This window comes from Myxocyprinus asiaticus, chromosome 48 (assembly GCF_019703515.2).
Source record: "Myxocyprinus asiaticus isolate MX2 ecotype Aquarium Trade chromosome 48, UBuf_Myxa_2, whole genome shotgun sequence".
Taxonomy (NCBI): domain Eukaryota; kingdom Metazoa; phylum Chordata; class Actinopteri; order Cypriniformes; family Catostomidae; genus Myxocyprinus; species Myxocyprinus asiaticus.
Window position 1 is genome coordinate 22,294,023 of NC_059391.1, and position 144,179 is coordinate 22,438,201.

Here is a 144,179-nt window from a genome sequence, read left to right on the forward strand (position 1 = left end):
TAACGCACTGTCCGGAATGGCTTCACTCAGCCAGGTTTCTGTGAAGCACAAGGCAGCAGAGTTTGAAAAGTCCTTGTTTGTGCAGGTGAGGAGATGTAGTTCGTCCATTTTGTTAGGGAGAGAGCGGAGATTTGCTAGATGAATGCTCGGCAGCGTTGTTCGAAAGCCCCGCCGACGGAGTTTGACCAGCGCGCCTGCTCGTCTCCCTCGCCTGTGTCTCATAGCGCATTTAAACAACACAGCAGCGCCTCCAACTAAAATGTCAAACAAAAGTCTGAATATTCAAAATCCGGGAAAAGATTGACTGGTGTATGCTGTCGAATGTTCAGCAGTTCGTCTCTGGTAAAACTGACTGAAAAAATATTACTAAACACAGGACAAACAAACAAAAATAACAAAACAATAGAAGCGCTCCACACCGAGGCGGCCATCCGCGACGCCATCATGATGTATATCATATCACTTCTGAAGACATAGATTTAACCACTGAAGTCTTATGAATTACTTTAATGCTGACTTATGTGATTTTTGAGGCTTCAAAATTTTGGCACCCATTTACTTGCATTGTATAGAGCAAAAAAGCTGAGAAATTCTTCTAAAAATCTTAATTTGAGTTCAGCAGATAAAAGAAAGTCATACACATCTGGGATGGCATATGGGTGAGTAAATGAAGAGAGAATTTTCATTTTTGGATGAACTATCCCTTTAAATTCCACTTTCTCATTTTTCATCTTAAAGAGCCGCCTTCACTATTTGATAGAAGTGAACACATGTTGTGAGGCTCCCTGACTGGGCTGAAGGGGGAGGGGAAATATGGACACCCCTCCATGTACCCATCTGTCTCTCTTTGTTTATAATCCATGTAGTAAAGGAGCTAAAAAAAACACACATCTTGGATGAAAGGCATGTGAGAACATGCTTATACATGTCAAAGCTGAGAGGTAATTCACCCCAGCATTTGTATATGGAACTGTGACATCCTGGAACATCCTTAATTGGACAAATGAGTCATAAAGGCCTAATGTAAATATACCTCTTTAGTAGGGTTTCAATCATGAAAATTAGGGAAAAAGTCCTAGGCACTTCTTCTAGAACAAATTATATCTTATATTTACATAATATGTATTTTATTGGTTTAACATGTTTTATTAAAAGCATTTATTTATTAAAATTTGTTTCATACTCATGATTTTTATTTTTATTTATTTTTTGGCAGCAATCAGGCATAGTTATCACTTCCTTTTGGTGTGGTACATAAGCATGTGTACTACTTCTAGTATTTTTTGGTGACCAAGGGATGATAACGTAAATTGTGGTTAATGACTCTTGTATAAATATGCAATTCTTTGTGCAAAGCTCTTAAAATTCTTAGAGCTCTCACAGCTGAGAGCTGCTTTCACAAAGGAGTTCCAGATACTTGCAGAAGCTATATAGAGGGAACCAAAAAGTTGGATCATATTGTTTAATCATGATAACTGCCTCAGTCTGATGAGAGATGACATAAGTAAAATCTTTTGCGTGGCTCTGGAGGCCCGCAATGCATCTTAACAGTTAGTTCACGCAAGTTCCATAATATAATCTCTGATTAGAAAAGGCAGAATTTTTTTAGCCAATCCAATGCACACATGTTTGATTTTTTTTTTTTAAGGAGCAAACTGCTGTCCACATGCTTCATTACATTCATGTTTTTTTTGTCAAAGAAAACCCACATGCTGACAGTTCATGGTACTGCTTAATCAAAAACACGGTGAAATCATAGGCCTAATTTGACACATATGAAACACATTAATTCAGGCTGCATTTACTCTACAGTGGATCCACTACAGATTTTGTTATCCTTCACTTACTGTAGAACATACAAAATGTATTGGCACACAAAATAGATCTTAAATATCTTGCAGCCATCATCAGCTGTAACATATCAGTTTCACAGTCTAACGCTGTAGATTTATGCATCACATTTACCATAAGGGTCAGACGTCAGATCCTATTTGCCATGCTTCACTAAACGTGTAATTGCCTGTCTGCACTACCAGCACGGTATAGAGCATAGTGCTTTGCAATAGACTTTCTGACCCATATTTTATGGAAGCAAGTGAAACTGCACACTTAAAGGGATGGTTCACCCAAAACTAAAAATTTCTGTCATCATTCACTCTCATGTTGTTCCAAACCTGTATGACTTACTTTCTTCCACTGAACATAAAAGGGGATGCTAGACAAATATGTTTGAGCAACATCAGTCTCCATTGACTTTCATTGCATATTGTTTCCTTATAATGAAAGTCAATGGTGACTGAGACTAAACATTTTGTCTAACATTTCCCTTTGTGTTTCACAAAGTCATAATGACAGAATTTTCATTTTTGGGGTGTGAACTAACCTTTTAAATACATAAAGACAATAAAAATGTAGATCAGTATCTTTAAAGAAACCTTTTACTTTTTGTATTTGATGGCATTTTAGGTGAAACGACAAGTTTAAACTCCTGTTTTATGCCATTAATATTGGTTTGTCAACTGCAAAAATACCCTGTCGTGCAGCTCATTTCTAATGGCAAACTAGATGCTCCATTCAGTACTAATGTTTTTCATGCACTCACAGCTGATTGGACCACGGTGATGTCAATCACAGTGACGTCTTTTTGTTGCTAGGGCGTTGCAAGTAACGAGCCGGTTTAAGGCAACGCTATAAGCGACACTTGTGAACGAGCTGGTTAGTGTAAGATTTCGAAAAAACTATAAAAGCACCGTCTTTGTCTTTTGGATATGTTGAAATGTAAGAAATCTGCACAAAGGACGCTATGACAAGCTCGCGCAAAGAAGGTAAGATAGACCAAATGTGCGTTTTCATGCTGCAGTACTTTTAGTTTTGAAATGTGCCAGTGCACTTGATTGACACTCTCGTGATCTAATAAGACGGTAGATTTTAAATCGATCTAAAGTACTATTGGGTGTAGGTGGTGTGGGTGTGTCCAGTAATTTAGTTTCTCTTCAATGTTGCGTCAGAAATGTATTGTTTCAAACAGTTCTGTAGCATCAGAAAACAACATAACGTTTTAAAGAGCATTCCAGTTTTATTATGTTTCTTTAAAAAGCTTTACTTTAAAATCCAGGGAATATAGAAAAAAAACGACATGCTTTGATTGACATGCTCTCCAACCAATCAGCGCGCAGCAGTGGATTTTGATTGACAGCTCTTGCGTCTCAGATGGGGGTTGGGGCAGTTGAAGTTGATAACGCCGCCATCTTGAATATTGAACTCTGATGGTCTCTCTTTTCGCGCCTGTCACAATCTGTTATAAACACTTCATTTTTTTCACCGACACCTCGTACCTCGCCCCATTTCTTCTTTTTTATTCCGGTGACCGCTTTAGCCAAAGGTTCATCAGTCTTCATGCCGGGCTCTGGCAGTATTCCGCTTCCTTAATCGGTACGTATTTGTGTTGTATGTGTGTCTCTGTTAGCTTAGCGTGAGCCAGCTGCCACTTCTCTGTTTTGCCGAATCAGAACGGCTTGTTTTTCCTGCCTGTTGTCTCATTTAACTCAATTATTTTCACATGTAAGACCTCAGCGGTGCATTTCAACCAGTCTGGTGCTCTTTAAAAGTATTCATTCGGCCCTATTTTGCTGGCGGAAGCTGTGTGTCGGCGAATGCCGGGGCCCGACGTGCCGAAAAACTTAAGAAAGTGAGACATAAAAGCTGTGACTCAAAACCTAGTGAGCTGCCTACCTAGACAGTAGTTTTGAGCATTATACGCGTTTGCAAACTTTCTCTTCAAACGTTAAAACGCGCCTGCGGTGCTCCAAAGATGCTGTCTAATGAGGCAGCTCACAAGGTGTTCAGACGCAACCAAAACACCAGCAGAAAGACGTGTGTCTGAAAATATCTCGATTATTTTGAATTTAAAAGCCTCTGGTGCGTTTAAAAATTATATTTAAGTGTCAGGACTGCTGTGCAGTCTAATTAGTCTTGTTTTAATTTGTTTTGTCAACTTTATTAGTCTTATAAGGATCCTTCAAAATATTTTGTATTGTAGTTATTTAAAATGTTTAAAAAAAAAAACAAGTGGTTTACATGTACATCTTTGCGATTTCTAATCTAACCTTATTTCTGTGTACAGTTTAACAACACTCAAGCCCTGTGGATTTGATCACAGATCTGTATATTAGCATTTTGTCTTGAAATGTACATATAAACACAAATAAGATCCTTCTGATCTCTTAACCAGCATGTAAAACGGCTATTTATTATGTGTCCGGTGTAATGTGATTTGTATCTGAAAAGGTACAAGACTGTTAACATGAGCAGATCACTCACACTTGTAAACAGTCTAGTTGGTTTGACATGGCAGCAATTTTTTATGCTCCACTTGGGCAGATCATCTATGCAGGCTCGATTCTGAGTGCAACCGGAGGAGTTGTGTTGTTGTTGTGGCCTCTGGGATGCTGGGGAGGTTTGGCAACACTTTTTATAGCCATTGAGAGGCAGTCACGAGAGTTTCCTAGGATTTCTTCTGGCTCACAATTTCTCAGGCGGAATAGTGAAGGTTATCTACGGGTTTTAAGTTGTTGTTCCACCTTTTGCACCAGTTTTACACTAGATAATGTCAGCTTAAGTTGATGACAGATCTGTTACTTTTATCAGAAGTATTAAATGTCTGTTGGGTGATTCTATGTCCTGGTCATATTTAACCCCAAATCAATAAAAAATAAATATGAAACTATAATTTGCATAAAGAAAATGAAGCCTACATTTAGCACCATTACGATTTTTTCATTGTGACATTAGGATACTTTTTATCACAAGCACATTTTACCTTCCAATTCTCATAACTTTTCCCACTGAATGATGGTTCTCATTACCGTAACAGTCATTACTGTATTGCAGTTAAAAAATATGCTATTGTACAAAGACTACAATTAAAATAAGAATTTTTTTCATTGCGGTAATGAGAATAATATGACGACAATGTTTTTTTCATGTTGTGGTAATGAGAATTAGGGGTGTAGCAAGTTGCAACTGTCATTCCCATTGTTTTATGTTCCATTGTTTTGAATGATTATTTTCTTTACCGTAACAGTCATTACTGTATTACAGTAAAAATAAATAAATGCTGTTGTACAATGTTTCTTATTTATTATTAAAATCGGTGAAAATGAAATGAACTGTCAGGGGAGTACTATTTTGATGTACACCGATCAGCCACAACATTAAAACCACCTGCCTAATATTGTGTGGGTCCCCCTCGTGCCGCCAAAACAGAGCCAACCCGCTATTCTGAGATGATATTCTTCTCACCATAATTGTACAGAGCAGTTATCTGAGTTACTGTAGACTTTGTCACTTCGAACCAGTCTGGCCATTCTCTGTTGACCTTTCTCATCAACAAGGCATTTCCATCTGCAGTACTGCTGCTCACTGGATGTTTTTTTTTTGTTTTTGGCACCATTCTGAGTAAATATTAGAGACTGTTGTGCGTGAAAATCCCAGGAGATCAGCAGTAACAGAAATACTCAAACCAGCCCATCTGGCACCAACAATCATCGATGGGATTTATTTAATCAGCCAATCGTGTGACAGCAGTGCAGTGCATAAAATCATTCAGATACGGGTCAGGAGCTTCAGTTAATGTTCACATCAACCATCAGAATGGGGAAAAAGTGATCTCAGTGATTTGGACCGTGGCATGATTGTTGGTGCCAGATGGGCTGGTTTGAGTATTTCTGTAACTGCTGATCTCCTGGGATTTTCACATACAACAGTCTCTAGAATTTACTCAGAATGGTGCCAAAAACATCCAGTGAGTGGCAGTACTTCGGATGGAAACGCCTTGCTGATGAGAGAGGACAACAGAGAATGGCCAGACTGGTTTGAACTGACAAAGTCTACAGTAACTCAGATAACCGCTCTATACAATTATAGTGAGCAGAATAGAATCTCAGAATGCTATTCGGAGATGTGGTTTGGCACTGTTTTGGTGGCATGTGGGGGACCTACACAATATTAGGCAGGTGGTTTTAATGTTGTGGCTGATCGGTGTATAAACACTTTTCAGTATAACCTAAATAAGTGATCAGATAATTGTCATAATGAGAATATTGCAATAATAATCTTTTTTCGTGTGTTGCAGTAATGAAAGTTTTGGGTAAAATATCCGTATTACGAACGTGCACGAGTATTTATCAAGTACTCGTTATGCATCACGTAGTCGAGTATTCAAAACACTACTCGAGTATCACAAATTGATTTTCCTTAAGACATTTGCCTTTCGTGTGCAACACTGAATTATACTGTACTTTCCCTCTGAATTAGAGGTCTTAATTCCTGTGAAACTCCTACAGGACCCAAGTTGGTTTCTTGCGGTGCGGTTTCCAGGTTTAAGGCGGTTTGCGGGAGCGGGTGGTAAGAAAAAAGCCTGGAAAATCTGATGTGGATACCTTATGTTATTAATTTATTAATGCAGTAATTCTTTTTTTTTTTTCCACAATTTATTGTTGATAACAATAAACCGAAAATGGAATGTAAAAAATGTACACAAAGCATGTGTGTAAAATGACCCAATATTTAGAGCTGGCTATGCTGGTAGTCAACGCCGCTTTAGAAGAATGACAGAGCAAAACGTGGACACATTGTGTCATCTAAGAATGTGCAGCTGGGACTGGAAAATAGTCAATTTAGTGTAAAGAAATCAACCTCAGGCAAGTCAGATGGGCATCATGACACATTGCAAATGACACTGATAATTACAATAACAATTGTGTACACTTGTCTATTTGCGTGGCTTTTGCGCTATGTTGGGCCCAGTGAAATCCATTGTATTTTTTCCCAAATTCTGTGTTTCTGTGTTTTCCATTTTGTCATTAAAAAATCTGTCTAATCAAATTAGTTCATAGAATTTTAATCAAATGAAAACGGAGCAATCACTTTTCGACATACCAAGCATTATTTTTATCAGATGAAAAGCTTCTATACTGATCCTCACAGCACATTCCAAAACCCACAAATGGAGTTTTTGTAATTTTTTTTTTATTTATTTAATTTTCGTCAAATACAGTGCTGCACAGTTGAGCATCACTGTATTAAAGAAAGCAGCGATGAAACTCCTGCTTGTGAGATATTGCTTAAATCTAATGTAACTATTATTTATTTATATATATATATATATATATATATATATATATATATATATATTATATTATTAATATTGTTATCATTATTATTACAACCATTACTTCATTAGATATTACATTTTAGAAGCAATATATTTGTCGCGTTTTTTCAAATTCACAGTGGAGCTTTTGTTTTGGCAGAAAAACGGATGTTTTTGACGACTTCACTTTTCACCTCCAGAAAAGCAGTTCGTTGGGCTAAACAAAAAGTTAAAATGTGACGAGACTACAGTACACCCAACGGATTTGTGCAGCGCGTGAATGCCATTCGCACATCACAAGTCGGCAGCGCTTCACTTTCGGTTAATCGCGCGAGTAAACACGCCCGCTTTGCTTCTGTCAGTCTGCGTGGACAGGAGCCTGCGTGTTTCATTTGTTTCTTTTTGCTTTCAGAACAACACGTGATGTAATGAAAACACCACTATTAATCCTTGAGGTTTCCAACCCAACATACAGGTACACTGTCCTTAAACCATGGTCACACTCAAAATTACATTAAACAATTAAAAGAGAAAATGTAAACCCACATCGTGAGGTCATTTCAAAATATAAATTAAACCTGGAAATAAAATTTTAGGACTTTGCAGGTGCAATTCACCGAATAGGGGTAAATAGTTGATCGGCTTGTGATGTGCGAATGACTTGTATGCGCAGGGCGAGTCTCGTCAAACTTTAATAGTGTTTAGTCTCCCATTCAACTGATGAAAATACGCTGCGTGATCATGAGGAAGGATTAGGCTACATCAAGATGTAGATTGGAATGCAGGTGTGAAAAATTTCTTATAGATAAAAGCCTGCAACTCTCTCGCTGTTGCTTGCGTGCTAGTGATTGCATGATTAAAATGACTTATAAGAAATATTTAAGATTCCCCACAATTTCGTTCATACTATCATACTAGTAATCAAATAAGCAAATTTGTGACATTAACTGTGTTAACTCATTTTGTACAAAAGGACAAAGTTTCTTTCATTAAAGCACATTCACAAGATGCTCTGTGAAAATTCACATGCAGGATCATGATTATATCATAATCATCAGGTTTTGCACAATTTTTTCACTCAAACTGTGTCGGCACCGCCATTGACCAGGAAAATAAAAAATGGCACTCCATGTCAAAAAGGTTGCCGACCCCTGGTTTGGCCTATCACATGCCTGATTAAGCACCAGATTCATATACATGAATCAGAACATCTCTACAGAAGAGAACCTGAAGCGATGTTAGTGTTGTTTTATGCATGCATATAATTATAAATGTTCTATGTGGCTCACAACTACGTATTAATTTAAAACTGCATGCACAGCACTCATGCGTCAATGATAACTATTGTGTTAAAGGGTTAGTGCACACAAAAATAAATATTCTCCCATTTACTCACCCTCATGCCATCCCAGATGTTTATGAATTTCTTCTGCAGAACACAAACGAAGATTTAAAAAAAATATAAAAAAAATACCTCAGCACTGTAGGTCCATCCAATGCAAGTGATTGGTGGCTAGAACTCTGAAGGTCCAAATGCAGCATACAAGTAATCCATACGACTCCAGTGGTTAAATCCATGTATTTACTTACACTTACACATTCTTCCTTTTTGGGGGGGGGGAGATAATCACATTATTCGTGCATATCGTCACTCACTGGTTGGGGCTGGTCAAAGGTGGAGATTTATAGTAAAAAAGGACTTAAATATTAATCTGTTTTTCACCCACACCTATCAGAGCTGAGATATTCATCAAAAAATCTTCATTTGTGTTCTGTAGAAGAAAGTCGTACACGTATGAGATTGCATGAGATGATGAGAGAATTTTCATTTTTGGGCAAAATATTCCTTTAATGTCAGAAGAATCACCAAACAGGCCTGTGTCAAAGTTCTTTCAGGCAAGCCCAGCCCAACCCCCCCTTAGTCTATTAATAAGCTTTCCTTCCTCTTAGCGGTTCATGAAAGATGGCTGCTTGCCGGCTTTGTAAACTTTCACCTCAGTGGCGTGTGTTCGTCCACCTTTTACACAAGAAAAATCTACCCTAATTAATGCATTGCTGTGTTTTGGTGGTCTCTAATCATAGTAATTTGATATGAGAGCTGTCAGATGGCTTGATGTCAAGTGGAAATATCTGCAATTAGCTTGACATAATTGCAGCTGTTCTTTCCAATATTTCCACCAGTGTACCTTCCTCATGGAAATGGAAATTGGGAAAAGAAGTTTAATAATATTAATAAAGAACCACCCTGAAAGGAAAAATGAAACTAATGTTGGCAAACACCGTATAAAACAAAATAGGAAAGGCCAGGTCATGTATGGATTGTGGTAGTAATACTTCAAGATGCATAAGAGGAGTTAGTCTGGTCAGAGTGCAACCATGTCTGTTGTGTTGCTAGGCTGCCAACATCACAACAAGGAACTTGTTTAGTTTTCTTAAATGACAGATGAAACACGTGATATCCCAAACAAATTGTTTGACTTTTGTAATTTTTCTTTTCCTTGTACAAAACTAAATGTGTTTTGTTAATAAAGAGTGTTGCATTGTAACTATTAAATCACACTATACTCACAAACTGATTCAGCCTTTGGAAGCTGTGTGTGTGTGTGTGTGTGTGTGTGTGTGTGTGTGTGGTGTGTATATGTGTATTTTGTGACCTGACAAACTGGAAAATGGTCTATTGTTATAGTTAAAAGTAGGCCTATGTGTTATGTAGTTGTTTTTAATGATATGACTAATAAAGATGAGTGAATGACTGAAAGTTTTGATCATTTATATAAATGACATGATTCATCATTATTTAATCACCCTGATGTGATTCCAAACCTGTATGACTTTCTTCTGTTGGATGCTAAAGGAGGTTTGAGGCAGAGTGTTAGGGAATTACAGCCTCCGGGACCTTTCACTTACATCTTTTGTTTTTGTTTTTTTCATGTTTTTTTTTTTTTTCATACAATGAATGAATGGTAAGTGGTGACTGAGGCTGCATTCTTCAGTCCCCTAATTTCCTTTTGTGTTCCAGAGAAGAAAGTCAAATAGGTTTGGAATCACATCAGGGTGAGTAAATGACAACAGAATTTTTATTTGTGGGTGTATTAAACATAAATCTTCAGAAAATAGATTTGATTGTTAACCTTCATTAATGGGTGCTGTATGAGTAGTTTATGTAAAGTGTATATCTTATTTGTCTGTTCTGTGTTGCAGGTGTGTGTTAAGTGTTTTGCTGTGGCAGAAGACATTTCTGCTGCATGTGTCCTGCACATAAGGGTTTGTCCAGTTTCTAACGCCTGTGGTGCCTGTAATGGGCCTGAAGTCCCAAAAAGTACAAGCATTATTTTATTTTTAATCAGAGTTTTTACCCTCTGGTCTGCTACACTTAGGTAAGTGATGTTTTTTGTGTTTTTGTAATTAGTCACATTTTAATTGTGGTCTTTTCATGTCAAAACTCTTAGTATTTTCACAAAAAAAATAAAATAAAAAATAGCCTGAAACTTTAGAAAAAAGGTGAAATATTTGGCATGGAAACTTATTGAAATACAGATACACCTGATTTACTTTTCAGTTCCCAAAGTGAAAATGCATTTGAGCCTTCTGTCTGTATTGTAACCATAGTAACAGAATACCTGGGAACCGCTCCCTGTTCATTTATTCCGCAGCAGCACCATGTTTTGGAAGTTTGATCTGCACACGACATCTCACATCGACACGCTCCTGGAGAAGGATGACGTGACGCTGACAGAGGTGATGGATGAGGAGGACGTCCTGCAGGAGTGCAAGGCTCAGAACCACAAACTCGTGGACTTCCTGGTCAGGCCGCAGTGCATGGAGGATCTTGTGGGCTACATCACCCAGGAGCCCAACGACGATGTGGAGGAGAAGATCAAATACAAGTACGAATTCTTTAATGGGTGCTATAACTGACTAACTGGCAATTATGTGAATTATTAATGGTTTAGCATTCTACTGCATAAAGCTGTTTAGTAAACATCAAATATGTTCTGATTGGCTGTGATTTTGTCACTTCACTGCAGTAGTCCACTTTCAGTGTGGACTAGGATTTATTTAGCTGTCTTAATTTTTTAGTTGATTGTAAATGACTTGTCCCTTTTTGTATTTAAAGGTATCCCAACATATCCTGTGAACTCCTGACTTCAGATGTTGGCCAGATCAATGATAGGCTGGGTGAAGATGAAAGTTTACTGCTGAAACTCTACAGCTTCCTACAGAATGAGCCTCCCATCAACCCACTGCTGGCCAGTTTCTTCAGCAAGGTCTTGAGCATCCTCATTGGGAGGAAACCAGAGCAGGTATGGGAACAGACATACTGGATAGGTTCATTAGACATTAAAGCCAAATTAATTTGAATGATCATGAGTTTCGCTGAATCTTCTGTCTGCTTCTAGATCGTGGAGTTCCTCAGGAAGAGGGAAGACTTTGTAGATCTTATGATCAAACACATAGGGACCTCGGCCATTATGGACCTCCTGCTCAGGATGCTCACCTGCATTGAGCCACAGCAGCTTAGACAAGATGTATTAAATGTGAGTGATCACAGTATGTAATCTACGAAGTTTGGATGATGTGGTGGTTCCAAAGAAGTGAGAGCTCATGTTGAAGTGGAGTTATTTTTTTTAATTTTTTGTGTGTGCGTGCACTCTAGCACAAAATAAGTATGAGATTTTTGTTTTATGCATATTAATAATTTGTATACAGCAGGACATCACAGATCAGTCATTTAATCCACTCACTGTCACCATAATTCCTTCTCACAGTTTTCTATTTTATTCTCCGGCAGTGGCTAAATGAAGAGAAAATTATACAGAGGCTGATAGACATGGTACACCCATCTCAGGATGAGGAAGTAAGTGACTTTTTGTCAGATGCGTCATAAAACCTAAAGCACATCACCTTTATAGCTGCATAATGTTAACCGCTTGTTAACCGCTTGTTCCCTCTGCACAGAGACACTCAAATGCATCCCAGTCACTATGTGAGATCATTCGGCTGAGCAGAGATCAGATGTTCCAGGTCCAGGGCTGCTCAGAGCCAGATCCCTTGCTGGCCACACTGGAGAAGTGAGTCTGTTGTCAATGAACTTCATGCTAATTCCTTGATCACTGACTTTAGAAAGTGGCATTTTCAGAGGGATTAAGGTCGAGCTCTAGTTTCAAGCACACTAATACTGTAGTGATACCTTTTATTTGTTGGCATGAAAATCACAATTTGACCACATGGCTTCCTTTTCAGACAAGAGACAGTAGAGCAATTGCTGTCTAACACCTTTGACAAAGAGAAGAACGAGTCGGCTATAGTCAGTGTAATCCAGATACTTCTAACTCTCTTTGAGACACGGAGACCAGCGTGAGTGCATTATTTTTGTGTTTGAGGATCCGCTGAATCTGTTTCCATGCCTGAATATTATCTTTTCTGTTTCAGTTTTGAAGGCCATCTGGAGATTTGTCCTCCTGGTATGAACTATCCATCATTCTCTGTCAACCAGAGTATTCTAGATGCTGTCAGACCCAGACTGAAAGATTTTCACCAGCTTTTGCTCGAGCCCCCAAAGGTGAGCTGTACGACATCGACAGTGTGTGCTAGTTAAACTTTGCCACATTAAATCAGCTGATCTCACTTGGACTGTAATCTCCAAATTCCTAATTACATTAAGCTTTAGACAACAGGAAGACTTTGGCCTCGTTTACACCTGGTATTAAGATGCATCTCGGGTGATCCGATCACATGTGGTCAGCGTTAAATACAAGTTTAAATGGGGTCTAAAACATTTTGTGATCGGATCACAAAAACCACATACGAATGTGGTCAAAAACACCTGTAACCAGATCGCATTTGAGTTGTAAATGCTAATCCGTCCTGTATGCATCCCGGCAGCAGCGAAGCGCCATGCATCTGGGAGAAATGGCATGCTGTTTTTTTTTTGTTTGTTTTTTTCATGCTTTCTTTGTCTTCTGGGTTTGTTGCACTTTAATGTCATGCAGTAACACACTGACAGTGATTGAGGTATGTCTTCATGAAACAGTGTCCCTCCCCTCCAAATCCGATCACGAGTGGTCACTGGAGACGCATTTAAGCAACCAGGTGTAAACTGTAATGTGTCTCACCTGACCACGTGATCGGATCACCAGAGACGCATCTTAATGCCAGGTGTAAACGGGGTCTTTGAGTACAAATAGAACTACGTAGAGTCTTGCACGCACTGTACATAAAACCACCATAGGAAAAGTAGCTTTTTACACCGCTATATACGATGAATTGATACTGTGCATATCGCATTTAGAATGAGGCTACACATACTGTATAATCCAATGAAACACTTCAGTCTCTCATTATACTAAATGGCTGAAGATTAATCACTTTCGGGATAGTATCCAAATCAAATATAGCTTAATAAAGATTCAGCCTAATTGTTACTGGTTGTTGTTTTTTTTTTTTTAGAAAACTGTCTTGAACACCACGTGGGGGGTCTTGGATCCACCGGTGGGGAACACTCGCCTCAATGTGGTGCGATTAGTGACCAGCCTTCTGCAGACCAACACGCATATCATCAACCAGGAACTAATAGCCCTCAACACTCTAGGAGTCATACTAGTGAGCATTGGAAACACGATTAATGCTTGAGAATTTCTAGCGACGCAAGCTCAATTTTATTCATGGTTGCATTACAGAATGTATCAACGCAACGTCTGTTGCATTCTCAAATTGAGCATTATTGTAAACTGACGTTTTCCACAGTCCGTTTTTATTTTCAAGTCCAACATTTATGGTAGAGCAACAGTTTGAAGAGAATCTTGCACAGCAAGTTCATTAAATTGTTGACGTTTAGCTCGCTACCTAAATAAAGGGTTTGGTTTATCTGGTTTAATGGGACAAGCATTTAATGGGAACACTATCGGTTTGTTACCACCTCAGCAACGCAAGTAAGCACATTAAATATGTACAATGGGGTCTTGTGCTAGCAATACATTGGCCAAGCATACAAATCTGCATTTGAGTGCTTGCATGCAGTATGTTTCTGGCCCAAACGTTCAGTGCTCGAGTTGCTGTGTGGAAGATTCACAAATGTTTTAAAATAACTAATTCAATGATTGCCTTTTTTTTTATTTTTTGTGACTGTAGGATATGTACTTCAAATACTTATGGAATAATTTTCTACACACACAAGTAGAAATCTGTACGGCGATGATACTAGCAATGCCTTCAACCCAAAGTGAATCTCTGGAAATTAACAGAGAAAATGACCAAGAACCCATAAGAGAAAACATCCTTATCAAACATGTGAGTTTATCCCCCTCCCAGCATACTCTTCACGATGCAAGATAATTGTTTCACATAAGTTCTAAGCTTGATCTGTTCTCTTCTGTTTTGATTCGCAGCTCTTTCAGAAGTGCCAGTTAATACAAAGAATTCTTGATGCCTGGGGATCAAACGAGAAAGAACAGTGAGTAAATCTTAAATTGCATCTGTTACCTGTTAGTCAATTTTGAGTTCTGTTTCAGATTAAATTTTTTATTTGAAGAGGCCCTCTAATAAACCTGTATCTCTCTTTCTTCAGGGCTGAGGGTGGCCGACGGAGAGGTTATATGGGTCACCTGACCAGAATAGCAAACTCTATAGTCCACAACAGTGACAAGGGCCCAAATGGAGCACAAATTCAGCAGCTCATCTCAGGTTTGTTCGACTGTATAAAAGTTTCTCAAATTTTCAGATTCTTTCCAAGCTGTTTCCACTTATTGCTTTCACTCACTCGCAGAGCTTCCAGAAGAGGACAGGGAACGATGGGAAGCCTTCACTTCAGGACAGCTAGCAGATACAAACAAGAAAAACACTGTAGACTTAGTAAGTGTGTTCAGTTTAATTCAATGACACCTGTGGTTGTGCTTTTTAGAATTTGTTACATCAGTGCATTATAAGCAGCTTTGCATGAAACAATTCAGTTCTTTAACATCTGTATAGGTTAAGCAGTGAAAGGTAGGGGTGCATCAATCGATCGGCCACCGATCTAAATCGGCCGATCTTCGTCTTAAATCTGTGAGCGGCCCGATCGTGCCTAGATTTATGGCCCATCTTTTTTGCAGCACGCAGTGAATAACACATACTGCTACTCTAATGAATGAGCGCTTTCATTTGGTGCATGACAGCGTGGCCTTTGGAGGGTGAGTTGTTGCTGTAATTCAGATAAAAATGCCAGCTTGTTTGAATGAATTTTCCTTTTGCTCGCAATGGATTTTGTTCATTGAAGGAGAAGCTACCAAAGGTTTACCTCAGAATGACATTTACTGTGTGTGATTTTGTTGAGCAGATGAATTAACTCAGTAAAATTCAGGATTTTATTGCCCTGCTCTCAATATCTCATCAACAGTCACTCATCTCAGCGCTATTCTGTAGGGATGGGCAACACCACTTATTTTCTTTTCGATCCGAAACCAAGTACTTTTAGGCCAATATAGCCGATACCGATACCTCTATTAAATTGAATTTTTACGATTTTTTGGGGATAAAATTAGTAACAATATTAGTGTTTTTAATATTTATAGGCCTAAACAGAAAATTATTAGGCAGTTTAATGGGGAAACAAAAAATTAGTTGGTATAAGCCACAAATAAAACCTAAAAATGAACCATAGATATTATATGGTTACTATTTCTAAAACCAAGTTACCATATGGATACTACAGTAATGCTGTAGTAAAACCATGGTTAATTGGATCAAAACCTTGGTTAATGCCAAAAAGAAAAAATGGTTACTACAGTCATGGTTACTATGGTAAATACAGTATTACTACAGTAAATCCATGGAAAGTTTTCATAAGGGTTTCATTTATTAACGAGGATTAAATCATTATAAATGTTTTAGTAACTCTGAATGCTTTAACGCTATCAATGCTTTAATAACGTATGTCAAGATGGGCGGAAGAAAATAGTTCCGGTGCCATGCAACAATTTGCTCATATAATTCAGTTTTTCCACTTCAAAGCATATGAGATGCATTAATATTCATGTAATCTAAATAATATCACTTGTTAAAAAAAACTTCAGAATAGATATTTTTATGTGAGGATCGATATTCTTGATACCACATCAGTATCGTAAGTATCGATACTTCAATATCAATCCGCCCATCCCTACTATTCTGTGAGGATCCCATTTTAAATCAGATTAATGTTGGTCACAATACAACTAATCACAGCAATTACAATAGGCATCATGAACAATATATTTTTACAGCATTTATTTATCGTAATGTTAGTTAATAAAAATACAGTTGTTCATTGTTAGTTCATGTTCGTTCATAGTGCATTAATGTTAATTAATACAGCTTTTGATTTTAAAAATGTATTAGTATATGTTGTAACTAACATTAAGTTTATGTTAGCTAATGTTATCTTTTGTTAACAAATTGAAACTTTTTGTAAAGTTTTACCATAATTTTACGGTGTGGGGCATAAGCATATAACTTGCAAAAGTGTGGCAAAGGGCACTTTTTTTAAGTATTGGTATCGGCCTATCTTGGTGTTAAAAAAAATCGGAAATCGGTATCTGCCTCAAATTTCTTGATCGGTGCACCACTAGTGAAAGGCAGATATTTAACCATTTTGTGAAGCGTTTCATGTGTTATTTCCAGGGTCTACCAACAGCCTTGTGAATGGATAATGCACATTTTGTTTTCAAATATATGGTGAATTTAGTCTCCATATAGAACTCTATTTTAAGAGTAAGTATTGTGTAAAAATGTTTAATTTCAGCATATAGGTGTACATCTCAATTTGTCTTGTATATTATTTTAACCTTGCATAAATATCATATACAGTATATTATGTTGGCCATTGGCCACCCCACATTCGAGTTTTAGGTATCTGCATCAGTCATTGTGAAAAATCTTTTATTTTGGGGTATAAGCTACAATCTTTCTTTCGTTCTCAGGTTAGTACACACCACATACACTCATCTAGTGATGATGAGGTAGATTTCAAAGACAGTGGGTTCCACCAGGACTCCTCCTTACAGCAAGTAAGTCTGTGCCTGGATGAGCTTACAAAAACTGCTAGAAATTCAAATATCTAATCAATATCTCTATTTAAACTGTTGATGCTATTAGTGCATGATGTAAGACACTTAACGTCTATTAGCTGTTTTGAAATAAAGCTCTTATGTAGTGTCAAGACTATATCATTATCATTGGTCCTGGGTTTGCCAGGCCTTTTCTGATTATCAGATGCAACAAATGACGTCCAATTTTATTGAGCAGTTTGGCTTCAATGACGAAGAGTTTGCAGATCAGGATGATGTCGGGGAGTAAGTACCAGCAGTGCATGCCGCTTTTCAGATTTACTGCCATTTTTCTTGTAACCAATCGTTTTGGGGGTTGAGCATTGTTAATGGGGCTTTGGTTCATTTGTTATTTGTTGGGGATATTTTTATTATTGTTTGAGGGTTATACAGACTACATGCAACGGTGATTTTTTTTGCATGCGCAATAAAGGGATTTAAACATTATCAAACTTTTCAGTGTGGACGAGCAACTTTTGGAAAATGCTTGAAAACGGCAGTGTGGACGGAGAGCATTTCAAAAAATGAAAATGGTTTAATGTAGACGCAGCCACAAAATCATTAAATGAAATCATGAATCATTATTGATTTATATTAAATGTCCTCAGTCAGATTCCTTCGATTAATCCATTCTTTGTATTATCACTGTGTGCTCTGAATAGACTGGTGTGGTGGTGACCCTCACACACTTGAATGGGTGGTCCTTTTTGTATTAGTCATGCTATGGGTGACGGGGTGCAGCTCTGTGTTAAGCTCTTATTGTATGGTGTCATTGTATAAATGATGCAACCAAACTAAAATTTGTTCTCTCTATCTTTGTAGTATTCCCTTTGATAGAATATCAGACATCAATTTTTCCTTGAATACAAATGAAAGTGTAAGTATGTAATTCACTATGCCGTTTAGCAAGCCACTGTAGTAAACTCAAAACAATAGACCCTTTTTACAGACCATGATGATACATTTCCGCTTTATTTAGCAGTGTAAATCTAGCAAGCTTTTTTAATAAATATATTGGCAATTTTTTAATTATTTAATGTAAATTTATAACATCATACTTGGTATACCACATATGCGATGAGGTTTCTAATACAGCTGCTGAGAGTGACAGCAAATTTAGTGTGTGAGTCAATGTCGAGATTTACCCTGGAATCGTTTGCTTCAGTGCTCCAAAACCCAGAAGTGTGAAAAGGGTCCATTGTCTTTTTTTCTACTATGCCTGTTGCTGACTCTGTATAACAGTGTTGGATCAGAAATGGATTTATTTGTATTGTGGTTTTCTGAGTTTATTCGAAAGCTCATGATGTGTTTTTATAGTTTGTTCCTGCTGTGCTTATAGGCAAATGTGGCACTCTTTGAGGCCTGCTGTAAAGAGAAGATCCAACAATTTGAAGATGCTGGGTCTGATGAGGAAGATATTTGGGATGAGAAAGATGTCACGTTCGCCCCGGAAGCTCAGAGGCGCCCCAGGTATCAAACCTCCTCCTTGGAACATACTTCTATGAAGTGTTTTTGTCATGCCATTGTGTTGTTTTGATTCTCCATGGCTTATATTCCTTTCCTCCCCCTGCAGGAGCTCAGGTAGTACAGACAGCGAGGAGAGCACAGACTCTGAGGAGGAGGATGGGAAACGAGACCCTTTTGAGTCCACAAACGTCACATCGGATGACAGAATGGAAGTGGACACTGGGGATGGTACTAAAACAAATATAGAACCACACTGGATATATGTGTCACTGTTTATTCTTTAACTGACTATCAAGAATTACAGCTCATTGTTCGTAATACGGTTTTGGTTCAGGTCCAGTGTGGACGGCAAATTTTGATGACGTACCCATGGACACAGGAAGCTCCACGGCCCCCAGCGTGCCTGTGTCTGCCTCCATGGCTGCAGTGCCTAACCTGACGGGCTGGAGCTCTCCAAGCTCGCGTGCAGATGCAGAGACGAGTTGGGCTGACTTCTCCAGCTTCACTCCTGTCAGGTACGTTCAGGTGTTTGCATATTTTAAATGCAAACTTGACACTTGATTCAACTTAAGGTGACAGCATCTAAATGTCTTAAATCGTTTATGACCATGATAAAATTACAGTTTATGCAAAACTCTAACTGAGTGCGTTTACATGCACAGTCTCACGCTGACCTCGTTTGCACCTGGTATTAAGATGCGGCTCTATACCGTACTGTGCAAAAGTCTTAGGCACATAAGATGTTTCACAAAAGCATTTGTCTTAAGGTGGTTATTTATATCTTCAGCTTTAATGTGTCAATAGGAAATATAAATGTTAGACTCCCAAACCTTACTTTTACAAATAGAAAAGATTAGAATAGAAGAACAGGGAGCCCTGTAACAGATGTCATGGCCCCCACAAAGCCCCCCACTGAACATCGTGTCAGTCTGGGACTACATAAAGAGACAGAAGCAATTGAGACAGCCTAAATAGACAGAAAAACTGTGGCGAATTCTCCAAGAAACATCCTATCTGCCAACAACCAAGAAAAACTGTGTCCAGGTGTACCTAGGAGAATTAGGGCTGTTTTAAAGGCAGAGGTGGTCACATTGAATGTTGATTTAGCTTTTTTTTTTGTTTACTGGACTTTGTATGACAATAAGTGATAAATGAAAACTATTTATGCCATTATTTTTGAAGACCTTTTGAAGATTTTGAAATCCTCACTATGCAACATTTTTCACAAGTGCCTAAAACTTTTGCACAGTACTGTATATGGACTCGAAGCGCAGCCATACAGTAGGAAAACTGATTAAATACACATTATCACTTATCTGCATTCCGGGTGCAGAATGATTTGCTTCAGTGTAACTAGAGTGTTTGGAGTCTCTTCAGAACTGCTTAACCAAGATTATTGTGGGTGCACAGCACATAGTTCATGGTATCCAAGAGTTTTTTTTCTTCTGCAGCAGTTTAACAAAGCGTTCTGTTGTCTGTCAGACCCCACTATAAAGAATCAGCAACCGATTCTATAAAAATACTGTTCTTTTATCTGTCCACAACACCTCACAAATAAACCTGTGGACTGTGCATATTAAAGGGAACATAAATTTACTCTTCAATATGTTGAATCTTTACAGGCACAAGTGCATGAGATCCTCACATTTAGGCTTCAATTGAAAAACTCTTGTATTATATATCAATACATTATACAGTACATATAATATTTTTGCCACATGTAAATAACAAATTTCATGGTTTTTAACCCTAGATTACAGTTAAATTAACTTATTCATGGTTAATAGTGAAACCGTATAATTATGGCATCCCTACCTGTGACCATTGTGTTTGGATTTCAAGGGGAGTGTCTCTGGTTTCATGATGACATACAGGTGCATCTCAATAAATTAGAATGTCGTGGAAAAGTTCATTTATTTCAGTAATTCAACTCAAATTGTGAAACTCGTGTATTAAATAAATTCAATGCACACAGACTGAAGTAGTTTAAGTCTTTGGTTCTTTTAACTGTGATGATTTTGGCTCACATTTAACAAAAACCCACCAATTCACTATCTCAAAAAATTAGAATACATCATAAGACCAATAAAAAAAAAATTTTTAGTGAATTGTTGGCCTTCTGGAAAGTATGTTCATTTACTGTATATGTACTCAATACTTGGTAGGGGCTCCTTTTGCTTTAATTACTGCCTCAATTCGGCGTGGCATGGAGGTGATCAGTTTGTGGCACTGCCGAGGTGGTATGGAAGCCCAGGTTTCTTTGACAGTGGCCTTCAGCTCATCTGCATTTTTTGGTCTCTTGTTTCTCATTTTCCTCTTGACAATACCCCATAGATTCTCTATGGGGTTCAGGTCTGGTGAGTTTGCTGGCCAGTCAAGCACACCAACACCATGGTCATTTAACCAACTTTTGGTGCTTTTGGCAGTGTGGGCAGGTGCCAAATCCTGCTGGAAAATGAAATCAGCATCTTTAAAAAGCTGGTCAGCAGAAGGAAGCATGAAGTGCTCCAACATTTCTTGGTAAACGGGTGCAGTGACTTTGGTTTTCAAAAAACACAATGGACCAACACAAGCAGATGACATTGCACCCCAAATCATCACAGACTGTGGAAACTTAACACTGGACTTCAAGCAACTTGGGCTATGAGCTTCTCCACCCTTCCTCCAGACTCTAGGACCTTGGTTTCCAAATGAAATACAAAACTTGCTCTCATCTGAAAAGAGGACTTTGGAACACTGGGCAACAGTCCAGTTCTTCTTCTCCTTAGCCCAGGTAAGACGCCTCTGACATTGTCTGTGGTTCAGGAGTGGCTTAACAAGAGGAATACGACAACTGTAGCCAAATTCCTTGACATGTCTGTGTGTGGTGGCTCTTGATGCCTTGACCCCAGCCTCAGTCCATTCCTTGTGAAGTTCACCCAAATTCTTGAATCGATTTTGCTTGACAATCATAAGGCTGCGGTTCTCTCGGTTGGTTGTGCATCTTTTTCTTCCACACTTTTTCCTTCCACTCAACTTTCTGTTAACATGTTTGGATACAGCACTCTGTGAACAGCCAGCTTCTTTGGCAATGAATGTTTGTGGCTTACCCTCCTTGTGAAGTGTGTCAATGATTGTCTTCTGGACAACTGTCAGATCAGCAGTCTTCCCCATGATTGTGTAGCCTAGTGAACCAAACTGAGAGACCATTTTGAAGGCTCAGGAAACCTTTGCAGGTGTTTTGAGTTGATTATCTGATTGGCATGTCACCATATTCTAATTTTTTGAGATAGTGAATTGGTGGGTTTTTGTTAAATGTAAGCCAAAATCATCACAATTAAAAGAACCAAAGACTTAAACTACTTCAGTCTGTGTGCACTGAATTTATTTAATACACGAGTTTCACAATTTGAGTTGAATTACTGAAATAAATGAACTTTTCCACGACATTCTAATTTATTGAGATGCACCTGTATATCTTTGTTTACTGGACTTTGTATGACATTAAGTGATAAATGAAAACTATGTCATTATTTTTGAAGACATCCTCACTATGCAACATTTTTCACAAGTGCCTAAAACTTTACTGTATATCACTTTTTTTTTTTTTTTTTCTCTGATCGGACGTTTTCTTTTAAAGCAGCACGTATCCTGCAAAGTTTAAACTCTCTTGTTTTAGTGCAGAGATAGATTGACAGGTGATGGGTGGTGATTAAACTATACATTCATGGGTCTGATTTTCTTTTTTTTCTGATAGCAGAGCAATTTTTTGTTGCTGTAGATTACAGGGAATTATACATAATGCAGAGAACTGAATTAAAACAAGATAAATGATGTACAAGTGGGGTTATTTGGATGGGCACCACCCTAGTTAATGCCACAGTGAAGACGAACATCATGCAGTTCACTGGTCAGTGTGGAAATATGCACAAATAATGATTCTTTTTCATTTTGTTTCTTTATTTAGCCCCAAGGATCCTTTGAGGAGCAATTCCCCAGTAGCCATGGAGACCAGCATAGAAACGGTGGACCCTTTGGGAGTCAACGCGCCCATGCAGCATGAAAGTACGAATAGTCCCACTTACTATTCATCCTGTCCATAAACATGTTCAAACAATGGTTACAGTGGAATAAACCCGCCTTGTTTTCTAGACACAGATCAGTGGCTTCCCAACGAGACGGCCTCAACTTCCCTTAGAGGGACGGTAGGGGCTGACTCAGACCCTGAGGAGGAGCCTATAAGTGACCGCATCACCGAAACGGTCACAAACGGCTCCATGAAGGAGACAGTCAGTCTTACTGTAGACGCCAAAACTGAAACTGCTGTTTTCAAAAGGTGAGTCCTCCAATTTCATACACAGGGCCTCGTATCACTTCCTCTCTCTCCGTTCTTTCCCCTTTGAAACACAAGCTTCACTTCACTTTGCATGTAGTATACCTTGTCATGTATCCTCCTCCTGCACCCAAAGCCAGCCAGGCCTCACCCGCTGTCTTTTAAAAAGGATAGTTCACACAAATATGACAATTCTGTCATTTACTCAACTTCTTGTTGTTCCGGACCTGTGTGATTTTTTTTACTTTCTTCTGTGGAACACACAAAAAAAAGATATTAGGCAGAATGTTAGCCTCAGTAACCATTCACTTATTGTCTGAAAAAAAAAAAAAAAAGAGGGTGATTGTGGCTTCCATTCTGCCTAACATCTCCTTTTGTGTTCTATGAAGAAAGTCAACTAAAGTGTGAACCATCCTTTTAACGGAGGCCATTACGATGCAGAGCTTTGTAACATCTGTTTTGTCTGTTTGAGAACACAAACAAAGAAACAAATCTGTCCTTCTTGAACTGCAACTCTTACAACATGAGCTTCCTCTCTCTCTTTGGCGTGCGTGTGGCTTCAGAGTGTTGAAATCGTATCGGTATGTACAGCCAATCGGGGGCACTCATCTGGCGTGTCTTTTTTGTTTTGTTTTATTTTTGCATGTCAGCCACTGCGTTTTTATTTTGTATCCATGTTTTGTCCGTTCGTATGTTTCGTTTGTTGTTTCTTTATAAGAGGTAATGTCTCCATCACCATTTGCATGTTAATGTCAGATGTGCTGGTTGTTAACGGCATGAAATGCCCATACATCCTTGGGTGTAAATCATTCTGAGCCCAAAAGATTTCAGCCCATGTGTTTCCCAGTCTTTGCAACACCGCAAACAGAGGTTTATGGACTCATCCTTTCTCCTCTGTTGCATTTCAGTCCCACAGCTCTTTCACAGGGCTAAATTAATGAGTACAAGTAGGCCCTGTAAAACCTGGGCTGTGCAGTAACTCTAATTTGTGTAATCCATTTGATAATGGAGGAAGCTACTTTCTAGGGCTGCACGATTATTACAAAAATCGTAGTTGTCGATAAAATTTCTTTTGTTATTAAATTTGACTTGCTGTTGCTATTTCGATTAATAGAATTTTGCACGCATCAAAAACAAGCTGAGAAATGTGATTAGTATAAATAGTAGCGTTAATTTTTTTTAAAAAAATTAACATTTTCAATCAAATATACACAAAGCAAGCAACGGACATGTCTGGAAAAAAAAAAAATTACGCATTTTTCACCTTAATCCATTACCTTCATACTAACCAAGTTCATTGTCCAATCCAGCTGTTGCGTGGTCTTTTAATAGTCACACCTGTCTCTGTACGTCATTATGCTCACGTCTTATCTGTCCACCAAACCCCATTTCAGAACATTTTTTGCCCTGTTGCTTTCAATGTGGTCCGTTTCATTCTGCATGTTTGTCCAGGGATTTAAACTGGGGTTTTATTCTATTTAAAGAGGGAGGGAATGTAAGCTCTTTTAAAACGCTCCCCTCTTTGCTCATCCTGTAGCGAGGAAGAGAAACGATCTACCTCTGAAGACGCATCTGCGAAGTTGTTTGTTGCAGAAAGTGGAGAACTGGAGAAGAGCAATTGTCCTAGCAACTGTCAGAAACCAGGGTGAGTGTCTTTTGCATATGGGAAGTTTACCTGTTCTTAAATTGAAAAAAATAGTCATAAGTATGGTCTAGTGTTTGACCATTTGGTGATGCCAATATCTTGAGTAGAGCGGCAGATGGTCATAATGATGTGGATTTCAAATATACACGTGTAATTTAATAGCACATGAGATTGAACATGTTAACACATTTTACTCCACATTAACTCAAGATTCACTGAAAACATCTGATAAGGCTGTTGATGGTTTTACTGTAGGATCTGCCTCTTCTGTCAATATACCAAGTGGGCATGGTTTCAGTACGAGTGCTTTCAGTTCTTACAAAATCATGATGATATGTGAAATGAGTAGGTTAAGGAGACTAGTGCTAGCCTGATGTATTGGCAGATATTAAGCAAGAAGCCATGAGGCTCTACATTATAAAACTGTGGCAACAGCATTATGTTAAGACCAGTATGCAATAAATATTTAAATTCAGTTATAATTTTTGGAATAAACAGTTCTTCTGCCAAGTAATATAGTTCATCAGCCAAATTGTAGTTGCTGTCGCCAGGCAATGTTGCAATTAGACTCGTTAAAGGAATATTCTGCTTTCAATAAGTTGAGCTTAATTTACATAATTGTAGCAATGTTGATTACCACAAAAATTTAACTTGTTGCTCCTTTAAAAAAAAAAAAAAAAAAAAGTAAACATCGAGGTGACATTGAGGCACTTACAATGGAAGTGAATTGCGGCCAAATTTTGAATGTTAAAAAGAATGTTAAATATGCATGTTAACATGATTTTAGTGTGAGAAAATCACTTACTAACCTTTTCTGTGTAAAGTTACAGCCAAATTTACACCTTCATTGCCATGACAATGTAATGTCAACAAACCCAAAAATGACTGTAAAACGACGATTTATAAAACTCTACAGCTCAAATAATACATTCGAGCAATACATTTGAACTGAAGACTTAATGTAAGTGCTTTAATACAATTATAAGCTTCCAAAAATTGGCCCCATTCACTTTGTGCCCCAAGTGCCTCAATGTAACCTAAATGGTTTTCTTTTTTCTTCGAAAAGGAGGGACGAGTCAAAATTTTTTGGGTGGTAATCAACATTGTCTCAAATGCTGTCAATTCAGCCTCGCATGTATCAACTGTGTCAATTTTAGGAAGTTCTGTCACATGAGAGCTTGCCATCCATTACGCTTTGCATTTTTCATTTCAGTTTAAAGCACTTAGAAGAGAAAGCAAAAGCCACTTGCGAAGCTCTAAACGGTCCCCTTGAGGACTCGGCTGCCATGGACGAAGCCAAGTAAGTTCTGTCTTTCTCCCTTCCACCTTTTTTTACCCATTGTCTCTAGCTTGTGCTTCCTTGACCAATGACTTTAAACCCCTCCCCTCCTGTCTCCCTCCAGATCAGAGAAGCGCACGGCAACACCAGAGGCAGCAGTGAACGGTCCAGCATGATGAGAGTAGTGCTGTCAGTCAGCTCCTGTCATGCACACAACCCCCCCTCCAGGACCACTCGGAGAGGCCAGTGCCAGCCTGGAGCCCCCTTGAACCACCAACACCACCGCTGCTGCTGCTGTCTCTAACTCCAGCACTGCACTGACGCCACCAGATCAGGACCAGCAATATTCATATTAGACCGTTGTACAGAAAGTTTGAACCGTATGAAGAGAAACGTACTCTAATGATTTTTTTTTTTTTTTTTTTTTCATTTGTTTATATACTATTGTTCTTAAAAGGTGATCTTTCTGACATCTTGCCACTTAAAAGTGAATGGTAATGTTGCTATAGTTAAAAATGATTGTATGAATAAAATATTTTATAAAAAGACAAATGTATACAGAAACACAGAGGATTGATTAACCGAAATATACCGATTGGAACATTAGTATGACCAAAACATAAGCTGTCTTTTTGATAGGATTTTCCTCTTGCACATCATAAATCTGGTATTTAATTTCCAAGTAAAAGTAACGGCTACCACAGAAATCTTAAATTAGCAACCTAAGTTGGTCTGTTTTATTCTTAAGCTTATTATTAGGGGAAACTGATTTGAAATATTCAGAAGTGTATGGTTTGTTTTGCCACAGGTATTATTTGTAAATGTTTCTTGTATCAACATGAGCAAGATTTGGATAAAAAAAAAATTGCTCTTTGGTATAGTTTTTAACTTAATTTATTCTTAAAGAATGATATATTACTAAGAGCCCTACACGCCTCCCCCTTGGCAAAATTTAAATCTGCAGTAAACAAACAGATGGGTCTCCATTTGCATGTAGCTAGTAAGAGTGATTCGTACCTGTGGGCTTGTATGAAATGAGGCCCAACTTTTATAACTGTTTTCCTCTCCACACAAGTCAACCTTTCTACCTGAAGAGTGATGGGAATGTAACATATTCCTGGTAATGCTACAATGATATTGCATCAACTTTTTTTCTTTTGTAATAAAACGCTATCTGTGCCAGCAATTAAGGGAAGTAATACGTTCTTTCTCTGAGCTGCATCAACCAACATTTCTTAATGAGAATTGATTGTGCCAGTGATACAGAGCTTCAGAGATGTGATCTGGGCAAGGCCTGACCTACTCTTTTCAGTCTAGGTCTATTATGTGCTGGCCTCATCCTGATCGATATATGCTTATGTTGTGTCTGGGAGGAATAATTATCTACTGTACTGTCAGGTCTGATGTTTGTGACCGTGATGGGCTTATATTATCAGTGTGTGTGTGTGTGTGTGTGTGCTACAGGCATTACATCAGTTGTGTTTCCATTTGGACCTGGTTTATCTGATCAGGTCATTCCAAAATCCTTTAATTGAATGATATGGCAGGATTTGAGTATTTGCATCTCTGCAATGTATTACAGATAGGAATTGATAAATGCATTTGAACTTTAAAGCCAACAGATGGCAGCAAAGTCGTGAATGTCTGAAATACAAAGTCAAAAGTAATGTAAATAGATGGCTGGGAAAAGTTTTACATTATTGTGACGTTATATGAACAATATTCTGGTGGTTTCAGACGCACATGTTGTGTAAAATCAAGAATACTATCTAAATGCTTGATATGCTGAGTACTGAACATCTTTTCCCAAATTTCACTTCCCTAACCAGAACATGTACTACGCCCAAAACTAATACACAGACTTTATTTCTTTATTTCATGATATGAACTTATAGCTTTTAGAAGGCTAACTAAGTGTCAGGTATAGATGCTATGACGAAAGTTTTGAGGTCCAGAATGGTAGACTAGTTTACTGAATAAGAACAGTTGCTTTGAATTACCTCCGGATGGGCGCTGTCAGTGTTCAGCTTCTTTTATTATAATGAGAGTGGACTAGTTTTGTTGCATGACGACAAATGCATAGACAGGGCCATAGCAAGGTAATCTGGGCCCCTTCCCTGTTAAAAAATACAGTTTAGAATTTGTTGTGGGGCCCCTTGTACCTTTGGGCCCCTAGAATCTTTACCACCTTTCACCCCACTAGCTACGGCCCTGTGCATGGATTTCTGTTCAAATAAAGTGTGATACAGAGTTGAGGGGCGTTCAAGCAGGATGTTTTCCTGCATTCAAAATAACACTCATAATAACAAAAGAGAACACATGGGTCGCGAGTCCCCTTTTAAAATGTTAAACGCTGCATTTTTGTGTCCATCTGCCCTGTTTCTTCATTGTTTTTCTATGTAAACATGGGCTAGATGGAAGTTTTAGACCGTTGTTTTTTAGACACCATGTCAAGTTAAATGTGTACTCCGTATTTTTTCATTTAAAAAGTTTTACTCCTAAAGAAATTCTTAGTAATTTAGAAACATATAAAATCATGAGCACTCAAATGATATGAAGACAACCAATCATATTAGTAACCTTATAAAAAATTGTTTTATTCTACATGGAGAGGGTCTACTCATGGGGGCCACCATTTTAGGATCACATGGCCAGCCGAATACTACTCGCTTATAGTGCGTTTACATCATGGTGGAATTAATGTAATTACGAGATTTTGACTTGTAAAAAGCATTCATGTCTTCATAGAACTCGTAATTACAAGTTGTAAACTCTGAATTCTATGAAAGCTCTGACATGACTGTTATGACGTCATGTTAAAATAACCAATATGGCAACGGCCTCCACAGTTGAAGGCATGGGCGTACTGGGAAAAGAAATCGGTTTGTCGTTGTCAATTTCTGCATATCGCGGCGCTGTTTTGCAGCCCTCTTCAGCCAGTCGTGGCCCATTCAACGTAACAAGGTGGCCCGTTTCAGCTTATCACTGCCTGTTCTGCCCTGTTTCGAGGCCGGCCCTCCGGGAAAAGTCCCGGTTCTCCCTATGGAGAGTCTGCCCCTGGTTGAAGGTAATGAACATATATTTCTGTCTGATATACCATTTTATGTTGCCACTAATGCCTGAAGCATTCATTTTGTTGTTATTTTTTTATTTTCAGTTTTTTCTTCTCCCCAATTTGGAATGCCCAATTCCCAATGCGCTCTAAATCCTCATGTTGGCATAGTGACTTGCCTTAATCCAGGTGGCGGAGGACGAATCTCAGTTGCCTCCACGTCTGAGACGTCAATCTGCGTATCTTATCACGTGACTAGTTGAGCTCGTTACCAGAGACCTAGCGCGTGTGGAGGCTTCACGCTATTCTCCGTGGCATCCACACACAACTCACCACGCGCCCCACTGAGAACAAGAACCACATTATAGTGACCACGAGGAGGTTAACCCAACGTGACTCTACCCACCCTAGCAACCGGGCCAATTGGTTGCTTAGGAAGCCTGAGGAGTCACTCAGCACGCCCTGGATTCAAACTTGCAATTCCAGGTGTGGTAGTCAGCATCTTTACTTGCTGAGCTACCCAGGCCCCACTGTTTTGTTGTTGCTTGCAAGAACAAATAGAGATAAATTAATGATAAACACTTTTTGCTGTTATCAACAACAAAACCTTTTTTGTGTTACAGTAGTCGAAAAACTTGACAACTTGTAATTAAATAATTCCAACAAGACCTGAATTCGTGGCACTACCTCTTGCTTTTTTTAATGCTGAGACATATTTGGTGTAAACGACTCCTTATCGCTTGGAGCGTAGCTTCGGAAGACGATATACTCGCTTTTGTCTCCTTTAAGAAACACAAGTGAACTTATTCACTCATTAACAGAGATTATGTGTGCTGAACTGAGTGTCAGATCATTAAATTAATAAATACAATAAAAAAATGACAGAAATCATTGAATGAACTGAAACACAACCCCTCAAAAGAGAGAAGTGATAGCCTGATTGTTCACCATGAAGGGACTGGTGTTCATTTTTAGACAGACCAATTCCCAGATCTTGTCATGCAGGGAGGGATGTTCAAGGAAAAAGATCACAGGCTTCAGACAGCAAAAAATGACAATACATCATGGCTGAAGGAGTTAATAGAGTCATACAACATAATAATGATTCTCCAGTTAAGTACATATCCATGGTTACAGCAACAATACAAACAGAATTTCTCAGAGAAAATTGTGTTGAATACACTACCGTAAATAATTTAGGAGTCACGTAACAATGACACTACACCTCACTTAATTTTATTGTTTTATCACTATGTGGTTATCTAACTAGATATAAGTATTTATGTTATGTAGCTGTCATGTAGCTTCTATCCAAACTCTGACCTCCAAACGGTCCACCTGATCCTTCTGGGAAATTACAGAGGACACTATGACTTATGTAATTCAAATCATTACAAGCACTAATTAAATTACTGACATATAAAATAGGATGTTCAAAGGAGTGTCTTTAAATTATAAATTCAGTGAGCCTTGCAATATATTGTCATCTAAGTTCTAAGCTGACATATACTTATCAAAAAACCTTATTATAAAGACATGACTTTTCACTGTCAGTACATTGCAACTGAAATTTTACATCAGATATCATCAGAAAAAAAGCTGTGTGTGTGTGTGGTTTGTGGATACAAGATTTCCTGGTCCGGTTCATGTACAGCACAGTATATCAAAGGGACAAGACATGTTTTATACAGTAAGATGCAGCACTGATATCATTAAGGACATATTTATATTCTTTTAAGAGTCTCCGTCTGTCATCAGACAGGCAGCCCAGAGGGAGGGTGACCAAATCTCTTTGATGTGTGCGTGTGTGTGTGTGTGTGTGTGTGTGTGTGTGTGTGTATGAGAGGAGACTGGCAGAACACACCCCACATACACAACATTTTCAGGTTCTTGAAATACAGTATAATACTGCATATTCTGGGGACATCATCTTCAACTAATCCAGAATGGATATAACTATGATTTAATCTGAATACACTAATGGCTGCATCTGTATTAACACTCTTTAAGGAAAAAACATGATGTTATCTGTCTCGTAAAAAAAAAAAAAAAAGTGAAATAAATAGGACATGTTGATAGCATTGCAGGAACAATAGTATCACATAAATTACACATTTATGCCACACAACCTTTCTTACTGTATATCGAATGTGCACATCACAAGGGTGGTAAATGTGTTAGCAGAGTGTGTAAGCTATTATCCTCTATCTTTCCAAATAACCCATAATTGCAGTATGACACTATAATGTCTTGAAATGGCTAATGTTATGCTATTATAAGGTAATAATAACTGACGAATCAAGTGTAATTTGAACATGTCAGTGGTTGTATTCGTAAACTTCATGTCTTCTGTGAGGGTTCTGTGTGCGAGGTGGAGATAATGAAATTGGAGACAATACATGTACACTAAAGGTTAGTGCTTTGGTCAAAATTAGTTACTGTGGTATGAAAAAAAGTGGTATGAGGTGGTTCCATAAAATCAACAGTTTGAAGATTTCTAGTTTTTAAGCATTCATTTCTGTGCTTTACTGAGCTGTGCAGCTCATGTTTGTCCATTAAAAATGTAACTGACTTTTAACCACTGAAACTCAATTTAGTAGAAAAAAGAAGTTTTAACTACGGTCCAAATGACTGTATTGTCGTAATGTCGATACTAACAGGAGGCAGAGAACGCACTTTGGGTATTCGCTCACAGTTAATGTCTAACAAAATGCAATAAACCTTTCATTAAATCCAGAACTAATCCTTAATTAAGTCCAGAACATAAAGTTTAAGAGATAGGCCGTTTGTCATGCAGATTTCTTTTCTTGGGTCAATATCTAGGCTTTAACATTTATATTTTATTAGGCCATGTGGATTGCATTTAGCTAACATGACTGATTTACTTGAAACACACACAATCTACTATATAATAACTCATGCATTTGCAAAGAACTAAGACATAACAAAATTTAAGATGTTATTTTATTAATACAAGGTTTAGGGTTTGGGCTAATGTAAGGGTTAGGAGAATATTAATGTAATTAATGTAATTTTTTTTTTGCAACTGCACACAATGCAGAGAGCATTGCATGAAAGTTCAGCTCTCTGGAAATAATCTGAATCCATTTTTACCAGACAATAAAACCAATTTCACCAATTTTCTGTAACCATTCTCTTTTTCTTAACCTTTCCAAAGACCCTATATTTATATATATATATATATACCAATCAGCCACAACATTAAAACACTGACAGGTGAAGTGAATAACATTAATTATCTCATTACAATGGCACCTGTCAAGGGGTGGGATATACTGTATTAGGCAGCAAGTGCACAGTCAGTTCTTCAGTTTCATGTGCTGTAAGCAGGAAAATGGGCAAGCGTAATGATCTGAGCGACTTTGACAAGGGCCAAATTGTGATGGCTAGAAGACTGGGTTAAAGCATTTTCAAAACGGCAGGTCTTGTGGGGTGTTCCCAGTATGCAGTGGTTACCTACCAAAAGTGGTCCAAGGAAGGACAACCGGTGAACCGGAGACAGGGTCATGGGTGCCCAAGGCTCACTGATGCGTGTGGGAAGCGAAGGCTAGCCAGTCTGGTCTGATCCCTCAGAAGAGCTACTGTAGCACAAATTGCTAAAAAACGTAATGCTGGCCAAGATAGAAAAAATGTCAGAACACGCAGACCAGTCAGAGTGCCCATGCTGACCCTTGTCCATGGCCAAAAGCGCCTACAATGGGCAAGTGAGCATCAGAACTGGGCCATGGAGCAATAGAAGAAGGTGGCCTGGTCTGATGAATTATGTTTTCTTTTAGATCATGTGGACGGCTGGGTGTGTGTGCGTCGTTTACCTGGGGAAGAGATGGCAGCAGGATGCACCATGGGAAGAAGGCAGGCCGACAGAGACAGTGTGATGCTTGGGGAAATGTTCTGCTTGGAAGCCTTGGGTCCTGGCATTCATGTGGATGTTACTTTGACACATACCACTTACCTAAAAATTGTTGCAGACCACGTATACCTTCAGAGGTCTTGTGGAGTCCATGCCTTGACGGCTAAGAGCTTTTTTGGCAGCGTGAGGGGGACCTACACGATATTAGAATCTGCTAAATGACTAAATGTAAATGTATTAGGCAGGTGGTTTTAATGTTGTGGCTGATCGTGTATATATACAGTATATACTATATCAGTTCAGTGTGTTTACCCTTTCCTGTGGTGCATCTGCGTCAGCAGTGTTGGAGACCCGGGTTCTTGCCCCAGGTTAAAACCGCATAATCAGTCACCTGTGCAATTTGGAGGTTTCATTTCCCCCTATTTTCCCCCTAAGATAACATCAACTCAACTCACGGTTATGTTTAGGGTTGAAGTTGGGTTTAGGAGCTAGAGTAAAAAAAAAAAAGCATTCCTTTTCTCTGTATTACATCATTTACAACTAAAAGAAACTAGCTTTACAACTCCCTTTCGGGCACCCCTCTGTGGACATTACACCCGGAAACTTGAGCAGAGACTATTTAGCCCGAGACGGACCATTTTTATTCAAATAAATGATGAAAGGGAGAAATTGGAATATATGGTGTTCCAAAAGTGCAGAAAGTAAGTCCCACCTTACAGGTAAAAGAGCCAATTACCTTTCAGATGCAGTCTGTTAACACGAGAACATGTGTGCGCAGTAGCTAGACCAGCCCGAAAATTTTAATTTTTTAGTGTGATCTGAGCTAAAGAAGCACAATTTATTACACCATTGTTGTCAGACTTTGCTGCGGATTTGAAAGGTGTTATTTGATTGTAATCTTGACCAACCATTTTGGAGATTTCGGTCTTTCTCCATTCAAGTTGATAGGAGCGGTGTTTTTTTCTGCTTATATCCATTAAAAAATCGCTGAGATTGAAACCCTCATCATTCCTATATATATGATATATATATATATATATATATATATATATACATACATTACTGGTCAAAAGTTTTGAAACACTTGACTGAAATGTTTCTCATGATCTTAAAAATCTTTTGATCTGAAGGCGTATGCTTAAATGTTTGAAATTAGTTTTGTAGACAAAAATATAATTGTGCCACCAAATTAATTTATTTCATTATAAAACTAAAATTTATATATATATATTAAAAAAAAAAAGTTTTTGAAATTGATGACTTGGACCAAATAAAAAAACATTGATGGGAACTCCTTCAATACTGTTTAAAAGCATCCCAGGGTGATACCTCAGGAAGTTGGTTGAGAAAATGTCTGCAAAATCTAGGCAAAGGGTGACTACTTTGAAGATGCTAAAATATAACACAGTTTTTATTTATTTTGGATTTTTATTTTTTATTTTATTATTATAATTGATTTAATCTGAAATATTGAGTAGTGATATGACAGGTATCTGTTGTAAACTTGCAATTTGAAAGAAATACTTACTTCAGGTATCATTTAAAGTAGTATTTGCCTGTGTTACGCATTACACCACAAAGCGTGACCATCTGCTGAGGGAAACCAAGTTTTTCAATACTTATTTCCAATCTGTAATCCCCATTATTTAAATAGCTTTCATGCAAGGATTGTCACAAATCTACCATTGAAATGCTAATACGGTGTTATTGTAGCTTCTGAAAAGATGCACACTTCTTGGAAACAGAGTGAAATGGAGCTTTGAGGTACTGTGTTCATGTAATCCAGTTCTTTGAGATGTCCCTTGTGCTGTTTTTCTCCTCTGACAATGGGCTGGTACATCCACCCAACCCTCCTGATCTTAAGCCTCATCCTCCCTTATATCAGACCTAATCATTTATATTTTATGATGTGTCCCATTTCCTTTGATGGTAGCATTGGTGGAGATTGCTCTAAAAGCACTAAAAGTCAGCAGGCTTTTGCTTGTTATTGGAAGAGTGTGTGAGAAGAGATCTGATTCTGTGAGGTAGTGTGGCCTGACCCGGCTGAGATGTTCTGTGGTCGTCATTGTGTCTTAACAGAAGTTTACTTCCTTATACTTTAAGTAGAAAAAAAAATGTCCTCTGATGATGAATTATTGCATTCAATAATGCAGAAGTCAATAACAATAATTCAATTGCAATAAAAGTTAATAATAATTGAATACTCCTTTTCAATACTATTAAAATATTTTTCTCAAAGGATTTTTCATTTTTGGATAAAAACATGAAGAACCTCAATCTCCCAATAAAACGCATAAAAAGCTAATATGCATTGAAGTTTTCCACCTACATACAGAAATGTTCTTTGAATGTGTTCACAGAGACACTAAATATTCATTCTTAATTGCCTGAATATCCTATAAGAATTTAAATGAATTGAAAATTCCTGGTTCAACACTATTTAAGATGAATCCACAGCATTTGTGGCATAATATTGTTTACAACAAAAGTGTATTTCCACTTGTCCCTCCTTTTCATTAAAAATAAAGCACAAATCTAGGTTACAGTGAAGCACGTACAGTGGAAGCGAATGGGGCCAATTTTTGGAGGGTTTAAAGGAAGAAATTAAGATAATTTAGAGCTGTAAAGTTGTTTAAATCGTTGTTTAATGGGATTATAGAGTTTACAGTGTTAAATCGTCATGGAAACAAAGATGTAAAATTGGATATAACTTTACATAGAAAAAGGTAGTAGGTGATTTTATCTCACTAACATAATATTAACATGTTTTTGGCTATACTTTTAAAACAGTGAGTATTTTAAAGTTTCAGATTGGCCCCATTCATTTCCATTGTAAGTGTTTAACTGCAACCTAAATTTCTTTTTTAAGAAAAGGAGGGACAAGTATTACGAGCAATTTATTTCCTGCTTCTAGAGTGACTATTTATACAAAGACTCTTTGCTTAACCTGCCATATCTCACAGCTAACCCAAATAAGCAAGTGATTATGTTTCATTTCATTCAAGAGACTTTCTCTGACCATGTTCACAGTATAACCTCATCAGAAAAACCTAATCAAATTGGACTGAGGCCAATTTGGTACAGGAAAAATCGAAAAATTATTTGTTTGCATGCTAAAGGGCAACAGCAGCATAACTATCTCAACATGCAATTTTTCAAAGCAATAGTTAATCAATTGCAATTTCCCATAAAAATACTGCTACAATGAGCTGTGCATGGCCAAGCCATCCAGCACAGCTGTAAGTTGCCTTCTAAACAGGTACAAACAAAACCGCAAACAAAACAAGCATTTTGTTTTTACATCCTTCATGGGTGATTCTCATGAAATCTGTCAAGAAAATGCACTGGTAATATTTAACCCCAAATAAAAAAAAATCAAAACAAAAAAAAAAAATAAATAAATAAATAAATAAATAAATTTATGTATACATTTATTTATTTAATTTTTGCATTGTGACATTATTTTCAGGACACTTAAGCACATTTTAGGCACCAATTCTCCTAACCATAACGCATCCTGATGTTTTCCTTTTACTATTCCCATTATTTTCAGTGATGATTCTCATTACCGTAACACAGTCATTCTTTACTGTATTACAGTAAAAAATATTATGTTGTACAGTGATTTAAAAAAAAATTAAAACCAGCAAAAAGTAAAGCCAGTACCAACAGAGTAATACTATGCTATATAAATTCTTTGCCATTTATATATATATAATATTGTTTTACATTGTGGTAATGAGAATTTCATAATGACCATCTTCTTCTGCGTTGCGGTTATGAGACTTGGGGTGAAATGTGTAAGTGTCATGAAAATTTTCACAATGTAAGATTGCCCTAAAAATAGGTTTCATTTCCTATGCAAAATAAAATGTCTTATTTGTCTCTTTTGATTTTGGAGTAAAATAGGACCAGGATATTTTCCTGACAGATTTCATGAGAATCACCCTCATATTCGATGGATGGAAACTGTGAAAAATCATATTTATGGCTAAACAAAATATTCGTGGTTAGAATTTCCAACTCTTCATATTGTGTTAATCAAATAAATTAGTTTGCCCTTAAAACCTGTAGAATGTGTGGCCTGAAATCATTTGATGCGTTAACTGTAATCATACCGGAAAAAGCTGAATTCTCGTCATGAAATTTTCTGTCATGACAAAAAGACTCATTTGGGTCATATTACCTTGTCTTGCACTTGTACTTTCATCTGGTTCCTCTGCTCTAAAACACCATGAAAGTTACATGTGGGCAGGGAGTATTTTTGGTTCCATCTGAAATGTGCTGAAAAGCGGCTGGATCTGTAATTAGGGCACAGTAGTAGTGGGGAGAGGTGGACAGCTGTTAGGAACCATGAAAACTATCAAAAGCAACAATAATGTTTAATGACAGAAAAGGAGGACATGCTCTGCCAGTTAAAAGACTTAAAATAAAAAGGTTTATGGTACCTACAGGTTGGTCAACATCTCCCTGAATACACATTTAACACATCTAAACACATAAAAAGAACAAATTAGAAAAAGTGGCAAGAATGGTAAATTTATTTTGTTTGTTATTTTAAAGAACTGACCATACCTGAAAGACTGACTACAGGTGATCTTGAAAAGATCTGAACATGATACAAAACTGGATGTGCTGTCACTAAACACTGTCTGAGGATCAGATGTTCAGTGAAGAATGAGAAAGTCCACTACTGATTGGACAGTTCTACACATCATGCCTCATAAAGAGTCAATTTGTGGTTTTCTTTGATGTTTGTGATATCAAGTGTAATAATAGACTTGATGGACAAAGAGTCTCATTACTGTAATTAGCTGTTAAGTAATAACACACTTATTTAGGGCACTCACAAGTCAACACTCTCAGATCTTGGTCAATAAGTGGGGGAATTGTGTTGAAACTGATTATGCTGCTCACTCTACGAAGAATTAACGGCTAACCACTGGCTATTTTAAATGTAAGATGTTGGTCTTAATATATTTTTTAAATGTTTGTTTCTTGTGTACTTTAAAAAGTGTTGCAAAACCACAGTGTGTGGCATTGTAATAGCTGAAAAAAAAACGAGAACTCCCCTCTACCACATTAAGGCTTGGTCACCCCCAAAAGAGGTCAGAACATAACGTGCTTATGCTCTTTAAAAATACAAAACAGTTTAATTGTACGTATTAGTTACTTTGTTAAGTTGAAAACTTTGGTCAAATAGATGCTCGCGAACTTAAGCCGCGTTCGAGGTAACCATAGCAACAGTGGGTCGCTCCAGCGCTTAGGTACTGTTATTCTTTTTTTACCTGGCTTAGATTTTCATATCACAGGTTGCAAAGTGTATTATTTTGTTTATTATGTCTCTAAAACGTCCTTGAAGTTTGACGAACTGTTTAGGTACACAAGACGATTTGGTTGGCGCCCTGGAAATTACCTTAAGAAATTTTTCCACCATCAAGCTGACCAGCAAGAATTCAAACGTAAGCTATGAAGGGTCTTTAAAAGTACAAAACAGTTTTAATAATACGCATTACATTGATAACTTTTTAACAGCGTTTTCAAACGAAAATGAGACCGTTCTTTTAACCAGGGGCGTAGATTCAGGGGGGTGGGGGTGTACTCAACTCCCCCCCAACCAGCATCACCACCATTATTTATAACATGATCAATGGAAATATGTAAATTCTTCACTCTGTAACCCCCCAAGCCAAATCTACGCCCTTGGTTTTGACCTTAACCAATTAAACACCCAACTGAATTTGCTTTTGCCAGGTAACCATAGCAACAGTGAGCCACTCCAGCGCTTATCCTTATTCATCCATATATCATAGATGTTCACATCAACAGTACATTGTAAAAAGTTTTGGTATTTTAAAGGTATTTTAAAAAGTTGTTAATGTTTGACGAACTGTGCTAAGTACACAAAAAGACAATTTGGGTGGCGCCCCGAAATTTACCTGAAATAATTCCAGTAACCAAGTTGACAAATGTTCAAACGTAAGTCAAAACTTGAAGTTTGCAGGTTTTTAAAGGGGGATTTTTCCCCTTTTTCTCCCAATTTGGAATGCCCAATTCCCAATGCGCTCTAAGTCCTCATGGTCACATAGTGATTCACCTCAGTCCAGGTGGCAGAGGACAAATCCCAGTTGCCTCCGCGTCTGATACAGTCAACCTGCGCATCTTATCTTGTTGAGCGCGTTGCCATGGAGACATAGTGCGTGTGGAGGCTTCTCGCCATCCACCACGGCAACCACACTCAATTCACCATGTGCCCCATTGAGAACAAACCACATTATAGCGACCACGAGGAGGTTACCCCATGTGACTCTACCCTCCCTAGCAACCGGGCCAATTTGGTTGCTTACGAGACCTGGCTGGAGTCACACAGCATGCCCTGGGATTCGAACTAGCAAACTCCAGGGGTGGTAGCCAGCGTATTTTACCACTGAGCTACCCAGGCCCCACTGGTACAACACATTTTTAATTCTACACATTACATTTACAACCTCTAAACAGCGTTTTCAAATGAAAATGAGACTGTTTTGACCAGCTAAACAGACGCTGGTGACTAAAGTCGCGTTCGCGACGTAACCATAGCAACAATAAGCTGCTTCTTATTTATTACATTATCATAGATTTTTGCATCTTAAAAAAGGTATCACTTTGTTTAAAATGTATTTTAAATCAAAGTCATTCCAGCAAGTCAGTCCACTGTTGGCCATGTTTGGAATGCTCTCGGGAGGCTATTTCCAGTCATGATAGTGCAGCTCCTATCTACTTGAATGGGGGAACACTGAAATCTCCTAAATGGTTGGTCAAGATTATGATCAAAGGACATATTTCAAGTCAACAGTAAAATCTGACAGTGGCAGTATCATAAATTGTGCTTCTTTACCCCAGATTACACTAAAAAACTCAATTTTATCGCGTGTATAGCTAATGCGCATGTGCGTTTTCGAGTTCACTGACAGGCGATGTCTGAATCTAAAAGGTGATTGGCTCTTTTACCTGTAAGGCGGGACTTCCTTTCTACATCTGTTGACCATTGGCTGCCATTGGGCATTCCAATTTCTCCCATTCATTTAAATAGAAGTGGCCCGTCTCTGCTAAATAATCTCTGTTTAAATGTTGTGGAAGTTGACGAACTGCTGGAGGCGCCTCGAAAATTGCCTAAAGAAATTCCATTAACCAAGTTGACCCAACAAGTAAATTAATTTATATTTCTGTAGAATATAGCTAACTTTAGGGAAACAAGTTCATGAATTTCATTCCTTCTTCATCCTTACAATATTTACATGTTATATTCTAAGAAGAATTTGTTAATCAAGGCTACGGATATTTCCCCGTTTTGGAAAATTAATGTTGAACATCTTGAAAAATAATTGATAAATCTTGACAAATTATATTCATCAACTGTAGTACTCTGCTAATGGTTGTTTTTACTTTAAACTGTGGTCTATACAATTAGACATCTCAATGGGCATTGAAACGTCACCAGAGACTGTGTGATTTGATTTTGCCTGTTTCTTTGATTGGAAGTTTTTTTTTTGCTCCAGGATCAAGTTGGTTAATTGTTTTGGAACTCTTAACATCGAACTATGAGCACAGAAATGGAACAGACGGACCTTTCTGAAAAGCTGGAGGTTAGTTAGGCTACTCTGTTTAATTCTTTTGTTAGATTTTTCCTCTCATGTACAGTTCTCTACGCCAGAATTACTGAAGCTGAATTAGATATTAAAAGACAAACACCATAATTTGAAATATTTGTCTTATAGGTCATTAAGAGTCCTGCTGCCATAACCAAAATGTTAGTGAATTTAGAGAAAAGAGATGATACTCCTGGTCTTGGCCCTTCAATGTCCAATCCTCGATCAATTTTCAGATTACGCATTAATCTGCCTCCATGCTCAAGGCCAGATTTAAACCAGGAACATCTGGCAAGTGGCTACAGGTAGGCTTTTTGTTCTTGTTCAGGTCCATTAGATCTGTATTGTTATAATATAGAATATATTAATATTGTAATAGTATATATATATATATATATACACACACACACACACACAATTTTATTGTCATTAAAATATCTACAGTCAAGTGTTTTTCTAAGTTAAAATAAGACACTATACAAATAGAATGAAGACTAATAATAAAACAGACAGGTAGAGCAATACATTTGATTTAACTGATTTCTTCAAAAGAAACTAGATGAATTGTGTGCACTCTCTTCCATTTCATCAAGGGCCCCATTGCCATCAGCTTCTGCCGTCCATCCAATTGGTGAGGGACATCATCAGGAGAGCTGTCATGCATACAATCAAGAACACAGCTCTCAAGAAACTGAGAAGCAGATGGTCGAAACCGCCATACAGGCTAAAACTGAACTCAGGGAAATAGATAACAAGAAATCTGAGAGTCCTCTCTTTCAACAAGAACAAAGCCTTTTCAGAAGAGCCATCAGAATTCTTCTCATCTTATTCATTATTTTGAGTCTATGTTACATTTTCATGATTGCAAGCCAGTATGTTTACTTGGATGTGGAGAGTTTTGTAAGGTCATGGAATCTTGAGAGATGCATGTATGGCTTTCCAAAACTGCGATTTGCTGGAACGTGTTCTCCACCCATATGAACAACTGTTAAATTTGTCTTCAACACCCAATAAAGCATTTTAAAAAGTCCCCTTGTGGTCTGAATGATGTTTTTCTGGTCTCTGTATTACATTTGGTAAAATGTCAGTAGTGTTTAAAGGGATGAATCCATAAAGACACAGGAAAGTCTTGTAAAGGGTGACCTTATAGCAGGTGCAAGGTCCTTTAATTTATCAATACACATTAACCTCTGCACCTCTACTATATTGGGTTCCAATTAATGAAAAAACAAGGTAATGAATGCAACAAATGCAATTTACCTCAAATAATATCCTAATTAAATGTAAAAACTACTAAAATCAGCTAATTTATTTGTCAACACAAAGCAATTATTTATTTAGGACAATTAACCCATATGTTCCCCATAAAATATGTTGCGTCCAGAATTTGTCATTTTAATTAATGAATTGCCTGTTAATTTTAAATGTTTTAATAACCTTTGCTGGTCCGGGAATGTCAAACTGGGAAATGCAAAATCCATAATTTAATTTCCTTTGCATGAATCATGCAGGCGAAGTGATTTCTGTTGGTGCAGACTATAAGACCACGCATGTTCGGTGTGCAATATGCAACTGGAAGTGACTAATGACTATTCGATAACTGATAAGAACTGATGATCATGAAAGACCCGGTCATTAGTAATTTACTTTCAGTTTTGACGTCACTGATGAAGAGGCTGACGATGTCACCTTATGACGTAAAGGCGTCAGAGGTGAGACATTCTCAGTTTCAATAAAAGGCGTCCGATTCAAGAGTACCGTCAGAGGACCAGGAGCTACAAGAAGAAGGAATACTGTAATATTTTTGTTTTTTATTCCCCAAAGAAACAGCTGATACTCAGGGTCAGTTTCCACTCTCTTTCTCTCTCTTTAACAAGTTTGAGTGTGCATATTGTGCATGTTTTATAGTAGTTCAATTATGACTTTTATTTTTCTTTCTTTTTTTTTTTCAGATGCACAGGTATATTGGCGGAGTTTGCGTCTCTCTTATTTTTTGCGCGTTTGTCACGGAGAGACTCGGAATGATCGTTGCGGTAAGTCCAAATCTTGAATAAATTTTTTTTTTTTTTTTTTTTTTTTGGGTATTTTAAACTCTGTGCGTTAAAGCAAATTAATCAGAATGTGTACGTTTTTAAATATTGTGATTTTATTTTGTCGGAAAATTTTAAACGATGAGATTTCTAGAAGAAAGCAACTGCATCCTGAGGTTGTTTTCAATTGGTGAAACATAAATGTTCTTTTCTATAAAACGGAACTCTTTTTAAGATGGCTTGCATTATAGCAATCCTAAAATATGGATTGGCTATCATTAATGTTGAACTTATGTTAAAATTCAATATATGATCAAATACCTTTTTTCTTCAAAAGTACTAATGCTAAGCTCATAAAGGTTTAGTTTTAATATTAAATTATTAATAGTTAAATACACTGTAAAATGTTTTTTCAGTTAATCTGAAAATGTGCAAAACGTGTAGGCAATAACTAAGCTACAGTAATTGGTTTTATTCAAATCAAAATATGATTTCATATGACTGAATTAACAAATTCATTATTATGAGTCAGATCAGGTAGAAATCTCTCCTTAAGATAACAACTGCACATTTACATTTTCAATTATAGCCTGTTAATATTGAAATATAACTTACTAAACATATATAAATTGAGTATGTGCCTAATTGTGTTGTCTGTTTCTCTGAAACAGGCAAAAGAGAAGAGAGGATGGACCCTTCACAGTGCTGGGTATCTCCTTGGTCCTCGTGAGTTTTCCAGATGCTCTCAAACTCGTTTTCATCTTTTGTAGACTTTCGTGAACTCCTGTGTCATGACTCCATTATTATGTTTCTTTTACTATGTTTACAACAGTTATGCATTGTATTTACTGTAACTGTTTCTATGTAAGTATTGTGCATTTTTTTTCATTAATATTTACTTTTGCTTGATTTATGTTCTAGAAATAGGAGAGAGCATGCATGTCCACTTTTGAAACCTGGAAAAAATGATAATCCTGTTTTCTACTTTCTTCTTTACACTAACCTTAAACCGTTAGTTACACCATAAAAAATGTTGGAGAATACCGGCATGCTTGCTCACTCTACTTGATATAATTTCTGCACTAATGATGAATGTCTTGGGGTGCACTATTGTTGAGCTCATAAAGGTACACCTGTGTATAGGTAAGTTATATAAGCTCCCTGTGTTTCAGGTCGTATTGATCACCTTATACAGATTAAGGATACTCCCAGTGCAAGGGGGCGAGAAGATCAGCTTGGTCAATGTAAGATAGCTCCTGCAGGTTATTGAAGTCAGAGGAGGAATTGCTCTGTGAAATATCACTATTTGTGCTGATTTCAGTCTGGCTGCTTTTTGCGTTGGGTGTGACCGTGTGCTTTGCATTACAAAGAAAAAGCAATTCCATGACTCAAGTCCTGCAGGTTGCTCTACTGAATCTGTCCAAAAAACAAAACCAAAAGATATTCATCCGATAATGACTTTTCCCATTAGGAACATATGTGTGCCACATGCAGGTCTATGAATATCAGCCGGGTTGTCAGAGTCTTTTGGCGTGGGTGCTCTCAGCATGCGGTTTAAATGATAAATGTTATTATCTGTGGTTTTGGTTTATGATCAGATGCCATAGATAACCACAGAAGCCTTAGCGACAAGCATGGACTGGCAGGGAAGAGAGAAATGCCCATGGAGGAGGATTTCAAGACAGGTAAGAAACATGCACCGCCGACAGGGCACACCAGTTCTGACTAAGATGGTTTTTCAATATGCTTTATAATACTCTTTAAAGACTGGGAAATTTATGGATTGTAAACTATCAATTTGGCTGTTTTTCAATCATTAATGTACAGATGTTGTGCCATGGGCATGCTCTGTATTTAAAAGAATAAATACAGATGGTAATTACATTATAAAATCTGGCAATGACTGTTTCTGCTTGTTTTAGGAGCTCTGAGAATATCAGATGAAGATGTCATCCATACCATCATAGACTTTCTTTCTTATCTTAAATTAAAAGGCAAGTATGATGGCAAATGTTTTGGAGGTTTTGTTTGAGTTTGATTATAGACTAATAAACAGGCCCTGACAGATTAACTGATAAAATGTATATCTTGAATGTACTGTAAGTCACTCTGGATAAAACCATCTGCCAAATGCATAAATGTAAATGTGATGGAATCAGTTCTTTCCCACATTTTTTGCACTGATTTTGGGAGAAATCTGCAGAATGCATTTAAACAAGGTAAAATATGGTAAACAGAGCTAACAGTACTACCCTCTTACTAGTAGCTGAAAATAGTGTTGAAAATGAAATGAATGTCCACATTAATCTGTTGTTATTTGAAAACTCAGTTTTCGGTTTTCCAGAGTATGCAGTAACGGAGAGCATTTTCAAAATGCTCCATTTTTGGTGGAGGAATACGCTGTTCTAGTGTGGATAAGAGGCATAGATGTTGCAAAATGTACACATTTTCAAACAAAAAAGTATTAGAGTGGACATGGCTTTAGCCAAAATATTAATATGCTTAAATATGTTAATCTGAAAACTCATTAATTATGCTACGTTTATGCCTCTCATCCAAACTAGAACAGTGTTTCTCTCCACCGAAAAAGTAGTTTCGAAAACACTTTTGTTACCTCATACATTTTTCAAAACGATGACATTAGGAAACTGAAACTGAGTTTTCAAACAAAAGTGAAAGAGCGTGGAAGTGGCCAAAGAGCAGAAAATGTGGCCATTCCAATTTTGCAGAGATTTGTGCTAAATTTGCAGGTGCAGATTCCATTCCAGCCTGATGAATAACCATCCATGTAGGTTTAGTCAAATAAGAGCTGGCACTGACTAAAAAACAAAACTACCTGTGTCGTCTAACGCATCATGACAGAGAGAATTGAATTGTTCTAATTTTAACTTTTAATTTGCTTCATCCTGCAGAAATTGGGGATCTTGACAGTCTGCCTTCCTCCCTCACGTCAGAGGAAATCAGTCAACCGTAATTCTGACCAATTTCAGCATTTACACACCTTGACTTCCACTGAACCTGACTGAACTCTCTCCCTGAGGTTGTCTCATGTTGTATGTGTTCTCCATTGCACTGTTCTTGACATGTTAAACTGTCAATATTACCCTGTAACTATAATCTATAAGAATAACTTGACGTCTGATGTAGAGATGGATTAAAAAATAAATAAAATTCATAAATGGCATTCGACTCCCTATTGTTTATCTTATATTTTATTTTTATATTCATGAAAAGGCAACAACCATGACAGACCATTACTTACAGGTATCAAACAGTATATAGTTTAAGATACTCTGCATCACAGCCTTTCATTGACAAGTCAAAACAATTTGATTTTCTATATATACTTCTATAAAAATGACCTTTTCTTTTCTTCCCAAAAGCACCATTTTATTTCTGTATAGAATCTGCATGCACACACATTCTATACACATGAATACAGGGACACTTAAACACAGGAAACACACATGCAAACGGAATTTATGAATAATTAATCCTGCAGGCTGTTTTTCTGGTTTTAGCTCATCAGGGGTCTGGCTTTGGCACTTGAACAATGACAATGACAATGACACACACACACACACACAAACACAAATGTTCACCAGGGTAAATTGCTCCCAGTGTAATCCACATATCCACCATGATCCTTCTCCTTTAATCCAGAAATTACATTCAACACGGATGATATGCTCTCCTCTGGACTCAAAGGTGCCTGTAAGCAATAAGTAAATAGAAAGATAGGTAAAAATGAAGAAACTGTATTAAAATGTCCATTTAAAGAGAAAGGTCACCCAAAAATAATCTCTCATTTTCAAAAACATGTCAATTTAAAGGGAAAGTTCACCTGAAGATAACTGACTCATTCTCAGGTTATTCCAACCCCTTATGACTTTCTTTCTTCCATGGAACACAGAGAAATGTTAGGCAGAATGTTAGCCTCAGTCACCATTCAGTTTTATTGTATGGAAAAAAAAGATGCAATGAAAGTGAATGGTGACTGAGGAAGAAACGGTCATACAGGTTTGGAATGACATGATGGTGAGTGAATGATAACACAATGTTCATTTTTGGGTGAACTATCCCTTTAAAGACAGAGAGCATGTGTACCTACCATTGGCCCACCCATATCTGTGCGTACCCAACCAGGATGGAGTGCTACACACAAGATTCCCTCTGCTTTCAAATCAGTGGCCAAACTCCTTGTAACCATGTTCAGGGCACTCTATATTTAAAAAAAAAAAAAAAAAAAAAAAAAACACACATTAACCACGTAAAAGCCCAATAACTGCAGCCAAAATTATTACTTCCCAAACCGATCAGCTTAATTTAAAATAATAAAGTATTTCACCTTTGAAGCTCTATAAGCATAACTCTTGAAGCTCGCTCCCTCGCCCCAGTTGAGCTGCACAGATCCCAGGACAGAGGACACATTGACCACTGCTGATCTGTGCATTCCCATGCCACTGCCTTGAGCTGCTGCCCTTCTCAACAATGGCAAAAAGGCCTAGAAAAGTCATTAGGACTGACGAGTCGATTCATTTTTAAATGATCAAAACCCACAATTCAGCCCTTGCTGATACTGTACTGAACTTATTCCTGAGTTGTAAAGATCTATTAATACAGCTCTTTGAGGAAGGTCTACTAATTTTTTTTTCTTCAAATACACAGTATACAACATACTGTACAGTATCAAGTATAAAGCAATAGAGTAAACCTGAAAGCATTTGTGCCATTTAACAACATGCAGATGAATCATACTAATTAAGGTGTTAACGGGATAGTTCATCCAAAAATTAAAATTCTCTCATCAATTACTCACCCTAATGCCATCCCAGATGTGTGACTTACTTTCTTCTGCACAATACAAAGATTTTTTGAAGAATATTTCAGCTCTGTAGTACATACAATACAAGTGAATGGGTGCCAGAACTTTGACTCTTCAAAAAAAAATAAAAGTAATCCAAAAGACTCCAGTGACATAATCCATATCTTCTGAAGTGATATGATAGGTGTGGGTTGTTTTTCTTCCCTTCTTAATCTCTACCTTTGACCAGCCACAACCAGTAGGTGGCTGAATGTGAATTTGAAAGTAGAGATTTACAGTAAGGACTTAAAGAAGTCTTAAAGGGGACTTGTACTGTTCTCTGAGGTCCACTTATAATGTTATCAAGATTTTTACATAAAAAGACATCATAATTTAGAAATAATAGGCTATTTTCTGTCCTGTTTTGACCCCCCTCATCGTAACACACCGTTTGAGTAGGCGTGGCGGATTGTAGACTCGGAAGTAAATGCCTACTGGTATGATTGGCCAACAGTTTTGCATATTTAAACATTTTCAACGCCGCCGTCAGTACATGTGTGGAATTGTTTTGAAAACTTCCGATGTTGAGAAATGGCAGCCGGTGAAATTCAGCCATACATGTTTGAGCGTTTGATACTTGATGTATTTGTGAGGTAGTTGGCCTATTACATTATATTAGAGTTTAGCCGAAAACGCTACATTAAGCTGTTTGTGTCATTATGTTGTTAACATTTATGCATATTACACATTTTTATTTAATTGGTTGTTGCATATAAAGTTTAGATACTAGGCGTTAATACAGTTATAGCTGACAAAGGATAATTCGCGCTGCTTCATGTAAACGAAGTATAAATGAATGCACCATCGGTTGTCAGGCTGTCCTTCTTATATTCATCGTCCAGCTGTGTGCCCACCGATGTAAACTTCTGCATGTATGTTTGACAGCATATATCCTTCATAGATGGACGCTGCTGTGATTTAAGTTAAAAATGCATAAATACTCAGTACGTATCAAACAATCTGTAATAACAAACAAAGCAATAGTGACCACGTAATAAAAACAGTCGCATCACAAGTATGAGTAACATTACTGTCAGATCCAATATAGTCGGCACAGCATCGTCTTTTAGTTTCAATCTTTCTGAAAATCCTGCGTCGAATTGTGCCTTGTTTGTAAACGAATCACTGACGTGGTCTGGAACTTCATTAAAAATAAAGTTCATCCACTCTTTCCTAAAGTTGGGATCAGAAGGAAGGCAATGCAAAGACTGTGTTTTTCCACAACTTGGCAATGCACAGCCTCTTGTTGTCTTCGGAGCCATCTTTATCGTTTGGTTTCTGCGTAAACATGCGTTTGCCTCTCTCGTTATTTACCTACTACATGCGTGAATCGGTGGGCGGGGCTAAACAGGCAGTGATGTAGAAGCAGTCGTTGATCTTCTTCCGCGGAGGCGGTGTTTAGCCACACTATTACGTAATAAAGTGGAACATTCCACATCCTGTCGTTTTGGCAGATTGGCTTCAATATAAGCTGTTTTTAGACTAATGAGAAAGTTTTGAGTTCTGAAGCTTACAGGATGTTTTTATAGTACAATGACCTCTTATATGTCAAAAGGTCAAGGGAATTTTGATTTCTCAGTTCATGACCCCTTTAAATATTTATCTGTTTCTCACCCACACCTATAATATTGATTCTAAAGATATACACTGGTGGCCAAAAGTTTGGAATAACATACAGATTTTGCTCTTATGGAAAGAAATTGGTACTTTTATTCACCAAAATGGTATTCAACTGATCACAATGTATAGTCAGGACATTAATAACATGAAAAATTACTACTACAATTTGAAAAAACTTCTTAAACTACTTCAAAGAGTTCTCATCAAAAAAATCCTCCACGTACAGCAATGACAGCTTTGCAGATCCTTGGCATTCTAGCTGTCAGTTTGTCCAGATCCTCAGGTGACATTTCACCCCACACTTCCTGTAGCACTTGCCATAGATGTGGCTGTCTTGTCGGGCACTTCTCTCGCACCATACAGTCTAGCTGATCCCACAAAAGCTCGATGGGGTTAAGATCCATAACACTCTTTTCCAATTATCTGTTGTCCAATGTCTGTTTCTTTGCCCACTCTAACCTTTTCTTTTTGTTTTTCTGTTACAATAGTGGCTTTTACTTGCAATTCTTCCCATAAGGCCTGCACCCCTGAGTCTTCTCTTTACTGCTGTACATGAAACTGGTGTTGAGCGGGTAGAATTCAATGAAGCTGTCAGCTGAGGACATGTGAGACGTCTATTTCTCAAACTAGAGACTCTGATGTACTTATCCTCGTTTAGTTGTACATCTGGCCTTCCACATCTCTTTCTGTCCTTGTTAGAGCCAGTCGTCTTTTGTCTTTGAATACGGTAGTGTACACCTTTGTATGAAATCTTCATATTTTTTTGGCAATTTCAAGCATTGTATAGCCTTCATTCCTCAAAACAATGATTGACTGACAAGTTTCTAGAGAAAGCAGTTTCTTTTTTGCCATTTTTGACCTAATATTGACCTCAAGACATGCCAGTTTATTGCATACTGTGGCAACTCAAAAACAAACACAAAGGCAATGTTAAGCTTCATTTAACGAACCAAATAGCTTTCAGCTGTGTTTGATATAATGGCAAGTGATTTTCTAATACAAAATTAGCAATTTAGGATGATTACGTAAGGGTAAGGTGTTGAAGTGATGGCTACTGGAAATGGGGTCTGTCTAGATTTTATCAAAAATTACTTTTTTCAAATAGTGATGATGCGTTTTTTTTTTTTTTACATCAGTAGTGTCCTGACTATACTTTGTGATCAGCTGAATGCCACTTTGGTGAATTAAAGTACCAATTTCCTTCTGAAACAGCAAAATCTGTACATTCTTCCAAACTTTTGGCTGCCAGTGTACATTTAAGCACTGGAGCCTTATGAATTACTTGAACGCTGACTTTGAAGCTCCAAAAAATGAAGCTCCACAAAGTTCTGGTACCCATTCAGTTGTATTGTTTGGCCCTACAGAGCTGAAATATTCTAAAAATCTTCATTTGTGTTCAGAAGAAGAAAGAAAGTGATACACACATGAGATGGCATGAGGGTGAGTAAATGATGAGAGAATTTACATGTTTTGGGTGAACTATCCCTGAAGTTTTTCAGACTAAGTTTGAAGTTTTTTTAACTTACAAAGAGCATCAATGAATGCATTGTTGTAAATGTATATTACTAAAAGCATCTTCCAGCCATATTTGTACCTTGGTGACAAACAGAGGAGCCACTGTGTTACTTTCAAAGGTTTTCATTACAACATCTCGAGTTACTGTGTTCAGATCGCTGGATATGTTAATTGCGGCATTATTAATTAAGCAGTTCAACCCATTAGCACCCACAACTGAGTCTACATCTTTTGCTGCTTCATCCACGCTGGTGTCACTGGTGACATCTGGGGGAAAAAAAGAGAATAGAGAGAGAGAGAGAGAGAGAGATAGAGAAAAAAAAAAGACATTTTATGAGAGTTTAGCTAAATTTTTTGCTTTATTGCTAGTCATGGGCAGGTATTGTCATTCTAGAGAGCATTTAATTGGATAAATCAATTGGACACGCCCATGTGTGCAAAAGGAGTCATCAGCATTTTGGTCTGTTTTTTCCCCCCCCCAAAAAGAAAGATTTTTAATATTTAAGAATGTTTGCATATATCCGCTAAAAGTTACGTTTGTCAACTTTGGGATTAAACTAACATATAGATTCTCAAAGATCAAACTATGGCATATGGCATCTGATCACACTGATTTAATAGGGTTTTACTAATACAACAACAAATTAATTAAAAAGTAATAAATAATACAAATAAAAGTGTCATATGATAATAATGGAAATGCACTTACACTACTTTGATACACATACTGGTATATTTATTAAACTAGAGTTATTAAAACGGTTTATAAATGGTACAGCATTACATTGATTAAAAATGTTTGTGTTGTTTACTCTGATATTTTAAACTAAATGTGTACAGGCCAACAGCAAATGTGTCAACTAGTTGTTGAATCGACCTTATTCACGCTAGCGCCATCTTTGATTTTTAATGGGAATGACAACGAGGCTGTGAGGGATAGACATACACTCTTCAATGGGCTGTACTGTAGTTTAAAGTGCTTTGTTTTGGATCGTTCCACGGACAAAACATTGATAAAATATCTGTCCAAGAACATTCAGCATACAAAGAACTCCAGACAACATGAGCTGTGGAAAATCAGATGTGATCAATTAGCTTTTTTTTTACAGCTTTATTGCCAGTGCTTGAAGTGGGATGGTACGCAGTACCTGCACTTCTATAATTTTAGAGTACCGGCATTTTTCTTGCATACCACCACTTCAAAGAGTCTCTCGGTACGATGTAATGTCTTTATTAAATGCAAGTCAGTGATTTGATGCGGCCCGCCAAACATTTTACCTCACCTTACAAATGATATGGATAAAATCGCGGTAAACATCCGAACGCTCTCTGAACAAAACTCAGCGGTGAGTTTAACAACACTCAACACGTGCAACATCACCTACACACGGTCCATTTCCGAAGGAGCGCGCGTTTTTCAGCTTGGACGTTTTTCAAACGGCATTTATGCGCTCTTGAAGAGCACTTCGGGAAGAGGACGCCACTCGAAAGGTTGTTCCAAACAAAATTAATAAAGTTAATTATCTCACAAAGGGCCCTTTCACAAAACTTTCAGTGAAGGCTATAAATAAACTGTGATGCCATGCTCCCGTCAGAGTGCCCAGATCAAGAGCTCGGTCTTTCGCCCCTTGTCTGGACACAGTTCAGTTTCACTCAAATGTATTTTGCAAATTGGTTAGCTGCTGGGTGCAGTCAAAACTACAGACTTAAAAAAAAAAAAAAACAACATACTTCACAGCTGTTACAGAAGTGACGTCAGCTCATATGCACAACCTTTTTTCACAAGAGGCAAAACGATGATGATAACTGGACCTTCAAATAAAATACATTTTATTCTCCATTCTTTTCTGTAGTGCTCGTAAAAACATTATGTGAATTGCCATTGAACATGTCTATACCTGTATCCTGACAGGGTTTGGTTCTACATCGTTTTCAATCCTGAACATCATCAAATCAGTTTGTTCACCGTTTCTAATGAGTATTTTCTGCACAAGTGTCTGGCTCCTGTGTGCAAATTCATATGTGCAGGATAAGGAAGGCAAATTTTGCCCCCATTTAATGGGAGGATAACATTTAAAAAAGTAAAAACAGACATAATGCACTTTTTCAGTTTTAGGCAACATTTATTATGTGTAAAAATACAGTTCTGCATTAGATTGCCATTGTTCTCTTATGTGTGTTGATATTGACAAAGATACATTACAGACTTTAGCAGATCTAAATATTTTCTCTCAGTTTTCATAAATTGCTATTTCGTACGTTTTTAATTTTCAAAGTAAAGCTAATCAAAACCTATTTGTTAGTTGAGGATGTAAGGTCATATTTGTTCTTCAGCCAGAACTTAAGAAGGAATTTACAGCCAGACCTTGAAAATGTTATTTAAATACTATTTTAATGTAAATAAACACATTATTAACCGTTATGTTTTTACATGTTACAATAAAAGTGTTAGGTAAGACAAATACGGATAAAAAAGTTTGGCCCCAGTTCAGTTTATAAACCCCTAAGATTATTTACTTATTTTTAAATAAACATACGTTGCGAACAAAAACAGCCTTGGAGTATATTTTACACCCCCAACTCTTCAAGCACTGTTTATAACCTTCGTGCCATTGAAGAGATGGAAAGTTTATCCCTCACAGTCTCTTGTTATTCCCATTAAAATGTCTGACATTACATTGTCTTTCCCTTAACATTTGTCTCCATCTGCAGGACAAATGTAAGAATTGCACTTCGCAAGCAAAACAATAAAATAGTTCAATAATTTTTTTAAATACAGCATTATTTTTGGTTACTGGTATTATATATATGTGGTGTGTGTGTGTGTGTGTGTGTGTGTATATATATATATACACACACACACACACACACACACACACAGTTGGGGAGTAGTGGAATGTAACGGGATTACGTATTTTAAAATACAAAATATAAGTAACTATTCACTACAGTTACAATTTAAATCAGACAGAGAAGTAAGTTTGAAGTAAGTTTGGAGCAGAAAAAATAGAAATAAACCTTGTGTAAATTGTCAGCTTTACACTAAGCTAAAATGCTATTTCTAGCCATTTTACATGCACATGTTACCAGGGACGATCATATTTTTTTTATCAAGTAAATTCACGTAAGATCATAATTTCTTTTTTTCTAGTAAGACCTTTGATATTAGGGCAAAAATCATATTCTTGATGATAATTTTTGTATTGTTTTCCTGTAAAAATATCTAAAAATCCTTAAAACAAGATGAATTTGATTTATTTTGTTTTAGAAACAACACTGCATAAGATATTTAGGTTTTTCAGAGAATGTATTTTTAACATGTGTATTTTGTCTTACTGTACTGGCAGAGTTTTTATAGTCAAAACATGTGAAAAAAATCTACCAGTGCTGAAAAAGTAATCCAAAGTATTTAGAATACGTTACTGACCTTGAGTAGTCTAACGGAATACGTTACAAATTACATTTTACAGCATGTATTCTGTAATCTGTAGTGGAATACATTTCAAAAGTAACCCTCCCAACCCTATATATACTTATACGTTAGATACAAGATTTTACACTTTGTGTAGTAAATACAATAGTCACGTGGCGTGACAAAGAAACAAACTCACCAAGCGATATGACATGAATCCCTTGATGCGACTTCGCGAGTTCTTGCAGTTCCTGGCACGAAATTAAACGATAATCACTCATTAAGCAACTTAATGAATATTTTCGCTATCGAACACAGGTGCTGTCTTGCATTCTGTTACAAGTTTGCGCGCATAGACATTAAGGCTGGGAATCGATTCCAAAAAGATTCGATTCGAAACATTGGAATCGACTCCAAAGCTGGAGTCGATTCCTTCCGGGGAAACCGGTTGATATTTTCGGACTGTGTTTATTTCCTCGCCCACTGAACTACTACACGTTTTAGAAGCCTAACAGCACTAATACAGTTTACAAAATGATTATAAAATGCATCTTAACGATCATCAATCTGACTCTGAATCAAATCCGCTCCGTTTGTTCATCTGTATGAAGTAATCCCACAAATCCTTCAACACATCTGCTTTCCAGACCTGGATAGTCTGCCGGTATTTTACTTTGGATTAAACTAATAATCAAGTAAAATGCCAAATTTGTGACAGTAAATTGGCACACAGTAATAACTTCCCCGATGTTACAACACAAGTCTGCAACAAGGAGATGGTAGAGTTGAGTCAGCTTCCCAGTTCACATCAATAAATCGGTACATTAACATTTAAATGATCATTGTGCTACTACTCGCTCTCGACATCTTTACAGTGTTTAAAACCTTTTGCATATATATATATATATATATATATATATATATATATATATTAGCCTACATTTGACACAATTTTACATAAATGATTATATAATAATAATTCAAAAAGGTTAAATACACGTTAAAATGTAACATGGATGGACAAATGGACAATTACTATACGTTCTAATATAAACCTCTTTCTAAACAAGAACTCGTGAGTGGTAACAGACAATTTAAATGGTGTTCTTAAGATTATTTTCGGTAGTTCTTGGAAATACAGGCGCATCTACTCAAACTTCCCTCAAATGTATCTCATGGGATTGAATCATCGCGCTTTGGTATGTGCATACAGACCATCATGAAAGAAATCTTTGCATTGAGCTGTTTATTATGAGATTTAACTTTGCCTTCCGTTTTTTTTTTGTTCGAATCGAAAAAGAATCGAAAAAGAATCGATTATATGGGTCTGGAATCGACTCTTGGAATCCATTCTAACGATTCCAAAACCAGGAATCGGAATCGATTCCTAAATTTCTGGAATCGAACAGCCCTAACAGACGTACCTTAGCAGCGGCTGGATTTCGGGCAGTTGCAATGATCTTTTCTGGTCTCTCCGGCACAGCGACCAACTGCTTGACCATCTGCAGTCCGAGACCTCTGCTCGCGCCCGTGATGAGCACAGAGTGACACTTGCTGAAGCTGAAATTCATCTTCAAGACGCCGAAAGCACTACACACACTCTTAAAAGTGCTTCAATTGCAGCTGGAGGCGGGGTTAGTTTCATAAGCATGTCATGCAATGATGCAAACACCACCTCCAAATCACATTGTGTTACCCCGCTTTAATAATGCTTACTTTATGTTTTAGTAATGCTTATATTGTGATTAATAAACAACTACTGCGCGGGCGGCCACTTTAAAATGAACCCCAACATTTTTGAGTGAATACGTCAAAGGTTATCAGGATAAAATCAAATCACCTAAATGCAGTGTAGTGTTATATTAAAAATAAAAACAAATTTTTTAAAAAATTTTTTTAGATTGATGCATGCGACCTCTGACGCTGACAGTTGTACATGCGCGTGAAACATTTAAACTCTTGCGCAAGCGCAAGTGCCACTTTCGCGCTCTTTAATGTGTAACGTATAATACATATTAAAATGTAAGATAAGTCGATGTAGTCGATTAATATTGGTTATTTAAATCGTCCAAAATCGCTTAATTTCTTAGGTAACTGGTAAGTGTCCCAAAACACAAAAAAAATTTTCTCTTGAGGTGGACAAAAGGTTTCCAGTATTCCTCAAAGTAAACAAACCAATTAAGGACAAGAACAAATATTACCACTCCACTATTTAAATTAGTTGGTTATATTTGGAAGCTTTATATTAGAACAAAGCAGTTATTTATACAAAATGTGTAAATTAATGTGCTTTTTTTTTGTCTTTTTAATGTGCACCTTTGTGACAACAGCGCCCCCGACTGTCACATATTGTATTACGGGAATGAATGACTTGGACGGGCATGAGTACATCTACAGAAGAGACTTATCCGAAGGGTCCCGGATTCCCTTACATCACCCTCATGGAAGTACTAGAATGGCAAATCTCTTCAGTCAGGACATCCACTCAGGACTGGGCTACTCCAGAATAGAAGAACCCCTCAGGGAGGATGACTATGCCACATACAGTGTTCTTCGTTCACTAACATGTGACCATTTACCTCCTGTAGCCCGGTTCAGCACAACATCCTATCCCGAATATGTGCTGGCACAGTCTAGCCATTATCAACATGTGCTAGGCCAATCGTGTAACTCCATTAGCGTGCAATGGCCATGACAGGAGGCTTTTTGTTATGGGATGCCATCGGTGAGTGCATAAATGTGCAGTTTAGCTGATGTAATGGTCAAAAGTGAATACACTTAAGCATGTCGAGGCAGTTCTCACTTTTTTAAGTCTCAGGGTTAAGTCTCTAAGCCTTGCCACAACAATTTTTTTTTATTAAACCAAGTAAAATCACATTAACATTTTCTGTTTGTTATTAAAGTCAATCTTAATAGTAAAATTTTTTAACTTCATACTGTGACAGGATGTACAACAGGAAAAAAATGTAGTGTGGGACTTAATTTTATCCATTGGGTATGAATAGTTTAAACGTGTGTTAATCTATCTGTCTGCCTGTCTGTCTGTCTGTCTGTATACAGTTGTGCTCAAAAGTTTGCATACCCTGGTAGAAATTGTGAAATTTTGGCATTGATTTTGAAAATATGACTGATCATGCAAATAAACTGTCTTTTATTTAAGGATAGTGATCATATGAAGCCATTTATCATCACATAGATGTTTGGCTCCTTTTTAAATCATAATGGTAACAGAAATCACCCAAATGATCAAAAGTTTACATCCCCTTGAATGTTTGGCCTTGTTACAGACACACAAGGTGACGCACACAGGTTTAAATGGCAATTAAAGGTTAATTTCCCACACCTGTGGCTTTTTAAATTGCAATTAGTGTCTGTATATAAATAGTCAATGAGTTTGTTAGCTCTCACGTGGATGCACTGAGCAGGCTAGATACTGAGCCATGGGGAGCAGAAAAGAACTGTCAAAAGACATGCGTAACAAGGTAATGGAACTTTATAAAGATGGAAAATATATCCAAAGCCTTGAAAATGAAAGTCAGTACTGTACAATCACTTATTAAGAAATGGAAAATTCGGGGATCTCTTGATACCAAGCCAAGGTCATGTAGACCAAGAAAGATTTCAGCCACAACTGCCAGAAGAATTGTTCAGGATACAAAGAAAAACCCACAGGTAACCTCAGGAGAAATACAGGCTGCTCTGGAAAAAGACGGTGTGCCAGGGTATGCAAACTTTTGAGCACAACTGTATATACAAGTTGAAGTCAGAAGTTTACAAACACCTTCAAACATTCAAACTCAGTTTTTCACAAGTCCTGGCATTTAATCGTAGAAAACATTGCCTGTCTTAGGTCAGTTATGATCACTACTTTATTTTAAGAATGTGAAATGTCAGGATAATAGTAGAGAGAATGATTTATTTACCCAGTGGGTAAGAAGTTTACATGCACTTTGTTAGTATTTGGTAGCATTACCTTTAAATTGTTAACTTGGGTCAAATATTTTGGGTAGCCTTCCACAAGCTTCTCGCAATAAGTTGCTGGAATTTTAACAATTTAAAGGCAGTGCTACCAAATTCTAACAAAAATGTATGTAAACTTCTTACCCACTGGGAATGTGATGAAAGAAATTAAAGCTGAAATAAATCATTCTCTCTACTGTTATCCTGACATTTCACATTCTTAAAGTAGTGATCACTGCTGACCTAAGACAGGCAATGTTTTCTACGATTATATGTCAGGACTTGTGAAAAACTGAGTTTGAATGTATTTGGCTAAGGTGTATGTAAACTTCTGACTTCAACTGTAACTATGCACAGTCGAAACAGTGAAGAAAGGACGTCAGCTGAGGATATAACAGAGACGTTTTCCGGTTGACCTCTTGCTTCATAGTATCTAACAAGTCAGCTTCAGCGAGATGCACAACAGTCACAACAACATGAAAAACTTTACAGCCACGTGCATTTCTTACATTCTTTGTGTTGATTTTGGTGCAGATCAGATGTATGTTATCTGTTGTGCTAATAGTGATGTCCAAAGGCAGAAGATGACACAATTTGTTTCTGGATTGTTCTAACTATACAAGCTCTGCTTTACTTCACTTTCATCCTTATAATCATTGTGTAAAGCATAATAATAATGTTTAGACTGAGTAGAGATGTGTAACGCTTTTACACCACATTTTAAAAAGTTAATTAATGCTTCAGTCTGACAGAAATCAGACTTTTAAAGTCCATGAAAAACTGTTTGTTTGATTGGTTCAACAAATCATCTTCTGGCTCAAGCAATGGTGTGAGTTTGGGCATGACTACTATTTGGTTGAAGAGTGCAAGACAGGGAAGTCTTTGGAAACAGTCATGTTTTTTAGTTTTTTTTTTTGCAATTCCAATTGGTGCATTAGTGGAGCAGAAATTACACACCTCACCTTTAAAATACAAAACAAATTGTGACACTGACTGTTATGAGTTCTTACTGTGCCATTTAAAGAGAGTTCACCTGAAATCATCATTTACTCAACCACCTCATGTTGTTTCAAACCAATATTACTTTTTCCCCTCTGTGGAACACAAAAGGAGATGTTAGGCAGAATTTTTGCCTCGGTTGCCATTGGCTTTCATTGAATCTTTTTGTTACATGGAGGAAAGTCATATGTGTTTGAAACACATGAGAGTGAGTAAATTATGACAGAATTTTCATTGTATTTAGTAATTTTTTAACTTATAAATGGAATGTATAATCTTAATTTCTGAAAATGGCACAGGTAAGTGGTTTTGAACCCATTTTCAGTTGTAAACAATGGTCTGTGTAGGTTGCGTGTGATGCGAACGGCGGAGGGCAGGTTGTTGTATTGAACCACTGCAGTCCCCGTCAAATGATGCGAGATCACAGCACAGAGTCTCTTTCCCACCCATCAGTCCAGAGCTGTTCTACGGAGCCCTGCCCTCCCAGTTAAAGAGGTGAAAATAAAGTCACTAATACCTTTAAATAGCTTTAAAGGAATAGTTCAACAAAAATGAAAATTCTGCCATCATTTACTCAGCCTCATGTCATTCCAAACCAGTATGACTTGCCACTGAACACAAAAGAAAGAATTATAAAGGATGACCGGTACACTGATATCCATACAATGGCAGTTTTTTTATGACTCACTTTTAAAGTTAAAAAAGGACCCAAAAGTGTAATAAAAGCAGTCTATGTATCATAAGTGTTCAGTGACTGTGTTCATCTAAATGTTCTGAAGGCATACAAAATGTATGGTGAGAAACAACAAAATGAGGGTAAGTGATAACAGAATTTAAATTTTTGGGTGAACTAAATGTAAATGTGAATAAATACAAATTGGAAAGTGGTAAGTTAAATTGGGTAATTTCACATTATCTCTCTGGCTCTGGTCTGCCATCAAATGCAAGACAACGGTGCCGCCTGGACCCTCTCAGACCCACCTGTCATCTCCAGATGTCACATTCAACCTCATGCCAGGACTTTATGCATCACAGGTAATGTTTAAGCTTCGGGAAGTCAACATTGCCATCAGCCAATTTCAAATGTCGGGCAAATGCTTAACCAGGCTTTCCACAGTCATAAATAAACTTTTTAATATAAGGGAATGTTAAAATCGTGCTTTCCAGGCCTGGAAAAGTCAAATTAGTAGAATCTTAAAAAGTAAAAATTTCTATAGCGAATATACTTTTTTTTTAATTTTTTTATTTATTTTTTTTTTATTAGTTTTGCTCTGTTCTAAAATATTTCACCAGCTAGATATTGCTCTTTGGGAGTGCTGGTGTAGAGTAAAATTTCCACACAAGCCAGTATAAAAACGTCTGTTGAGGGTCTTATTGGAGACAGTTATGCACAAATAATTAAAATTGTTTAAATATATTCATTCAAAATATATGCCACACAAATGGAAATGCACCCCAATAACCGCTATAAAATGATAAAAAAAAAAAAAAAAAAAATCCTTATTCAACAATCAGTCAAGCGGTCATAAGGTCATGGAAATTAATTGGTCAAAAAAACTGGGAATTGTACAAATTTGTAAAAATGTTCAAGATTTGCTTATTCCACTATTTAAAGTTTTTTTTTTTGTTTTTTTGTATCTTTCAGCTCTATCACAATTTGCCCTACACATCCTCCGACTGTTGGGCAGAAAGAGGAGGGTCAAAACAAAGGCAGTGAGAGGTATGAGTATAATTTCTGTAAAACGTCACAGCTTTCCTGTCCGTGCCAAACAAACGACAAGTTTTACCTACAATTTTGACAATGTAACTGATCTTTGTAGTGTGAGTAGTGTGAACTGGGAAAAATCAAAGCGACCTTGCAACTGCACCAAATCTCAGTGTCTAAAACTGTAAGTATTATTTTTTGGAGTAAATAATTACAGCTTTCTGTTTGGTTCAATATGACCTCTGCTGAGTCATGGTTGTGTTATGCAGCAATATTTTTATTTAGCACTGTGATCAGATTTGTCCATTAGTCATGATGATTGATAATTCTGTACAGTGAAACCAACTGTGTCCACGTCAGCTCTTACCAAACAATTTCTCTGGCAGTTACTGTGAATATTTTGCCAATGGAGAGATCTGCAGTAACTGCAAATGCACAAACTGCTACAATAATACTGAGCATGAATCAGAGAGGTGCAATGCTATAAAGGTGAACAACAGCACAGAAGTCTCTATATAATGAATACATAGCATCTTGGCAATTTAATATGTCCCATCCATCCATCCCTCTCTATATACATATACACATGTATGCATATGTATGATATTACATTTTATATTGTTTGTTTTCATTGTTTCTAAGGTTTGTCTGGAAAGGAATCCAGGGGCTTTCCGACCTAAGATCAGCAAAAGGAAACAAGGGAATGTCAAGAGTTGTCACACAAAAGGCTGCAACTGCAAGCGCTCTAGCTGCCTGAAGAACTACTGTGAGTGTTATGAGGTAACTATGCCATGCTGGTTTATTTCGGCTGGTCTTTGTTAAGTAGTATGTTTGTAGTAGTGTGAGTTACTTGTCTACACTGCAACCCCACACAGGCCAAAATCATGTGCACATCCACCTGTAAGTGTGTTGGTTGTCGAAACTATAAGAGAAGTCCTCAGAAGAAGAGCACTGCATTAGACAGCCCTGATTCCAGCATCTGCTATCTAGCCAGATAAATGTTAGACCAGTAAGACACTGTAAAAATGTGAAACAGTACACTAATAATGAAAAAATGTGTTTTAGCTGTATTTTTTCATGGGTGAAGGAAAAAGTGGCAAGGTTCAGTTAATTAAGGTCACCACACCATACCAGGAATTGTGGGGTTGCATGGTCAAGTATGACTCAATCAAAATCATGACATGCATGTTGACTTACCACCAGAATGCTGCATAATTAAAAGGGATAGTTCACTTAAAAATGAAAATAGTTTTTGTCATTTTTAATGTCCCTATCATAGATTTTAATGAGAGTAGACGCCATAAATAATTTGACAAAGTACAGTTCATTGTACTGTTGTGTACCTGGGTGTCAACTGTTAAGACAAAACATTTAAATACCTTCCACAAATTTCCAGTGGACAAAAAAGGCATATTTTAGATTTTAGACCAATTATTTTGGTCTGTGGGCAGGGCTACCCAACACAACGCCATAAAAAATAGAAACCAAACAATTGACTCAAGTTTCCTGTCGCTTGTTAAAGTTGCATCTAAGACAAAAAAGATTTATATGGAAGAAATAGCTTTTATCACTTGTTACTTTATGGCATCGTGATTGGTTAGGACACAGTGTTACTCAAACTAAAACCATTACGTTGATCTCTGCTATTGGACATGACATTTTGGACATTTTTTTTGGAGAGGCGACACAGTTGCAGATGAGCACTCTTTCGGGTCTAAAAGAATGTTGCTCTGGCCACAATTTGTATTACTCAATGCAGCAAGTTAATTGCAGGAACAGCCAAATGTAATGGGTTCTTCCATCGCACAAGCAGCTTGTATCCTCAAGTGGCATTATTAAAGAGTGTGAACAACCTCACTTCTTCTATATCCCGTGACCATGTTTACATTTAGTATGCGTTTCCCACCAGCCTCCACTCGTATGGCATTGATAGTGTGACACCGCAAGCACATACATGTAATTAGAGTCAGTCATGGCAATGAGTGGAACCCTCAGCGATGTGGCAACTGATTGATGTGTTGATTGTATTTTAATCGTAAAAATAAGTGCTTAAGTCTTTTGAAATCACGATAGATTGTTTCTTGATAGATCATGTGAATTGAAAGGTCCTCGATGTCACTTTAAATGTGGAATGGATATGGATTTCTAGGAACGGTTACATTTATAGCAACACTGCATACTAGCCCTGGTGTTGTCCAGATTGAGGTTACAGGCTGCTGTTTCTGCCGTGCTTTGTTTGTTATTTTTCAAATGGTAGTAAATGAGAGCAGTAGGGTTTTGTTATTCCTTTGGTCACTGAGGGTGTCTCCGTTGATAGGTGTCCTCTAGCGTGCATCACGCCCGATGTAGTGGAAGCCGCATGCGGCTGTCTTCTTGCCCAGGCTGAAGAGGCTGAGAAGGAAGGGTACATTTTGCCTCATGCTGAGAGAATGATTTTGGAGGAGTTTGGCCAGTGCTTGACGCAAATTGTCCGATCGATATTCAAATCCACCAAGGTGCAGTTTAATGTGCAGTTGTAGCTTTGGAACAACATGCTTATTGTAGTGATCCAGATTTATATATCAACAAGTGATTCCGTTTTCATTTTCTTCTAAGTTAAAAGAGGAAAATAAAGATGCTCTAATTTACATTTCACATATACAACTACTCTCTCAAGAGTTTGATTGCACATTCTATTTATTAAATATTTATTCATATCTGTTCATTCCCACCATTGTTTGTGTATTATTTGATTGCTTATTTGTAGAACATATTTTTTTGAGAATATATTATATCCTCTATATCCATAAATAAATCAAAATAAAAAAACTTTGACAACTTTAAACTTTAGGCATTTGACGACAATGTTTACGTTTTCCCACATTTCTTGATACTTGTTCTGGAATGTTTTTGTTGTACAGAAATGTGGCCTGTCTCTTGAATCTCTGAGACATTGAAGTAACAGTATTTCTAAGGGAATTTCTTTCAGTTTGTCAGTGTCAGTCATTCCCTTTTATTTTACTCACAGTCCTTGTGTGACAGATTTAGCTGGATATTTTCGTTTTGTCATTTGTTGTTTTTTTTTTGAGCTGTCATATTGTTATGTATCAATGACTTTTGCTGTATTTCTATGTAAATCTAATGTTGTTCCATAAAGAGATTTAAATCCTGCCCTATTTTAAAAATCTTATTTTAATATATTATTTTAAAATGGTAAAACCTACTGAATCTGACAAGGTCACTTGAATCCATAAAAAAGGTAAATTTTCATTCAAGCAAGTAATCTCATTTTGGTTTTTAAGGTTGAATTACAATAGACTGAGAAAAAGGTGAGTGTCAGAAAAAACATGAGTGTTTTTCTCATGTGTTGAATTTTAGAGACAATGTTGTTGGGAAAACCTCATCCTATTGATCTTCATTATAGCAGTGGTGCTCTTGACGTCAAGCTTTTTGTGCAGGTTAATGTAGTGAGCGTTCCCATGATAGGACAAGGTACAAGCAAGTGATGTCTCTCTCAGGGGGTTGTATCGAACCTTGGGTCCTGTTGTTAAAGAAGGACATAAATAGAGGAGAAGAGAACTGGACCGTTCAGATAGTTTGTTTCTTCTGATCATTAACAATTCTTGATCCAACGAAAATGGTAAATATGCATATTATTTTGTGTTTAGCATACATTAGCATAAACTAGTGATAGATATATTTTTATCAATACATATCTATACTTCTCTTTTGCATATAGATATCAAGAATGTGGATTTTATGGACTTGCTCAGTTGTGTTATTTCTACTGGTGATCGAGTGTCATTGCATTCAAAAGGTACCTTTTTTTTTTTTTTTTTTTGGATAGTGACTCTACATTTTTACCTTGTGCATTTAATGTTGTCTTTTTCTTATGCATTTACTGTAAATGTCTTGATATAACAGACCACATTGTCTAAGAACTGGGGACCACAGTCAATGCTTTACCTAAAAGGAAAACGTGAGTGTTGTCTGGCTTCCTCAATACACTTTAGAGTAATCAAATCAATAGCCTGTTTGGATTATAGAGCATTGTAAATAAATATTAAACCTGCACATCCAAAGCAAATATGATATGTGTCTAGTTTTTGTTCTGTTGTTATTCAGGATGTATTGTGATTGCATGAACTGTTTAATTTTTCCTAGATGGAAGACGGTTTGTACCTGACGTTGATGACATTATATCTAATTCAGGGTTGAAAAGCTGGTACGCAGTTCTCAAAGGTGTGAATCAATAACCCATGATACCTCAATGTGTGAAACTGTAAATTCTTGAGTTGACTTAGTTTGCCTTCCATAATCTTGACTGTTGTGTTTTCAGGGTTTCAGAAACTGAAGTTGTTGAATGCAAGACAACAATCAGGAATGTTCACAACACAGAACTTTGTTTACCGTTAGCTGGAGTAGGACGTCTACAGTATGTACAGTGTGGCATATTTTGTAATGTCTATAATTCAAAGTAAATCTATTTATGTCAGATATTTGGGGGAAAACTAAATGTTTTTGTCTGCTGTGTAATGATGTCCACTGCTCAGATAGGATAGGATAATTTCTAAAAACTAATGCTTTTTTGGTTTAAGTTCACTTACAACATTTTCTGTGTGTTAATAGTTTACAACCAGAATTCTGACAATGTCGGTCATGTTTTATAAATAAAAGTAATAAATCATCCTCAGGTTAAACCAGATATGTTAACATGTTTTCTATGAATATATCCCTTGATTTGGGTGTCATATATGGTTATATTTTGCTCGTAGATTTGCTTCAGTCGCTTTATTTGTTTAATTGCACTTTATTTAATCAACAGAGGTCATTGTATGTACACATAGAGATTTATTCATACAAGGCGGCTGAGGTATTTCATATGACCTTAAATGCCTCTATCTCACTACCAAAGTCCCAACAGCTGCAAAAGGAGAGATCAGATCATGTGAGCCAGACGTGTTTTCTGCTCGGAGAGAAATGGCTTCCTTCCCTCCCTTAACTTAACGTGTGCTGGAGAGTGTTCAGTGTAAACTTTATGGCGATAAACTCTCAGAGTATGTCCTTTGTCTAGCGGGGGAAATTTATATCTCACATGACTTAGATTTTTATTACAGTAAGGATCCAGGCTTAAAACAAAACTGCAAAGTAAGCAAATATTATGACTGTCACCATGCTTTTAGCCAGTAGATAGTTTCACTTATCCAGGGTCACACAACTTTCTTGCAGCAAACCATTCTGATAGTAGATGTAAAGTACAATGTACAGTAGATGTACAAAATAGTAAACCGAGAAGCATTTATTTGAAAAGAATGATAGCATGAGTACACTTTCCAAGCAAACCATTTCACAAGTTTTGCTTGGAAAGTTTGTAAGGTTTAATTCTAAAACAATAGATATTCTGTTCAAAAGTTAGGCAAGACATATTTTGACTCTTTATGTTTGTCAAACTTAGGGGAACATGTCCTAATACAACATAGTTAAAACCTAGTTATAGTGATGAACTACACCTGTGGTTACTCTGCTAGGGCATTTGCCTGAACTTGAGGGGAACTGACTTCACCCTCTCAAGCAGTGGTGTAGTAGTGTCTGAAGAGAATTTATGATTTATTTTAAATATTGAAATATTTGTAAATTATCAAATTATTTAAATAATGTGTACGTTTAGTGAAATGAAAACCTTTTATCTAAGCCGATCATATTGTCAGACATGACTAATTTGGTCAGCATACACTATTTTGAGGAGAAAAAAAAAAAAAAAGGAAAAGGCTTAAAGTAGGCAACTCAAAATATTAGGCTTATAATATTGTTAATAAGTTAGATATTGCATGGTACTTTATTCAGGTTATTTTTGGGACCGTTGAATACATGAATATCAATAGCTCCACCTTCTGGTAATTTTTTGTGAAGCATAAGAAAGTCTACAAACCGTAGTTGTGGTTGACCACAGTAGTTTAACAGTTCCTTGCTCCAAGTTCAAAAGTTATCTTTAACTTTCAACACTGTGATTTTCATTTGGTGCAAGCTTGGCTACATTCTGACTGTGATGCAAGTGCTCCATTTAATAAAAGCAAGGACATTTTCGTCATTTTAATGCAGGGACTAGTAGCCAATTATTAAAACAATACTTGGCAGCATCAAAATAAGTGGCAAATCAATACATAATCCAGTCTCAGCCATATGTGCATCAACACTGACATTATCAATGTGACCATTTAGACTTTACAGTAAAGCTGTTTGAAGTCCAGTGCGCGACTGAACACATTCGTGCACCTAGGAAAGCCTTTGCACATTATGACACACATCTTGCATTATGCAGCCATCTGCCTGCAGTTCAGTGGACTCTCACACTCCATCTGCAGCGTCTTCACACAACTATACACAACAGGTATATAGCGCTTCAGATATCTACCCTCAGATTTCTCCTAGAGATAAACAGGTGGATAGTAAGGTGATCGGTTGTGTGAGGCGCGAAGTTTTGGGAGCTTAAAACCGAGGTAAACTAAAAATCCTCTATCGATCGAGGGCGTTCTGTCCAAAACGGTTCCCTCCCAACTAACTGGTGGGCTAGTGTCTGTTTCGGGAGGAAAAACGAGGACAGCCAAAGAGAAAGTGTCAGCAGCAGACAGCCAATTAAATATAAGAGCACTTATCGCAGGCGCCGTGGATTGGTATACGCACACACCCCTTAATTCTTTTTTATTTTTTCTTATCATGACCTTAAATAGCACTTGGCAGGTGAGCAAGAAACTGCAGCTCTCTCTTTCACAGCGGGGCATATTTCCAGACCAGACCAGACCGCCTGAGCCGTGCGCAATTGGCGCTATACTTCACCCTTTGGATAAATCCAACAACGCATCCCCAAAAAGAGGACAATGTCGGGTTTGAATCGCTCTTTCAACCTGCTGAGGGGTGCGATGAGGCATCGAATCATACCCAAAGCCAATATTTCAGCTAAGCCAGCCAAACATGTGTTGTCCACTGGGGTGAGTATGAGTTGACTTTTATGCGACTAGTTGCTGCGCACTTTAACCAGACTACATGGAGCGCGCCAGTTAGTGTGCGCAAAAACGAAACGTTAAACAGAGTTTCTCCTAATAACTGTTTAAATATCTGAATATGTTATAAAACAGTTTAAGTCTGTTATGATTAACTGTGCATAAATAATTGCTGGCCAGTGTAATTATAAGTGAGACGGGACAAATACGATTAACGCCATTGATCGTTTTTGCGCTCTCACGTACAGTGTGAGGAAATGGCGCGTCTTTAATTTTCCCGTTTTATCAATATTTTTATATAGGTCAATAGAATGAGGAAACTATTTGAGTTTTTAATTTATATGTATTAAAATATATTCTTGTGCCCTCTCGGCTGAAGTAGATCGTCCTGGAGAACAGCCAAATTTATGACCTTGTTGTGGACAAATAAAGTCACATAGTTGTGCACAATTTAAAACTGCTGTGTAGTCTCTTGGGGAAAAGGCACAAAAATGCAACCAGCTTTGGCTATTTTACTTTAAATGGAATATATTTTACACCTGTGGAATGCATGGGGAAAAAAGCAGTAATAATATGACTAGACCATGGCCTATCTACAGTCTGTTGCTTTTTTTTTATTTTAAATCTTCTCTGTATTTAAATATGCTTAACTTTGCTAACTATAATACGTGTTCATTTAATGCCAAATAATGTAGTTGCTTTGTCAGTTAACAAACTGTATTGTTTAAAACGTTCTTAAAGTTAATACTTCTCATTCATTTGAATTAAATACTTTACATTTACTCTAAATTCATATGTACACCATTTAAAGTGATAGTTCACCCAAAAATGAAAATTCTCTCATCATTTCCTCACCCTCATGCCATCTTAGATGTGTATTACTTTCTTTTATGTCATATTCATCAACACACAAAGATGTTTAAAAGAATATCTCAGCACTGTAGGTACAATGCAAATGAATGGTGGCAAGAACTTTGAAACTCCAAAAAGCAAATAAAAGCAGCATGAAAATAATACACACGACTCCAGTGGTTAAATCCATGTCTTCAGAAGTGATATGATAGGTGTAGTTTAGAAACAGTTCAATATTTAAGTTTTTTTTTTTTTTTTTTTTTTACAATTACTCTCCAACTTTGACCAGCCCAGACTAGTAGGTGGCGATATGTATGAAGAATGCAAATAGCCAAAAACAAAAGAAGAATGTGGAAGTGAAAGTGAAGATTTATAGTAAAAACATATAACCCACACTTTTCATATTACTTCTGAAGATATGGATTTAATCACCGGAGTCGTATAGATTACCATTATGTGCTTTTCGGAGCTGCAAAGTTCTGGTCACCATTCACTTGCATTGTATGGACCTACAGATTTGAGATATACTTCAAAAAATATTGGTTTGTGTTCTTCAGAAGAAAGAAAGTCATACACATCTGGGATGGCATGAGGATGAGTAAACGATGAGAGAATTTTCATTTTTGGGTGAGATATTCCTTTAAAGATTACTCAATTCATTTTGATGAAAATTTGTCATAAAATTGAAATGAGTACATTGTAAAAATAGACTGAAAAATGTATATCAGTATATGCTTAAATATGCAATCACGTGTTAATCTGATATATTTTAATTTTTCAATATTGATAAAGTCAGTGCCATCCTTGTTGCTAGTAAATTAAATCCCATTCTTGTTTACCTTTAGTTTTGTGCATTCGTATGCAACATTTAAAAGTACAATATTGACTACTGCAGTTCAACATCTCATTATTTGCATTGTGATCTTGATGCAGGAGCAAGTTATCGCAATGACGATCATGTTTGTGACCATCCTGGGGCCTTCCAGCTGGATCCTGGCACATTTGGAGGACTACAAGAAACGTCCTGGAGCTGGTGGAGAATAAATTGTCTGCCTCTGTGCATTCCTCCTTATGAAGCCTATTTAACCTTTGATAAATAAAATGAATGTACTCAACTGGTGGCACACTGGTCTGAATAAATAGAAATATTTAGCCTATCCTTTATTCTAAAAGTCATGGTCATTGTATGTTGTACAATTGCTGTTTAGAGGTCAGCAACCAACATAACTGAATGACTCTGTCATTTATTTGTATTTTTTTTTAAAGATTTAAAATAATTTAGATATAGGCAAAAAAAAAGGCTTCCAATAAAATGTACAACTATGTAGTAAGTCAGCTTCTCAAGGTGTCTTAATCTAAATTCTTTCAGTTGCTTTACTGTAGCCATGTTTCACCCAAATTATTTAAAAGAGGTCATTTATGTAATTCAGTTGAGTGATAGCGTCCGTTCCTAATTCCTCTGTGTTCATTTTCCTAAAACAATTGGCTGAGGATTGTTTTTGCAGCAGTGAGATTAAGCAGTTAAGCACTAAAGTCAGGGATGCTATTAATCTATTGATAGATGTGCTGGATGGGTAAAACATTTTAACATTTCAAGAATGAAAAAAAAAAAAAAACAACAAAAAAACAAACAAACTGCTGTGCAGCCACAATTTGGTCCCATAATACAAAGTCAGATGATCCTACAATGATTACAAAAAATGATCTCTTCTGAGACAATCGAAAGATGTTGCTTATATACAAAGGTGAATCAGATCTATCAAAGCTAACCACCAAAAATATCTGCAGAAAGCTTTGACCAAGGAAAACGTATTTGGTCTGTACAATAGTAGGCCTAAAAACATTGTTTCTTTTCAGTCTTAGCCCACTGTGATTTCATACTGCTTGTTTAAGTTGCATTGTTTCAGGACAGGATGTGGTCACTATAATTCCTGTGAGTGGGAGTAACAGCATTTCAATTCGATTTCGGAGTTTAGCAAGGTCACACATGAACCAGGGTCAGAAAATAATGGGGCCTTGGGGCAAAAATTCTACCAAAAGTGAAAAAAGCCCCCCAAATTCAAAATGTGGGGTCAAAAAGCCATCATAATGAGTTCTAACATCTGATATATTTCTTAACATTCTATTCTAGGCCTACATATTACAAATCATTGCATGACGCCTAAGAGATAAGTTATGTCAATAAATACATTAAATTGAAGAATATGACATTTTTAAAAATATGTTTAGAAAACATGTGCACTCATAAAGATAAAAAGTGCCCCAGAAAAAAATCCAGGGACAAATATTGCCCCTTAATGGGAATGTTCATCTCTAACATGGCTCTGAACCAAACTATATTCTTGCTTTTCTGTAATGCTGCTGAATTAAGCCACTAATACAGAAATGACATGTTCATTTATACGACAAATGTATTTATGCTCACGATTCTTTCATACATTTTGTTAAAGCTGAAGTGTGTAATTCCTGCCCCACCAAACCGAATAGCAAAAATAAATATGCTTTTGAATACACCCCCGCCTACCTTAGATCAAACAGATAGGTCCGCCCTCAACTCATGCCACTGTTTTGTCTAATGAGTCGGGTTCCTCAAAACAAAGAGGAATTTTCATAGTGCCACAGAGAATAAAAATAAAATAATAAAATCAAAAATAAAAGAGCAGTACTGAAAACAAGTTGCTTTAATGACATAATGAACATACTGACATATCACACAAAGAACTGGAGACTTAGGGAGAATGCAATTTAGGGGCAATTTGGATGGATCAGACAGTGTACAGGGCATTTCTATGTAAGGACATCCTGAGCTTGGTGTTCCACCAGCATGGCCATGTTCTTGACATCTCCACACCAAAGGTCCAGACGATCCTTCATGCCCTTAATCTGTGGAGATGGGAAAGAAAACTTGGTCAACACTAAATATTAAATTATTGAAAACCCAATAAGGCTAAAACAAAAACTGCTCGAGAAGTCCATTAAGGTGGACTTACCTGCTGCAAGTCCAGAACTCTGGGTTGAACCCAGGTCATGTGAACTTTCTGGTCCACCTCATCAATGCTTCCCTTGATCAGTCCGACGGACAGAGTCTTCATCACCAACAGCTCCACCTGAGGAAGAGGATAATCACTGGAATGTCTGGACAGATTTCCCAGACACAGATTAAGACTAGCCCAGGATTGAACTGCACTCTTAATGGTGACTGAAAATCCTCCATTAATAACAGGTGTAATCTGTCTGGAAAACTGTCATTTGTTTTATTGTGTGTTAAAAGAGAAAAAAACAAACAAACCTCATTCTCTTGGATTTTGGCACTCTGAGCGATTTCCTGAAAAGTCAGCTGCCTGTGATTGGCTGGCCTCGTGAAAGTCATCTATGCATAACAATCAATCATTAACAATTTTTAGTATAGTTGTTTACAGTAGTAGTAACTCCTTTTGTGCTTATTTTTATCATTTATAATTATGTACCAATTAACTTAATGGCAATGTTACCATTTAGAGCAAATTTCAAGTTTCCTTTGAGATAAATAACATTTATACCTCCATTACACAGAGTAACTGTATCTTCTGCATGAGTTTGTCCTCTTTAGCTGCAAGATCAGGCTTTGGAGAGAAACAAAATCCATTTGTAAATACAATATAAAAGTCATGCAGATTCACATTCATATTGGATTGGATTGTAACAATATAAATTAATTTGTACTTAAAATCTTCTTGGCTACATTTGTAATGAAATCGCTTTAATGTTGAGCTCAATTATGGCATTTCCAATATAATAACTTGTTTGCTCACCTGTTGGCCCCAGGCGGTCTTCAGGGCTTGAAATCGCTCCACATTGCCTGTGTTAAATGCGTAGAGCGTGTCTATCAGCCACTGTTTGTCTGTGTTCCTCAATGATTCCAGGATGGGGTGCATCAGCTTAAAGTATCAAATTCATGTTGTTACTGCAACCAAAATCATCTACTGTGCCAGACAGGCAGTTTGCTTCAGTCTAGGTAAAGTTGACTGTTTCAAACCTATGAAACAGGTATACAGTCCAAACAATGCATTGAAGAAACTTACCAATTCGCCAAAGTTGTACACACCCTCTCCGAGCAGGCCTGCCAGACCCAATGTGAAAGCTCTTTCTTGCTGCTCTGCCTCTGTTGTGATATAATCACAAAGTGATAGTGAATATTTAACCACAGTTCAAATTGTACCAGCATCTTTTCATATTTTCAACTGAAATGAAGCATATACTTCAAATTGATTTCTGTAAGAGGTTTGAGCTGCCACTAGAGGGCGATGTCAGTCATTAAATGTAAACATCAAAAAGAAGTCAGAAGGTTTACCTAACAAATCTTTTGCTTCCACGCAACCCAAGTACCGGAGGGCGTCCTTATAGTACAGGGCGTGGTTGCCGATGATGCGGTAATATTTGCTCGAAAGGTCGTAAAATCTCCCGTGCACCGATGTCACGCCTGGTAGATTGTTCAGCATCTCGTCCACTTCCTCGATTAATTTCTGCAAAATTTTAAAAACATATAAATAAGACAATTTGAACAACACAAGGTGTGTGGATAACTTTGACATTCCTAAGTGTCAAATACAAGTGGGGCTCTAGTAAGAGAAGAACTCCAGAGTGCTTCTTATTAAAACTAAGGAAGTAATTATAGATAAACATTTGCCAAAAAAGACCTTTGTCGCTGGGAGATCGTTGATGACAAGCTTGAGACTACCAATTGAGGTTTTGCAGAGGATGACGGCCTCTTCACTGGCCTTCACCTGATTGGGTAAATCAACAAACAATAGTTTTTAATACGGTGTGAATCTCGTCTTAAACTCTCCTCTAATAAGAGCTTGACAATAAATCTCAGAGAGTAAAACCACTTTCTACCTTCTCCTTTGTTTTCTCAAGAAAGCTGATGGCAGTATTTGGATCTGTTGATAAAACAAGGCAGATATTAATATTATTATATATATTTATTTACAAATGTACCATTTACTAATACATATATTTTAGTTTTTATGGGCTACGGAAAAGAACGAACTGACCCCAAATACAAAAATGAAGTTAGTTTCAAGAACAACTGTTACCTGGCATTTGTTTAACAACATGAAGGATGATTTCTACTAAGGACAGTGGGTTGATCCTGTCAAAACAAAGACATTTATTAATTGTAATACCATTCAACATATAATCTATACTGTATATTACATATTAGCTTTTCAAAAACATGAGACTATCACAATGAGCTTATGTTCTAAAGCAGGGGTCGGGAACCTTTTTTCACTAAGGAGCCAATTTTTTATTTTTGGTTGATGCATTTTTCTCGAAAGAGGCATAGCACAAAATAATACGTTTTTCAATAAAATAAATTTTTATTATGCCCATAAACAACTCAAAAACAAACAAATATGCAACAATTAATAGGTAACATGTTGCAATATTGTATTGAGTGCTCATGTTTGTGCGGGTCTCCATAAAATGAAAAAGTTAATTTCCCTTTTGGGCTGGGCGATATGTAAAAAATATTTTAACGATAATCTTCTTAAAAAATATCGCAATATCTGATTATATCATCAACCTCCCTGCCGAGGGTCAGTAAATATTTTTACTTTATTGATTTTGCTTTAAAAATTAAATTAATTTACTGAAACACCAAAAACTTAAATAAAAGACATTTCTAAATTCAAATTGCACTTTAAACGGAAAAAGCAATTAAAATAACGAAGATATCAAAAAAAAATTTATATAACCACCTCCCCAAATCCAAACATTTACCATCTCCAATGGCTCCATTTGCCATCACGCCAGCATCCGTCAACGACAACAGGTGAAAAATTACTAATAACCTACAGATTAAGAACTAAAGACAATTATAAATGTAAAGATAATACAAATAATAATCATAATAAATAAGCCTAATAAATTCCCATGTGTTCCCAAAAAAATGCTGCCAAATGTGTGTTATTATCGAATGTGTTTGTATTGCGCTTTGGTAATACAGTTTATGCTGCCTAAAGAAAATAAAACAGAACTAAATTTTAGGTTCAAGGTGTCTCATATTATTTCGTCTTTGTTTAATACAAATATATACAATACTGTGCAAAAGTTTTAGGCACTTGTGAAAAATGTTGCATAGTGAGGATGTCTTCAAAAATAATGACATAAATAGTTTTCATTTATCACTTAATGTCATACAAAGTCCAGTAAACATAAAAAAAGCTCAATCAATATTCAGTGACCACCTTTGCCTTTAAAATAGCACCAATTCTCCTAGGTACACCTGGACACAGTTTTTCTTAGTTGTTGGCAGATAGGATGTTCCAAGCTTCTTGGAGAATTCGCCACAGTTCTTCTATCTATTTAGGCTGTCTCAGTTGCTTCTGTCTATTTATGTAATCTCAGACTGACACGATGTTCAGTGGGGGGGCTCTGTGGGGACAATGCCATCTGCTGCAGGGCTCCCTGTTCTTCTATTCTAATCTTTTCTATTTGCAAAAGTAATGTTTGGGAGTCTAACATTTATATTTCCTATTGACAAAAATAACCATCTTAAGACAAATGCTTTTGTGAAACATCTTATGTGCCTAAGACTTCTGCACAGTACTGAATACTGTTATGTTACTAAACCTTCAGAGTTGCGCTCACATTGTGTAAGAGCAAACTGCTCCGTGGAAACAAAGTGAAACTCACAGCACCTCCTGAGATGATCGGAGATCATTTGCAGCATTCTCATAGACAACATTATTCTTGCAAATAGTGTTCAGACGAATGAAACAGTGAAAAAGGAGTGATAACTCTTTACATGCACGTGTTCCATGAGACAGGGTCCAGCTGCACGCCTCTGAACAAACAGTGAATCCGACACAAGCAATGACGGCTTTTCTTTTGTCTGTTCTTATATAATAAAGTTTCTTCAAGCACGTGTCTTTGTGACTAACAGCACTTCTTGTCATGCGTCACTCCGAGATGTCTTACAGGTCACCCGCCTGTTGTGGGTAGATGAGCAAAATTACTCACGCAAGAAATACCTGCATTTGGACGAGGAGCTTGCGAAATGGATTCAGCCTCATCGCATTTGGAGGGTGGCGGTTGCTATTTCACACCCTGGGCGCACATAAAAAATAACAAATGTTCATAAAATCACTCGTAGAAAATGCTCTTAACCGCTAAGATCAATAGTTATTGGGAAACGAGGCCCAGAACTCTATGCATGTGCGTGTCTTGGAGAAGCACTTTCATTGCACTCGTGAACAGCAGAGCTAACTGCACACACATATCAAATCAGATATGCATCTGTGGCTTTTCTTTCGTCTGTTCTTCAAAATATAATCACACGTTTAGTCAAACATGCGTCTTTTTGTCTAATTTCTTGTCATATACTGTATCACTCGGAGAAGTCTTACAGGTTGCCCCCCACAGTGGCTGGTACATCACCAAAATACTTTGCAATCGCACCCACACTTTCTGCAGGAAAATTATCTCTAGAAAAGTTTTAAACAATCATGTGTTGGTGAATGGTGAGACACCCGGTGAGCCACTTGATTTTTAACAAAGAGCCACTTGTGGCTTGCGAGCCATAGGTTCCTGACCCCTGTTTTAAAGTGACAAATTGCTTTATAGCTCCTGGAAAATAAATAAGGCCCATGTACATGATCACTTACGGAGTTGTTTCAAAGAGTCATAGTTACATCAGTAAGTCGCATCATCAGAAATGCTTCTCACCTGTGTTCAAAATCACTGAGGAAGTTTTCATAGAGCTGCGTAAAACAAATGAGAATATCAGGCGTTTAAAATGTTTCCGATAACATGTCTGAAGTGTATAGATCCAGCCAAATTCTTATCTGATATCATACCTGAATGAGACCGTCCCCTTTGGCAAAATATGTGTCCTGCACGAAGACACTCAACTTCAGAGTCAACTGATGCCACAATCTTTCAAAAGAGAGAGCAAACAAGTATGCATTAAAATCATATTCACATTAGCAAGACTAAAATGTGTCAGATACGGTCTCAAACTATTCTGCAATTGCCCTAATTGGTTTAAGAGTATCTATTCATCTATACTTTTAACCTCTTAATGGAATAGTTCACCCAAAGATGATAATTCTCTCATCATTTACTCACCCTTATGTTGTCTCAAACTCGTATGACTTTCTTTCCCCAAGGAACACAGATGAAGGTATTTTAATGGAGATTTGATGTCTGTATGCCACACAATGCAATTGAATAGTGACCAAATTTTCAAGCTCCAAAAATTAAAATTCTCTCATCATTTACTCATCATGCCATCCCAGATGTGTATGACTTTCTTTCTTCTGCAGAACACAAACGAAGATTTTTAGAAGAACATCAGCTCTGTAGGTCCATACAATGCAAGTGAATCGTGAACAAAACTGTGAAGCTCCAAAAAGGACATAAAGGCAGCATAAAAGTAATCCAAACAACTCCAGTGGTTTAATCCATGTCTTCTGAAGCAATCCAACTCGGTTTTAGAGTGAGAACAGACCAAGATGTAACTCCTTTTTCACTGTACATCTTGCCATTGCAAGATGCATCTCAAGCTCAATTACAGAAGTGCTTGACAAATGTGAAGAGCACTAGATGGCGCTATAGGAAGTGTAATCGAGCTTGCTCGCCAAAGAGACTGCTGATGTCAAGATTTATAGTGAAAATAGAGTTATATTTTGGTCTGTTCGCACCCAAAACTGATTGGATTGCTTCAGAAGACGTAGATTTAAGCACGAGTCGTATGGATTAATTTTATGCTGCTTTTATGTCCTGTTTTGGAGCTTGGAAATTTGGTCACCATTCACTTGCATTATATGAACAAACAGACATCAAATCTCTATGTTCGTTTGTATTCCACGGAAGAATGTCATACGAGATTGAGACGACATAAGGGGGGAGTAAATGATGAAAGAATTACTATTTTTGGGTGAACTACCCCTTTAAGAAGCTCAAGCAATTCAGTGATCTGATATATTTACACCCTTCCAAACAACACGTGATTTTAAAGCGTATACAACTTTTAAGCCTCTATCATTTTCAAAAACATATCTCAGATGCAACACATTAAATAACAGATCATGAAAAAGTGATTTCATGGTGCAGTAAAGGCTTACTACCTATTTAAAGTGCACAAAGCACATAATATTAATAAGTATATGAGAAATAAGTCTCCTTTAGCTAAGCATGCTAAATGACTCAGCTAGCCCACATTCACACACACTCTGAATAAACATGCATCTTCCACACTTTTTGTTGTACAAATTCTCCAGTGAGTGCCACTCCGATGCCATCTCAGGCGTTGGACTCTTGCTCTGCTGTTGTTTGAGGTATCCGATGACATCTTTCATCTTAAATGTAAATGTTTGAGTGTTTAAGAAGAATGAATCTCTCGCTGCTGTCACGACTTCTTCACCAATGAACTGAAGTAACGCAGAAGAGAACAGAGCGCTACCGCCACCTAGAGGAGCGGAGGAAATATCTATCTATCTGTCTATCTACAACAAAAGGGAAATATGGCCAGATAAAACATACATTTTTGTGAGTGTATCTGAGGCGGGAGACAATGACAAATTCATCTCTTTTATTACTGATATCACAATCAAGTTCTTTTAACACAACGTGATACAAATCATTTGAAATACAACATTCCTCTCAGTCGTTCATACATACTGTATTATATGAACATCTTTACCAATGGATCACTGTGGCTACCTACAACAACATACAGCAACTCGCCCCTTTTCCACACACATCACAATTCACTATTTGTGTTGAAGAGTTGATCCAATAATAATAACCATGCCAAAGAACAAAACTGAACACAGGAGGCTTTACATGCTGTAGTGCAAAACCGAAATGTTTTAAGCAAAAGGAAGAATGATTCTCTGAAAATATCACATATTCCATAAACTCTTTTTTAAAATCGTAACTTAAAATAATTCCCCTGCTCAGTTCAGTTCATCCTAAAACCAAATGAATAAATAGCAGTGCTCTCTCATTGTCATCATTCATACATACTTCTTAGGCCACAGTCTAAATGAAAAATTAATCTGTGCTCCCATGACATCATATAGTGTTATGAATACAGAAAGTTCCATTACTGTAAATGAATTCTGTTAAATTAATAAATACAAGCTCTGTGGAACTAAACCATGTTTTCACTGTCATTGTATAGAACATATTACAGGCCAACACAATAAACTTCAAATGAACTGAAAACAATATCACTAGGTGATATGAGTAAACAGCGGTTGTGTCGAAAGATTCGATTCTTTAATATGACTCACCAAGAGTTTTTATTTTTGATTAGGCCTATATTTAAATAAGCAATCCAATCTGTCCTGTTAAAGGACTCAAGTGCTTGCTTGCACTGCAACATTCCAAATATCCCATCAATGGAATTCGGGGATGCCCCATTAGTTTGTATCGCTGTCACTTTCAGAATTATTGGGTTCTCCAAACTGTTGATGGGCTAAAAATTGGAGTTCTTGTGGTTCCAATGAGGTCATTTTACCGTCAGCTCCAATTTTCATTGGCTGGATTACCTGCTGCCTAAAAAAAGAATATTTCCAATTACTTGTTTGGACAGTTGGCATCATACTATTTTTAAAAAATGTGCAAGAAATCCTGCTTGTTTTGTTTGGGTCTTCCAAAGCAGTAAAAGTTGATTACCTGGAGAGTTTGTCGAACATGTTGACTAGTTTCATGGCCTCATATTCTTTCTGTTCTTCAGTCATTCCCTCCATTGGGTTGGGCTGCTCTCCCTCCACACGTCCAGTTACAGGATTGATACTGTACAGCACAAAAAACAACCATCTCTTACACATCTGTTACATGTATTACACTTGCAGGTGGCCATTACAGCATCTTATAAGCACAAGCTGCTATCTAGTCATGTAAAAGACAGAGTTAATAATGTATATGTTTACGAGTATATAATAAAGTAAATACATATACAGTACATATATCTCAACATTGTATATCTCAACCAGTGCCAGAAATTAACTGGTTTTTAACAATATTAATTATAAATCTCCACATTTGACCAGCCCCGACCAGTAGTTGGCGATATGAACAAAGAATGTGAATCATAAAAAACAAAAGAAGAAGAATGTGAAAGTAGAGATTTAAATATTGATTTGTTTCTCACCCACACCTATCATATCACTTCGGAAGATATGGATGTAACCACTGCAGTCTTATTGATTAATTTTATGCTGCCTCTATGTGCTTTTTGGACCTTAAAAATTCTGTCCACCATTCACTTGCACTGTATGGACCTACAGAGCTGAGATAGTCTTCTAAAAATCTTTGTGTTCTGCAGAGGAAAGAAAGTCCTACACATCTGAGATGGCATGAGAGGGAGTAAATGATAAGAGAATTTTAATTTTTGGGTGAACTATCCCTTTAAGTTGCTCTCATTTGGTCTTGTTAAACTTGTAAGTTTTGTATATGCAAAATGCTTCAGGATACTGCTTTACACTTTCATCTTATTGGTTGTGACATACTGAGGCTTCGCCTCTCTGTACTCCTCAGTGTCGCTGTCCTCGTCCTCAGAATAGTGACCAGGATCTCGCCCCCCTCTCAACAGGCCCCGTGCCGCCAGCAAACCCGCCGCATTACCATAACCTGTGTACTTGATGAACCTGGAAACTGACACATGACAGAACGAAGAGCAATTATGCACCACCAACTTCTTTGTAAATTCAATATATGCAATGATATATGCTCTCACTCATTATTTTAATGAAAAAAATGGACTCGACACTTCACTTTTAAGATTAAGTTATCAATGACATGGACTGAATATTTGATTTAATTGTTGTTATATTGTTTAGCGTACCACTCTCTTTGCACAGCACAAACAGGAACTCAGCCGCACAGTGCTTCACGTCTGTGTCTATGTGGGTCATTAGACGCACCAACTTATTTCGCAGGGCGTTACCAACCTCGGGTCGGTTTTTGACATCTCGTAATGGGGGAAGCACCTGATCAGACACACACGGACAAGGGCACACAAACATATTTTATCAGAACAAATAAAACCGATGACAATCTCTTTTAATGAAGTCCAAATACAAGTCTTCAGCCAATCTCACTTTCATTCGTAAGAATTTTCTCGTCTCTCTGTGAATGCGGGCACTCTCCGTCAGTAGATTTAATGAAGGCAGCAGGGTTTCCTTTAGCTTGTTTCCCTAGAAATATAATGTGGAGAGTGAGGAATCAAATTGTTTCATATCTGAGTGCCAGCTGTGTCCCGGCATAAAACCCCCCTAAGGTACTGTACTCTCTCTCCCATTGCGGCCAGCAAAAAAACAATAACAAATGAATTAGTACACTGATAAAAACAGGTGTAGCCCTGCTGAAAAGACCAGCATTGCTGGTCACCAGCTTATGTTGTGTTTTGTGTGCTGTTACCCCAGCATGGGATGCTGTGATGCTGGTGTCCCACCAGGCTTCTTAACTAGCTTAACCAGCTTCACCAGCTAGGTTTTACTGATGAAAAGCATGGCTATGCTGGTCCACCATCTAGACCAGCACCAAACCAGCACTAACCAACATTAACCAACTTAGACCAGAATGGAAATTGCAAACTAGTTAAGCTGACCTATTTAGCAGGGAGAGCAGCTCCCAGAACAGAAATAAAAAATTAACTTTATCACAGGTGTTACCGTACACTTTGTTCTAGCTGGGCGTGAAGCATAACATTTGTCAGGTAATTTGTCTGTCCTCACTGAAAGCTAAATTCTGCACAAAGTGACAAAATCACAGCCAATCAGAACAAATTTGATCTTAAAAATTTCAACCAATGAGATATCACTGTGGGTGGAGCTACCCAGCCTGAGACGACAAAAGAAGAAACCAAATTATCAACAAAATGTCTTGTTGTGTGATGCTGTTGACAGTCGGAGCTGGTTTGGACAAATTATCATATTATCTTGAAGGGATGTGATTTAGACACTCAATTTCTGCCTGATTAAGACATGTTGTTAAAGTTTTCTCAATAACATCTTGCAAAATGTGCTATTAAATCTTTATAAATGTCTATCGAGTAGTTATGCTGTATTAAAAATCATTCTTTTGTACATTTTAACAGTGCTCACCCTGTCGAGTCTTTTCTCCATAAACTCCAGCAACACTTTGACAGCATCCATGTTGACACCCATGTATTCAATAGACCCCTGCTGGACTTTAGGCATCAGCAAGACATCAAGACATGGAAGAGGCAGGTTCCCCAGCAGGTTCACTGTGTGGCTATAGAAAAAAAATTCACACTTAATTTTAACCCAACAATACGGACAAGAATCATGGGATAATCATGTGGCACAAAAATTCAGTCTTGAAGCTTGCCATTTCTCTCTATAAAACGACTAATTAGCTAGCAACAAGCTCCCAGTGGATCTGCTCTAATTAGAATTGTTACAAATCAGAGCAAGGCACACAGTCAGACTGAACAGAATCTATGCCAGTGTGTCACGCTGTCAAGTTCAAACTTCACATAATTCAGTTTTGCATATTTGGATGAATTGCTAAATTACTGTGGCTTTATAATCCATCAATCCTTCCTGGATCTGTTTTGAGTCCATATTTTCAGATGTGTGTATGCACGCACCTGTGCATCTCCTCTGTGCGTTCCTCCCCCTCTGAGGTGCTCATAATACAATGTCTCAATATGGCACCCAGGTGTCTGTAAGTGGCTGCTTCCTCCTGCGCCAAGCAGAATGTAAGTCCCATGAAACAACATTAGATCTGCTTCACTTATTAAACACTTATTCATTTACACTGAGAGAACAGTCGAATTGGTACGGATATGAAATGTTTTGACTTAGTCTTTATGAGATTATCAAACCAAACATATTGTTGAACTCAAGCAATGTAAAAAGACAGGCAATAATAAAAAAATAATAATAACTTGTTTATTTTGAAGCTAAATCAGGCAAGGCAATTAGATTTAGAAAATCATACTTGCATTTCCTGATGAAAATACCAGTGCTTGCAAGGCAGCAAAATAACTGAAGTGTTAACAGTTCTACGAAAATTTATGTTTTTACTGAAATCACATTTCAATTAAATCTCCACTTTCACTTTCACTTTTACATCTGACAGTCACATGTGGTGCCTGTTTAGTTTCACTTTCACATCTGAAAGTGAAAGTTAAGGTGGAGATTTAGAGTAAAAAAGGACTTAAATATTGTTCGGTTTCTCACCTACACCTATTATTTCACTTCTGAAGATATGGATTTAATCACTGGAGTCATATGGTTAACTTCTCTGTTTCCTTTATGTGATTTTTGGTGCTACAAAGGTCTGATCACCATTCACTTGCATTGTATGGACCTACAGAGCTGAAATATTCTTCCAAAAATCTTTGTTTTTGTTCTACTGAAGAAAGAAAGTCATACATATCTGGGATGGCATGAGGGTGAGTAAATGATAGAGAATTTTCATTTTTGGGTGAACTATCCCTTTAACAGTGGAATTTTTGGTGAATGACCACATCACCCATGATCCTGCTTAGAAAGATCCACCAATCAGAAAATTGCAGCAAAGCACACCAAAAGAGCTCTGCAGCGACCACCCACTTACATGACGCATCGAGTCAGTCTCCCCACACTCTCAAACTACTGATACGTATATTTGTATATATCTAAATATTTTGCAATTAACTTAATATACATTGTTTCTATACTTACAATCAACAAATTGAAAATTACTATTATTTTTTTCATAATTTTTAATTAGATTACATCTTTCTTGGGATTGCAGTTCCTTCCCCCTTGAAAGACGTTAAGTACACAGTCTTGTATCTTTGTCTTTTCGTCTGCTTTTCAAATTCTTTTTTGCTTCAAATCTAAGTTTGTAATGTTGTGATTCACCAAGGTGCTTGTTGGTTAGGTTCATGGCTTAGAACTCTTCTATGAAGACTTTTATGAAAACCCTATGGAAATAATGAGTGGGAAAATTACTTCCGGAATCAAGACTGTTGAAAAAGAGTGCATGTACTGTTGAACTCAATGGTTGTGGATGCAAACACATCAGTCTCACCTCGTCCACCTTACGGCGGTTGGAATCGAAGGTGACATTGAAAAGAATCTTTAAGATCTCCATGGCTCGCTCCGTCTCCTGCCTCCCCAACTCGGGTAGCTCTGAGCACCCGTCCACGCCCGCACGGGCCACCTCATACGTGTCAGGCCAACAGAGGCAGAGTGTGGCATCCAGTACCTCTGAGAGCAGACTAACACCCCGCAGTTCGCGTGCAAGCTGGGTTCTCACATCCACCCGGAGGGCGGTAATCAAAAACGTGAGCCGCAGGTCGAAGAATCGAACATCGTGATTCCATTGTGGCTCACGGCACTGTTTCATCCTCTCTGCCAATCCCACGATCATTTGAAGCTCCGTGCCCACCTCCTGAGCTGCTTCACTGTTGAAGATGATGTTGCATAAGCACTTCAGGGCTTCCACGATTACTTCCAGGTCTGGGATCTCAGGCGTGACACCTTCGCCCTGATCCAAGCCGGCATGTCGGATCAGTATCTGCATGGCGTGGCGGGTGGCGAATGGAGCCAGGCACTTCTTATCACGCGAGAGGATGCGAATGCTTTCCAGACAGGCCAGCTGACATGAAGGCTGCAGGTCTCGCTCCAGGAAGCCGAGCACTAGCTCGCCCAGCCGCTGAGAAGAGTGAGAGATACAGTAACAGCAGTCATTGATCACCTTATAGGCCAGTGGTTCTCAACTGGCTTTGCTTCAGGACCCAGATTTTATGTTGGACATCAAGTGGTGACACAAAAACTGTCCACTTTATGCTTACTAAAGTGTTTGTCTACTAAAAAAAAAAAAAAAAAAACATTTAAATGTATTAGAATTACAATGAACTGCATAGGCCCAACAATAGGCTTTTCCAAATCATTAAAGATCCCATGAAATCAAAATGGGAGTTTTGTGGCTTTTAGTCCATGTCTGTTAGCTTTGAGGTCATCTACATGTTAGTGTACTACTAAAACTTGACAAAAATAACTTTTATCACATTTACGATTTCTCTTCCAGGAAAACGGACCAAAAAAAACAAAACAACTGATGACTCATCTAGCACTCACCCGTTTTGTCCAATTAAATTCTCTTAAGAATGAAAACGTCTGGGGCCTGGGTAGCTCAGCGAGTATTGATGCTAACTACCACCCCTGGAGTCACGAGTTCGAATCTAGGGTGTGCTGAGTGACTCCAGCCAAGTCTCCTAAGCAACCAAATTGGCCCAGTTGCTAGGGAGGGTAGAGTCACATGGGGTAACCTCCTCGTGGTCGCAATTAGTGGTTCTCGCTCTCAATGCGGCACGTGGTAAGTTGTGCGTGGTTCGCGGAGAGTAGCATGCTGGGAGTTCCTGCGGTGTCATGCACAATGAGCCACATGATAAGATGCAAGGATTGACTGTCTCAGAAGCGGAGGCAACTGAGACTTGTCCTCCGCCACCCGGATTGAGGTGAGTAACCGCACCACCACGAGGACTTACTAAGTAGTGGGAATTGGGCATTCCAAATTGGGGAGAAAAGGGGATAAAAATGTTTTATTCAATAAAATAAAAAAGAATGAAAATGTCCCTCCCCCTAATATTACCTACTTCTAACTTGCAAAAGGAAGTAGCAAATCATGTTCATGGCTGTGACACAAAGTAAAGGCTACTGGCTATTTAAAAAAAGGTGAAAGCTCTTTGACCCAACTTCCTGTTTCAATATAAAATATATCAACGAAGGAAAGAAAACTGTGCAGTCATTTGACTTTCTAACACAACATTGGGTGAATAGGACAAGAGACCATTTTGTAAGTGCTTAAACAACATCAGAAGTGCGATTTAACAGCCTAACTTTAAGTACAAAAACTGGGAAAATATTGTTTTAGTATCATTGTATTACGATACACCAAGTGACTGTTGAGTTTAACTGGATACATGGCCTTTGACATCAACAACAAAATATATGGAAAGCTTTTCTCTTCCTTTGACAATGTGAGTTTATTTGCTTAGCTGCATTTTGTTATTTGATTTACACTCCAAAAAGAATGTTTTGCCTATTTTTAAGATTAAACATTTAAATGTCATTAAAATATTCCATCAAATGTATTCGCATAATCTTTAATAGAATTAAATTAATAAAACTTAAGATATTTTTTCATTTAATTTGATTAAAGATTATGCAATTCATTTTGATGTAATTTTATTATGAAACTGAAATGGGCAAATCTTAAATATATTTTTTTGAGTATAGAATGTTTTTTCCCTGATGTCCGTGACCCTATCGAAACAGAGCTGCAACCCATTTTTTGGTTGTGACCCAACAGTTGAGAACCACTGTCATCGTAAGATGGGTGTGATTTTCATTGCAAGATCTTGTTTATTGCAAGATAGGAGCCCTGTTTTCGCTGGAGAAGTTGCTTAATCCAAATCAAAACTGAAAGACAAAATTATTTTAAACAAATCTGTATACCTCCCTTCCCTTGGTAATTTAATGAATTCAGATTGGTATCCTGTTGTTGTTATAGTAAACAGCTCAGTATATGTGAATGACAGATAATCCCTTACATTTTTCCTGATTGTGCTACATTGCTGAGGCTTCCGACGTCTACCCTGCAGACCTCCATAACTACAGTTATCAAATAAGACTCCAACTGTGACATGTCCTTACATAACTCAATCAAGCAACAATCAAAACGATTTCTGTTCATCTATTTGAAGCCCGCCTGTGATGCAACATATGTCACTTTCAAGAACCACACCACATCACACAGAGATAAATATTAGAGTTATAATCTTTATATTCTAATGATAATTTAATTGTGATGTTTGCAAACTGTTGGTTAGCTGTGGAAGGGGCTGTTCAATTCAGTATGTCAGTTCAGATTAGACATGACAGAAAAAATTTGGTCAGCAAAAATGCTGTCTTGGGACAGGATGACTCCTGAAACCAGAGGGATTACATAACTAAACAGTAACAATGGTCACAACTGTGTTTCCTGAATGTCATTTTAGTCTTTTAAAAACATCTTAGGGCTGGAAATATGGGCCTTTTACTATTAAAATTTTGGATCTGTGACAAAAATGAATCTTATGTAGCCTATCCAACAGATTAATAATGGTAACACTGTAATTGGAATAAATCATTAGGCCTATTGTTCTACCTTTAATTTACCATATTGCTGCTACATTCAATGTACTGCTGTATATATATATAAGTATATAAGTATATACTGTATCATTATATACAGTAGATATTTAAATACATATTGCAATACTATATACACTTTATGTTTATTATTGCATTCTACTTTATTTTGTACATTTATGTAAGTGTGTTGTCTGTATGTCAATATTGCACATTGCCTGTTGTGTTAGTTCTGTGAGAAGTTTGAAAAAAATTTTTTTTAACTAATCTGAGATTATCGATGGACTAGCTTGCCCAATTAACAAAAAAGCTAACACTTTACCATAAGGTTCTATTTGTTAACATTAGTAAATGCATTAGATATCATGAATTTACGATTAAGTTTTTTTTACAACAATAGTTATTAATCTTGGAATATACAATTGTTCGTTGTTGCTTATGTTTAGATCATAATGCATTGACATATGTTTACATATACAACTTTTAAAAATTGACTTACATTAGTATATGCTGAACATTAACCAAGACTAATAAGTGCTGTAAAGATATTGTTTATTCTCATGTTAACATATGCAGCTAATAATGCACCTCCCAGTACACTTTAGGTATTTGTATCGACTTTGACCATTAAAAGTACATATTGGTGGACCTACAGTATAATCCTAACATCACCAACGATGTGCTGAAATGGGAAAATATTTCTGGTGTAAACACTGCGAACAAAATGGGAAAGATAGATAGACAGTATAGCGATATGATGATTTCATTTTTTGGCTTGTCTGAACCACATTGATTCTGGTGAAATATGTTCCACAAACATCTCAAAACAGCGTCATATTACAAAATCCCAGCACTTCTTGATATTTTTATGAGTTCCCTTGTGATACTATAAAAACCTTCTTTGTTTCATAGCAAAGTCAAACCACCAAATTAATCTAGTCTGTACTGTGTTAGCCAATCAGGAATGAGAAATAGGCTTTGGGGTTCTACACTAAAGCTACACTACGTCTATAACATTGATATATCCATATACCTCTGGCAAATGTCCATTCTACCTCGAAAGGCAAACACACACACACACACAAATAAAAAATTAAGTGCACATTTAAAAATTAAACAAGAACATATCACACAAAGGTGCAATTAAAATATCAGTCATTATCTGAGATAGAGCACACAGGCTTCTTATGTTTATTGTAAATCAATTGTGAAGACACAAGAGCAGTTCAATATTAATGCAACATTAGTGCAATGTCTGAAATGGCTAGAGATAGCAATAAAAGCTTGTTCTGCAGGAATGAATTGCTGACTGCTTGCATTATGATGTCAGGTAAGGCCTACCTCTCTGTCTTCCTCCTCCCCTGGGGTAAACGAAAAACATTGTGACTTCTAGAAAGTAAAAAGCATATAATAAATTATCATATTAATATAACCATGAAATACATACATATTTGAAAACATACAGTAAATGGAACTTTATGCATTGTAATAATACAAATAAAACAAGATCTCAGCTGTAAAGTTCAACTAGATATAACTGCAACAATTACATGCGTAAAATGTCTTATTCCTAGGCAGTAAACTAAATGGTAATATTAATTTATAACATCTTACTCTGCTTATATTACTAACCAAGGACTAAAAACTCAATTATTTTCATTTCGGTTCGTTCTGAGCAAAAACGCTAATTTTTCATTTCGGTTCAGAAGTTCCGCAGGCTCCTCGCCAAATGATAACCGTTAGGACGAAATAAAAGAATGGTTAATAACATTCTTTATAATATGACAGTACTCTGCGCTACGGGGTGGGTGAAATACCAGTTGCAGTGTTGCATATGTCACACATATTTTGCCTCACCGAAAAGAAAGAGAAAATTTGCAATTAATTTTTTTCCCTGTGTGGCAGATTTATCGACATAGAAATCATAACAAGCATACAGTTAATTAACAGTTAAGTATAATTTTAATTACAGATCTGCTTCTCAGTCAAAACTCAGCAGCATCAAATCTGTATTAATGCATCATATCTAACAATAATTCAGTGAAGACTTGGAAACAACTAAGAAATGTACTTTTTACCTCTAATAATGTTTTCCTTGTATCTGGATTAGCTGTGCATGTATATGTAGTAATGATACATAGTTGTTAAAAAGGTCTTCATTCAGGGAATGCGACATCCACAATGGGCAATTAGGCAAAGAAATGTGTGATGCAACAGTTTCCTTCAGGATAAAAGGACATGTTTCATTTTTTCAGGCAACATGAAGTGGTGTAGTTCCAAAAATGTACTGTGATAAACCCTTTAGCGTTTAGTTCATAAAAAAATGATCAGAACGAAATTAACTGGTTATAACCGGTTATCAGCATTTAAAAATAATGTTTTCACTCCAGAACAATTGAAAATCACTTTGTTCTGGTTTTCGGTTACTTTCTGCTAAAAAATTTGTTCATTTTCAGTTTTCGTTCCTTGAACCGTTTTTAGTCCCTGTCACTAACAGCATTATCAATTATGTCCTAAAGTAAGATTAAAGCGCTTAACTGCTAAAGTCTCTGTGATACCAGCTCATGCAGCATCAGGATCAGCCTAAGAAATCTATTTGTGTTGCTTGAGTCCTAATCCTACCTGCGTCAAGCAAAGTTCTTCAACCCACATGACTTTTTAGTTAAGTCTGTTCCTTGCCAGATTCATGACACATGAACCTATTTCCTATTTGGATAATTCTGTAAAAATTCAAAGGCCTCCTCTAAGCCTTTTCATGTGCTTTAAAATATATAAAAAAAGATAAAATGTAACCAACGTCGTTGGTTCAAATGAACTTCAATATGATTCAAAAGAAGTAATCACAGATTACTTATAATAATGAAAATATACTGTTAGTAAGTGATGCTTTTAAGAATCAAAGATGTGGACTAAAGGTCTTCAGTACATTTCTGCCTGACTAATGTCTTAAAAACTGGATGATCTGAATCAAAATCACAGCACAAGAGCCATCAGCTTTATTTATCAAGCTTATTACTGTTAATATTCTAAAGAATTATGTAATTGATTTTTGAATACCTGTCAGGAAAACATGATGGTACATTATTCTATTCTATTCTATTCTATTCTATTCTATTCTATTCTTTTCTTTTCTTTTCTATTCATTCTGTCAAGAAAACATGATGGTGCATTATTGTATTTCATTCTATTCTATTTTATTGATTCTGATCTGTTTTACATATTTTACTCTGCTACACACACACACACACACACACACACACACACACACACACTATGGCATCCACATCTATAAAGGCTAAGGACATCACACAATATATTTAATATACAATTTTATATTTAATAAAATCAATTTTATTTTGAATTTGCATTAACGATAAACCTACAAAAATGTAGCATTTTGATTATAAAAGGTCCGCATCGATAATGTTTTTCATGCTATGTTTACAAAACATACGATTTACTGTATCAGCCTAATATCACAGAGCAGTAAACTTAAACACATGCAATATTTACAAAAACGGATGATCTATTGGTTAAAAAAAATCAAAAAAAAAAAAAAAAAAAAAAAAAAAAAAAACAATTAATCAGACACCTCCCATACCACACACATGCATCGCATTCAGAGTCACAGATTTACATCATTCTATAATGCACTTACATTTACCTCTTTATTATAGGTCTGTAAAGCTGTCAGCGCGGCGTCTTGATCGCCCGTTTCCATTTTCTCTATGATGGCATTTAAGTCCATTTGCATCGCTGTTCCGCCCTTCTGCTTTTAGGAACAGCCAAAAATCATGTAAACACAATCAGCTTCTATCCTCCAGCTTTATCCGAAGAATTCAGAAGCCCCAGGATGATGCGATTAAAGGGGATTGCGAAAATCACAATAAACAGTTATGGGATATGTAGTCCCGAAAGACAGCAGCCAGGTCCCGCCTTTTGCCTGCTCGCTGCTTGTTGTGGTTAGTGCGTCGGCGTGAACGACTTTTCAAATGACCAATCACAGACTGACATTAGGAGCGCTAGCCAATCAGACAGTAGAAGGCCGGACTTGTCAGAATACCAGCTGCAGAGGGTAGGAAATGTAGTCCAAACGTGTAGAGTTGCCACTGTAGTATCAACAATTTAAAGGTGCACTCAGTAATTTTTTTTCTGATTAAAAAATTTTACTCCTAAAGAATATTTATAAAATCATGTACACTCATATGTGACGAAGACTCCAGTCACCTCCAGTAATCTGTTTTATTCTACACTGAAAGGGTCTCCTCATGGGAGCTGCCATGTTGGGATCACATGACCAGCTGAATACAACTCGCTTAATTTCAGTTACCGCCATGTTATTGGACAGATTTACTCATAATCTTGGCTGACTGTGAACAGTGAATTTCTACAAAGACTTCAGGAACTGAAAACTCTTGTGTTTTAATGCTGCTGCATCCACACCGCTAGGTGTCAGTGTAAGTCAAAAATTACATGAAAAAAATAAAATAAAAATAATAATAATAACAATGAATAATGAAACAATGAAATGTAATTAGAGAAAATGCTTGAAAATTTCATTGAAAAAAAAATATATTTTTGTTGAAAAATTTAAAGGAAGAATTAAAATGGCAAGAAGAGGCTGTTACTTTTATTTATTTGTTTATATTATTGTGTGTGCTCTGATTTTGGGGCATGTTTATTTTCGTAATGTCTTATTGTAATTGTGGTTTTAGATTAAATAAAAAAAACTCCAGCTGAGGGCAAAAACAAACAAACAAACAAACAAACAAACAAACAAACAAACAAACAAACAAACAAACAAAACATAGACAGACAGACAGACAGATAGCTAGATAGATATGTATTAAATTTTCACACAAGAAATATCTACCGACAGTTTTTTCCCCCTACAGTTTATGAAAGACTACAAACTCTAAACTCCTGTGTGTTGAAGCACATTGCTATTTGTTCAATAGTTTTGTGTGTAGTCGATCTTCTGTTGTACACTAGAGGGCGCTCTACATAGAACGTGTCAATCCCATCAGCAAAACTCTCTGTATGTTAACATGTAGCCTTCTTTTAAAAAGCATTAAAGGCATTTAGCAGAACGTCTTTCAAAAAGTGTTTAGCTGAAAATGTGTTATCTTCAGGTTAACTATTATATGGGCTGTCTAGGACATGGCGAACAGGCCCCCGACAACTTATTTAAGAGAAACAAGAGAACGTGTGCAGCTAAATATAGCTTCCTCATATGTACCTCTGTATGACAGAAAGAGGTCAGATAACTTCCTCAGTAAATTATTAATAATATAATATAGGTGCAATGTGTGCGCCATCTCCTGTTGTACACCAGAGGGCGCTCTACACAGTATCTTCGAATTCCATCTGCCATTATATATTTACATGAACATCTAAGACATTTGGCTGAACCTCTTAACTAGAGTGGCTTACAGAAAGGAAGTGTTTTGCATGAACTGAAAAACTGAGGAAGGAAATTCCACAATCTGAGACATTTTATCACTATCCAGGCTGATTCTACGATCTCATCGATCCCTATGTGTATTCTACACTGCTCTCTAGTGGTTACCAATGGAACTTCAGTGTGGTTACTGACCTGACACAAATAAGATGTCTGACATATTTTACGCCACACTACTTAACTGTTTATGTAACACCGCTTGAAAGTTAAGGAAACGAATTTGAGGGAATCAATATCCCCTTACTAATCAGGTTTAATCCCCTAAGCACTTCCCCATTCCACGTTGCATTTTTGTTTTCAGTGAGTTTGCTAGACAGTTAACAGTAATTAATTGATTCATATCTTTTGTTATATCACACTGGAGGAAGAAGAAAAAATACATACATTTAATTTTTCTTTTAAAACAATGGTAAAAATAAAACAGACACTAGGCTGCACATTCACACTATTGACTGATGACTCAGTAAATGTGGAACAGTTTAATTGCTGGATTGCGTTTGTCTGTGCTCTTTTGTCAAGTGTCAAGTCATTTTCACAGACATTTAGGTGACTCACACTTAATATAGCTGTTTATAATGTCTGGTGGTGGCCACTAGCAGAAGAGCTGTTTGGGTTGGGTGTCTAGTTTGAGAATGACAAAAAAATAGGTTTCGAAATGGAATTTTGGTCCCCTAGTCGTTAAAATTTTTACTTTGAGTATGAACCAAAACATAGCGTAACACAATGGTGCACTGACGAGGAGACCATTGGCTGCTCTTTTTGAATGGATGCTAATGGAGGAGACGTTGTTGAATAAACTGCTTTTGTGAGGAAACAGTTCACACATAATGAACTGACCACCTGTCTGCTAATCTTAAACACATTTTACATGTAACTTTTAGAGTGAACTATGTGTGCAGATTACTACGATGAAATTGCTTTTTTACAAGAGAAGTCACAGACAGTTTTGCCACAGGTAGGTGTCGATTTACGGCTCTCTCCATTCATTTGTATGGTATCTGCAAACTGCGATTTACTGTCTTAACACGGTAATTGACCGTTACACTCTCTTCTATGGTAGAGCCACGGAGGTCGGTATCTCAATATTAAAGAATCTATGCTTTGAGTAACATTATTCCTTCTAAACTTTTATATTACACTTTAATATGCCTTAAACTTCATTAAAACTTAAACTTGGGGTAGACATACATCTGGTCAGTATAGGATTGTCATTTTTATTTCTGCATATACCCAAGGGCGCAGCCAGGAAATTACTTTTGGGTGGGCCTCAATAAAAATGGATGGGCCAAGTTTTTACCCCAATTGTTTTTTTACAAATTTTCCTTAACAACAGAGAAGCAGCACATTTAAACAGTTCTTTCACACTTTCAGAAATCAGAATGTATGCATTTTATAAACTATTTTATATATATATATATATATATATATATATATATATATATATATATATATATATATATATATATATATAATATTCTGGGTGGGCCTGGGTCTAATTTGGGTGGGTCCAGGCTCACCCAGGCCCACCCTTGGCTACGCCACTGCTTATACCTAATAATCATTTTTTATTTTCCTGAGATCAACCAAAGAATTTGAACCAGGAAATAAGGCCCAGTGTTGCTGTTGGTATTTGCATGGTGGGTTAGTCCCATTGAATGTAGTATGCAGGGGGAAACCCATTGTAGTAATATGTTGACATGAGACATGTCAGGAAACTAAGGGTTCTTTGCCAACATGCAAAGGTTTTACCTGTTTGGTGTGTAATTATTTGTCATGAGGAATTAAATTACAAAAATGTCGGGTTTCTAAGTGAATGGGATGTCTTGATCTAAAAAAGACAGAAACGTCTGCTACAAAAAGGCCTATATAAATATGTATGCATCTTAGTTGTTCAAATGTATAAGACATCAAATGTGAAATAATTTAGGCTATTAATAAAGCTTCCTAACAATTTAGGAAGGGGAAAATAATTAAACAATTGCGATACCTTACCAGGAAGTACAATTGTTTCACTGCACATTTTGCAGTTGAAAAGTATATTTGTCCACTAACTGAGTAAATATGATACGAATCTTTCAATGTGTCTTGTTAATGTAGGAGTTCACCTCACACATACTGTAGTGTGAAAGGTGAAAGCAATAAACATACCACTTTTACTTTATGGCTGCATTTCCAAAAAAATGTCTGTCAAGGTTTTCACTCATTTAGTTCATAGAATTTCTTGTAAAATTAATTTAAGAACATCTGGATATGTATTTTTCTTTTCTGTTTAAAACAAACAAAGCCAACAGAATACAGTCTGTAAGACATATTTTTATAGTGATTTAAGATGTTTTCATTAGCTCAGCTGGCAGGGTAGATGGCACTAGAAATCATGGTCATGAGTTTGATTCCCAGGAATATACATACAGATACAATGTACCTTGAATGCACTGTAAGTCACTTTGAATAAAAGTGTGTCAAATGCATAAAATATTTATATCTCTTATCTATACACGTGTTTTTTGTTGTTGTTTTTTTAGACAAAATTCTGAACTGGTTTGCAGGTGTGTATAAATGTGTGTATAAACCGTATGTGTGTAAAAATGTGCAGTTGTTACTTTTTTGGTCCCACTTTACATGAGGTGTTTTTAACTTTGTTACAAGTTGTTACATCGTACTTAAATTCAGAGTGAGTGAATAGATGGTAACCCTTGTTCTGCGAAAAGTCTTACAAGATTCAAATGCACTATATTTATACACTGTGTTTATTTGGAACATGGCAGCGACCCTGTCAAAATAGTATCAAATGCTTAATTTTTCAATGTAAGTACAGTACATAGTAGTTTAAATCACCTAATATAAATCAGGGTAATACATGTGAAATTAAAATAATGCAGTAAACATTAACTAAACTTCATTAAATATAAAATAGAACACCCCAATGCACGTAACTGATATTAAAAATGAGAAGAAACATAACTATTCCCATAAAATATAATGAAATATGATGGGTTATGCAGGGAACTGTGGGAACACCCGATTATTGTAATTTTAACAATAATTTACTGTAAAAAGTACATGTACTCTCTTGTTAAACATAATGTACATTTTTACCATTAATTATACAGGAAAATCATACTTTTAACATATAAAAATGTAATTTGTTACAAAATTTTATTATAAAAACTACTGTATTGTCTTTTAAAATATATTAACAAAAGTTACTGTATATTTTACAGTTAATACTCGTTAATCAATTAACTTTTTTCTGTAGCATTTTTACAGTCTTTTGCCGTTAAAATTACAGATACACGTTTTTTACAGTGAATGGTTAAATCCATGTCTTCAGAAGCGATATGATAGGTGTGGTTGAGAAACAGAAGCTTTCTTACTATAAATCTACACTTTCATTTTCACATTTTCACATTCACCCACACCTATAATATTGCTTCTAGGACATGGATTTAACCAATGGAGTCGTATGGATTACTGTTTTTCTGTTAAAATTAATTTCACTAAATAATATAATAATGATAGGTTAAAATGACTACCTTTTGTTTACTAATGTAATAATATTAGTTCGTGTTTTTAATTAAAGTTATGATCAATTGTTACAGAAAATCTAGTGGTTTTGGTCCCTGGGTTGGCTGAAAATCTGGGTCAGGGTAGCAGGATCTGTAAAAATTGAAAACCTTTGATTTAGCAGATTCATAATTGAAATCAGATGGCATAATAGGGGGATTGGGACAATGTCTGCACTATCTATCTCTTAAGCTGCTTTACAGCACCTAACTAACACATCTGAAAGAGTGCACTGTGCATAGTAAAAAAAGAAATTGTAGATACTACACATAAAACATTGTTTCAAAGCTCTTCTTAAAATATTCATAATTTTAGAACAACCCATGGATGCACACTCAAAGGCCATGGCACAGAGAAAGACTGAGGCTGAGAAAAAGAGTGATATGTTTGAAAGTGTCTCATATTTTGCACTGTCTGGTGTTGGATTGAGCAGGAAAAATGTAAAAATGAAAGACAGCCAGCTGTTCACTGCATGTTGCAACATGCTTCCGGCCAAAGCGTTAATAAATTCAGAGCTGGACTGATGGTCGCACTACTTACCCAACCGATATTTTTGTTCCAAAAGAAGTCATAGGAATGAATACATGCAAGATGTTGCTATTCATGAACACATAGAGACTCAGTTTAAATCTAAAACTGAGATCCTGTTTGGAGTGGGTCAGGCAGGACTGGTTACACATAGACTGCAAAAAAAATATTTTCACTATGTTTCATCAAATCTCACCCCAACACATCTTTATCCTCAGCATGAGATAGCACTTTGTTTTACATGCAAGCAACAGACCAACCACACATTACAATATCTCAAAACACTACACTGATTATGAACTTATTTGAATGTGCCATACATGTCTTTCCCAGACATTTAATTATTTAAAACGTGCTGATCACTGCAATCAGATGCCACACTCAGAACAGGAAAATTATGGCAGATAACGACAGGTATAAAGTCTGCGGCTCCAGACACATGTCTATCAGCTGATCTCAGATCAGAGGGAGCTTTGTGCTTGTTCTATATAGACTGGATTCATCTTATCTGCTCCACATTCAAAACGGTCCTTTGAGGTTTCAAATGAACTGCAATAGACTGGCTGGGCCCATCCGCTGTGGGTGCATGTTTTGTGTCTGCCATGTAAGAAACATGTTTTGTCAGGTAACCTAAAAATAACATCTAAACTGCTTCATTCAAGTAAAACATTATTTAATGCAACTGAATCAACCCAAGTACATTATGTTCCAAGTACATAGACTGATCGCAATGTGAATTCAGTTACAATGAGTTTAAAATCTTTCCTGCTGAAATCGGTCTGTGCTTACCAAAATTCGAATCATTGTATTTTAGTTGTAAATTATGTAATATTGTGAAGAGGAATGCATATTTGTTTAACCCTACACCCAAACCCCTACCCTAAACCTAACCGTCAGAGAAATAAAAATGTAATTTTAGAGTGAAAATGCAACCTCTGAATCACGCTCGCTATTGTTAATGCAAACGCAATTATTTCCTGGTTCCCATCTGATCAGAACCCTTGTTGTGGAGGTTGTTCGTGCAACTTGCTTTCAGTGGCACTAGATGGAAAAGTATTCATGCTTGAATTAATGCCAAAATGTCTAATGGGGGATGCCTCTTATCAGTAATTCAGAAAATCTGGTTAATTTCAAAGTGCATGAACTTTCGGACATAATATGTTGATTTCCTGTGTGAACGTATTGTTACGTTACCCCATCAAAAGCTATTTTTGCAGGCGGGTAAGGTAGAAATAGTGGTCCTACTGGTGTTTAGTGTTTGTGTGAGTGACACTGAGCACACACACTGAATCTCTGAATGTTTATTGGTCATTGCTCCTGGAAGAGCCACTATTGGTAAACTTCATGTCATCATGTGCTCTTCTGTAATTTTTACGGTGATTAACAATACCTTATAAAGTAAAAAGCAGATTTTTACAGTTTCAGAAGGATAATATCAAGTTTATTACTTTTTTTACTGTACATTTAACAGAGTCTTTTTTTTTTTTTTTTGTACAGTGCCATTGTGGTCATGTAAATTACAACAGTTTTAAACTGTAAAATGTACAGGTTGTTCTGTAAAGTTGTTTACATTTTTACTGTATTTTTTTACATACTTATTCTGGCAACCACAACTACCAGTTTTCTTTTTTCTTTTTTTCTTTTTTTTTTTTTTTTAAAAGCGGTGGAGTCATATGGATTATATTTATGCTACATTTATGGGATTTTAGGAGCTTCAAAGTTCTATCCACCATTCTCTTGCATTGTGGGGGCCTACAGAGCTAAAATATACTTAAAAAAAATGTTGTTTGTGTTTTGCAAAAGAAAGAAACTCATACACATCTGGAATGACATGAGAGGGTGTAAATTAAAAGATAATTTTCATTTATGGGTGAACTAAGCCTTTAACAAGACAATACATGCACTTTTACAGTAAAATATAGAACAATATTGTTAAAATAAAGTTTTTGTAAGTACAAAGAATGAGTCACCTAATAATTTACTGTAAAAAACTGTAGAAAGATGTTCCCAGGAGGCCCTTCGTGATGCACCATATTTGATTTAATTATGTTTAAATAGTTATGATCCTGATATGTTGTCACCATATTTTTGTTTCTGTGTGAATTTCTGTCAACCAAAGCTGCCACTATTATTATTATTTTTTTTTTTTACTGTAAATTTAAAGAGATTTCTTTTTATAATGCGAAATGCTTATCAGATCATTAGTTAATGTTCATTCAGATAGTTAGAAATTCAAAATGTTTTAACCTAATATTTTAGCTTCTATATTTCCTCCACGGACCCCTGGTTGAAAATCTTTGTGCTAAAGAATTAATCACAAGCTGCTTCAAACAAAGCACCCAGTCACAGGACCTGTATTGTCTTAAGTTGATTATCTATACACTGTAAACTTGTTTGACAAGAACTGCTTGCTCTCGCAGCGACGGTTCAGTTATACCCATATTTGCAGCTCCTGTCTGTTGTTTTAGAGGTTTGTTTCCGTGACAGGAGCCAGTGTTCCTTAGCTGCAGATAACGCAGCTATACAGTGGCAAATTTTGTGGCTATGGATAAAGATAAGGATTACAAAAATAAATATAAATCCCTGTAAAATCACATTTATGAAAAGAACCATAATTCTCCAGAGAGTGAAAGAAAGGGTTGGAAGGTGAGAGCAAGGAAGGGCGGAGAGAGGGATTTGCCTATGAAAAATCAGACAGGAAAACAATGAGAGAGGCCAAAAAGAGTCTCGGACTCTTATCTCATGGAGCAGCAGGGAGTCGTTTATCTATTGTCCGAAGATGGCAACACTGTGGCCATGACACACATGGTGGAACAATTAACTCGCTGGCATTTCGTCTTATCTAACATAACTCAGCACTGACAACATCAGTGGCCACAGCTGCGGCAAATCATTAGCTATCGTGCTGTCGAAGCGACAAAAAAGAAATAAAAGACTTGTTTGACATCCAGTTTTGTCCTGGTGTGTGTGGGGGAAGTGCCCTTCCTGAACACTCCTGGACATTATTGGCCACTAGTTCAATCAAACTGAAGTTCATCTTCTCTCAGATTCAAAGGGACTGAGAGTGTTTTTGGAAAGAATGGGGCCATGTCAACACTAATAAAGTTTTTCTTGAAATTGCTTTGATTTTTTTATGTTTACACCTCTTATCCACAATGAAACTACGTTTCACTCCATAGAAAATTTAGACTTTTGAAGACGCACTCCATAATTGCATACGTTAGGAAACTAACAGAGTTTTCCAACAAAAACATAGGCCTGTTAGTGTGAACATGGCCTGAAAGATTGCTTTCACTGCTACTCTGGAAATGCAGACAGAATTATGGCATCAGAATTGTTCTGAGTTTGGATTTGAGTTTGAAAAATCAGTCAAATTCATAGTATTGAAATTGAATCCTTTTCTGTTATTGAAACTTTTGTTCTTCCTTGCACACTCTGATGTTTTCTGCAAATTTGGCAACCTGAATTTCCCAACCCAAATGTTGCCAGCTGAATATTAAAAACCTGAATTTTACTCCCTGAAATTTTTAAGATATGAATTCACACAAAATAAATTAATATTTAAGAATTACAAAGAAAGTTGTCAATTCTTTCACATTAATACAGTGTAACCCCCCCCCCACCCCCGTGAAAGGTGAAACCTTTTGATGCCATGCAAAAGCATTGTAAGGAATTAAAAATCATTCAAGAGTTCAAAAACTTTTATTAGTGCTATTAAAACTTCAGTTATAAAACTTACAGCCTATGTACAGCATAAAAAACAAAAGCAAGCTTTACATTCTACCAAAATCATCAAAACCTTTAAAAAATAAGACATCAATATGCTACAGGTTCAGCAGCTTCTTTCTGCTGCTATGAAGCATCTGCATCTGGTGACTTGTAACTGTGATTAGGGTCTACTCTAAATTGCAATAGTTCATTCTACTTGAACTGGACCCTGGTTGTTTTCAAGTCAAATGAAACCATTTAAAAGCAAAACTTGTTGAAAATCCAATGGAACATATTTGTGGAGCACCATTGGGCAATCTTCTGTATAAAACAAGTTAATGACTACATGTTAATGATCAAACAGCCTTACGCAGTATAGATGCAGATTGTTACATTTCAATTTCACAGAAAAATCCATATAAACAGTGCTACTATAAAACAGTGTTAAATTAAACAAAGTATTGAAAAGAGCCAACGTTTTTTTTTTTTTCTCTTAGGCAATAAAGAAAGTTCATAAAGACCAAAGTAAGGGGCTGTTCACACCAAACACATTTTTGCTTTCTTCTGTGCTGTTTTTTTTTTTTAAATTGTTTTTCTATTTAAACATACGCTAGATGGACGATGTAGACCATTGCGCCACGTCTCGCTGTTTTTTCAGCATCTCATGCATGAGTGCTGCAGTTAAACTTCAGCTTTTAAAAACATTTCTCAAAACACCTGCATTCTGTTTTACTCATTGCACTCTGCTTTGATTATATTTAAAGCAAAAACACGTCCAGTCTAAATTGCCCTTAATGTTTAAAGACACTTTGAAAAGCTGGCAGTTTTCATGAAAAATAAAAGCAAGAAAATGAAATAATGTCAACAATCTTACAGACAAGTACACAATTATTATAAACATCACAGCACAGTCCCTCTAAAAAAAAAAAAAAAAAAAAAAAAAAAATTGGAATGGACATAATGTAATAAATAAAGGGTTTCACATGGAAGCTACATGTGAAGAAATTCACACAAAAAGTCCTTCACTTCTCCGATTCTCTCCATCCTCGAGCATTTCTGCCGAACTTATAGACGAGTCTTCGTCCATCCACTCGCTCCAGGATCTCTCGTTTGTAATAATACCTTTAGAGGCAAGAAAAGAGATTTGTGAGTTTATGTAGAGCCCTGGGGAAATATGGTATTATTTTGTATCTGAATACTTTAAAAAGCCTTTAAAGTTGGATCAATTCTAGGCAATCTAAGGGAATATAAATCTAAGCTTCTAAAGCTTAGGGTTAGGGTTAGGTTACCTCATCGCTCGACTGAGTTTCTCGTAGGTCATACTACTGTTATTTTTCTTCTTGCCCCAAAGCTGAGCCACGGCTTCCGACTTGAGAAAACGGAAAACCCCCTCGGAGCGATTCTCCCATTTGATCAAGCCGGGGTTACGCTCCGGATTCAGCAGAATATCTCGAATAAATTCCCACAGGTGCGTTCCACGTGGATCTGTTGGAACATGAGATTGTGAGAGCAGAGTCTGACAAGAGAGACAAAGAATCTAAAGCAGTTTCAGGACTTAAGAATGCACATTCATTAAGGGGGTTTGGTTTGTGATGCTGTCAGATTTTCCAGAGAAAAATGTAAGTTGAAGTTCACATTGAGTGAAAACACTTTAGGGAAATAAGACATGACAAATAAGCAACTCACTGTGTCTTTTGACTTGAGAGCGATTATGCGACCTCTTGGGATCTGAAATGAGAAAATTAATACAGTGGCTAAGTAAAAAAAAAAAAAAAAAAAAAGAGAAAATTAATACAGTTAAAAAATTCTTTGGGGAAAGTTCATCCAAAAATGAAAATTCTACGATCATCAACTCACCCATTTTTTTTTTTTTTCTTCTGTGGAATATAATTTTCAGTGAAAAACAACTTCAATTGGCTAAGAATGTCCCTTTAGGGGCTGTTCACAGAGGAAAAATGTTTGCGTTCAACAACAGCTAAAGCGGAGTGTCTCAAGACACATTTTTAAAATGAATTTAACTTGACACTGTGTCTTAAAAATGCAACTTAGTCTCATAGAATGAACATTACTATAAGTAAATTTTAGCAAACTGACTTTTACGTGCTGAAATGTACACTTTATCACAGTTTCCTTGTGAAATTAACACTAGAGGTGCTACAAAAACTGTGCGTTTTATTCACTTTCACACAAATCACGACAACAGCGGCTGATTATGACTTTATAAACACTTATTTTTCACACAACTTTGTTGTGATATCGAAACTCACTATAACGCATCATTTGAAAAACGTCACATTTTAACACTTGTATTACAGACTACTACATTTACACACTTAATCCAGTGTGATTAGCATCCACAGTCTGACACTTGAGTCAAGAGTGTCATAGAGGCAACACGAAATTACATGGGTGCTTTAGAAAATGTGCTTTTCATTTCTCACCTTGTTTTTGGACAATATCGATTAAGTTTAGGCTTTGGTTAAGTGTAATGATATCTGTTTTGTTTCTACCTCTCATTTGATTTTAGATCACTCTTGGTTTGGTTTAGGTTAAAGTTTGAGGTTTGCAAGGTACGTTTTACTCATTAGAACATCCATCTAAAATGCACTTTTAAAACCTCATCTGATTACGACACCATTTCACTCACTTTTAGTGCCCCCTGCTGGACAACGGCAGCCAAACGTGTAACAAGGCAAGCAATTTCGTTTTGCAAAAATGTTGCCTTGGCCATGTAATGTTCATGAGACCACGCTGTAAAAATACTTATGATGCTCACGCAAGGTACTTCACAATAGTCAAAGATGCCCCTCACGATTAAATAGAAAAACAACTAAAAAAACAGCGCAGACAGATGCAAGAACAAGTTCCGTGCGGATGGACCCTTAGACTTGTAATTTATGTATGTATGGACTACTTTTAGGTACTTAAGGTATTCCCTTTTGGAGCTTTAAAGCTCCAGTCACATTCATTGTATGGAATAGAGTTTGGACATTTTGCTAAAAATCATTTGTGTTCCACAGAAGAAGAAAAAAATCATAAGGGTTTAGAGCAACATGAGGGTGAGATGTTTCCAGAATATACAGTTTTTGTTGAACTGTTCCTTTAAATTAACATATACTTTTTAAATTCAACCATTCACTGAAGTGGAGGATTCATGTCAATTGTCTTATGTACACATAAATGTAAGTGTGTGTGTGTGTGTGTGTGTGTGTGTGTATTCCAGCTCCTTTGTTTTAACTGCTGTGTCTGTGGGTGGACTTGTAAAGATCTTGATTAGTGTCAGTAGTTTTACAACAGCACAGTATGACCATCTAACTGGTCTGATCTCAGCCATTTTGCCTACAGCAATCACATCCTTTCAGATATGTAAGATAGAGCAGAAGCAAGAAAACAGCTGAGAGACCTTGGGCAAATTCCATTCCATTCTAATCATTGAGCCTTTTGTAATTTGAAACATTTCTTCCAGCGAGTTAAAAGAGCTAATTGAAGAACAACTAAAAGAAGATACTTATAATCCCAGGAAAAAACTACACAATAGACAGACATCCTGTTCATGGGCCTATGACATAATTAGACCTTTTCAATAGCTTAGTAAGTAACCATGTAAATACCATGATACATGAATAACCTTTCAGTTCCAAAGCTATCGCAGAGTATTTTTTTTTAATAGGGAGAGAGCAATAAATAAACACCCCTTGCACACCTGAATGGTTGCAGGTAGGTGTGTTAGATGCAGGAAATACTATAAAAAGAGAAGAAATCTTTGCACAATACTGTTGCTTCACTGCCAGAATTTTTTTTTGCAAACGTTGTACCTTTAGGGATTTAACAACTTGACACTGGGACCCACTGTTTACATTCTGATTGGCATGTAAAGGGTACAGTGGGTATACCTTTGAGGGTACTGTGCAAGTGACAAGCTGTTGTACCCTTAAAGGTACTTTTTTGGACCTTTTTTCTGACAGTGTTGGAGGAAATCCAATATCTACAGAGACAGCAATGTTTTAGTCATGTTATTAATACCTAACGAGGTTGCATGACTGAAACTTTGCTGTTTCAATAAAAACTGAATCAAAGAGAAAAGTATAATTTTTTTAAATTTCTTTTTTATTTTGTATTTGTACTATGATTTGGATTAGATTTAGGTTACTCCTGATTAGGACTATTCACCTGGACTTGATGGAGCTGGTGAGGCCAACATTGTGTTGGGCTGGAATGAGCTTCTGATATCAAATAGTTCTGAAGAAAGAGGACAACAGGTTTACAAGTGAATTGAACATATTAAGTGAGACAGAAAATTAGGGTAAAGTTAAAAGCATTATATCTTCAATTTGAAGTCTGAGGTACCTGAAGTGCTGTAAAAACTGGACTCTTCCTTGAAGGGGAGAATTGAACATGGGAAGTCTGCTGAGGAAATGGAGGCACTCTGTTACAACAATGGCTGCACATTCAAGGGAAACAGTAGTTCACCCTAAGATTTGAATCCCATCATACGGATTTGGAAGGAATAAATGATGACATAATTTTTGGATGGAAGTCTATAAGTTTCCTTAACATCTTTAATTCCCTCCAGAGAATCTTTAAACATCTCTGTTTTCAGCAGTAGATCAGTGTACGTGTTCACGATTACTGAAAATGTGTGGTCTTTACTCTAAAGGGATTAAAGGAAACCAGTGCTCTTGTATTTTGGCTTTGTGTATGCGATTACTCACCATCTATTTCTGTTTTAATATCCCCTGGTGAAAACATATCTGTTGGGCCATACTGACCTGTGTGAGATAAAATATGAAATGACAAAAAAAAAAAAAGGAAAATTTGTGAACTAACGGAGTACATTTGTCTAGACACTATTTTTATTTTTTTTAATAACCACAAAATGAATGTTTTGAAATGACTATCAAGTTTCCAAGTCATCACCCACATCTTGGTGTTTTTAAACCAGTTTAACTCGTTCTGGTTCTGTTCTCGCATTTCAATTATAAGTTTCTCTTTACCTAGCTTTATTAACACTATGATAGGAACTACATCAAACATATAGCATTGGCCATGTATGGACCACTGGGTCTCGTTTGCAGCACCTACCCCTTAGATATTCCAACTGAAATGGACTTTTGTGGAAAGATAAAGATATTAAATGCACTAGACATTCCCATATACTACATTGTAAAGAATCCAACAATGAGAAATGCTCATTGGAAGCTCAATAAACATGGAAAGAATGCTCTTGAGAATTCACTGTAACCAACATATTTATTGTTTTTTCCAAAAATAATGCCTCTAATGGTCTTCTAAAACCACTTCCTCTGTAACATGTTAAGCCTCTGACAAAACTATAATGTTTAAGGGGCCATTCAGACTGAAAGTGCTCCTGTGTTAAAAAAAAGCTAAAGCTAAGTCCATTGAAAAGATCAGAATATAGGTCTCTCAAGAAGTTGAAGTTCTTTTAACTTAAAGGGTCAGTTCACCCAAAAATCAAAATTCTCGCATGATTTACTTACCTTCGAGCCATCCCAGATGTAAAAGACTTTCCTTCTTCAGCAGAATCGAAATGAAGATTTTTATAAGCCCATTTCAACTCTGTTTGTTCATACAATGCAAGTAAATGGGTGCCATCAGGCTGCTGACTGTTTGAGGGTCCAAAAGGCATATTTATGCAGCATAAATGTAATCCACACAACTCCAGTCTTCTGAACCGAATTGATATGTTAGTGTAAAAAATAAATTGATAATTAAAACTTTATTAACTTTTAAAAATTGCTTCCTGCCAGCAGTCGATGCATCACGTTACCATCGCGTGATATAAGTGCAATGGCATGTTCACGCGAGAAGTCAGAGGCGCATGCTTTGTTTACCACAGAGGAACAAAGAGTTAGGTCATTTCAAACAGCAATCCAGCGCTGGCCGGAAGCAATGATTTAAAGTTAAATACGTTTTAATTATCAATTTGTTTCTTACACAAACCTATGGATTTGCTTCAGAAGACTGGAGTCGTGTGGATTACTTGTATGATGCATAAATATGCCTTTTGGACCATCAAACAGCCAGCAGCCTGATGACACTCGTTTACTTGCATTGTATGGATAAACTGAGCTGAAATGGACTTGTAAAATTCTTCCTTTTGGTTCTGCTGAAGAAGGAAAGTCATACACATCTGGGATGGCTTAAAGGTACAGTAAGTAAATCGTGAGAGAATTTTCATTTTTGGGTGAACTAACCCTTTATCGTGGCATCTTAAAAATGCAGTGCTCCTGCACAAAATGCTCAAAAAACAGCGAGATGCGGCACAACGGTCAAAGGCATCCGTCTAGTGCAAAACAGTGCAGATAGATGCAAAAACATTTTTGGTGTGAACAGCACCCCTAAGGATACCTGTTGCAAGTTCTGTTTCTTCATTTGCAAGGTATAAAACATACTGTAATTAATCCAATGATTAGTGGATTAAAATTTTTGAGATGCAACAATATCTTAGCCTTGTGAAATCTTTTAGTTCTACTTAGTTGTTCAGAGTGGAAGAATAAAGGAACCATATAACATGTTATGGATTTACGGTAATATACAATAATCACTAGTTCTAGTTCTTACTGTTCCACTTGAGATCAGTGAGGCTTTGGTATAGGATGGGGCCTACGGATCCGGCCGCCCGGGTGAAGTCTTGGTAGCTCATGTAGCAAAGCTGCCTTCCATCCAAGTCAAAGTTCTGGAAGGGAATGCTGGTGGCCTCGATTTGGTGCATGTCCAGTGTCTGTTGGAGCCACTCCCAGACCTGATACTTGGACCAATTCTGTGGATGAAGATCCTGAGACCATAGCCGACCCGTGTAAGCAGATGTCACCATGGAAACTGGGGATGCAAGTATAAATTTACGGTAATTGATTCAAAAGGGTTTATGGTAAATGTCCCTGTTGAATAGACCAGAAAAGACCAGCCTGAATTTCCATGCTGTTCCAGGCTGGTTAGTTCTGTTTTGCTGCTGTTCAAGCTGGTGGACAAGCACAGTCATGTTGTTCACTAGCAAAACAGCATCCCTTACTTGGGACCAGCATCTGAACAGAAACATTTATTGGTCTTTCCAGCAGGGGTTATACTTTTATTGACTAAAGTGGATTCAGTGTCATAAAATGATGTGACCAAGTGGTTTCCAGATAAAGCTTGAATCACTTTTGCTATCTATTCCCTATCATTCTGGCATGGTCTCCTGTGCGTGACACTGGTAACCTGCTAACTAAAGCAGTGACAACTATAGTAAATGATTCACCAGCCCCAAAGTCTCTGCAAATGGTTAGATTAGTAACTACAACCTAAAATCACTACAAGACTATGTCTACTATTATTTAGGTTTAAAAAGTGCATCCTCTTTGTAGATATTTATGTTCCTACACACCCAAAAAGGTCTTTTCTGTGGCATGAGTAAATTGTGCATGACTTTATTCATGGTTTTCAGAGAAGACCGTTACCATCAGAGCAGTTGTAGTGGGTTGTCCAGGAAGCAGGTAATTGGTTGTCAACACTCACTGAAGCTGGGATACTCATGACACTGCTGGCCTGAAGGACCATGATCCAGTGCTGTGAAATATATATATATATAAATATATATAAAGAACAAAATCTCTATTTATTGCAACTTGTTTCTGCAATATTCACACAATGTCACCATTGAAGAGCACCATCAGCCTCCCAGAGGACAATTTTATTGCTCTGAGGTTGCTCTTTCATAGCGCACAAGATTAAAAGGACTTCACTAATGTGTTTCATTTAAATAATTTTGTTTCACATGTTCTACTAATATTCATTACAAAATTAGACATTTGTTGACATGCAGTAAGGATGTGGAGCTATACAATGAATGTGGATACCATAGCTCAGATAATTTGGTCTTGGCACAATTTGATGGGCAGTGTTTGATTTCATATTGAAATCTCTGACTTTTGATTGAAGAATGATTGGTGTCTTGGCAAATCTGTGCAGAGTTCAAAACATATGAGATTACTAGGCTCTTTTTCTTGGAAGAAAAATCTTGTTTTCTATTGTTCTCATAGAATCACGTTACTATACCTACATTTTTACAAAATGACTTCAACGTGGCTCATTGTACGTATCACGACACTTTCCTGGTAAAATGAACACTAGAGGTGCTGTTGTGTAATGACTTTCAATCCCTTCCACACAAATCGAGAGTAAAACAGCAGATTGTTAGTTCTTAAACATTAACTTTTCACCCTGTTTTTCACACAATGCTGTTTTGTGACATTAAAACACTTTTACTAAAGTGCATGACTTAAGGCGATACATTTTAGCATTTAAATTACATAACCAACCACATTTAAGAGCTTGTTCAAGCCTGATTAAATTTATATTGCATTGCACTTGCGATGCAAAGAATCAAGGTACGAGTCCTGAAGAGCATGCAAGTCGACACGTGTGCCGAAAGTGTCAAAGAAGCACCACAAATGATGTGCTTTCTTCAGCAATTGTGTTTATGTCATATTTGCTTTTTATGACACTATCGGTCAGGGGCGGTACAAGGATGCGATGTTTGGATTTTGATCTTTAGGGTGGGCAACCTGTTGTCTGTTCAACGGGCCCGGGTCCCCCTTTATAATTTTGCTGTCAGACTGGGGTGAGGGGGATAGACACAAGGGAAATCTGGGGAGCAATGCCTTAGCCTTAAATTAACCTTAAAAACCTGAAAAGCGAATCGAACAAAGCAGTCTATATATGCGGCATTTAAACTCATTGCTATCTAGGAGAAATAACTGAGATATTAAAAAGATCTCATTCATGGTTTTTCATTCCTTCAGGTTCTTACAGGGACAATTCCCCAAGTGCAACCCAGGGCTATGTGGCTTGCTCAAAGGCAACATCTTGATGGTTCATAGCTTGCTCCTTGTGGGCATCGAACCAACAACCTTCTGATTACTATCCTAGAAACCACCCCATCAAAACTGACTCCTTCAACAACAATTTTAATTAAACTTGTTGAACAGGAGAGTTGCAGCAAACCTAACAACATTCTTGTAATAGTAAACATGCTGTTGACGGAAAAATGAATGTATAGTTAAAGTTAAGCCATTATACCAGTTTCCAGTTGTAATAAGAGAGGAATATAGACTTTGCGATGATACACACCAGAGGAAAACAAAGGTGTTATATGTTCAAAGAGATGAAAGGGGGTTGAAGACTGCGTGGGTGTTCTTCGTGCCATGCTCAACCACATATGCAGTCACATTTATGTATGACTACTTTGCATAAATAAAGGTCCACCTGTCCTTCAGTTAAACAGTTAGATCAGTGGTTCAGTCATATCTTATATTGCCTGATCTAGTGAAAGGGCATCTGTTAATTATCATTTTGCACATTTTATAATATTCTGATGTAAGCATTCATATTTTTAGATAAGTCACATCATATCGTACGAAGATGAAAAAAACAACAACAACAACAACAACATATGATCTCCTATATGTAAAGACCATTTTCTGTTCTCAAAGTTAATTATGAGAACATGCAATATGCCAGCAGCAATGACCATAACCAAGGCAACCGAAACTGCATGGAGTTTATTGACATTGCTTGGAAGGATTGTATACCTGTTTAGTCTTTTTAGTCTTCCTATAAAAAAATTGGACCTACCTGTATATTTGTATGTTTATTGATGCTAAGATGACTATTGATGATTTTATGGAATGTGTGTAAGAAAGGGGGAGCTATACTGACAGAAGATCCTAGATTACCACCCAGGGCAAAAAACGTTTCCATAAGTGTAAAGTGGTCTACTGTCTATCTTTAAAGAAATATTCTGTGTTACATACAAGTTAACCTCTACTGACTGCATCTGTGTCATGCATTTGTAATGGAAGTCTATGTGCAACCATAGAAGGGTTGCCTCACAAACTTCCATTGTACTGTCAGTGTATTTTGACAATGCATTTTTGTTTGTTTTTACACAGGTTTGAGTCTAAATTATTTTCTGTGGTTTTCTGAGCTTAATTTGTATTTAACCTAGAAAATTCCTATAAAGATAGCCCATGTTACTATGAATGCTGTGACTACTAATGGTTTAATTTTCTCCCATACACTAACCCTAACAGTTTCATACCATAACATTTGATATGTTATCATTTATGAGATTGTAAATATTTATTGTACTTTGTAGGAACTGATGTCATAAAACAATTCAGGTCTGTCTCATTTGACATAGTTTCACAAGTTTTAAAATCAGCATCACATCCAGTATAATGATACAGTCATTCTTCTATAACATACTGTAGGTAAAGTGATGGAATGTTCCATTGAACTCTCACAAAAACATCTTTTTACTGCACCAATTCAAGTCATATTGATTAGGGACATTGAGTCAAAATGTATCATTTTTTGGCTCACCACATTCATATGTGTGGTGTGGCAAAGTTTGTTGAGATAGACCCACAGAATTAACTAATAGTTTAGGTTAACCCAAATATGCCCATTAAAAAGTATTCTTGATTTTAAGCCCCTTTAACTTGTCATCTGTCTGTTGAAAGCCTGCTTGAATGGCTGTGTGTACATGAGTTAAAGTATAACATGCTTAAGCAAATGCAGTCACCTATACTGCTGCTCAGAGTAAATGTACTGACACCCAATGACAAGCAAGAGAAAGGGTCACAAAGGTTAATGTTTTTTAGATGAAGAGTTGAAGACATTACTTACATTACAATATGCAGCTATAGCAAAAATCATATTGTTTTGCATTATATTATCTGGGATCATAAAAACAGTGTTAACATCAATAGTATGAGATAGTCTGCAGAGAAACATATTAGAGAGAATTGTAGAGGCGCATACTGTTTATGCTCACCAGAGATGTTGTATGTGATCCAAGCGGACTGTTACTAGATGAATGGTTAATGTCCTTTCCTTTCTGAAGTTTTCAGCTTATGCTTCAGTCTTACAGAGAGACCTGGTTTAGTAGCTGTGACACTGTTTAGGCCTGCCAGACTTCAGTGACAAAGTGTGTTCTCATTCACCAATGAGGATTTTTTATCTGATCTGCTTCCTGCTACTTTGATAGGCTTATTTTTGTGCCAGGTGTGTTATACTAGGTATTTGCATAGAGTAAAAAAATAGGTACTGTTGTAGTATAACATTTGCTTTCACTATGAATACACTATCTGTATCAGTCTCTCTCTCTCTCTCTCTCTCTCTCTCTCTCACCCACACACAAGCAATCCTGCTAGTGATTCATCTAGATGTTTAACAAGAACTGAACAATCCAGATCTTTGTTAACTTTTTTTTTTATTTTTGTTTCTCTGAGTGATATTTAATCATTTTCAAGAATGAAGCTTGGATACATGCATATAGTACATCCATACATATATAATTTTATGAACAGTTCATATATGAATACACACACACACACACACACACACACACACACACACACACACACACACACACACACACACACACACACACGTTGGTACGGCTATCCATATGGGGACTCTCCATAAACATAATAACTTTTATACTGTACGAACTATAGATTCTATCTCCTAACCCTAACCCTACCCTAAACCTAACCCTCACAAAAAACTTTCTGCATTTTTACATTTTCAAAAAAACTTAGTTTAGTATGATTTTTAAGCGATTTGAATTATGGGGACACTAGAAATTTCCTTATAAACCACATTTATAGCACAATACCCTTGTAATTACCAGTTTGTAACCTAAAAAAAGTCCTTGTAGTTCCCCCTCCACTGTATGTATGTATCTATGTAAAAAAGAAAATTAAGTTTATTTTTATGACCATTAAATTGAAGCACATTTCACACAAAGTTCTTATTACTGCAATGTGAAATAATCTCAAACACAATTATTTTTTAATCAAAACCAGCAGAAATTCAATTCAGTACAACAAATATTACCGGATATTTATATGAGTAAAAATACTCAACAATTTAAATAATAATAATAATAATAATATATTATTATTATTATTATCATTTTCAAAACACAGTTATGAGAATTTGGGGGATGTGCTCAATTGTTATGAAAATAATGTCACAAAGGAAAAAATCTTATTGGTCCTATAAAAATTTTCTTTTGATTTTGCGGTGAACTATGATCCAAGCATGTTCTTTACAGCTTTCATAAGATTCAACCTTACAATTTCAAAAATCATAAATTAAACTACTGATGAATACACTTACTTCACCTTATGAACTAAAAGCAGATGAAAAGGACAAAATGTCCTGGTTACTTTTGTAACCTCCGTTCCCTGATGGAGTGTGTCGATGTAGTGACACTAGGGGTCGCCCTTGGGAGCCCCATACACCTCTGATCTTTGAGAAAAGGCCAATGGGAATTGGCGAGTGGAATTTGCATGCCACTCCCCCGGACATACGGGTATAAAAGGAGCTGGCTCGCAACCACTCATTCAGGTTTTGTGCTGAGGAGCGGAGACAAGGTCTGGCCATTTCAGCGGGTAGTTCAGTGTTGTGGCAGTAGGGACACAATGTCTCGTTCCCGCCATCAGGGAACGGAGGTTACGAAAGTAACCAGGACGTTCCCTATCTGTCACTCACTTGACGTTGTGTCGATGTAGTGACACTAGGGGTCCCTATACGAAAAGCCACAACTAGCTGAACTGTGTTATGTGGACTGGCAGTGTGAGACAGGCAGACCACTACGTGCCTCATAGCCAGCGCACCTGGCCATCACGTAACCTCCCCCAACGCTCCTACGAGCGTCGTATGGTCCCCTGCACCTCAGGGACAAGTCAACTGTCCAAAAAATGGCTACCCCAGCCGTGGCCTCTTCTCCTCTTTTTTCTCCCCAAAAAAGAGTGGAAATCGATCGACCTGGGGCCATAAGTGTCCGAGTCGGGGGGTGTCACTCCCAAGGGGAAGACATCGCGGAGACCACACCCTGCCCGTAGGGGAGGTAATGTGTGGAAATACGTCACATGGTCTTACCGAGTTTTGTCAGCAGTGTCGCATGTGGAGAAGTCCCCATGGTATGTCCTACCTAGAGGGAACGGAGCTCTACAAACATGGCGACCGGTGGCAGAGGGAACTCTGCCCAAGGAAGACGTGGGTTTACCAATGGGGAAACCGTCTCACCGAAGATACATCACACGGGGTTACAGACAGGTAACCAGCGCATGTGGAGCACCTACCCCAGTACAGGGCCTACTAGCACACATACTGGGCTGGCATCGAGTTTCTCCGCAAACTCGCCTGCCACAGGTCTAAGGAGGAAGGACATCCAGGGTCCACGGTCTCATGAACATAGCTGGGGGGTAAAAGCGCACATCTCCCCCTCCAGGAGGGGAAAGGCGCTATACTCAAGCGGTACACCCGGCCAGTTGTCCCGCCAACTTCCCTGTTCGTACCTGACAACACATGGGACGAACCTGCTCAACCCGGAGATTGAGCAACCTCGCGAAGGTATTGGGTGTTGCCAAGCCCGCTACTCTACCGATCTCTCTGGGAAAGAGGCGGCATTGGTCGGGGCATGGTATGCCAAAGCGATGGCGTCAACAACCCAGTGGGCGATCCTCTGTTTGGAGACAGCGCTCCCATTCCGCTGTCCTCCGAAGCAGACAAAGAGTTGCTCAGAGCCTCTAAAGCTCTGCGTGCGATCCAAGTAGATGCGCAAAGCACGCACCAGACACAGCAACAAAAAGGCTGGTTCTGCCTCCTCCTGGGGCAGCTTTGCTTGCAGGTTCACCACCTGATCCCTAAACGGGGTCGTGGGAACCTTGGGCATATAGCTCGGCCAGGGACTTAGGACCACGTGAGAGTATTCCGGACCAAACTCCAGGCACATGTTGCTGACAGAGAACGCCTGCAGATCCCCTACCCTCTTGATAGATGTGAGCTTAGTCAGGAGGGCAGTCTTCAAGAGATTGACTTTAGTTCAATTGACTCCAGGGCTCAAATGGGGCTCCCCGCAAGACCACGGAGAGATCCCATGAGGGAATAAGGCACGGTCTGGGAGGATTCAACCTCCTCGCACCTGTAAGGAACCTGATGATCAGGTCGTGCTTCCCTAAATACTTACCATCAACTGCATTGTGGTGCGCCGCCATAGTGGCCACGTACACCCTCATGGTGGGGGAGACAGCCATCCCACCAGCCTCTCCTGCAGGAAAGAAAGCACCAACCCGACTGCACATCTCTGGGGGTCATCGCGTTGGGAAGAACACCACTTAGCGAACAGACACCACTGCAAGGCATATAGGTGCCTCAAAGAGGGAGCTCTAGCCTGAGTGATCGTGTCTACCACCGCGGGCCACTTAGGTCTTCCGTGCCCCATGCAAGGGCCAGACATGAACATTCCAGAGGTCTGATCGCGGGTGCCAGATGGTGCCCCGTCCCTGAGAGAGGAGAACCCTCCTCAGGGGAATTCGCCAGGGAGGGGCTGTCGTGAGGAGCGTGAGGTCCGAGACCCAAGTCTGAGTGTGCCAGTAGGGTGCCACTAGGATGACCTGCTCCTCGTCCTCCCTGACCTTGCACAGGGTCTGTGCAAGTAGGCTCACTGGGGGGAACGCATACTAGCGTGGCCCCCAGGGCCAGCTGTGTGCCAGCGCATCTGTGCCGAGGGAAGCCTCGGTCAGGGTGTACCAGAGCAGGCAGTGGGGGGATTCCCAGGAAGCGAACAGGCTTACCTGCGCTTGACCAAATCGACTCAAAACCAGCTGGACCACCTGGGTTCTGCCGCGCTGTCGTGGTTCTGCGGGATGTGAGAACAACTTGAGTTGCTGATGACTCCAGAGGAGGAGGCAGCGGGCGAGTTGCGACATGCGTCGCGAGCGCAAGCTGCCTTTGCGGCTACTGTACACTACCATCGCCGTGTTGTCCATCTGGACCAACACGTGCTTGCCCTGGATCAACGGCCGAAGCCTCCGCAGGGCGAACAACATTGCGAGCAACTCGAGGCAGTTGACCTGCCAACGCAGTCGTGATCCTGTCCCAAAGCCCGCGGCTGCATGCCCGTTGCACATGGCGCCCCAGCCATGCTCGGAGGCATCTGTAGTAACCATGATGTGCCTGGGGTACTTGCACTAAGGGGACTCCTGCCCGCAGGAATGCAAGGCCCGTCCAAGGGCTGAACAGGTAGCGGCTGATCGGCGTGATGACCATGCAATGTGTGCTGTGGCGCCATGCCCACCTCGCGACTCGAGTCTGATGCCAGTGCTGAAGCGGTCTCATATGCATCGACCCAAGCAGTGTGACCGCCATCAAGGACGCCATATGCTCCAGGAACCTCTGAAAATGCTTCAGAGGGACTGCCGTGCTCTGCCTGAACAACTTCAGGCAGTTCATAACTGACTGCATTGTAGCAAATTAGCTTAAAAAGGGAATTATTTATAATTAATTATAACTGGCTATAATTAATAATAAATATTTAGATTAGATCTTAGAATTAACTGTAGCAGAATCGATATTACAATTATTTGATCTGTCCGTCCAATATAAATATGTAGCAAATTAGCTTAAAAAGGGAATTATTTATAATTAACTATAACTGGTTATAATTAATAACAAATATTTAGATTAGATCTTAGAATTAACTGTAGCAGAATCGATATTACAATTACTTGATCTGTCCGTCCACCGAGCAGACAATATAATTATTTATCAATTCTAGGAAGATTACTTTCCTGGCCAAGGAACAATAGCCTTCCTACTTATACAGTGCTAGCAGTAGTTTAGCATGTAGCAAGGAGCAACATTCAGTGACTTTGAATTGTGAGCGGAACACAGAGACAATCAATTGTGAATATAAGGGATTTAATAAATGGAACTATAACTAACATACAAACAAACTAAGCAAAACATACATATATAGAATGAAGGAAAGTAAGGAAAGGAGAGAGAGAGAGCACAGAATGGCAATATTTCACATCAATTAACCACAACCTAAATGAGAATCTTCAGAGGCACAATTCACCTTAAAAGGGGTTCAAACTTAAACGTGCATCTAATCAGTTGTAAATGGTTACTTGCATTGGTTTGTTGCTGAATAAGAGTCTTGATGCGGTAGACGAGGTTCTCGACGATTTCTTTAGGAGTGAGTTGAAGAAGTCCACAGGAAATCCACAAAGTTACTTGAAGGTAAACACTGCCAGAAGGTTAAACTCAAGAGAGAGTTTTGGAGTGTGTTGGTCTCAAGAAGAAGAGTTTTGAGCGATAAATTAGTCTGCGTTCTGGAGTTTTACTAGTTCATTGCCGCACCCATTTTGTGGGTGGAGTGGCCAATCAGAGGCATGCATTTTGAGAGGGAGAGACATCCTTTGTCTCCGTTTATGGCCCATTCGCATTTTATTGCTGATCTGGACCACTAGTGCAGCTTTTAATTCAAAACATAGTAAGAATTGTTCGATGCATTTCACGATCACATGGTGTACATTATTGTGTGAGAAATAAAGAGAAGATCACGGTCTGGGAGGATTCAACCTCCTCGCACCTGTAAGGAACCTGATGATCAGGTCGTGCTTCCCTAAATACTTACCATCAACTGCATTGTGGTGCGCCGCCATAGTGGCCACGTACACCCTCATGGTGGGGGAGACAGCCATCCCACCAGCCTCTCCTGCAGGAAAGAAAGCACCAACCCGACTGCACATCTCTGGGGGTCATCGCGTTGGGAAGAACACCACTTAGCGAACAGACACCACTGCAAGGCATATAGGTGCCTCAAAGAGGGAGCTCTAGCCTGAGTGATCGTGTCTACCACCGCGGGCCACTTAGGTCTTCCGTGCCCCATGCAAGGGCCAGACATGAACATTCCAGAGGTCTGATCGCGGGTGCCAGATGGTGCCCCGTCCCTGAGAGAGGAGAACCCTCCTCAGGGGAATTCGCCAGGGAGGGGCTGTCATGAGGAGCGTGAGGTCCGAGACCCAAGTCTGACAATATAATTGTGAGTTGAAGAAGTCCACAGGAAATCCACAAAGTTACTTGAAGGTAAACACTGCCAGAAGGTTAAACTCAAGAGAGAGTTTTGGAGTGTGTTGGTCTCAAGAAGAAGAGTTTTGAGCGATAAATTAGTCTGCGTTCTGGAGTTTTACTAGTTCATTGCCGCACCCATTTTGTGGGTGGAGTGGCCAATCAGAGGCATGCATTTTGAGCGGGAGAGACATCCTTTGTCTCCGTTTATGGCCCATTCGCATTTTATTGCTGATCTGGACCACTAGTGCAGCTTTTAATTCAAAACATAGTAAGAATTGTTCGATGCATTTCACGATCACATGGTGTACATTATTGTGTGAGAAATAAAGAGAAGATCATTTTGATACCAAGAAGGTAACCTCCAGACGATATTAAAGCAGAGATACACTCATACACATGAATATAGGCATTTAACGTCTAACTAATACAAGTAAAGGGTTTTAACTAAGTTAATATGATAGGGGAATATACATACAACACATGCATATAGCAGATACATTTATAACTGCTTACTATGGCCTAAATAGAGAAAATGTCTTTAGGTGTGTGTGTGACGTGTATTGGAATTACTGGAGACAGACAACTGCTCTGGTGCCTGGCACGGGGGTCACCCATTATGGTGTGAGAAATAAAGAGAAGATCATTTTGATACCAAGAAGGTAACCTCCAGACGATATTAAAGCAGAGATACACTCATACAGTTGAATATAGGCATTTAACGTCTAACTAATACAAGTAAAGGGTTTTAACTAAGTTAATATAATAGGGGAATATACATACAACACATGCATATAGCAGATACATTTATAACTGCTTACTATGGCCTAAATAGAGCAAATGTCTTTAGGTGTGTGTGTGACGTGTATTGGAATTACTGGAGACAGACAACTGCTCTGGTGCCTGGCACGGGGGGTCACCCCCCTTTCTGTGGAATGTGTTTGAAGCTTGATGGAGACACTCCAGAGGCGACCTGTTTTAGCATCCTTTGATAGTGATAAAGACCATCTGCAATTTAGCACCCATATAAATGTAAACGCGGAGGCCAGGTCAGTAATTTATATGCAAATGTCAAAAGGCTAAAAGGGTTTTTTCAAACAAAGTGTAACTAGCCATCACTGATCTTACACAGACGTTACAGCATGCACTGGCTCGTGAGGTGCACCATCATAGAGATTGAGTCTAACTCCAACCTGAGAAAAGAGATGCTCTGTACCGGGGAGAGCTGCTCTTTTCCCAGCTGACCCGAAGCCCCAACCGGCTGAGGTGCCTAAGCACCAGGTCCCTGTGCGCACACAAGTTTCGAGAGTGAGCTAGAGCCAGCCAGTCATCGAGACATTTGAGGATGCAGATGCCCACTTCCCTTAGCGGGGCAAGGGCTGCCTATGTGACTTCTGTGAAGACGCGAGGTGACAGGGACTGACCAAAGGGGAGGACCTTGTACTGGTGCGCCCGGCCCTCGAAGGCAAACAGAAGGGCCTGTGCCGAGGAGAAATCGAGACGTTGAAGTACGAGTCCTTCAGGTCTACCACCGTGAACCAATCCTGATGCCGGACACTTGCTAAAATACGTTTTCGCATCAGCATCTTGAACGGGAGTCTGTGCAAGGCCTGGTTCAGAACTCGCAGGTCCTGGATTGGCCGCAACCCACTGCCTTTCCTTGGTACGATGAAGTAGGGGCTGTAGAACCCCTTCTTCATCTCGGCTGGAGGGACAGGCTGTACTGTGTCCTTCCGCAGAAGGGACACGATCTCTGCGGGGAGGGCAGCGTCATTCTCGCCCTGCCCTTGAGGTAAAACGGATGCCGCTGAACCCGGTGGGTGCCTGGTGAACTGAATCGCATAGCCGAGTCGACAGTCCCGGTCAGCCATTGCGACGGGTTGGGGAGCGCAAGCCACACCTCCAAGCTCCGGGCGAGGGGGACCAAGGAGACAATCGTGTCAGATGTACCGGCGGGTGGGGCCTCACTGCGGGGCGGAGCCGGGGGCGCCACGTTGAGGGGGCTCGGACCCCGAACTCATGGCTGTGCTGAGTCTGAGCACATCGAAGCACTTACCTGGCTCCGGGTACCCACCATAGGACTGGTCAGCGATGGGGGAGGAGGGAACCATCCTCGTAATTCGTCACAACAGCCTGGGCAGGTGAGTTGTGCCGCAGCTGCGTGCGCAGGGGCGGGGGGCCCGCCTCCGCAGCATCGTGCCTGCCATAAATGTGTGGTATCCCCACCGTCGAGGGTAGTGAGAGCAGAGGAGCTCAGAGACCGGGTCTGGGCAGTGAAAGGTGCCCTCCACGACCACGTGAGCTCCTTATGCACCTCCGGGAAGAAAAGGACCGGGGCAGGGCGTGGCCGTGAGCGGTGCTCCGAGCCTAGGAACCAATCGTCAAGCTGCGAGAGTTCAGGGGGGAGTGGAGGGTTCCACTCCAGCCCGACGCTCGCAGCTGCCCGGGCAAGCATGGCCGCCAGCTCCGTGTCGGCCTGCGACTGGGTGACCGCACCCAAAGATGGGAGCCCAGTCGAGTCCTCAGCGTCAGACTGGACTAGCCTGCTCTCTGATGCTACAATTGAGAGCTCATCCACTTCGCGAGCGCCGAATATGATCGTGAACTCGCCCTGAGACGAGCCAGAGGTCTCATCCCAGAACTCGACCAGGGCAAATGAGTGTACTGGGGAATGGGAGGTCCGTGGGGAGTTACCCAGCGGAGTGGCTCCCATTGGGGTCTCCAAATCTCCCCCAGTGCTAACCAACGTGGCCTAAAACCTGTATGTAGAAGGACCGAGGCGGGGAGCCACTGGGGTGGCTTTCCCTCTAACAATGGAAAGCCGCGACCGCAACGTTGCCATGGTCCTGTTCTCACAGTGAGAACATGACCTGTCCACGAATGCTGTCTCCACGTGGACAGTGCCCAAGCACGTAAGACAGCAATCGTGGCCATTGGAAGCGGAGAGGAAACGACCTCAACCAGGAAATAAACACAAACGGAAAGGCATCTTTAAAAAGACGCTATCCGTGAGTGCCACTATTTTAGTAGGGAAAATATACTCTTTCATTGCAAGAATATATACTCTTTTGGACTGTCGAAGTGCCCAGGGGCGTTCTCTGCACTCCACTGGTGCACGAGGGGGAGAAACCGATGTAATGCACCGTAAATCCAACAGCTTTCGAGGTGAATGGATCGGCAGAGTAATTCAGCTCACTGAATACAACCGCTCGGCTCCGAAGAGAAAATCTGAATGAGTGGTTGCGAGCCAGCTCCTTTTATTCCCATATGTCCGGGACAGGTGTTTGGTGTTTGGGGCTCCCAAGGGTGACCCCTAGTGTCACTACATCGACACAATGTCGAGTGAGTGACAGATAGGGAACTGATTTAAATATGATAGTTATTGTATTATATTATATTATCAATAATAATATATTGTAAAAAAACTAACATATTTTCACACATGGCTACAGGAGGTTTAATTACAGTATCTCCATAACTGGAAGAATACATCATAATACGAACCATCATTAACCAGGGACTAAAAACGGTTTAAGCAATGAAAACGAAAACTGAAAACGAACAACATTTTTAGCAGAGCATAACCGAAAACGCTATTTTCAAATGCTGGTAACCAGTTACAACCGGTTAATTCCATTCTGATAATTTTTCCATTAAACCAAAGGGCAAAGGGTTTATCACAGTAAATTTTTGGAACTGCACTTCATGTTGCCTGAAAAAATTAAACGTGCTTTGATTCTGAAGGAAACTGCTGCATCATACTTTTCTTTGCCTAATTGACCGTTTTGGATGTCACATTCTATGAATGAAGACCTTTTTAACAACTATGTGTAATTACTACATATACATGCATGGCTAATCCAGATACAATGAAAACAAGGTCTCTTACAAGATCTGGCAACACTGCAACTATATCATCCACTTTTAGCACATAGTTCTGTCATTTTAAAAAGAACATTATGAACCATTCTTTTATTTTGTTCTAATCGGTAACCTTTTGGAAAGGAGCTTGCAGAACTTCTGAACCGGAATGGAAAAATACAGTTTGTGCTCAAAACGAACCAAAATGAAAAACATCTTGTTTTTAGTCCCTGTTATAAATTACTTACACCCTGACAACCTGTTAGCATAATACAAAACATCCTTCATGAGGCAGATTGCAGAAATTAAGCCGCATACCTCCTGTTCAGTTCTGTCCAATTATAACTAAGACTAACATGCTGCTTTCTTGATCTTATGTTCAAGTTTTGACGCTGTTGATTGAAGAGACTATGAAGCTTTTAAGACACTTAATGGGCACATCAGAAAGGAACTCAGGTTCATTCTGACTGCACCATATGTGCTGGATATATTTGCATCAGTGATCTTGCACACTTACCAGGCCAATCTTTTTGTAAAGATCTGCTCTCTGGACCAGCTGTTGTTCAACATCTGCATGCCTGCTTTGCCAAGTAAAAAGTGCAGAAGGATTTGCTGCATCATCACATTTTGAGACATTAGTCAGCAAGAAACTGAGTTTATGCCAGACTTTTGACTATCAGCATAAATCAGGCACACTTTGCAGTTTATTCTAGCCAAGAACTGCCCACCAAGAGAAAAAAATAACATTTGACATGCAAAGCACCCAAACACATTTTATTCCGTCTTTATGTGTCATTTACGGGCAGGGTGCTGGATTAACAGGATTAATTTAGCTTGCTTAAAAATCAAGAAAAAAATACAATAGTGTTTTTGTTCAGCCAAGGTGATATTTCTCCGGTTTGCACACATCACTGAAATTCTTGACCTAGGAGAACTCAGCTAGTCAAAGAGCATGGATGACTGTTTTATTTACAATCATGCATGCTATCTGAGGAGATAGCTAGCTAGGTTACTTTTTTAATGTTAAAAATAAAACGCTTACCTATGAAGCCATTCTCTCTGAGGTTGTTCAAAAGTACACTTTTTTTTAAATATAAGACAGCTTGCCTACTGATGTGCTGTCCACCCAAGAGTTGACAACCTTACGTGACATCACCCTCAATGGACAAATTGACATTACGTGTAGTAAAAATGCAGCCAGGCTTCGTTTGCCTAGGGTGCTTCAGTTCATTCAGGGGAAAAAAGTTCAGCTTCTTTGAAATTATGCTTCGAAGACCAGTGTGCACCCAATTTGTGGACATTACATAAAGCTAATCGAATTTTAACTGACGGTTTTACCTAGCTCATCTAATTTTTGTGTTCAGTATGCAACAAACGGTCAGTCAACAGACTGTGGATGTTCTGTTGGGTCTGAGGCTGAGACTGAGTCACTGCTAACTTAATAGCTGTAGCTAAATGTATTCAAATGCTAATTGTCTACATAACACTTTGAAAGACTCTGAGCTTAACGTCCCTTCAAAGTGTAGCACATAGACCTTATTCACGCTAACGCCATCTTTGATTTTTTTATGGGAACAAAAACGAGGCTGTGAGGGATAGACTTACAGTCTCTTCAGTGGGCTGTACTGTAGTTTAAAGTGTTTTTGGATCGTTCCTCTGACAAAACATTGAAAAAATATCTGTCCAAGAACATTCAGTATACAAAGAACCCCAGACAACATGAGTGTGGAAAGTCAGAGGTGATCTAGGAGCTTTATACAGCTTAATACCTTTCATGCCATTGAAGAGATGGTAAGTCTATCCCTCACAATCTCCTTGTAATTCTCATTAATAATCAAAGGTGGCACTAGCATGAATAAGGTCTATTGCTTTCATTTTTTTATTACACTTTATTCTTTTAAATAGGCAAGATTAAATTATGCTTTGGGGTTGATTAGACTTTTTGATCATGATTTCAGCTGAGTCATGGGAGGCCGCAGCCAGAAAACTCCGTTTGAAACCAAAACATCTTTGTTTCTGAGAAACCCATTCTATCTAGCACTACAGATGATAAACCCTTCTTTCCTTTCTTCCAGTTAATTTCCCCTTCGCGATCCCTTCAGTATGCTCTCATCAGCACGTTAAAATATGTCATCTTTAATATTTCACACGAGGTAGAGAAAGAGCTAGAAAAAAGAAAGCGAGTGGATGATTTTATTAGGGACAATTACATCTACAAATGACAATTTCGCAGGCTAAATTGCAATTTTACGTTCTTTTGTGAGAGAACAACGACTATGTAATTAGAGTAATGAGCACCGCATCAGACGAATGATTTGTGCTGAATGAGGGGTTTCTTGTGTGCGTGTGTGTGCATTTATTTGTGTGTGTATGTGTGTGTACCACGCTTTGTCTTTTTGTTGAACATCGCACATGACAGGGCCATGTAATTACACGTAATATCTAATAGACCTTTTTCACAGACTGTGATGACGCGTTTCTGCCTTATTTAGCAGCGTAAATCTTGCAGTTTTTTATATGATACATTTTTTTATTTTTTATTGGGTGTAAATGTATAACATTATGGTTTGTGTTATATTACCATGGAATTAGTTTTAAAAAATGAATTACCACAGCTGCGAGGAGGTTTCTATTACAGCTGCTGAGAAAGTGACAGTAAATGTGGCATCTTCTCCAATTTTACTGTCTTAATCCACTGCTCTGTTTTTTTCCTCTTCTGGAAAGTCATTCAAACTTTGGTCTTGGAGCAAATGTGTAAGTGAAAATAACATTTGCTCTGATTCTCCCATTCACTCCCATTCACCGCTGTCGAAGTTTACCCTGCAAATGTTAATTTTCGCGTTTCAAAACCCCGAGTGTGGAAAAATATGAAGATAAATCAGTAGCAAAACTCGAGAGCTTGCACCGATGTGAAAACTTGTAAAATAAAATGTTTAAGTTGAATGTTGCAATCTGCACTCACAGACAATAATTCAAAGCTTGTGTGCTGAATTCACAATTGCAGACAAACAGTCACAAATGTGTAAAATGACATTAACATAAATACAACTACAGACACAAACTTGTATTACACATTAGCTTTTGTACTTTAGTTCATTTTCGCAGTACAACCACAAATCAGCACTTAAAACCTCTCAAATCTGGCACTGCAAATTTAAATCTTTACGCCTTGACTTTTGCAACTAATTTTGCGAAAAACCTGTAGCAAAACTCACTTGTGCACTTGTAAATACTGATACGAGAGCAAGACCAGTGTTTGGCGGGGAAAGAGGAGGGCGCAATGAAGTCATTTTATTGGTTGATGCCTAGCCAATGAAGTGTGGATCGTGTTAACTAGGGATGTGCGCATGCATGTGAATAATCTCACTTGCCTTTTCAGCAGATTCGTTCAATGTGAATTGCCAAGGAGCAAAGAAAAGACATTTTGCACATTATACATTTTTTTGGTATCTTTATTAACCCGCTTTGTTTCATTGATGTCTGTTCTAATGAATTTGACACAGTTTAAGAGCGATTTTAACAGCTTCACAGGGTAACATGGTTACCTATGTTAACGTGAGACATTGGTTTGAATGGAAATTGCCGATTACACTTGTCAGAGCAGTAAATCACATGTGGAATTATTTTATTTGCAATATTAAAGCATCATAGGCTGATATGTGTCAATAATATACTTTCAATTGCCTTTATTTCTTTATAATGAATAATGACTTGATTAACCTGAAAATCAACAATGTGACATATCAAACAGAGTTGGGACACTGGTCCAGTGGTTAGGTTTACAGGAAATAAAATCAGTGGCCTGGGTTCAAATCCAGGTCAGACACAACTCATTGGTAGCTTTGCTGCAGATTTTGATGTATTTTTAACAGATATAATGAAAGCAATTTTGTAAAACACACATACACAGACACACGATTTATAAAAAAGTTTTAGATAAATCAATCAAAATTGTTACTGAATCTTCAATTACAGTATAATCTATTGCATTTTCTGAGTATGCTTGAATTACTGAGAAAAAAAAGAACTACATTTTCCATACATAGTTAAGAGGCTTTTTAAAATTGTCAAACCAATTTAAGATTGAAAATCTTAAGATTTTGCCAAACAAACAGAATTATTATGTTTCTGAAGAAATGTCTCATGCTTTCTCAGTTTATTCTTATTTATTCTCACCCACTGGTCACTTTGATCTTACTTGCTCTCCACAAAAAAAAACAAAAACAAAAACAAAAGCGCTGTTCTGAAAGATCATCTTTTGGCAGTGTCATGGGTAATTATAAACATACGACATTGTCATGCACATAACCTTTGAAAAGCAATTGATGCTGTTATAACAATGTAAATAAAAATACAGATGTTCACAAAAGATTTGAACCCAGGTCAATATGCATGGTTAGCACACATGCTACCATTAGAACAACAGTGATCTAAAGTGTAAAGGTCAATTATTGAGACATTTCAGCCTATGATGCTTTAATTTAGCAAATAAAATAATTTCACTTGCGATTTACTGCTCTGACAAGTGTATCGCCAGTTCACATTCAAACCAATGTTTCACGTTAACATAGGTAACCATGTTACCATGTGAAGCCGTTAAAATCGCTCTTAACCCTTTAAAGCCTGAGCCCAAAATTCCGAAAATTCCATTCTGTGGCAGAATATGATATTCATATCCATATTACATTCATAGTCATATAACATCACACACCTGAACTCTATATAACATATTGAAGGGAGAACTAGGACTTTCAAATGATATAAATATATGTATGATTATTTAAGGCTAATCATCCTTTATCAATAAGATTTCACACAGCAATTTTTACAAAATCTTCTCCGGCCACCATACTTCATCAGACAACTGCATTTTCAACAAATTTAATTACAAGCTAGAGGGAAACTTAGAGTGTATGAAATATACATCATTTTGTGGGCAATGTAGAATAGCCAAAGGTCCAAGTCAGTGACATGCCCATCATGACTACCTGTGTAAACATTAAAGTCAAGAGTATACCCTGAGTCTGATGTTGCAATTACCCATAATTTAAAACCCTACAGAGTAGGCTTGCTCTTCATGTATTGTTTAAATCCTGACCGAGCTTTAGACTTGACCATATGTTCATCTATTGCGAGATTTTGGTTAGGCTGAAAGAACTGCTGGCATTTTTGTTTGAGGTGGTCCATAAGATAATGCAACTTCCTAAGGCAATCCTGATTATCCTCTGTGGTTGGGTCTACAACATGTAGAGCTGCTAAAAGAGCCTTGTAGCAGTCATGCGACATAAATCCCCTTGCCCACGAGCCCTGAAATGACTTGGTTCCCCAATGATGATGGGAATCAGGGAGAATTTAAAACCCCATGTAAATGAGCAACCCAAGAAATTTGTAAAATTCATGGGGGTCACCTCCATCCAAGCTTCTTGGTAGCTGTAATATGACGGACAGTGGACGAGCTCCCACACCTGATGGTTTGTAAAGCTGCATATCTCAACAACTACAGCCTGAGTAAAAAACAGCATGAAAAAGTCAGTTTCTTGCAACATCATATTGGAGGTTGACCGCGCAGCCTGACACACGCCACCTAAGTCAATACCGAATAGACGGCTAGGCTTAAATGGGAGAGGTTTTGGTGCCTGTGAATCGATGTCAGAGTACAAGGGATAAGAAACAGAGTCAGGGAAGTGTTTACGCTTTCTAGCTGACTTGGGACCTGTGCGAGAATGGCTAGCCATACCCAAAATAATAAGAGTAACAGTGTTAGTGTTACTGTGAGTATCAGTCATATAGAAATAGAAGAAATAGAAACAAACAATACATACACATTCATATATACTCTTGGTCTTGGCTGGGGATCAGGTTCCATCTCATCCTCCATCTCCTCGTGGTCCAGGTCTTCCTGCAGTAGTTCCTGGTCCAGCAGATCTTCATCCTGTGTGCTCATGCCCTCATGAGCCATGTCCTCCTCTGCTATGAACCTAAGCTCATCAGCAGTCAGCTGCCTCCTCCTCTTGAGTGTGCTGAGCAGGGAGCCATAGTCTCTATCCATCTCTACAACAGAATAAAGTACACAATTGGTAGCCAGCAGTGTGTTCTTCACAAATCCGTACACTGAATAGTCACCAAAGGCTTGCAGACTAACCAGAATTTCCAACTGCAGACAGCCCTCTCACACATTCCTTGTGAACAGGAAGCTACACACAATATAAAATCATGTTTTTGTGATGGATGGGTAAGGCTATCTGCTAAATTATAGAAAGATACACTTACATAAATATTTAAGCCTGTTTGTAAGATTTATGTAATTGCATATACAATTTCCATTCATTTACATTACATAGTTTTAATATAAACAAACTTTGTTTGTTACATTTCTTTTATTATTAGGGAAAATCAACAAGCTAGATAACTTATCTAACTAGCAGGCCAGTTTCCAGGCAGGTCTGACCAGCATAAAAAAAAAAGGTCTGAACATCATCTGCTCTCTGCCTCACATTACTTCAGGCGAATTTTTCAAAAGCGACAAAATTGGCCAAAAAAGTTATTGATATTTAGCTAAAAATGTCCATAGTATTGCTAGCTAATGTTTATTTAGCAAGTTTCACAGAAATTTGCTTAAAAATAAAGGCTAGCTGCCTGTCCGATGAACGCCGACAGTCATGTCCTTTTTCCAGAAATAACTAACATTACTCCTACAAATAAATACTTCGTAACTAAAATGTTTTGACTTTCAATAGACAATATTGACAACACATGTTAAATAACTTATCTTACCTCGAAAGATCGCCTCAGTTTTCAATTTGAAGCAATAAGTCCAACACTGGAGGTAATCTCCCGGGATATACTCTCTGGCTCCGCCCAGGCAAATGGAGGATGATGCTGATGACAATACATTTATTATTCTCGCCCAGTAACCCCTTAACCAATCATATGTGCTTTTAGCTTATATTGTCATGAGTATTTGGCAGTTTTCAGAAATAAAATCGGTGATTGGACGGCGAAGATATTGAGACAGGAACCATGGGAATAATTGTTCCCAAATTTGAATGCTCCGGCTGGAAAGGGTTAAAATGTGTCAAATTCTTTAGAACAGACATCAATGAAACAAAGCGGGTTAATAATTATACCAGCATTGTTTTTATAATGTGCAAAACATCTTTTCTTTGCTCCTTGGCAATTCACATTAAACGAATCTGCTGAAAAGGCAAGTTAAATTATTCACATGCACTTGCACATCCCCAGTTAACATGATTATCAACAGTGACATTCATTGGGTAGGCATCAACCAATAAAACAACTTCATTGCCCCCTCCCCCGCCAAACATGGGTCTTGCTCTCTCCCATCAGTATTTAGAAGTGCACAAGTGAGTTTTGTTACAGGTTTTTTGCTAAATTAGTTGCAAAAGTCAAGGCGTGAAAATGTAAATTTGCAGTGCCAGATTTGAGAGGTTGTAAATGCCGATTTGTGGTTGTACTGCGAAAATGAATTAAAGTATAAAAGTTAATGTGTAATACAAATGTGTGTCTATAGCTGTATTTATGTTAATGTCATTTTACACATTTGTGACTGCTTGTCTACAATTGAGAATTCAGAACAAAAGCTTTGAAATATTATCTGTGAGTGCAAATTGCAACATTCAACTTCAAATTGTTATTTTACACGTTTTCACATCGGTGCTGTAAGTGTAAATTTCAACTTACAAGTACAAATATTTAATGTACAAGTTCTCAAATCCAAATATGCAAGCTCTTGAGTTTTGCTACTGATTTACCTTCATAAAAAGGGCTATTACACGAGTTGAACAGGAGACGCCTATGTTGCCATAAGCTATGGGCGTATGCGTCTGAATAACTAGGAAAATGAGCATGCAGTTCTTCTCATGACCGCTTGATGGCACTGTTAGCTCATTAAAATGTTAGTGCTTGGTTAAAATATGAAAGCTGTCATGTCAGTCACTCCTTGGCATGTAGTATTTCCTATATACTTTTAATTTAGCTTGTTTAGTTTTGCAAGTTTTAAAAGTACAAAGTTAAGGTGACATGATATGCCACTTTGTGAACTGACTCAAGATAATGGTAAATAGAAGAGGAGAGAAAGAGATGTTTTGAGAATAAATTAGAAGAACACTTGAAAGTGAGAAAGGAAAAAGGAAACACCAAAAGGGGCAGGAAAAGGCTACACTTAAAGAATAATAATAAAAAAAGTTTGAGCAATATACTCCTAACTAGATTTTTTTTTGTTTTGTTTTTGTGAATGATAAAGTGTGTGATACTTGCCAGTGAAAAACTCTAAGCTGTGGGTGCTGTTGGTTGTTGCAAATTGTTCTGTTTTTTAGTAAGCTACTATGTGGTTACTAGGGTTTTCTTGGTGGTTTTAAGGGCGTTCCAGATGGTTGCTTAAAGGCCCAAGTCAAAAGAGCCCTCCTTTATACTGTATGTAAATCTACATATTTTTATATGATAATTGTGATGCTTTCCTTAGCAAGTGCCACTAATTAGAGCACAATAATCTGGAATAAAAATTCCATTCATTTTTTCCATATTGGAATTGATAGCCTTTAATGAAAACTTGTAAAACTTATGAGACAGTTCTACTGTGAGCTTCGAGGTTGTTAATTGATGGTATATGGTTCAGTTGAAGCCATCATTCAAGTGTAATTTCAACTTCAAATAAAAAAAAAAATTGTGTTTAATAGTGGAATTCCTGGTAAGAAACTTCACTAACTGTAATCTTGATGATGGGAAAAATCCACCAATCAGAGAGTCGTGGCAAAACAAACTGCTGCAAAAAAGCTATGCAGTGATTATTATGCACTGTGTATGATGCAGTCGACTCTACACTCACAAACTTCTTGTATATTTGAATATATCTGAATATTTTGCAGTGAAATTAAAATATATTTGTGATGAGGAGGAGGGCGTGGCCGGGCCGAGAGGATTCACGCCCGGCGCCAGGGTTGGGAAGGTTACTTTTAAAAAGTATTCCTCTACAGATTACGGAATGCATGCTGAAAAATGTAATTTGTAACATATTGCATTAGATTACTCAAGGTCAGTAACATAATCTAAATACTTTGGATTACTTTTTCAGTACTGGCAAATTTTTCACTTCTTTTGACTTTAAACAAGTAAATAAAGTAAGAAAATTCACTTACATTTGTCTTGTTTTAAGATGTTTTTTTATATTTTTACAGAAAAACAATATTTAAATTCTCATTAAGAATAAGATTTTTGCAGTACATCTTTGCTCTAATATCAAAGGTCTTGCTAGAGAAAAAAAATTTATGTTCCAACGTGCATTTTCCTCATAGATATATTGGTTGTAGCTTTCTATATGATGTTAAAGGCTACATTGGTTAGCATTTCTTGTAAAAATACCCTAACCTCATAAAAAACATTGACAAAGCATGTAATCGTGTATTTATTGGATTTATGTTTCATTTGTCAAAGCGTTTCTAACTGTTTTCTTGTTAAGCTGTGGAAATGTGATGTAGCGGCCAAGAGAAAATTCCTTAATGACGTCATATCCACCTTTTCACTCACAACAGTAGGAAATTGTATGAATGTAACACATCTTAAGAAAGTGTTTCACTGCTGTTCGAAAGCTCCTCAGATTGCATCATTTATATGGATAAATGTTTTCCATATGAATAGTCTAAACATTAAATGAAACAAATGACAATAAAATGCAAAGTAATCTCTTCAATAATCTAAATACTTTTTGAATGTAACTGTATTCTAATTACCAATGATTTAAATTGTAACTTTAGTGGAATACAGTTACTTATATTTTGTATTTTAAATACATAATCCTGTTACATGTGTTTCATTACTCCCCAACCCTGCCCAGCACTGAATTGTCCAATCAGCGGGAGAGAGATAAAAGGAGGAGCCGGGGACGCCAGAGAGAGAGAGAGAGAGAGAGAGAGAGAGAGAGAGAGAGAGAGATAGAGAGAGACGTACGCATCAGTGTTTTGTGTGTGCGCTTTTGTTATGTTTCAGTTCAGTGTTTTATCATGAATTAAAGTCTTTTTGATTGTTAATCCAGTTCCTGCTTCCTCCTTTCCCAATGAATGAGAGGCCTGTCTGCCACAATATCGTTTATATACTTATAATCAACAACTTGAAATCAATAGTTTTATATCTTTCCCATTGTTTTTAGTTTGATTACATCATTCACAATTATTCATGGGATTGTAGTTCCTTCCCTCATTGAAGATGTTAAGTACGCAGCAGTCTTGTACCTTTGTCTTTTTGTATGATTTTCAAATAATTTTTTGCTTCAAAGCTATGTTTTGATTCACCTCAGTGCTGGTTGGATTGGTTAATGGTTTAAAACTCTTTTATGAACAATTTTGCAAAATCCCTGTGGAAAAACTGAAGAGGAAAAATACTTCCAGAACCCAGACAGATGAATAAGTGGATTTGCGCTCTGTTATATAATAGCTTGAGTCTTGGTGCACTATGATCACTATCATACAGGGTGGCCCTCTTTGCAGCCCACCAGTAGGTCTGTGTTGTTAAATTAGCAATGCTCTCTGTTAGCCCTGTTATCTGTTAGATGCGCAGCAGCCTGCAGGCTGTGGCCCAACCGTGTCTCCTGTGACTGGCTTCTGCTGTCCAGCACTGCCCTCTAAAATCACAACTGCTACAGATTTCTCTGGCTCTGCTTAGACAGAGGGGCTTGGGGAACTGGAGGATCTGATTGGCTGGACATTCGTAGAGAGGCTTAAATTGGACAACAGAGGCCGATGCTCTTCATGGAATGATAGCCAACCGAAAGCCACAGAGTGTGCAAAGATTGTAACTACAAAGACACAGTCACAGATGGGTAAATAACATGCACGCACGCACACACGCACACACACACACACACATGCACATGTTGGTGAGGCTATCCTTATGAGGATTCTCCATAGACATAATGATTTTTATACTGTATGAACAATAGATTCTATCCCCTAACCTTAACCCTGCCCCTAAACCTAACCCTCACCAAAAACTTTCTGCATTTTTACATTTTCAAAAAAAAAAACATAATTTAGTATGTTTTTTAAGTGATTTGAATTATGGGGACACTGGAAATGTCCTCATAAACCACATTTATAGCATAATACCCTTGTAATTACCAGTTTGTAACCTAAAATGTCCTTGTAAACCACCCAAACCAACCCCCCCCCCCCCCCACACCAAACAGTTTTCTTTGTTTTGTCAAGTTAATTAGAATTACTACTCTATACTGCCCTGCAAAGGCAAAATGCATTACATATTTTGTCAAAAATGAGTGATGGGTCTCTTAGACTATGATCGGATCCTCTGAAAGGCAGGTTTGGCTCAACTATGCCCAGATTCAGAGAAAATGGAGTGTGACTATTTTATAATCCACATTGGGTTGGATAATCAAAAAAACTTTTTAGTTTCAGTGTTGTATTTACTGTGTTTTGCCTTTATAGGGCAATATAGACTAACCAGGAAATCTGGGTTCAATACAGATTAAGTTCAATTGACAGCTTTTGTGACAATGTTGCAGTAATTACCACAAAAAAAAATATTTAGACCTTGCCCTCCTTTGCTTTAAATAAAGCAAAGATCATGGTTACAGTGAGGCTCTTACAGCGGGGGTCTTAAAGCAGAAATGTGAAGCTTATAATTTGATAAAATTACTTACATTACTTCTTCTGTTAAAACTTGTGAATTATTTGAGCTATAAAGTTGTTTAAATCAGGTTTACAGCATAATGTCGTATGACAACAAGCTATGAGAATAGATATAACTTTACACAGAAAAGGTTAGTAAGCAATTTTATCAAACTAAAATCATATTAACATGCATATTGTTTATGTCTTGTGGCTTTACTTTTGAAAAAGTTAGCATTTTAACTTTTACAGATTGGCCCCATTTACAGTACTTCCATTGTAAGTGCCTCACTGTAATAGATTTTTGCTTTTTTTTTATTTATTTTTTTAAAGAAAATGAGGGACATGTTGAAATTAATTTTATGCCACAAATCCTGTCGATTGAGCTTAACTTGTATTCAACCTGCAATATTCCTTTAACCATAGTATTTCCTTTACTTATGAATTTTCAAGGGTTTTGTCAGATTTAGCTCACTGTTTGGTACATTTTTTTCTCCAAACTACAGTTAAAATGTTTTTTTCCAATGACCTTTTGCAGGTGTTTGCATTTTTGGGTACAGATTAAAAAAAAAAAAAAATTAATTCAGACTCACAATGAATCATTCCGACTGTTTTGTAAACCATTTCAACCTATTCATTGACACTGAGCTGACTCAAAATAACGATTAATTCCCAAATCTGACATAACTATAGCTTGCGAGTAGGTTTTACTCTATGCAAGAACATTATCTAGTTATCTAGAAAAAATAGAAAATATAAATGAACTATAGAGATTTCCATGACTTTTCATGATCTTGAAATCCACATTTTAAAATTCCCTGATATTTCCAGGTTTTCCATGGCTGTGGGAACACTGCTATATGACTTTCTTTCTTTGCTGGAACACAAAGGGACATGTTAAGCAGAATAATATCCTCAGTCACCATTCATTTTCACTGAATGGAAAAAAAGATGCAATGAAAGTGAATGGTGACTGAGGCTGACATCCTGCCTAACATCTCCTTTTGTGCTCCACGAATGGAAGAAAGTCATACAGGGTTGAAACAACACAAGGATGAGTAAATGATACAGAATTTTCATTTTTGGGTGAACTGTCCCATTACATAGGTATGCACACAAATGCAAAAAGTACTCAACATTTCAACTCTTGTGATGAAAATCGTTATGGTGCATTGGCCACATTTTCTGACAGGAAAGCTATGGTGCGAAGTCAAGAGGGCTTGCGGAAAAACATTGACAGGCTTTTGCAACAATTATGGCCCTCTTTTGTGTCTGCGCAGAGGTTTTGGGGAACAAATTAATTCAGAACGAATCATTCATACAGAACAGAACACTGCTCTGGAGCTCAGCATAGAGGAAGAAAGCTATTGGCTCCACCATCCTTTGGCAAACCATGAGAATAATCATAAAAACCACAAGTGCACAAGCAAACAAGCTAAATCATGCGATTACACCAACAAAGCAGTACTTTTAGGTCGAACATAGCCTCTCATCTCTCACAACGTGGATTATGACTCACTTAAAAACGTCATTGTTCTGCAGGTGCCTCCTTCCCTTTCTCGGAATACAGAGTTTAGTCACAGCGAGGGTCACAATTTGTGCTCAATTCTCTGGTTGACTATTTTAGGGCCCAGCATTAGTATACAACACTCATTGCTGTGAGGTGACATGGTTAAATTGATCAACAAGTCTATTCCAGTGGCAGGTGTGGGTGCCAGATGCAGCCTTCTCTCCACATCTTTGTTGTAGATTCGATTAGAAGTCTATTAACATTATTCTATACTAATCTGATTGTAAATGGGCTCTCTTTTAGGTGCTCAAGTAATATCTATGTTTGTATTTGTTATCATTTCATTTGCTTGCATTTCACATTGAAGAGTTTTAGTAACTACTGTAAGTAGTCATTTAGCAAGCACTTCAAGCATCTTACAGTACATTACAGAGACAGGTTTAAAGGTATATTTCACCCCAAAAATATAAAATTCTGTTATTTACTCACCCTAGTTGTAGTTCCGAAGCCTTATGACTTTCATTCTTCTGTGAAACAGAAAGGAGTTATCTAGCAGAATGTTGACACTGTTCTCTTATGTAAAATGAAAGCAGCAGTGACTCAGGACTTTCAAACTCCAAAATGGACAAAAAGGCACCATTAAAGTACCATATAAGTAATCCATCTCATGCTCTATATTTCTTCCAAAGCCATACAATAGTTTTTTGTGAGGAACAGACCAAAATGTAAGTTGTTTTTGCTGAAAATAGTCCCTGCCACTGTAGCTCTCAAGAGTTAGAGACTCAGATATATATATATATATATATATATATATATATATATATATATATATATATATATATATATATAATCTTTTTGCATTGGTTTTACATTTCTGTCTGTTATACAGCCAATCTTATATACATCAGCAACATGTTGTAGCCTACAACTTACATCTGCAATGAAGAGAACGCACAACGGAGCTTGAACAGCTGAACTTGTAGAGAGAGTATTGAGGATTGCCTGTGCATGAGCCCAGTAAACTGAAGAGCTTTTTAATAAACTATTTTCAAATGCGTCTTACATACATACAGCCTATATATGAGCTTAATCAGCTAAATCAACAACATTACTATAATATTATAGTCAGGGTTGGGGAGTAACGAAATACATGTATTTAAAATATAAAATATAAGTAACTGTATTCTACTACAGTTACAATTTAAATCATTGGTATTTAGAATATAGTTACATTCAAAAAGTATTTTGATTACTGAAGAGATTACTTTGCATTTTATTGTCATTTGTTTAATTTAATATTTAGTCCTTTCAGATGGAAAACGTCTCTGGTTACGTATGTAACCTTGGTTCCCTGAGATGTAGGGAATGAGACATGGGACGCTTATGGGAAAATCTTCTTTTCTCCGATTTCTGAACTCCTATTGGATCACGGCAATTCAGATGCAACTGAATTGAGCCAATGGCAGTCACGTCCGCTCCGCCAATGACATTGAGCATGCGGCGCTCAGCTTTCTATATAAGTGGGCGGAATAACACCATCAGTCAGAATTTATCGACGGTGGCTGAGCCACCTGATAGTGACGTCCGGAAGCGCAGCTAGCTACGTGATGTCTCGTTCCCTACATCTCAGGGAACCGAGGTTACATACATAACCGGAGACGTTCCCTTTCGATTTCGGTCACTTACATCACGTCGCTGATGCTTATGGGAACGTGTACGATCATGCTGCGGTACTGGACAAAGGACACATAATACTCAAGAGTGATTCTTGTTGTAACTACCCCGAGTGTATAGAAGGGGCAGGATATGAGATTGTGTCATACAGATAAAACGCTTAGCTTATAGGAAGCATGTAAGAAATCAACCTCGCCCTGACAGTTCTGAGGGGGCGAGGTAACAAGCAAATTCGCATCGCTCAGCAGCGAGACCTAGTAGAGCACAGCCAAGTGCACACTCTGGTAGTGAAACAGCTGAGTTCCACTAAGGGAAAGACAGTGCATATCTATCTTTTAACCAGAGAATGAGTGTCTAAGGCATGAACGAAAACAAGTATATTAATGTGTTTGTGTGGGAAACACAGTAAATATATATTCAAGCGGTATGGCCTGAGTGTGGCACAGCTTTACATTCGAATGTCTAAAGCACAGCTGAGACATAAGAGATAATGCATGTAGTGTAATTAGGCAGTATAAACGAAGTATGACGGCGCTTAACATGAAGTGCCGAGTCTTGCATTGTTGCGCAAGTGCGTGCGGTCCGGGAACGAAGTGAATTCATCGAGTTCTCGAAACAGACTTTAGAACACAATGAATTAATGCTGCTGCACAGACAATATCTGTGAAGCCATCAAATACACGTCAAGGTTGTAAAATCATGCAAATGTGCTGGGCGAAATGGAAACACCATTTTCCCATGGCCAAGAGGCGGCCATATCTCTCGTTGAGTGGGCCTTAATGCCAATAGGGCATTGAGTTCCCTGAGATTTGTACGGCAGTGTTATAGCTTCGACAATCCAATGTGACAGTCTCTGTTTTGAGACTGGCATGCCTTATGAACGACCTCCGAAACAGTCAAAAAGCTGCTCCATTTGCCTGAACTGGCTCGTGCGGGACACATAGGTGTGTAGTGCTCTGACTGGACAGAGCGTATGGAGGGAGTGTTGCTCTTCTGACTGGAAGGGAGGGGGGGTAAAAGGCTTGTAAAGTGACATCCTGCGCCTTAAAGGGAGTAGAGAGCACTTTGGGAATATAACATTTTTTCGGTCTCAGTGTGGCTCTAGATTCGCTCGGACCGAATTCCAAACAGGAGCTGTGCGTTGAGAATGCCTGCAGATCATTCACCCTCTTAACGGATGCCAGGATGAGTAAGAGAACTGTTTTAAAGGAAAGAGAACGCAGATCGATAGTCTCGATCGGTTCAAAGGTGGCTTTAGTCAGCATATTCAGCACCAAGGCTAGGTCCCATGTAGGGATTGTAGCTGGGCGGGGAGGATTCAATCGCCTCGCGCCTCTTAGAAAGCTGACCACGAAACAGTGTCTACCTACTGGCATGCCTCCTACAGCTGCACGATTTGCAGAAATAGCGGCTACATATACTTTTAGCATAGATGGAGTAAGACCTGCGTCTAAGCACTCCTGTAAAAATTCCAAAATGACAGAAATAGGGCAATTAACAGGATCGTCATGTCGCGTTTTGCACCATTTCACAAAGATGTTCCATTTGTAGGCATAGAGCCGTATCGTAGATGGGGCTCTAGCATGCAAAATTGTATTCTTTATTGCTTGTGAGAAGTCTTCGTCGTCCGACATGACCCTCTCAACGGCCACACATGTAGGTTCCATAACTCCGGCCGCGGATGCCAAATCGAGCCACGAGCCTGAGAAGGAAGTTCTCGTCTTAGTGGGATTTCCTATGGATGCGCATAAAGGAGCTCCAATATTTCTGGAAACCACGGTTGATTCGGCCACCTCGGCGCGATCAATAGTACTGTTTCCATTTCCTCCTTGATTTTGGAAAGGAGTGGAGGAATGAGGCACAGTGGGGGTAATGCATACTTTCGACACGCTGGCCATATGTGAGCTAACGCATCCACCCCCAACCGGGCCTATGCCATCATGGAATACCACAGGGAACAATGAGAGGTCTCCTGGGAGGTGAATAGGTCTATCGTTGCCCTCCCAAACCTGTTCCAAATCTCTGTGACCGTCAGGGGGTGGAGTTTCCTCTCCCCTGCGATCACTCCCTGTCGAGAGAGCATGTCCGCTCTGAAATTCAGGGCTCTGGGCACATGGGTTGCCTTTAACAACAGGAGACACTCGCTGCTCCATTTGAAGAGCTGTTGTGTGAGTGTCATCATTGCTGGAGATCGCACACCACCCTGGTGATTGATGTATGCCACTACTGACTTGTTGTCAGTGTGAATCAGAATATGATGCCCCATCACCTCTGACTCGAATGCTTTTAGGGCTAAAATAACCGCCAACATCTCCAAGCGGTTGATGTGCCAGGTTTGTTTTACATTCGTCCATTCCCCGAATGCCAGGTGGCTCTAACGGAGGTGACCATTCAAGCTCCAACTCGTCTATAACCTTAGTGAGAATGCAGACAAGCTCCGCTTCTGCCGCCAAAGAACAGTATCTGCCTTTTAGGGGGGAGGAGCAGCGTCCTCTAATGACATGGATGAGCTGACAGTGTTGAAGCCGTGAGAGATACAGCATTGTCATTTACATTTATGCATTTGGCAGACACTTTTATCCAAAGCGACTTACAGTGCCCTGATTACAGGGACAATCCCCCTGGAGCAACCTGGAGTTAAGTGCCTTGCTCAAGGACACAATGGTGGTAGCTGTGGGGATTGAAACAATAACCTTCTGCTTACCAGTTCGGTGCTTTAGTCCACTACACCACCACCACTCCATTATCATCATTGTCCTCTTCTCCATGTTCACTGCTAACAAACTGCATGAGGGCGGAAGCGCCGTCGAGCGGGCGAACAGTTTTAGTGAACAGGATGGGGGAAGAAGAGTGTGGGGGTGTGGGTGCATGCGGGACCTGAGCCGGCGGTACAGCCTCACAATCCATTTGCTCCATATCCTTGCATTGAGCATTGTCGTTCCCCAGGTCCTCGAGGGACGGGGGAGGCAACGGAACGAGAGTGGTCGGGTCATTGTGCTTAAATAGCGCTATCCGAGTGCGGAGCGTTTTGAGGCACATTGCCTCACAGTGTGGGCATTCAGCCTCGACCAGCGCTGCTTCTGCGTGGGCGCGGCCCAGACAGAACACACAGTTTGAAGTTTGGAGCACAAAAAATAGAAATAAACCTTGTGTAAATTGTCAGCTTTATGCTAAGATAAAATGCTGTTTCTAGCCATTTTACATGCACGTTACCAGGCACGATAATATTTTTTTATCAAGAAAAATCACGTTTATTTTTTTCTAGTAAGACCTTTGATATTAGGGCAAAAATCGTATTCTTGATGATAATTTTTGTATTGTATTCCTGTAAAAATATCTAAAATTCCTTAAAACAAGATCAATTTGATTGATCTTGTTTTAGAAACAACACTGCATAAGATATTTAGGTTTTTCAGATAATATATTTTTAACATGTGTATTTTGTCTTACTGTACTGGTTGAGTTTTTATAGTCAAAACAAGCCTACCAGTGCTGAAGAAGTAATCCAAAGTATTTAGAATACGTTACTGACCTTGAATAATCTAACGGAATATGTTACAAATTACATTTTACAGCATGTATTCTGTAATCTGTAGTGGAATACATTTCAAAAGTAACCCTCCCAACCCTGATTTTAGTTGAAATCTGTGAATCAATAAAGGCAGCGAATGCACAACGGAGCTTGAATTCTAGATAGAGCGTATTAACGGGCGTGAGGCCTTTCTTTTAATATTGTTTGTTGACAAGTCATCACGAATAAACTCTGCTGTGCATGAGTTTGTAAAGGAATTGTAACTTTAGACGGGGACGAATGGACGTGTAGTTGATACACCTAGTTGTGGTGTGTGTTTGGCTTGAGTTGTGCGCTAAATGCGTATCTTGTAAACACGCCGTTAATAGACCAATGCGCTCTGTAACGCAAAATCAAAAAGTCTCTAAATATTTTTTTTTATAATCCACAACACTGATACTAAAGATCTAATACTTTATAATACTCATTAAATGACATTAATTCAGAAATGTATTTCAAGTTTTTTATGTAAGTTGAAAAACATCACATGCACAACCGCCGGTGGCACGGTTGTCACAGTGATGCTACCAGCCCTAGTTTTCAGCACGGGTACAGTTTTTGTGGACTTAAAAGAGCTGGGAAGTTTTTTGTCAAAATTATACCTAATGATATCGCATTACATTGCATTGCATATATCATATTGCATTGCTTGTGTCCGTGTTCTGAGCCTTGTTCAACTGACCGTGAGCAAAACTGTGGCACCTTTATTGTAAAAAAACAGTACTGGATTAATTATGTTACGTTAATTATGTCTATGAAATCATAAAATAAAATGAAATAAGTCAAATAAAATTTTACAAGTTCAGGTAGAATCCTATTAGTATCCCAGATTTTTCAAAGATCATACATTTATTATTTGTAAGTAGAGTATTTAAAACAAACAAACAAACAAAAAAAAAAGTGACTTGAGACTCAACCCGGTCTCGTGATGAAAGACTAAAGACTTGATTCGGACTCCAGTGTTAAAGACTCCAGACTTGACTCGGACTCCAGCTTAAAGACTTCAGACTTGACTCAGATAAAAGACTTGTAAACATCTCTGCTGAGGTTTGGCAACTATGTCACACCACCCCATTTGTATCAAAGATCACTGCAATTTCTTTCAGAATAAGTGCAATCATTAACATTCATTCATTTGGCCAATGCTTTTATTTGAAGAGACTTACGATGCACACAAGGTAAATATTTTTTCAATTTGTGTGTTCCCTGCGAATTGAACCCATGACCTTGGCATGTGAACAAAAAAGGAAGAAAGGTGAGAAATGAGTAGAAAGAAAAGAGGTATGGAGTGACAATGACAGAGAGAGTGGGAGAAAACAGGGGGACAATTAACATTCCTGTGGCTGTTTGTTTGACTAATTATGTGTGAGTGATGTGACATGTGGCTACTGGGGTTAGTAATGGGATTCTTGCTGTTTAATGAACATGTCACACTCCTTTTGTACAAGACGACTGAAAGACACTCTGCTGATGACCAACAGCTAACAGCTCACTGTGTTTATGGATCGATCTGAAAATGTGTACATGATTCTAGACTACTGTGTTAGATCTGGTAACATGTGCAACATGAGTGAGTTTACATGTACAACAATATTATACAAAACATTTTTTTAAGACCAGACACATACTTTACGCAAGTGTGTGCATGCAGATGTGAGCGCTTGGTCAATGCAGGGTGCTCTTGTGTTACTGTGGCAGTAACGTTTTGGTACTCAAGGTGGTGATAAAGTTACCTTCAAAATTCTGTGCCATTAAACAGGATGTGTTATTATTCAAGCAATTTGCCATAAAAATATTGACTTTACCATGACATTTGCTGACTTACAAGTGGATAGTCCACACTAATGTCTGCGACAGCGCCCCTTGAGGCAAAGCTGAGAATGCAACACATACTTGCGTTGCGTTATGAGTTGCATCTGACACGTTTTGGAATGCAACTATACACAAAATTGAGCTAGCATAGCCAGAAGCATCTGTGTTCATGTACTTGTGAAGAGTATGTTTTGGCCTCAAGGGTTTATCTGCAAACCAATGAACCGACGATGCAAGTACGTTTTTCTTTGCTCTTGACGTCAAAATGTAAGAGATGCAATAAGCCAACAATTTTTAACACCCTGTCTACACTGGCTGCGTCCGTTGATGCGACGTGACGCTCTGCAATAGCTTGAGGCTCTCTACGCTGGACGCATAGAAGGATTTCTAAACTGTTTATTTGTCTTGTTGGCAGGAATAGTGCCAGTGCGTAGAATGCAAAAGGGAACAGGACATCCAACATCCGATGCGTGACAACACTGTACATGAGTTCCTCAGGTTCTTTGCAGAACCTTATGTTAAAAAAGAACCCTGTTTTTGTAGTAGTAGTAGTAGTAGTAGTAATAATAATAATAATAATAATAATAATATTTTAATTAAACATTAGCTATATTGATATAGATAAATACATAGATATATAGATAGAATTCGATTTTCTATTATATATTTCATAGAGATTTTGAATTGATTCTATAATTCTGTAAAGGTTAAAAGTTTTTTGAAGCACAATGTTTATCTAAAAAAATACATAAATAAAAAAAAACTTAAAAAGGCTTCCCTATGAAATCATAGAAACTTAACAAAACACATTTCTGTGGAATCATAGGAACCTGGTTCCTCTATAGAATCATGAACTTAAAAAAATGTTCTTCGATGGGAATTTAAAAAAGGTTCTCCTATGGAATCATTTGCACTTAAAATGTTTCCCCATAGAATCACAGAAACTTAAACAGGATCTATGGAATCATAGGAACCTGCAAAGGTTCCCCTATGGAATCATATGAACTTAAAACATTTTCTCCTATGGTATCACTGGATCTTAATAATGTTCCCATATGGAATCCCTTATGGAATCATTAGAATTTAAAAAGATTATATGGAATCACAGAACTTAAACATTTTTTCCCCTATTGAATTATATGTACTTAAAACATATTCCCCAATTGAATCATAGGAACTAAAAACAATGTTATCCAATGGAATCACAGGAACTTAACAAAGATTCCCCATGGAGTCATAGGAAATTTACAAGGTTCCTCTATAGAATAATAGACAAGTTAAAAATATTCCCATATGGAATAGGAACAGGAGACCCCCGCATAACTGCTATGTGCATTTTCCATTTCCCTTTTTGATTTGTTACTAATACCTAATAAACAAACAAAACAAAACAAAAAAATTAGTTAGAGCAAATTAGTTTTCCTAAAACTGTAAGTCCACATATGTGGACAGCGAGACTAAGTTGTTTTAAGTAATTTCAAGCTTTAGAAAGTCAGATTTTTTTCATCAAATAATTTATTATGTGTCCAGGAGTGTTGGTTATTCATGTTTTTGAGACGTTATAGACATTACTGCTGATTTTCTATAAAGCTGAATAAATTATTCTGATTAAAAATGATGGTCAGCATTTTCAAATCACTGCCAACCATGATAAAAATAACATTTTGCATTATAAAATTCTGACTATATGTACTGATTATCATTGTCCCATGTCTGCCAAACTGCAGCCTGAAACCCATGCAGCCTGAAACTGAACTTTTGACCAGATATTATAAGTGAATGCACTAGGCTGCATAAGACAGCTATAGGATGCTCCCTTGTTCCCTAATTAGTAAATGACTTAACCTCCAGTTTGCTGTCTGTCTTCACTGGTCTCAGAACAGTTTGAAATGCACCTTATTTTCATCCTAACTCCGTGTACAGTCTCTGAAAGCAACATTTTCCAGCTTTTGGATATGTCCATTGATTCTCAATGATTCTCAATGTGATAATGCACTGTGAATGTAGGATTTTTATGGAAAATTAGTCTTATTGTCCACGTATGTGGACATTGTGTTTAACAGCATGCCGTTTCGCAATATATCAATGCAGTTTTTGAAATGGCATATCGGATGAAATTAGAGACTCTACTCTTTTGACTCAGACCGGTTTTAATGTGAAACCTCAGCTGGTTTCTTACCAGATGTAGTTTTGTTGCCGTTTCTACTAAAGACAAACTCGGCTGAGATTGGCACCATGTTGTTTTGTCACATGACTCGGTGTGCTGAAAGTTTAACCCTTTAATGACAGTCTAGAGTCTCCTGAACTGAGATCAGTTGGTTTTAAAAATATTTTGATTAAGCATAGCCTATAGCGAAGCAAAACGTAATGTACATGCATGTGGACATGGGGTTTCACGAGGTTATAGCATCATAGGAATTTAAAGAATTCTTAGGAATTTTTTCTCCATGTCATCATAGAAACTCAGAAGTGTTCTCAAATTCCCTCACAGGAAACTGAAAATGTTCTCTTCTGCATGATATTGACTTACAAGCATTCCCCTATGGTGTCATTGAAACTTAGAACTTAAAAGATTTTCTTATACCATCATATGAACTTAAAAGCGTTCTCCTATATCATCATAAGAACCTAAAAAGGTTCTCCTATGGCATCATAGATACTTATGAAGGTTATCCTATGGCATCAGGCTGACCCTTTTTGGAACCTTTGTTATTAAGAGAGTATGATAAAGCTTCTTTGAAAGTAGCTGCAAAGTTTAAATAAATCCCAATCCCTCATCTTCTCTTTCAAATACACCAAATAAATTACCATGATGTTTCAAAATAGTTCATTTTCAGATGTAAAAAGACTGAGTGGCTTTTCATCATCAAGAACTCGGAGCTTGAGGGAGGCGAACAGGGCTCTTGAGCTTTGTTTATGCTGCAGTATACTTTGATCACCCGGCTTTGTTTGGGTTGATTGCGCTGGTGAGGGCAGATCCCATAGAGATGTATCTGCTCTGCAGGGCTAAAGGAGAAAACACACAGAGCTGGACTGGCCGGATAACAGAAAGACGTTAATTGTCCGGGTTCTGCTGGCGGTAGGGGCTTTATGGATCTGAGCTGAAGGGAAGAGGTAATTTCAGTACAGGGTTGAGACGCACGTCACATGGTGCTGTACACATGTTCTTACCCTGTTTCATTCTATTGTTAACTGCTATGTTTTCTTTGTTCCTGCTCTCTCTCCTTCATACTTACTCTCTTTGTCCCTATCCATAATTTATTCATCATACAAGTTTGGGAGAGAGAGAAAGAGATGTGAATATCTTAGCAAGAGAAAATTTGAGCATACCAGGAGCATTTGGAGGTGTCACACAGACTTATTGTTGTCATATT

The 144,179-nt window shown here is 37.8% G+C and overlaps 7 protein-coding genes across 13 annotated transcripts; 3 read left to right on the forward strand and 4 right to left on the reverse strand.

Annotated features, from left to right (window-relative positions):
• Nucleotides 1-3,124: 3,124 nt before the first annotated feature.
• Nucleotides 3,125-27,107, forward strand: LOC127437544 (serine/threonine-protein phosphatase 6 regulatory subunit 3-like). Of its 3 annotated transcripts, none has more exons than XM_051692529.1 (25): nt 3,125-3,432; nt 10,355-10,530; nt 10,807-11,040; nt 11,271-11,457; nt 11,554-11,691; nt 11,946-12,011; nt 12,113-12,225; nt 12,398-12,511; nt 12,587-12,716; nt 13,604-13,756; nt 14,285-14,443; nt 14,542-14,606; nt 14,721-14,836; nt 14,919-15,004; nt 17,089-17,175; nt 17,363-17,460; nt 18,037-18,091; nt 18,554-18,684; nt 18,788-18,909; nt 19,016-19,196; nt 22,628-22,725; nt 22,813-22,996; nt 24,531-24,638; nt 25,852-25,938; nt 26,042-27,107. In XM_051692529.1, the coding sequence occupies exons 3-25, from the start codon at nt 10,814-10,816 to the stop codon at nt 26,091-26,093; spliced, it is 2,757 nt and encodes a 918-aa protein (XP_051548489.1). In that variant the 5' UTR covers nt 3,125-3,432; nt 10,355-10,530; nt 10,807-10,813; the 3' UTR covers nt 26,094-27,107. The 3 variants fall into 3 exon arrangements, with proteins under 3 accessions (XP_051548489.1, XP_051548490.1, XP_051548491.1); XM_051692530.1 differs by having other exon boundaries at nt 17,381-17,460; XM_051692531.1 differs by having other exon boundaries at nt 17,414-17,460.
• A 15,101-nt stretch (nt 27,108-42,208) lies between these two features.
• LOC127437806 (galanin peptides-like) lies at nt 42,209-45,676 on the forward strand. The gene is made up of 6 exons (XM_051692994.1): nt 42,209-42,310; nt 42,421-42,501; nt 43,170-43,224; nt 44,097-44,183; nt 44,421-44,492; nt 45,411-45,676. Exons 2-6 carry the CDS (start codon nt 42,421-42,423, stop codon nt 45,470-45,472), a joined length of 357 nt encoding a protein of 118 aa, XP_051548954.1. The 5' UTR covers nt 42,209-42,310; the 3' UTR covers nt 45,473-45,676.
• Nucleotides 45,677-45,702: 26 nt separating this feature from the next.
• On the reverse strand, nt 45,703-55,536 carry LOC127437808 (C-factor-like). Its single transcript, XM_051692995.1, has 6 exons — nt 55,334-55,536; nt 54,109-54,160; nt 50,577-50,764; nt 46,847-47,002; nt 46,610-46,720; nt 45,703-46,210 (listed from the first exon to the last, which is right to left on the reverse strand). Exons 1-6 carry the CDS (start codon nt 55,478-55,480, stop codon nt 46,097-46,099), a joined length of 768 nt encoding a protein of 255 aa, XP_051548955.1. The 5' UTR covers nt 55,481-55,536; the 3' UTR covers nt 45,703-46,096.
• Nucleotides 55,537-61,256: 5,720 nt separating this feature from the next.
• On the forward strand, nt 61,257-65,195 carry LOC127437682 (spexin prohormone 2-like). The gene is made up of 6 exons (XM_051692749.1): nt 61,257-61,353; nt 64,011-64,192; nt 64,292-64,369; nt 64,477-64,531; nt 64,717-64,794; nt 64,892-65,195. Exons 2-6 carry the CDS (start codon nt 64,190-64,192, stop codon nt 64,966-64,968), a joined length of 291 nt encoding a protein of 96 aa, XP_051548709.1. The 5' UTR covers nt 61,257-61,353; nt 64,011-64,189; the 3' UTR covers nt 64,969-65,195.
• Nucleotides 65,196-71,065: 5,870 nt separating this feature from the next.
• Nucleotides 71,066-77,812, reverse strand: LOC127437570 (26S proteasome non-ATPase regulatory subunit 13-like). Its single transcript, XM_051692575.1, has 13 exons — nt 77,646-77,812; nt 76,244-76,322; nt 76,113-76,147; nt 73,478-73,533; nt 73,278-73,321; nt 73,079-73,165; nt 72,733-72,904; nt 72,464-72,543; nt 72,194-72,319; nt 71,942-72,004; nt 71,692-71,772; nt 71,393-71,509; nt 71,066-71,285 (listed from the first exon to the last, which is right to left on the reverse strand). The coding sequence occupies exons 1-13, from the start codon at nt 77,744-77,746 to the stop codon at nt 71,190-71,192; spliced, it is 1,137 nt and encodes a 378-aa protein (XP_051548535.1). The 5' UTR covers nt 77,747-77,812; the 3' UTR covers nt 71,066-71,189.
• A 165-nt stretch (nt 77,813-77,977) lies between these two features.
• Nucleotides 77,978-90,413, reverse strand: LOC127437569 (synembryn-A-like). 4 transcript variants are annotated; one of them, XM_051692572.1, is made up of 11 exons: nt 90,216-90,413; nt 87,893-87,940; nt 87,585-87,602; nt 83,445-84,071; nt 82,012-82,106; nt 81,503-81,653; nt 80,498-80,593; nt 80,242-80,386; nt 79,907-80,051; nt 79,071-79,190; nt 77,978-78,950 (listed from the first exon to the last, which is right to left on the reverse strand). In XM_051692572.1, the coding sequence occupies exons 1-11, from the start codon at nt 90,303-90,305 to the stop codon at nt 78,815-78,817; spliced, it is 1,671 nt and encodes a 556-aa protein (XP_051548532.1). In that variant the 5' UTR covers nt 90,306-90,413; the 3' UTR covers nt 77,978-78,814. The 4 variants fall into 4 exon arrangements, with proteins under 4 accessions (XP_051548532.1, XP_051548531.1, XP_051548534.1 ...); XM_051692571.1 differs by having other exon boundaries at nt 90,210-90,413; XM_051692574.1 differs by lacking the exon at nt 87,585-87,602.
• A 9,380-nt stretch (nt 90,414-99,793) lies between these two features.
• LOC127437809 (ETS homologous factor-like) lies at nt 99,794-110,817 on the reverse strand. 2 transcript variants are annotated; one of them, XM_051692997.1, is made up of 9 exons: nt 110,647-110,817; nt 107,267-107,375; nt 106,395-106,652; nt 104,525-104,581; nt 104,160-104,216; nt 103,983-104,051; nt 101,499-101,540; nt 101,102-101,297; nt 99,794-100,934 (listed from the first exon to the last, which is right to left on the reverse strand). In XM_051692997.1, exons 2-9 carry the CDS (start codon nt 107,364-107,366, stop codon nt 100,835-100,837), a joined length of 879 nt encoding a protein of 292 aa, XP_051548957.1. In that variant the 5' UTR covers nt 107,367-107,375; nt 110,647-110,817; the 3' UTR covers nt 99,794-100,834. The 2 variants fall into 2 exon arrangements, with proteins under 2 accessions (XP_051548957.1, XP_051548956.1); XM_051692996.1 differs by having other exon boundaries at nt 104,160-104,219; nt 110,647-110,816.
• Between the last annotated feature and the right edge of the window lie 33,362 nt (nt 110,818-144,179).

Coding starts and splice junctions, on each gene's coding strand:
- LOC127437544 (XM_051692529.1), top strand. CDS start 10,814: ATGTTTTGGAAGTTTGATCTGCACACGACATCTCACATCGACACGCTC. Junction 12,226..12,397: donor TTGCTGGCCACACTGGAGAA/GTGAGTCTGTTG, acceptor CTTCCTTTTCAG/ACAAGAGACAGTAGAGCAAT. Junction 18,685..18,787: donor GAAGCTCAGAGGCGCCCCAG/GTATCAAACCTC, acceptor CTCCCCCTGCAG/GAGCTCAGGTAGTACAGACA.
- LOC127437806 (XM_051692994.1), top strand. CDS start 42,421: ATGCACAGGTATATTGGCGGAGTTTGCGTCTCTCTTATTTTTTGCGCG. Junction 42,502..43,169: donor GACTCGGAATGATCGTTGCG/GTAAGTCCAAAT, acceptor TCTCTGAAACAG/GCAAAAGAGAAGAGAGGATG. Junction 44,493..45,410: donor TTCTTATCTTAAATTAAAAG/GCAAGTATGATG, acceptor TTCATCCTGCAG/AAATTGGGGATCTTGACAGT.
- LOC127437808 (XM_051692995.1), bottom strand. CDS start 55,480: ATGAATTTCAGCTTCAGCAAGTGTCACTCTGTGCTCATCACGGGCGCG. Junction 54,161..55,333: donor GAAATCCAGCCGCTGCTAAG/GTACGTCTGTTA, acceptor ATTTCGTGCCAG/GAACTGCAAGAACTCGCGAA. Junction 47,003..50,576: donor CTCCTCTGTTTGTCACCAAG/GTACAAATATGG, acceptor TGACTTTTCTAG/GCCTTTTTGCCATTGTTGAG.
- LOC127437682 (XM_051692749.1), top strand. Junction 64,370..64,476: donor AGTGTCATTGCATTCAAAAG/GTACCTTTTTTT, acceptor TTGATATAACAG/ACCACATTGTCTAAGAACTG. Junction 64,795..64,891: donor CTGGTACGCAGTTCTCAAAG/GTGTGAATCAAT, acceptor TTGTGTTTTCAG/GGTTTCAGAAACTGAAGTTG.
- LOC127437570 (XM_051692575.1), bottom strand. CDS start 77,746: ATGAAAGATGTCATCGGATACCTCAAACAACAGCAGAGCAAGAGTCCA. Junction 73,166..73,277: donor TTGAGAAAACAAAGGAGAAG/GTAGAAAGTGGT, acceptor TTACCCAATCAG/GTGAAGGCCAGTGAAGAGGC. Junction 71,773..71,941: donor AGTTACTCTGTGTAATGGAG/GTATAAATGTTA, acceptor TGTTATGCATAG/ATGACTTTCACGAGGCCAGC.
- LOC127437569 (XM_051692571.1), bottom strand. CDS start 90,305: ATGCAAATGGACTTAAATGCCATCATAGAGAAAATGGAAACGGGCGAT. Junction 81,654..82,011: donor CGCACAGAGGAGATGCACAG/GTGCGTGCATAC, acceptor TTTTTTCTATAG/CCACACAGTGAACCTGCTGG. Junction 80,387..80,497: donor GAAAATTCTTACGAATGAAA/GTGAGATTGGCT, acceptor GTGTCTGATCAG/GTGCTTCCCCCATTACGAGA.
- LOC127437809 (XM_051692996.1), bottom strand. CDS start 107,366: ATGGTCCTTCAGGCCAGCAGTGTCATGAGTATCCCAGCTTCAGTGAGT. Junction 101,541..103,982: donor ACCAGCTCCATCAAGTCCAG/GTGAATAGTCCT, acceptor TTCTCATTTCAG/ATCCCAAGAGGTCGCATAAT. Junction 101,298..101,498: donor CTCTCAAGTCAAAAGACACA/GTGAGTTGCTTA, acceptor ATGTTCCAACAG/ATCCACGTGGAACGCACCTG.